The sequence below is a fragment of the Amphiura filiformis genome, chromosome 3, assembly GCF_039555335.1.
Source record: "Amphiura filiformis chromosome 3, Afil_fr2py, whole genome shotgun sequence".
Classification (NCBI taxonomy): domain Eukaryota; kingdom Metazoa; phylum Echinodermata; class Ophiuroidea; order Amphilepidida; family Amphiuridae; genus Amphiura; species Amphiura filiformis.
In genome coordinates this window covers 14,475,406-14,592,636 of record NC_092630.1, presented here as the reverse complement: position 1 = coordinate 14,592,636, position 117,231 = coordinate 14,475,406, and the positions used below count along the sequence as shown (strand labels likewise).

At 37.0% G+C, this 117,231-nt stretch overlaps 8 protein-coding genes across 8 annotated transcripts in view; 3 read left to right on the top strand and 5 right to left on the bottom strand.

Annotated features, from left to right (window-relative positions):
• Positions 1-7,465: 7,465 nt before the first annotated feature.
• Positions 7,466-13,944, bottom strand: LOC140148082 (uncharacterized). Its single transcript, XM_072169936.1, has 3 exons — positions 9,945-13,944; positions 9,161-9,369; positions 7,466-8,495 (listed from the first exon to the last, which is right to left on the bottom strand). Exons 1-3 carry the CDS (start codon positions 13,752-13,754, stop codon positions 8,354-8,356), a joined length of 4,161 nt encoding a protein of 1,386 aa, XP_072026037.1. The 5' UTR covers positions 13,755-13,944; the 3' UTR covers positions 7,466-8,353.
• Positions 13,940-23,554, bottom strand: LOC140148085 (uncharacterized). Its single transcript, XM_072169938.1, has 6 exons — positions 23,348-23,554; positions 22,941-23,199; positions 17,507-17,580; positions 16,758-17,166; positions 16,154-16,242; positions 13,940-15,493 (listed from the first exon to the last, which is right to left on the bottom strand). Exons 2-6 carry the CDS (start codon positions 23,173-23,175, stop codon positions 13,940-13,942), a joined length of 2,361 nt encoding a protein of 786 aa, XP_072026039.1. The 5' UTR covers positions 23,176-23,199; positions 23,348-23,554.
• Positions 23,543-31,062, top strand: LOC140148088 (uncharacterized). The gene is made up of 2 exons (XM_072169942.1): positions 23,543-23,819; positions 29,747-31,062. The coding sequence occupies exon 2, from the start codon at positions 29,752-29,754 to the stop codon at positions 31,060-31,062; it is 1,311 nt and encodes a 436-aa protein (XP_072026043.1). The 5' UTR covers positions 23,543-23,819; positions 29,747-29,751.
• Positions 31,063-31,094: 32 nt separating this feature from the next.
• Positions 31,095-39,948, top strand: LOC140148081 (protein mono-ADP-ribosyltransferase PARP14-like). The gene is made up of 14 exons (XM_072169935.1): positions 31,095-31,209; positions 31,679-31,960; positions 32,388-32,663; positions 32,805-33,053; positions 33,349-33,585; positions 33,712-35,400; positions 35,596-36,057; positions 36,186-36,352; positions 36,606-36,851; positions 37,509-37,730; positions 38,327-38,465; positions 38,831-39,018; positions 39,541-39,612; positions 39,806-39,948. Exons 1-12 carry the CDS (start codon positions 31,107-31,109, stop codon positions 38,938-38,940), a joined length of 4,182 nt encoding a protein of 1,393 aa, XP_072026036.1. The 5' UTR covers positions 31,095-31,106; the 3' UTR covers positions 38,941-39,018; positions 39,541-39,612; positions 39,806-39,948.
• LOC140147075 (protein mono-ADP-ribosyltransferase PARP14-like) lies at positions 38,977-51,151 on the top strand. The gene is made up of 11 exons (XM_072168846.1): positions 38,977-39,058; positions 39,806-39,979; positions 40,484-40,690; positions 41,357-41,562; positions 42,113-42,196; positions 42,835-42,981; positions 43,573-43,780; positions 44,027-44,169; positions 44,974-45,145; positions 45,288-45,399; positions 51,031-51,151. The coding sequence occupies exons 1-11, from the start codon at positions 38,977-38,979 to the stop codon at positions 51,149-51,151; spliced, it is 1,656 nt and encodes a 551-aa protein (XP_072024947.1).
• A 4,811-nt stretch (positions 51,152-55,962) lies between these two features.
• On the bottom strand, positions 55,963-66,242 carry LOC140148090 (protein mono-ADP-ribosyltransferase PARP15-like). Its single transcript, XM_072169945.1, has 5 exons — positions 66,037-66,242; positions 64,872-65,026; positions 61,657-61,731; positions 60,411-60,578; positions 55,963-56,709 (listed from the first exon to the last, which is right to left on the bottom strand). The coding sequence occupies exons 2-5, from the start codon at positions 64,993-64,995 to the stop codon at positions 56,525-56,527; spliced, it is 552 nt and encodes a 183-aa protein (XP_072026046.1). The 5' UTR covers positions 64,996-65,026; positions 66,037-66,242; the 3' UTR covers positions 55,963-56,524.
• Positions 66,243-78,042: 11,800 nt separating this feature from the next.
• LOC140148079 (protein mono-ADP-ribosyltransferase PARP14-like) lies at positions 78,043-99,393 on the bottom strand. Its single transcript, XM_072169933.1, has 21 exons — positions 99,125-99,393; positions 95,883-95,992; positions 95,079-95,394; positions 94,637-94,897; positions 93,558-93,794; positions 91,183-92,877; positions 90,470-90,925; positions 89,938-90,071; positions 89,327-89,566; positions 89,004-89,225; positions 88,532-88,646; positions 88,185-88,325; positions 87,208-87,282; positions 85,675-85,857; positions 85,190-85,414; positions 84,711-84,880; positions 84,131-84,214; positions 83,497-83,875; positions 82,990-83,135; positions 82,465-82,651; positions 78,043-81,810 (listed from the first exon to the last, which is right to left on the bottom strand). The coding sequence occupies exons 1-21, from the start codon at positions 99,354-99,356 to the stop codon at positions 81,680-81,682; spliced, it is 5,739 nt and encodes a 1,912-aa protein (XP_072026034.1). The 5' UTR covers positions 99,357-99,393; the 3' UTR covers positions 78,043-81,679.
• An 8,880-nt stretch (positions 99,394-108,273) lies between these two features.
• Positions 108,274-117,231, bottom strand: part of LOC140148083 (uncharacterized) — a 9,724-nt gene continuing 766 nt past the window's right edge. The window contains exons 2-10 of the mRNA XM_072169937.1: positions 115,625-116,439; positions 114,445-114,504; positions 114,217-114,279; positions 113,904-113,975; positions 112,936-113,028; positions 112,010-112,701; positions 110,939-111,082; positions 109,908-110,117; positions 108,274-109,720 (exon numbers count right to left, since the gene is read on the bottom strand). Of these exons, the coding sequence (XP_072026038.1) occupies positions 109,343-109,720; positions 109,908-110,117; positions 110,939-111,082; positions 112,010-112,701; positions 112,936-113,028; positions 113,904-113,975; positions 114,217-114,279; positions 114,445-114,504; positions 115,625-116,429 (2,517 nt within the window). The 5' untranslated portion in view covers positions 116,430-116,439 and the 3' untranslated portion in view covers positions 108,274-109,342. The remainder of the gene's footprint in view (positions 109,721-109,907; positions 110,118-110,938; positions 111,083-112,009; positions 112,702-112,935; positions 113,029-113,903; positions 113,976-114,216; positions 114,280-114,444; positions 114,505-115,624; positions 116,440-117,231) is intronic.

The following is a 117,231-nucleotide window of genomic DNA, read 5'->3' as shown; positions in this document are numbered from 1 at the left end:
AAAGGTTCAGCAGATTTAGCCGCATATATCTAGTCAGATCCGAACATGTTTGGCATAATAATAATGATAACATTATTTGAATTTCCATATAGGAAAACAAGTAAGCAACGGTAACTCAGGAAAGAAAAATAGACTAGAAATTCCACACACAATCTACCTTCATTTCCTGTTAAAGGGCATATATTGCTAGGACAACATCATAATTATCATTGGCAAGCTAATATTATGAGGACAGTGAAAATGACTCCTTTTTTGAGAAAATAAAATTAATATATATAAAAACCAAATGTAAGCGGCGAGTTCCTTCGAAAGAGACAGATTTGACCTAGAAACTATAGTGACGTAAAAATATGAACATGGCCAGCTTTGAGAGAATGGACTGCCAACACTCTCAATGCACAGAACGTATACTGTTTTTGTTACCCCCAGATGAAATAAAGCACATTTTACTCACAAGTTTTGCTAGGCATATCCGTCAGGAGTATCTCCATTTATTTATAATCCAGAATTGGATTTAACTTCAGCTTTAAAATACGGACCAAAAGGGTCCGTTCCAATACATCAAACGTAGCCTAACTTCTCAAGAGAAAACTTCTCCAGAGAAATTTACATACATTTATTGAGTCAATCCTTTAATATAAATACCTTAGAAAAGTGCATAACATTAATCCTACTTTCCTGAAGCCGGGAACATTCAGGAAAGTAATCTGATATTTGACATAATTTCGTTCAACTTCTCATGCACTATTTCTCAAATATATTAGTAACAAATTATTACTATTTGTAAACACTTATGCAATTACCTATGGTGATCAAATTATTTTCATATAATTGGCTTTAAGATGAAATTTGTGTGGCCATATCCCTTTTTTACAGCCACCTTTTTTAACCATCTAACACAGTGTGCCTGCTCACCCGTAAGATACAGCCCTCTCGGAAATTTCCCGAGCCCATGCTTAAATTACTTACCCGTAAGGTACAGGGCCTCTCAAGAACAAGGTGGGCCCAACTTCTCACAGAGAAGTTAACCCAAATTAATTCCTTATGAGATACGGGGCCCTCCAGGGAATTTCCCCGAGCCCTTTAATTTGCACACACACACAAGTGTGGCCTAATTTTCCCTCTCGCAGAGAAGTTAACCCAAATTAAATACTTGTAAGGTATATACATGAATGAAATGAAGAAATAAATGATTGCATTAATAAATGAATGAAACATGAATGACCATGGTGCCCTCCAGGAAATTTCCCACAAACCCCTTTTGCCCACACACAAGTGTGGCCCAACTTCTCAGAGAGAAGTTAACCCGAATTAAGTCCTAGAAAGATACATAAATGAATGAAAGAAATGACTATACATGAATGAATAAATGAAAAATGAATGAATGAATGAATGAATATGGGGCACACCACGAATTTAAGCGAGACCTTTTGCACACACACTTGTGGCCCAACTTCTCGCAGAGAAGTTAACCCAAATTAATTCCTCGTAAGCTACGGGGCCCCCAGGAAATTTGCTCAACCCTTTTGCACACACACAAGTGTGCCCCAACTTCTCTTTTTGCAGAGAAGTTAACTCAAATTAATTCCTCGTAAGAAACGGGGCCCTCCAGGGAATTTCCCGGCCCTATTGCACACACACAAGTGTGGTCCCACCTCTTTTCTCACAGAGAAGTTAGCCCAAATTAATTTATTGTAAGTAACGGGACCTCCAGGAAATTTCAAACATGCTCAAAGTGTGGCCCAACTTCTTAAAAAGAAGTTAACAGCAATGTATTAACCGGCAAGTTACAAAGCCCTTTTTCAGGGATTTCCTGAACCCCTAGATCTGTGTACCCAAATGAGGACTCCCTCCCAAAAGAAGTTCATAACTTATTGAAGTGTGAACTTATTGAATCCACTCCCTTGGTCAATTAACGCCCTCCCTTCCTGGCAGTTTGCCATTACCTAGAGGCTACCATTAAAAACGCATATTTCAATACACTTTTGGTATGTGATCCTCAATATCCCATACAATATGGGGCCTCCCAGTCGACTACTGCTCCCCGATAAAATTGAATACTGGAATATGAAAAAAAAAAAATTGGTGGGTGGGTGGGAAAATTTTTGCATTACCAAATTTTAGAAACATCTTACTCCTTTCAAGACAGATATCCTTATGGCCTTATCCTGGAAAACTGGGCGGGGCAAAATGTCATTGACCACTTCCCATTGGCCACCGCAAACAATAGATCCAAAACATCACTGGCCCTTGCAAATGCCATTCCTAGGCAACCAATCAATAAATCAATCAATTGGATTTGTCCAGGCACTGGCTTTGGACTAGACTATTTCACAGGAGGTAAATCTGTTTATTGTATAGATACAATACACTTTATTATCAGAAAAAAACCCTCTGAATCAAGTATTACAAATTTAATGGTTTTTACACATATGGATAAAATCGGGCCGCTTTTTTATTATATTTGCAAAATGTGAAATTATAATTCAAATGTATATTTGATGAGAAATACTTGGACTAAAAGATAAGAACACTATTTTAGATCAATTTCACCGTATGATCAGCATTTAATCATCCATGCGTGCTAGAAAAGGATAGTATTTTATTTATTATGCAAATAACCAATTTCCATGGCCCACAGAACTGGCGTTTGTTATGCCTGAGACTTTTCGTCTTGAAGGTCGCGCTTTACATCATACATCAATAAACATCAAACGAGTTCGCTGAGAGTTCTCCGAAAGGGACACATAGTCTCCTGCGCAGCCAGTTTGGTTACGCGTAACGTTGGAAAAAGGCCTTACGAGCCAGCATTTTATCAACAATGATATTGTCTGTTTTCATGAGAAATACGAATAAAAAAATTGCAACGAGTGTGATGCAATAATTATTCTCTTCTTAATTTTGCAATAGATATGCCCTTTAAATAACATATATCGTACTAAAATAACAAATAGAAAAACAAATAACAATATTTTAGTAGAATGGTTGAATGTCTTTGAACATAAGATTCGTAACTACAGCAACCAAATGTGAGCAACATGCATCAAAAGAAAGCATGAACAAAGACCATGCAAGAACAAGCTATAGTAGAATCCAATGAACGCAGTCGAATCCAACCGTACATTTTTCATTACACAAAACCAGATTTAAAACAAAATCTAATAAATCATAACCCCATTTTCCTTTATTCGATACACCCAACAGTTCCACTTAAGTGAAAGGGGGGTTAGGTTTCATACCAAAGACTTGTCTAGTGATGCCTCAACGTCCACTCTCTCACTCAAGTAGACTGGTGGGTGTACTGAGTAAATAGTAGATGATAATCATTTTTACACAGAATGCACACCCCACCCACTCTGACAACACCCCCATGCACACCCCACCCCACACACATTCACGTCTACAAAATTATTCTTAAAGGCTACATATATTTTCATAAGGTAACTAGCTTAAATTAGGGATGTACATATCTAATACTAACAACATATAATTACAGAGTTCACATTAGTATGGTTTATTTTTTCGTAAAATTCCACGACTGGTCTGGAAGGGGTCTGCCAAAACCGCGCAGGCTAAATATTAATTGCGATGTGTCGGGAGATGGTGGTAAATTATTGTTTGATAAAAAATGTGCTTTCCATTAGTTTACATTATGGTCCTCCTAATGTAGTAAATATGGCTAAAATGGCGGATTTAGCGACACTGAATATTTGGGGACTTTGTTGGGGACACAATTTTGGACTTCATGCAACATTGTTTTGTTATTATCAAATGTTGAGGTGATATTTCCTAAACGTCATTCGTCACAGCTGAAATACACTTGCAATGTACCAATTGGTTGAAAATGGGAGGAGCTTAAATTTGGCGCTTAAAGGTGATACGTACTCAGAAAGTTTCAATGGCCCCCCTGGAGTCAAATTTTACAAACTTACGGTACAACAACAACTGCTCGGATTCCTGGTTGTCCAATAAAATCACGCTGTTTCTTCATGTACACTAAGTTTATAGCATTTGGCCCCAGGGGGCCATTCAAACTTTCTGAGTGCGTACCACTTTTAAGAGCCACATTTCAGTTCTGACGAACACTTATTGGTATGTGGGTTTAGCAAATATCATCTCAAACCTCAATTAATTTAATAATATCAGAATAATGTTGCTCAAGTTTTACCCCCACAAAATTCATATTCAATTTCCTTAAATCCGCCATTTAAGGCTAATTCACCACATTATGAGCACCATAATGTAAACAATTATTTCCATACTAAATGTCAAGTCTGTAGTTCTTAAAATTAGACTGTAAAAATTAAAATTATACAATGGCAATTTCGTTTTTTAGACAAAAAATGAAAGAGATCACGGCAACAATGTAGAATCGGTAACATCTTGGCTAACAGGAAAAAAAATGTACTTGGTTTCTTCACTAGTTCGGGCTCAAACGCTATGCTCAATTAAAGCCATAATGTGTGACTTGCTTCACAGCGACGCCCTCAATTTACTCGGATTTCTACTTTTTGCATAATTATAATGCCCAGTGGTATACTAAAATACCACGTAAAAGAGTTCAACGATCGATTGCTTGCTAACATGTACCGTGGATGTCAGCTTGTACCCAGGGAGCAAACCCCCATATTTTGATGCAAACTGACTTGGCAAGATATAAAAACGTGTCCTATATAGATGGATTCTATGGACTATAGGCTACATCCCTAGGGTGGACACGTTTTGAAATCAGCTGCACAGGGGGTGTTATGGGGGTCAAAGTTTGCCCCCCGAAACCCATTTTTGCAGCGTAATACTTAATATAGTGCACTATAATGTGACAAAATCACCTTTTATTTGCACAAAGATTAGTAAAGTAATGATTAAAATTATGCCATACATACATTTCATTGCACTGGGCCACCATGTTGGGGGGTGTGTGTGGTGGTGGTGGTGGTGGGGGCTCTGGATAATGGGTGGGGGGTTATCAGATGAAGTAGAGCTGCGCATATATGGCATGTGTGGTATCATATTTCGTTAAATTTTGCAATCAATACACTGATCTGATGTGCTGTTTCACATTCTTTCCATGTTTTTGGATAGATAACAAGCAGCTAGATCCTCTTCACGATTCACATTCTTGTAGACCCACTCCTACTTTAGAATTAACACCTTTTTCTATCCTGAGTACCCTCTGCCTAGTAAAGAGACCCGACGCCATTGACCTTACCCAACCCAGTCCTTGATCCAGCTAGCCATCATCAGTGGCGTGTCTGGGGTGCTTAGTGGGTTGAAGCCCCCCGCACTTTGTTAAAAGTCATGTAAAATCAGCCGTTTATGGCGATTTTAGCCATTAAGCCCCCCGCATAACTCTGAAAGCCCATCTGAGCCCCCCGCAGGAACAGATCCTGGACATGCCGGTGATCATATAGCCTAATGTAGCAATGCAGCATCATATCTGCGTCTCTCAGTATTGGTCACATCTCTCTTTCTCTCTCTCTCTCTGACAACAAGCAAGCATGGACCCTGAGTTTGAGTCTGGGTTTGAGAGCTTGGGTCAATACAGAAAATCCTGCCTTGTGAAAGCCCTGAAGGAGAAGACTGGAGTACAACCTGCTGAAGATATCTGGCGTCCCACAGATTCCATTGTTAGCACCAGTGTGATTGTTGATGCATTGTCTGTCATTCGCAAGTGGTCATTTGACATAGATGCTTCTTTTCCAGATATTGCTGACCAATACAGACGATCACTAATGTCCAATCTATCCCAACGTACAGAGAGCATACACTTCTGTTGCGACGGATATTATGCCAACAGCCTGAAGTCTGCAGAGCGTATACCAGATGGGCTGAAACAGGTGGAAAAGTGTATGAAGTGAGTAGCCAATTTTGTGCGCTTGATCCCAAAGCTTTTTCAGCGTATCTAACAACAAATCAGCATTGCCTGTGTACCTCTGTGAGAAGTGGGTCAGTGATGAGATGGTCAACCCATGTTTAGGATCGATGAAGTTGTTTCTTGCGGGAGGTTTCCGTGTTGAACAAAAATGCACCCTGTTGACCAATGGAAGTGAGATTGCAGTTAAGCAGAGAAGTTGTAATTACTTCCTTACATCTTCTCTGAGTTAAACAACTATGTCAACTCATGAAGAAGCGGATACACTGATGTTGCTACACGCTGTCTATGTTACTCAGTGGGAGGTGTGAAGCGGATAGTAATCTACACCAATGACACTGATGTTGTTGGGTTATGCATCTACTACTATAAGACCATGCTTCAGGAAATGGGGTTAAAGTTGTGGATGAAACCTGACCAGGAGAGCTATCTCCCTATCCATGAAATAGCAGGCAAACTAGATACAGATCTGTGTCAGGCAGGGTAGCGTTTTCAAACAAGGCATCAAAGATTGTACATTTGTTAAAACTATGGAGCCAAAACAATAGATATAAGGGATTAAATTGACCCTTTAGCAACCTCTAAATGGTAATTATGTGCGCCAAAAGCTAAAAGAATGCGCCTATGACCCCATGGCGCAAGTTAGCGCTACCCCTCGTGTCAGGCCCTTCCACTGATCCACAGTCTCAGTGGACGAGACATTACGGCCAGCTACCGTTTCTTCATAGGAAAACCTACATGGTTAGAGAAAAGCAAGACTGTTCCACTGGATCATCTTGCTAAGTTTTGTTGAGGCTGATCACAACCTAACAGATGACGTCATTGACCAGGCACGGCCGTTGTTCATTTCAGTCTACTCTTCCAGCAATGACATCACGCGCGCCCGCTGTAATAGTCTTACAGAGCTCAGGGCTCACAAATTACTGAAGTATGGTACTAATAACTTAAATAGATTACCACCAACCGAGGATGCATTCTCCTTCACCTGGAGAGAGCAGCATATGCATGCATCATAGACAAAACAGCATACATCGCAAAGGAATGCGGATAGACTTTAGAGGGGGCGATCGTAGTTCCACAAGCAATGTGAAAGCCACCATGGCCACCACATGTGTCAAAAGGAACCAACTGCTCCTGCAGGAAAGGGTGCCAGAGAAACTGCAAGTGTTCAAAAGCATCCAGATGCTGCAATATCGGCTGAATCTGCAGAGGACATCCTGACGGTAGTCGAGCAAAGCTGCAAGAAGACTTGGAAATGGAACTGGCAGGTGAACTGGAGGCAAGTGATGAAGAAGAAAGTGGATCTGAAGAAGACATCCAATAGGATATTATTGTATGACTTCAACATTTGATAACACAATGAAGCTAAGCTTAGTACGTTTAATGGACTCTAAGACTAGAGGTACAAAGTTGGCTTTGATGTGCATGTGAATGTACATGTAGTATCATCCATATATTATAGATAATGGTCATATTGACAAAGGATTTACAAAAACTAGTTCCTATAAGAATGAAACATTCCACTGAAATAGCTGGAAGTCTTAAGGCACCTTTAGCATTTTCTAGTATTGTAGATAGGGACAGTAATATACACGATGTATAGCCTCATTAACCATGTTAACATTTCAATCATTCGTCACTATATACTGTAGGCCTACCTTAAATCATGTGTAACTCTTTGCAGGATGATCAATTGACAAAACAAACATCATATACTGTGTTTAAAATTAAATTCCCTTTCATTTGACACCAAACACGATATACTTTGAGCAAAAATTACTAAAATGGACCCCCCTACATGTGACCCCCCCTGTTGTAGGCCCCGTGCAGAAGATTTTTTTACGTGTCCACCATAGTGGTGTTTATTTGACCCCACTGAACTGTTTTACACCCATGAGGTTTTTATATCTTCCCGATGCAGTTGGACCATCCCTGCTCCCTGGGTATTGTATGTACACACGTCGAGCGCGATGCTTCGTGCAGTTACATGTAATACGATCGGCGAGCGTAGTACACGCATTGTAGGCGTTGGAATGAAATCGCTATTTATTTCGCTATACCTCATTTGTTTGGCTCGAAATTAAAAGGGGATAATGTGATCAGTGAAAACAAACATTCAAATACGAATCTATTCTTTATGTAAATCACACATTATTGCTTAAACTAAATCGTCCAGAAAACGAGTTGGACCACTATTGACATTTTTGAGCATTATCAAGCTTGTATCGCGTAAAATTGACTTTTATTGTTAGCTTTTCCGAAAATAATAAAATAAAGAGGTCAGGTCGTATATGTGATAGGCCTATGCAGTAGAATCCGTAATAAACCCATTTTAAGAACACCGACCAGGTGGTTCATGATCCAACTCAATTCATGTTACCTACTCGTATACACCTTATATGCTACCATTTATATTTCAAAACATGTGGGAAACATTCTTTATTACAACTTCAGTCTCTCTGTTTTGTTGACTGAATTCTATTACACCTCGGTACCTTGATTACTCTTTCCCGCAGAACTGCTAGATTGTTTGGTATGAGTAGAGTGTCCAGATGTAAGTGCTTTGTTTAAAGCATCCTTTACTTGTTTCATATAATCAGGATCAGGGAAGCCATATTTCCACCTGTTGAAAGACCAAAGATAATATCATATTACCATAGTTTAACTTAACACTCCCAGGTATTACAAAATACTACATGATATATGCAATGGGCTAGTGAAAGACCCGTGGCTACCGGTCGCGGACCTAGTGCTTGGTACGCGAGTGGTCGCGGGTTAGAATCCCGACCAGAGCAAACAACTTCTTTGTTTATTTTCTCTCTTTATTCATTCTTCTTTCCCTTCCAGTCGTCAAAAAATCTCTTGAGGCATTTGGGTTATTTATTTATTTATTTATTGATTGATTTATTTATTTATTGATTTATTTACTTCTTATTTAACCTGTGATAACATTTCAATGCAATAGCATTTTTCTCCCAAGGTGCCCAGGGCTATCCTGCTAATGACTTTCAAATGGAATTATTCACAATTTGGATTCATTTGCAAATTTCATCTAACTCCGAAATTATGTCGCTGCATTTAATAATATTTGAGGAGTTTTGAACGCTGACCCTGTGAAAGCTTTGACCTTGAAAGTCTTAGATTTTACACTTCCAAAAAGAGTAGTTATGGAAAACAAGCCTATTCTACTAGAACATAGAAAATCATTGATGAAATACAAATGGTTTTATTAAATAATAACGTGGGAAACCATTGGAATTTCAGGTGTTGAAAATAGCGTTGACTTACTTTCCTCCTTTCACATTGCGTTTGTGAGGTATCTTATCCGACCAAGTTACTTCGTAGCCACCAGCACCATCGGACTTCACGGTAAAGGTTAAACCTGCGATGAAGGCTTCCCTTAGTTGTCTCGCAACTAAAAACCCTTCGGAGTTACAAGGTAGATATGCCAACGCTCGCGTCCCCTTGTATGACTTACCAGGACGCGGATGATCTGACTGCAAAAGAATGGGAACATTTTATTGGATCCAGTTAATCTGGTATATGGCGGGGAAGGTGTGTGGTGTGCGTCTTTGAAATGGGAATATTTACTGCAGAAACTGCGAATATACCAGAAAGAGTGAATCAGAGATAAGAAACAAAAAGATTAGGAAAACCAAAGAAAAACGCTATTCAATATGGGCGCATACGGTATGTTACCAAATACGGGTCACTCTGTCTATCGTGACTGAGTTCGGTCCCTTTGACGTGTTATGACCTTCCAGCACTCCATGTACGTACATTGTTATATGGGCATCGCATACCCGTTCGGCTAATATTTCGATCGTAATTACTAACGACGTATTCAGTCGTTTTATTCAAAATCTCGGAATTTGACACAACTACAACACCTACAGCCTCAATTTTTGCAGGGTATGTTGGTGTACCAAAGTACATTATATTCATGTAAAAATCAGAATTTTGACAAAGCTTCGTCCTCCTCGGCAAATGTTACAATATGGCTTTAATTTAGGCTCGAGAGTTCTGCCCACCTACAGTGCTACTTTGTTCTAAGAGTTGGAATTTTACTTACCCCTTGCGTACCAGGTGGGAAGTCGTAGACAATATAGATGGCTCCTGCAGAAGTGCTGCCTTGGAGGTGGATGTCAGTTCGGCGATAAGAAGTCATTTTTCCATGCAAGGCTTTCTCTTCAGCTGTGCAGTAAAACTCGTTACACATTAGACATGCTGATGTCAGTGACATGCGTTGGATACAGTTAGAGCAAAGTGTGTGCTTACAACTTTCAAGACACCTTAAATCGTTCATTTTGTAGCATTTTTGACATATTGATGATATTCCTTGGGAATGCGTTGATGATTCTTTCGGTGCATCGTGGTATGATTGGTCGTATGCGGAGTTTGTTGCAGTTTTGAACAATCCACCTTGTTGTACATTTGAATAATGTGGGTTAGTTTTCTCTCTTGATGTTGTAAGTGATGAGCCATCCGATAAAGGGTGGACATTTTCAGTTGCTGGTCGAATCGGCTTCAAGTGTTGTAAGAAAACGTTGTTTATATCTAAGATTGCTTCGTCGTTAAAGCCAACTACTTGCACTCCTTGAAAACTAGTATCCGGATTAAGCTTGCTGAAGCGTTTGATGGCCTTTACAAGATCTGATGCAAATAATTTTGAAGATGTGGCTACAAGAATGCCAATGCTTTTCGCACGTAGTGTAGTTTTGGCATGGAACAGGATTGTCAAAAGCGTCGACTCTGTATAATGTTCCTCCGTCTTCTCTACATAATGGATGACGTTGTTACAAGTAAGACCGTGACCACTTGTTGAAATATGTTCGCCAGGTGCTAGCCGCTTTCGATTCTTAATTGTGCTATTGAATTCCTCCATCAGCTTCGGTCCGCCAGCTGTTTTAAGCATATCGTAAATTTGGCCATCGTGCTTCATGTCAACACCCATGCTAACTATCAGTACATCCACTGCCAGGCTAGTGAAATCATCGTTTCCCACTATCACTTGAATTCCGTTTTCTGTTTGGTACATGGTATTGAAATTGCCCGTACTCCCTCGTTGTATTTTCTTTTTTTCACTGGCTTGATTTGACAGACTCGGAGATGGGCTTACGGAACTCTCCATCTTCGTATTCCCTGTGGCTCCTTTGAAGGACTTCTCAAAAGTGTGATTCACATCTTGCACAGTCTTCTCGTCTGTACACACCACTGTTATTTGCCTCAGTACTAGTTTTGTTTCGTCCCTGCTTACTTCTTCTATGGCTTTTGCTAGTGCGAGTATACTCAGATCTGACGGTGCCCCACTCTTTCCAGAGCCCAGTAAAGGCAACGCTATCGAGGTCACGTTCAGCGAACGGTTGGCTTTCCACAAACACACCTTTATGGTAGCTTTAAGAGCATAGCAGTACTCTGAAGTTTTACGGAAACTATCGAAATGTGGACTTATTACGTTCAAAACAAATTTGCTGGGTAGGTTGCCACTGCCTGTATGCACCACTTCATTCTCTGTAAGATAACCCCGATGTTTCAGTTTCTCGCGGCATTCGTCTTTAAATTTGTCACCGGCTGCTTTTAGAATTGCTTGTGATACACCAGCTGCATGTGTAAGTTTGCTATCTGTCGGATTGATAATTGCATCCACTACCTGCTTAGTTATATCACCTTGTTGTACACATATATGTATACCCTCTGATGTAACGAACTGATCTTCGTTTTTGGCAGATACTTGTTTTGTTGTTTGATGTTGTATTTCCTTATTTTCACTGCCTTGTCTCTGAGATGGGATTACGGAACTTTCCATCCTCGTATTCACTGTGGCTCCTTTGAAGGACTTCTCAAAAGTGTGATTCACATCTTGCACAATCTTCTCGTCTATACACACCACTGTGATTTGCCTCAGCACCAGTTTTGTTGTTTTACTCCTGCTCATTTCCTCTATAGCTTTTGCAAGTGCGAGTATGATAACATCTGTTGGCGCCCCACTCTTTCCCGAGCCCATTAAAGGCAACGCTATCGATGTTAGTTTTAGCGAATGATTGGCTCTCCGTATGCATGCCTTAATTGCGTCTTTAAGAGCACCACTGTTTTCTGATTTTGGACGAGCACTGTTGAATTGTGGACTTGCGACATGCAAAACAAACTTGTTTGGCAGGTTTCCACTGCTTGTGTGCACCACTTCATTTGGTTTCAAAAACACCCGATGCTTGATTATATCTCGGCACTCCTGATTATATTTTTCACCTGCTGCTTTCAGAATTGCTTTCGATACACCACCTTTATGTGAGAGAGTACTATCTGAAGGGTTGATAATCGCATCTACGAACTGCTGAGTTATATCGCCTTTTTGCACATATATCTGTATACCCTCAAATGTAACGAACTGACCATCGGTTCTGGAAGATACTTGGTTTGTCATGTTTGCTGCTTGATTTCCTGTTGGTATCTGGAGGTACGTTTCAAATGCTTTGTCAATCGATTTTGTAGCTTCATGATCTTTGTTTATGAGGTGCAATGACCTGATTATCAGAGTAGTTGTGGTTTCGCTGAATTCTTGTACTGCTTCTACTAACGCTTTGCTACACAACTCCTTCGGTCCACCAAATATTCCGGAACTGATCAGTGGAAGGGCAACACTCGCCGCTTCAACTCGTGCATTTGCATGCAACAGAACTGTGAGGAAAGTTTGCTTTAACATGGAAAAAAATACGTCGTCACTTGGACATTCTTTGTATCTTGGCCCAACTGCATGAATGACGGTCTTGCACGGTAGTTGATATGCACCTGTTTCTACAATCTCTGCAACTTGTAATGGCTGCTGTTTTCTGGTTGCTAATATCTGCTTACTTTCTTCTGCGAGTTGAGGACCAGCCGATGAAGCTATGGCAGCTGCTACGCCTCGTCCATGTCGAAGGTGTCCGTTTGCAGCATTCACAATAGCATCAACTTCTAAAGTGGTAATATCATCTGTTGTTATCACTACCTGAAGACCTTCTCTTGTCTTTAGTGATCTGGTGAACTGTGGGTATTGGGTTGAGGTGATATTTGTGGGAGTTATTTCCTGTTTACAAGTTGAAGGAAAATGTGCACTAAGCGTTTGTCTAAGAGCATTTGTCGACTCTGAATCTATATTGACAAGGAAAACTTGTTGCAGTTGTTTTCTACTCATAAGTTGACTGAAGTCAGATAATGCCAGAGCTAACGCCTCCGTACAAGCCTCTTTAGGGCCACCATAGTTTCCTGAACTTATTAGGGGAATTGCTATCGTCTTTACCCCTGTTGTTCCGTCAGCGTACATCAGTACATTCAGGAAAGTCTTTCTAAGGTTACCAACAAACGTCATCACGTCTGTTTCTCGCTTCTTGTTAAAGACAGGGCCCACTGTATGAATGACATGGTCGCAATGCAGTTGGTAGCCACTTGTTGTAACGCACTCACCAATCTGCAGCTCTGAATGCGTTTTCATCATTTGATCACACTCCTTCTGTAGTTTTGGTCCTGCCGCATTTGAGATTGCCTTAGCTACTCCTCCATAATGATTCAATTTGTTGTTTGCCGCATTGACGATAACGTTAACTTCTTGTTTAGTAATATCTCCTTTGAGAACGATTATTTCAATACCTTCTTTTGTGCCAAACGTATATGGAAGTTCTTCTTTTTCGTTTCTTTTTCGAAGTAGTGGCTGGGAGCTCGACATGGCTTTATTACCCTCAGAACCGCTTCCAGATTCAGCGGTTTTTTTTGGGTCTTTGTCGAAATCCTCTGGAGTATCTTCTCTTGAGATAGATTTTTTCAGTTTTCTGCCAGGTGGTAAAAGGCCAGCTGCTCGCCTAAACTCGTTAACAGCGCCATCCATCACAGTTTCCTTCCCGCATAACATGTAGTCATTGGTTTCTCTTGGTATAATCAGAACATCCGGGAAATTCCTTTTGGTATCTGTCACTGCTCTTGTGAGCTTTTCTTTTGAAACACTATGACAGGTAAGATTTATACGCTTGATGGCATAAAATGTAGTTTGATACAGAGAAATGAAATCTTCCTTGGCTTGTTTGATATCGTCAGCTTTCACCTTTTTTTTTTCTGTTTTCCAGAATGTAGCGGTTTAATATAGACTTCTTGCTGCTCAGGCGTGTTTGATGAGCTATCCTTTAAATCGAAGTATACATTATACTTTCTCCCCAAGGCATCTAATTCTGTCGTCTTCTGTTTCAAATACTGGAAAGCAATTTTGTCCACCGAAAGGGGCTGATTTTCTTCATTCATACATGCTGTTATGCGAAATTCGTCCATCCCGTCTTTGACTGTTTCCTCTTTACCACAGAATATATAAACTATTTCACTTTCCTTGTGAAGCAAAATATTCTTGAACTTGCTGCATATCATCTTAATTGCCTTTTGTAGTTTCTGAGTTGAAACTCCGCTGCAATCGAGAGACTTGCAAATGACATCAGACATGGTTTCACTGTAAAGTTTTATGAAGTCTTTCTTAGCCTCTAGGGTTGCATCACCTTTACCATGTTTACGTTTTGTTTTCTTTCTAGACTTCACTTCTACTACTAACGTACGTGGTCGCAACGATGTCTTTTGTTTCGCAGTTATGCTTACATCGTGTTTTGCTTCAATTGCTTCATAATCTTCCGTGCGTATTGTTGTGACATATTCAAAAATGACCTCATCAACCTCTGCACATCCATCCGGTACTTCTTGAGACGATGAAGTAGTTGCGAGTCCGCCTGATGATTCTCCTCGCGAGTCATCATGGTCATTTGCTGTTGGCTGACTTTGCTCCTTCTTTGCATCGATCGGTGTAGCTGTTGTGCTGATAAGTTTTTGCTCATCAAGTACTGAATCATTAGAATTATCTTCTGTAGGTGGGTGTTTAACATCAAGCTTGACAAGATTATCTCTTTCTTCCCTTTTAGGTAATTCATCATCAAACTGCGGTTGTTTCTTTGTTTTTTCACTTTTGTGGCTGGTGGTTGTTCCTGACGGTTCGTTTTTGTCTCCATGTTTGTCTTTATTTTGTTCAAAGGACTTTTGGAATTCCTTTTCCTGTCTTTTTGCAAGCTTTTGTTCTATGTTTTGACCACCATCGTCATCTCCTTTCGACCCTTGTCGAGTAATTTGATCTCGTTGTTGTGCTCTGCCAGGATATTTCTTAATTCCGCGTTTTTCGTCGGGATTAGTTGTTTCTTCCGTTGGTTTTGGGGAAGCTTTATCTTGGTCTCTGTGGTTGTTTTTAAGTGCCAATTTACTCTTGGGTATGTTCGAATGAGAAGGAACTTGGTCCGGTGCATCAGATTTGTCACTCTCCGTGTGATTGGGTGCAGCATTTGCTTTTTCCGATTCTTTCTCTTTCGTAAGATCTTGCTTTAGCTCTGATGCTCTTGAACGTAATGCAACACATGTTTTGCCCTCTTGCGAAGCTATCCCAGCAATTTCCATAATTACATTTCTTCCTTCACAAACTTGATGAAAAGATCCGCTGATAATGTTTTTCCTAATCGTCAAACCAGATCCACCTCTTTCCTCCATTGCTGATTGTAACTCATCCTTTGCTTTCTTTGGAATCATTTTGAAGTAAAAATCATCACACGTTGCTGTAACATTGGTGAACAGCTTTTAAAATAACGTAAAAAGCAAAGGAAAGAAAAGTATGTAAGATTGTAAAGTGTAGGTTTCAGTATTGACAGTAAAGAAAACATGACATTATTCCATCAAGTATCAAGTTACCAATAACCCCCTACTGACTCTTGTGTGAGTGTGACATTTGACCCCAATCTGAACAGTTATAACGGTCGGGCCAGTGGTTCTTCTGACTAAGTTTATATGTTGTAGCATGTAATTTAGAGCAGAAAAGCATTTTTAAAGATTTCCACAAAATGACTCCAAATAACCCGTACATGACCTTATAGACCCCAATCTATATAATTATACCTATATAAACCTTGGCCCAGTAGTTCTTCTAACCAGGTTTGGTGATCATAGCATGTAATTTAGAGCAGTAATATTATTAAGAAGATTTGTTTAAAATTAACCCAAATACCCCCACATTACATTGACTCCTATTTGTTTACATCGCATATTAATCTTGGGTCCGTGGTTCTTCTGACCGACTTGGCTAAGCGTTTGCCAAAAGTAGCATTTTATAAGAGGGTGGATAAGAATCGGAAGAAGCAGAAGAATAAGAAGTAGATTCCATAGCTCGAAAATATATCAGGTGTAACACACCTTGTATAAATCATAAGGTGTTACAAATCTACGACACTAAATGCTTACCGGTGGTAACTTTGACACAGACAGCTCTTCATCAAGAAATCTTGCATCAGTGTCTCGTTTGTTTTGTATCTCCAGAAAGGAACCCACAGCTAATAACAAAGAATCAGGAAACATTAATATTGAACAAGCTTTGGCTTTTTACAAGAAACGACAAGGGATCTTTTTTTAAAAACTCAATAGCATCTCCGATATACATATTAAAGTTATGTCAAAGGTGTCAGCTGTGTGTATGACCGTTTTGGCGGAACGACAGGATCTTGGATGCGCTACATTTCTCTGTCTCAATTCATATAGCAAAGTTCATTAAAATCTCGTGATAACTACTGCAAGTATCTTACCATTGCACACTGGATCGAGGCGATTGTATATAGTAACCTAATAAATATTTGATAACAATTACACAATCTGTCGATAGCGCAGGCATTTCATCGCTTGGAAACCAGCAGAATGTGGCATAGATTCGCATTTGTATTTCAATCTATAAATTCGTTAATATAGTGTCACCCCGTCCTTTGGACAACCTTTAAATGCTGACACCTATGACCCATACCAAGAGACATACAGAGACTAGAAAATTTACTTGATGGTTTGATAAGAAACCCACCTTCTGTTGTATGAAAGACTGCTATTGCCTTTGTCATATCCCCCTGGATTCCACAAATGAGCCTGTCTAGTTTATTACCGGTAACTCTTTGCAGGTATGTTTCAAGCTCTTTTTCAAGTTGTTCTTTGTCGTCAGTTACATATGGAATATCTGCAATATATATGCTCCTATCAAAGATGTCTGTTTCAACCTGCTGACTTCCGAGAGGCCCAGCAGCCAATACCATGTCCTGAAGTTCGTGCGCCTGTCGCAGAGTGCACCTTGCTTTGGTTATCCTGTGTGTTTTACTTTCTTCAATGTTTTCCTTTCCCAAATAATCCGCAATTTTCCCCGAGATTTCTTTGGATTGTTTACGAATCATGATATCCCAGTATAGCTTTTCGAGGGTCACGGTAAGGCTTTGAAATACCTAGAAGAATTTTCAAGATAGAATATTAGTATTGAAAACTTCTTTCATTTTAGGGTTGCTTTGATTTGCCTGCGTCATGTACCTTATGTAACTACAGTATTACTATATGTTATGGTCAAATTGGCTTTGAATTAATGTCACTTTGAAAATTGACGAATCATTTTATTATGCCGTGGAAGCCAGAATTGTTCACCTATAAAGGGAGAAGACCTACATGTTGGAAACAATTAACAAAATTTAAAACATTATCTTTCACCCATTCATTCATTAAAGTAATGTTCCTTTCACAGGATTATTATTAGTTGCAACTCATTGATATTATTTCCTGATCATTACTCACCAGTGGAAGAAGGCTAACTTCCACATCTTCATCGGCAAATTCATGCTTTCCGTGCTTTACCGTGGACTTTGCATCTATACAGAATGAAGTTAAAGCAATATCTATTTATTTATTTATTTATATATTATATTTTGGCAAACCAATAGTGCTACATATATTCAAAGCAAACAAAAAATAAACTACGCTCGTACAAGGGAAAACAAGACAAACAGAAATACATAAAGAGAAGGAAACGGGCAAACGCTATTCTTGGAGCACTTTTAATACAGCCTTGAAGGCAGGCAGGGTGAAACAATTAGAGACAACATGGTCAGGTAACACGGAAAATTTTCGAATTTCAACCAGCCTAATCATGAAGCTCCCGTGGCCAAGTGGTTAAGGCGTAGGTCTCGTAAACCTGAGGTCCTGGGTTCGCCGGGCGGGATCACTTTTTCTCCTTGTCTCCTTTATTATTTGCGACGGCGAAGCTGGTGAAAATTAATGTTTATTTATGGTCAGGTAACTCATTCCACAACTTGGGTCTAAGATATTGTAACATTTGCTAAAGGAGGACGCCCTCAATGTTTTTCAAAACTCGATTGTAATGTGTTTTAGTAAACGAGCATTCTCGTTCTGACATTTTGAATAATTAAAATTGAAATATTACGATTGAAATGTAAGTCGAACACGTACCCGATGTTCATAATACTGTACGTATATATATATAATAATACATAATCATAATACAACAAAAGGACCGACCTTAGTCACGGTCAACAGAGTGAAATGCTTTGGCGACATTGGCTAGAATGTAGAATTAAATAGCGATTTACTTTGGTTTGCCTCATCTGTTCGGGACAAACTTTAATAAAGGTCATACCAGAAACTATGTGGAGAAATATATACAATTCCATTTCTTATGGAAATGTTATAATATGGCTTTAAGACGCAGCGGATGAAGATAAACGCTTCATATTTGCGCAATTGGATGTTTATGAGAACAATGGTAAGAATATTTTCATGAGGTGAAATATGGACTGTTCCATCCAACGAGCCGAGGCTTTGCCGAGTTGATAGAACATACGTTTATTATAGTGCATTAATAGGAGAGAATATACTTTATACAATCTTCAACATTTTGATCCAAAGTTTCGCCTCATGAAAATATTCTTTCCATTGAACGAATAAAAACTTTATATAACTTATATATAAATGCCTATTCTTCCACTTAATTTCTTAAATCAAAATCAATTAAAAGTATCTAAACTATAGAAGCAATAATTGGTGTATATTAGAGTCACGCGGTAGCTTGACCAGCAAGTTTTAAAAAAAACGACTGATAAAGAAGAATAAACAGATGCACCGCGAGACTATATTTACACGGAACAAAACGCTATTGTTCTATGATATTTTTCGCTGGGTACAAAATATATCTAAAACCATGCTAAATCGTATTTACTGTCTAAAGTGTAATATTTTAATAACTCTTTATTTCAAAAAGTTACACGAATCTTACAGTCAAACCGATTGTTTGATAATAAACAAACATTCTTGCTTTATTTCACGCGGTATTTCATAGCCAAAATTAGTGGCAAATCCATACTGCAGTTACTGTCCGTTTTCCTATACACAATACACAGTGCTCTCACCATTGACGCGTGACCCCTATAAATGATGTATGTTGGGAGAATGGACACTTGCCTAGTTAACATCACTGTGTGAAAAATAACCAGCCAATATTTTATTTATTCTCCAAAACTTCTAGCAAATATATTTCTCTAACATGACCTAAAATTACAGCTAGGTTAGATGTTCAGAAATGGTCGTACTTTTGTAAAATATGAGTGAGGGCAAGGCATAGCTAGCCAACTCCCCGTGTTATTTGAATGGAGATTTGACCGACAATTTTAGCATCGGACCGCTCAATTCTGAAGGATGCTACAAAAAATCCGGTAAAAGCTACATTTAAATTATTCTAAATAGGTTCTAGAAAATAAAGTTTTGTAACATGTCCTAAATTTTTAGCTAATTTAGGTGTTTGGAGAGGGTCGTACTTTTGTGTTTTAGGAAGGACATGTAAACGACAGATAACACCAAAAATATGAAGAAATTATTTCTAAACCGTGTTAAGTCAAAAATCATTGTGTTGCTCATTTTCAAGAATGCTGGTTTACAAAAAGCACGACATTGTCTGATTTCGTGAACAAAGCCACACATAACATTGTTTCCTTTCGTTTCCTTTATAATCGGTTACCCAACTGAAGCTATGAATATCAGCTTTATTGCGATATCGCACATGAAAACAGTCACTTGTGCACAACCAGAGAAGATCCGATTTAATCAGTTGAGCTGTTTCAATGAGTGTTATCTTGGTTTAATAGCTTTTAATGGGGTTAAGTCCTGCAAAGGTCGAGATGAATTCTACTGTAGACATGACTGCATCATGCATAGCTAATCATACTGATATCCACAATCTTTCGACACTGCTACAGCCATACATGGCTGTCACTGTCGCACTAATTTTTCAGATTCACTTTCAAATATACCCAGGCATTTTCCTGGATACCCTACATACAAATTCTGGACCCCATTCGCCAAAAAATCAAGTTTTTCACAATTCTTTTATTCTTTCCGGACCACAGCATATATTCATATTAATAAATACTCCACTTTCACACATCGTAATAACGGGACGTCCCCGTGGCGAAGTGGTTAAGGCCATGGACTTCTAATCCATTTATGAATTTTTGCTCAAGTTCGAAACTTCCCACCACTTTTTTTAAATGTTTTATTAATCAATTTATTGTCGTAAATCAAGAATAACACCATTTCGAACATCCATTGCTATTGTGATATTATTATTTTTTCATCAAACAAACATGTTTGATTTTTAATTCACATTTAGGCCTAGGCCTTGGGCCTACTTTCACCATCCAGATGCTATCACCATGCCTGACTATCATGGCATCTTCGTCATTTAAAACACCGAAATTTATTTATTATTTATTATTTATTTATCAGTGGCTCTGTTCACAGCTCAGACTGAAATTATATTTGATATAAATATTATAAATGAAAATCACAAACCGCGAAAGATCGCCAACAACTGCCGCTGAATATTGATATCCAACTAGATTTCCCCACAGGGCTAAAGGGCAGGACTTAAAATCACAAACCGCGAAAGATCGCCGACAACCGCCGCTTAATAGGGGTATCCAACTAGATTGCCCCGCAGGGCTACAAAGAACTACAAACCGCGAAATTTAATTTGGATATCCAACCAGATTGCCCGCAGGCATATCGATTATATGGATATCCAACAAATTAAGACCACAAACCGCGAAAGATCGCCAACAACTGCCGCTAAATATTGATATCCAAGTAGATTGCCCCGCAGGGCTATAAAGAACCACAAACCGCGAAATTTGGATATGGAACTATTGCCCCACAGGGCTTCAAAGAACCACAAACCACGAAATATGGATATCCAACAAGCTTAAACTACAAATTAGCTCCCGATAGAGAGCAGGACTTGATGAGGGAAATTAAAACCACAAAACACGAAAGATTACAAAGAACCACAAACCGCGAAAGACTAGATTGCCCGCAGGCCTATCGATTATAAAGAATCACCAACCACGAAATATGGATATCCAACAAGCTTAGACTATAAACTAGCTCCCGATAGAGGGCAGGGCTTGATGAGGGAAATTAAAACCACAAACCACGATATTCAACTATATTGCCCCGCTGGGCTACAAAGAGCCACAAACCCCGAAATTGGGATATCCAATTAGATTGCCCGCAGGCCTATCGATTATTCGATTATAAAGAACCACAAACCGCGAAAGATCAACAACAACAACTGCCGCTTAATATTGATACCAACTAGATTGCCCGCCCGCAGGGCTATAAAGAACCACAAACCGCGAAATATGGATATGCAACTAGATTGCCCCACAGGGCTACAAAGATCCACAAACCACGAAATATGGATATTCAACAAGCTTAAATTATAAATTAGCTCCCGATAGAGTGCAGGGCTTGATGAAAACCACAAACCACGAAAGATCGCCGACAACCGCCGCTTAATAGGAATATTCAACTAGGTTGCCCTGAAGGGCTACAAAGAACCACAAACCGCGAAATTCGGATAGCCAAGTAGATTGCCCGCAGGGCTACAAAGAACCACCAAAATTAAAACACGATTATCTGGGGCATTTAGACACTTCCGTAGTATAGGCTTAAATATATGCGTATTTACCAGTTCCGATATGAAGTAGGCCTAAATCGGATTTACTCTATGTGTGTCTCTCTGGCATTGTCAACATTGGGTGTGTGTTGTTCATATTTACATTTTATTTACATATTTACGTAGCCTTGAATAATTAAAGTATATTAAAATGTTTATTGATCATTGTGTACGCCTCTGAACATTACAGTCACGCGTGACGAGCAAGTTTTAAAAATAAACGACTGATAAAGTTTTGTTTAATTATTTATTGTCATGAATCAAGAATGGCAACTTCAAACATCCGTTTTATGGTGCACTTCATAACCTGACTTTCCAAGCTTGGAGCTGATTGGCTACATTCATAAAAAGAAAAGAAATCTACCAAAAAAACCTTGACAATGTAACGAAATCAGCAAGTTTAACAACACCCACCTCGGCTCACTTTTTGAAACTTGGTTCCATTTGAACACCAACAGCAAATCAGTGCTTTTATTTTATTTCAACAGAATACAGCGTTTCCAACAAGATTACATACAAGCCTACTTGTTATTCGTTTAATTCAATCATTAATCATGATATTATAAAACAAAACACAAAAAGATATTGGCTTATCATGCAACAAGATAATAACCGTTCAGGTCGTTCCAGAAAGCTTACAAATTAATATCGCATCTGCACATTAAAGATACATAACACTTCTGGAAATGTTTTAAATTGATGTAAATATGATAAAGTTTAAATCAGTACCTTTTACAAATGGGACCAAGTTTCAAAAAAGTGAGCCGAGGTGGGTTTTTTAAACTTGCTGATTTCTTTACGTTGTCAACGTTTTTTGGTAGATATTATATACACCTATATAATAAATTTAGTTGATGAGTCCATGTGGTCACCGCGCGCGCCATACGCTTGCGTTTTTCAGCGTTTTCATGGTAGCCCCACATCAGTATAATGGAAAGTTGACTATTGCACTCTCGAGGAATGCAAGTCTTTTTACAGCTGGCGGTAAAAGTAGCAAAAATAATTAATAGCAATCAAAAGTAATTGGCCAATATACCACATGGTATAATCAAAATCTCATCAAGTTTGAAGTGAGTGGGTGATATGAAATATTGGTCGGGTTACACACCTTTAACGCTAACATAATGCGTAGTGTTTTAACAATTATTGCCAATCACTAATATCGCAATATACCGTATCGTCGCAAATTCATAGTTAACTTACCAATTCCGGACATGAAAACCACTATAGCTGTGCTTATATTTCCACGAACAGGACATATAATCTTGTCCACGTTCCCGCCGCCATTTGAAGAATTTTCAAAATGTTTTTGAAGGTGATCCTTAAGTTGTCCAACATCATCCGTCTCATAAGGAATGTTTTCAACTAGAATGCTCCTTTCATCTGGGCCCACAGCTTCAGCCTCCTCCATTGGGTCTACCGCTTCAGCCGTCGCCATTGCAAAGAGGTTAATGTATTAACACTAGAATAAAAAAAAATAGTCAATAGATTTTTAATTTTAAGAAGATCCCTAAAATCCCTACATAAATTCTATACTACAAAAATACATAGAATGGATACCTATTTTTTTTTTATAAAGACCTACACATTTAATAATACTAAAACCCTACCTTCTCATCCACGTAGAAACTAGTCCAACTTGAACTATCAGCTACTGGTAATAGCAAAAATAGAAAGGTTAAGTCCAGGGTGCTAATTAGAATCATTGACTATCATTCTGTACACAACGCACCGCAAAACAACAGATGCTATCATTATATCACGAGACTGGCGCTACACACATTGCGAAATATTCTATTTATTAGGGAAATCCCCTACTTCATGAAACAACACCTGCGGCCCAAGTACACGTTGATTGGTTGCTTATGTATCCAGATGATTAGCAGCCAATCAGAGCATGATTCGTGATCACTAACCTGGGGAAATCCTGACGACGAAATGAAATGGGATTTCCCGAATGGCGCAAGGTCATAGCCTATACTGATTGAACTGTATCAACATTTCATGCCATATTCCACAATGTACGTCGAGCTAATGGCGCCCTTACTTGCACGCTAATACCGAACGGGAGACAAAGACTCGGTAAGTGATCACATTTCACAAATATAATGTTAATATTCCAATACTATATAAATGTCACCACAATAAAATGTTTTATTCCAATTCTATAACAGATGACAAAACAATTAATGTAATAGTGACATTTCATTCAAAATTTTACTCAGAATCATTGCCTTTAAACAATAGGCCTACGTGAAACAACTCACGCAATCGTATTTTAATATTTTTACTTTCAGATGACACGCCATTGATATATTCATTCTGGTATAGCGCAGATTCTCATGCCATACACAGTTAATTGCACAGCACTGTCTATGATATTACACATTGACACTCGCATAATTTGTTTAGGAAATAGTCGAGGCAATGATATATCCGCTTTAGGTTCAATTTGTTGTAATTTTTAACCTCCCGGAGTATACTTAAAATAGGCTAGTGTGGGTCAAAAGGTTTCCGCAACAGTGCATTTTCTCCACGCATATGTAAATGTGATGAAATTTACTAATTACTACTAGTATGTATATTTGTCTTAAAGGGGCATTGTGAGATTTGTGAAATTGCGCCCAATTTTTGTCCAGTTTTTAACATCACTAAGTAATCATTAAATGTTTGTCCATTCTAGACCAAAGTTCTGTGGCAGATAAACTTAGCGTGGCACTAACAATGTAGGCTTTTTGAGCATTTCAATCAATATAAAGGAATGTTTTCTCGTTTGATTTTTTTCATAGCCCCTTTAATGTTACAATCTATATAATAATACTGGTCACTAGCTGATCGGGGGGATGTTTGTGTTCCCCACAGAAGTGAGAAGCTTTTGCAAAGACCTAACTGAAGCCATTTGGTGGACTATTTTAACACTATTATTACTTACCATTTTAGTTTGAAAGAGCCGAAAATTTGTGAAATTGACGGCCCAATTGAAGCCATTTGTGGCCAAGTTTTCACTGTTATTGTATAAACTATTGCTTTAAACAAAGTGGCAAAAATTGCAACTTCTTTTTGCATACGCAGGGGGTGTCTGAGGGGGATGCTGACCCCTCATAAGTTGGAAAAATGTGCAAAATGAAGGTCCAATTGAACCATTTGGTGGACGATTTTGACACTAGTAATGTGTAAAATTGTAGATAGAAAATGTTAGGAAATGAGTTCTCCACACAGGTGGCGTCTCATTAATTGTGATATTTTGCAAAACTTGTCCCTTAGCACAATTATGCATAATAATTAGCATGTTGGTGTTCTCTTCGCGGCTTTGCACCCCCCCACTCGGTCGCGCCTTTAATTGTCATGGATTGCGAGGGTATTTGACAAAGACTAGTTTTTTAATTTTAATTAAAATGTAACCAACACTTAAAAACGTACGTGTTTCACAACAGTCCATAAAGGTATGTGTGGTATACCACAATTGGGGATGAGACTATCACTTTTTCGTTCCCAATTTTAAACGGAATAACAAATAAATGTCAAAATCTCTATTTCGTTGAGGCTTTCAATCAGGTCACTCATCTATAATTAATAAAGGAACAAAAGATAAGATAATAGGTAGGGTTTTAGATGTGATAGTGAGTACAATGAAAACTATTGAAATCATAATATGCGCATGCGTATTATTTATGTTTGAAAGCTATTCATTCAATCATCCGCTCTCTCTCTCTCTCTGTTGCATTTGGTTAATTCCCTAGATATTTGGGAATACCTCAATTTGGCTTTTGTCTACTACGATAAGGGGTGTGGGTTGTACTAACCCCCAAAGGTTTTCATCCGGTATCAAACAGCGCACATGTATACGCCTAAAAAACTATTAAAAAAAATCGTAGATCTATCATTTGGGCCCATTTTAGTAATGACATTTTTGCCCCAGCACCTTGCCCACCAATCAGAAATGAACGTGGAGATGTAAAATTATTATACTTGGTAGAAAGCTATTCATTCAATCATCCGCTCTCTCTCTTTGTTGCATTTGGTTAATTCCCTAGATATTTGGGAACACATGTAGCAATACCTCAATTTGGCTTTTGTCTACTACGATTAGGGGTGTGGGTTGTACTAACCCCCTAAGGTTTTCATCCGGTATAAAATAGCGCACATAAAAAAATATAAAAAATCAAAAAAATCGTAGATCTATCCTTTGGGCCCATTTTAGTAATGACATTTTTGCCCCAGCACCTTGCCCACCAATCAGAAATGAACGTGGAGATGTAAAATTATTATACTTGGTAGTCATTTCCTTTTATTATTTTTATTAGGCATATCACCTCAAAAATAAGCGCAGCAGAAACACGATATTTAAGGGGACTGGAACGAGCGTTTTGAGCGTTTCGACAGCATTTTTGTGGGACATGAGAGCACATCAGACCTATCGAATTGCATTTTATGAAATTCACGATATAATACAGATTTTATGACAAATCATTAAAATTTGATATTTTTCACATTTTGAGATATATAACAGTCCTCGAAGTTAATTTTATAAATTTAATGATATAGTCTTAAAGTGTATGTAGCTGGGAGGAAAAGTCGACGATCAATTGAAAATTTTGACCTTTCATATTGAAGATATGGATTTTTTCCCCAAAAGACCTAATTTTTTTTGTGTTTTGGGAAAAAAAATCCATATCTTCAATAAGAAAGGTCAAACTTTTCAATTGATCGTCGGCTTTTCATCCCACCTACATACACTTTAGGTAGAAATCATCAGATTTATAAAGTTTACTTCGAGTACTGTTAAATATCAAAAATATCAACTTTTGCCATAAAATGTGTATTACATTGCGAATTTCAAAAAATGTAAATTATTTGATATCAGAAGGCCATTCTTCGTATTCAGAATGCAATTCGATATGTCTGATGTGCTCTAATGTCCCACAATAAATACTGTCCAAACGTTCATACCCCTTCCCTTAATGTTTCTACATGAATGAGCTTTATTAAAGCATCAAAAATCTAAAACCGAATTGAAATCGGCCAATGCATTGTGATGTAGTCAAATTTAAGATGCTCGTAAATGGAATTAAAACCTGCCACAAATGGCTATAATGTCAAAATTGGCACATTTCGAGATTTTGAAGGTTTATTTGGACGCTTGCTTGAAAAAGCAGCGTTAATTTTAGTATCACAGGTTATATGTCTATCTTTCCTAACTTCGTTAAAGAATTGAATAATTATAATAAATTAACCAACTATACGATTTTAGCAAATTCAGCCAATCTGCAGACACATTAAAGGTGAAAAAATGACTAAGTTCAGCTAATTCATATGCAAAATCGATACCTCATTCGGCACAATGCGACTTTTATCTTGCCCACCAATCAGAAATGAACGTGGAGATGTAAAATTATTATACTTGGTAGAAAGCTATTCATTCAATCATCCGCTCTCTCTCTTTGTTGCATTTGGTTAATTCCCTAGATATTTGGGAACACATGTAGCAATACCTCAATTTGGCTTTTGTCTACTACGATTAGGGGTGTGGGTTGTACTAACCCCCTAAGGTTTTCATCCGGTATAAAATAGCGCACATAAAAAAATATAAAAAATCAAAAAAATCGTAGATCTATCCTTTGGGCCCATTTTAGTAATGACATTTTTGCCCCAGCACCTTGCCCACCAATCAGAAATGAACGTGGAGATGTAAAATTATTATACTTGGTAGTCATTTCCTTTTATTATTTTTATTAGGCATATCACCTCAAAAATAAGCGCAGCAGAAACACGATATTTAAGGGGACTGGAACGAGCGTTTTGAGCGTTTCGACAGCATTTTTGTGGGACATGAGAGCACATCAGACCTATCGAATTGCATTTTATGAAATTCACGATATAATACAGATTTTATGACAAATCATTAAAATTTGATATTTTTCACATTTTGGAGATATAACAGTCCTCGAAGTTAATTTTATAAATTTAATGATATAGTCTTAAAGTGTATGTAGCTGGGAGGAAAAGTCGACGATCAATTGAAAATTTTGACCTTTCATATTGAAGATATGGATTTTTTCCCAAAAAGACCTAATTTTTTTTTTGTGTTTTGGGAAAAAAATCCATATCTTCAATAAGAAAGGTCAAACTTTTCAATTGATCGTCGGCTTTTCATCCCACCTACATACACTTTAGGTAGAAATCATCAGATTTATAAAGTTTACTTCGAGTACTGTTAAATATCAAAAATATCAACTTTTGCCATAAAATGTGTATTACATTGCGAATTTCAAAAAATGTAAATTATTTGATATCAGAAGGCCATTCTTCGTATTCAGAATGCAATTCGATATGTCTGATGTGCTCTAATGTCCCACAATAAATACTGTCCAAACGTTCATACCCCTTCCCTTAATGTTTCTACATGAATGAGCTTTATTAAAGCATCAAAAATCTAAAAACCGAATTGAAATCGGCCAATGCATTGTGATGTAGTCAAATTTAAGATGCTCGTAAATGGAATTAAAACCTGCCACAAATGGCTATAATGTCAAAATTGGCACATTTCGAGATTTTGAAGGTTTATTTGGACGCTTGCTTGAAAAAGCAGCGTTGATTTTAGTATCACAGGTTATATGTCTATCTTTCCTAACTTCGTTAAAGAATTGAATAATTATAATAAATTAACCAACTATACGATTTTAGCAAATTCAGCCAATCTGCAGACACATTAAAGGTGAAAAAATGACTAAGTTCAGCTAATTCATATGCAAAATCGATACCTCATTCGGCACAATGCGACTTTTCCAAACTTGTATACCAATTTGAATGAAAAAAGAGAGCATTTAAAAAGATATACATAGACTTTTCTCTCGAAACACGCTAATTATGAGCACTGCGAGTGGTGTGTGGGTATTGATCTGTCACGCTGCAATGAGCCCGTTACAAAAGCCAATGGGAATCGCCCTGAAAAAAGATACATTCCAAATGTGATACTTTTGAAATGCTCTCCGTTTCCATTCAAATTTAGATAAATTGAAGGAATAAAGTCGCATTGTGCTGAATGAAAATATGCTGAGCAAAAAAAATGTTTACTATTGTTTACTTTATTTTGTAATTTTTCAGTAGATATCCACGAAAACATTTTATTCCCAAAATGTCAGTTGATTCTGATTTTGTGTTTGCGAGTTATGCATGATTATGTATATAACACCACTGTGTAGACCACTGTGTTATAGTTTCGGTCTGTTAACCAAAACGTAATACAAATTAATGACGATGTTTTTGCTAAACAAATTAATCTGCAAAACATTTTTTGTACATAAACATTATTGGAGAAAAGTGAGGAATGAGGCTGTGGATCAAGAAATGCTCTTTTAAGTGTATGGATACTTTTTGTGCGCACTATTATGTTATTTTGCATAAGTTTTACTTTGCATAAAAAAACGCTGTGCGATTTGTGTTGTCAATGCTAATTAATTTGGATGGTTTTTATTTCTTTTTATCACCGATACAAAGGGACACTCGTGGCATAACAACTTTTCCGAACGAGAAGTTTTGGGATGCATATCATTCCGCTATACGTTTAGCCAGTAGGCCTATATTAAAGCGGAAAACAATAGAAAACAGAAAGGTTGATGTACTCGACTACATGGCTCTATTTATATTAGACATGACTTCCGAAATATTGAGTTAAATGGTCTTTATCTCAGCATAAACTGGGATCTACTTACTGAATTAACCTTTTACAGTTAAATCAATGGCGGTATTCTATTAATAAATAGACACAATATAAAAGTTCAAAACTCAGTTCACGCAAAATGAAAACATTAAAACATCTTGTTAGCTCGTATATAGATATTAACTGCACTTGTCAAAATCAATGATAACTAGATGTGCGTCGCAGTGGTTAATTATCATAACGTTGAACTTTAGAGTCAAAGTGTATTGTATTATTTATTTTGGCTGTGTTTTTGTAATTGTTTGCAATGCAATTTACATGATAGTTCTGTATTTCATAATTGTTGCAGGCAAAATGGACTCATCCGAAGAAGAAAACGATGACTATGAGTATGAAAAAGAGCGACACCAGGAAAAAGAGTATGACGCAAGAGAGGATGAAGCAGGGGAGGATGACGCAGAAGAGGATGACGCAGAAGAGGAGGAGGAGGATGATGAAGACGATAACGTAGAGGAGGAGGAGGAAGAGGAGGAAGAAAATGGAGACGACGATGATGACGAATTCAGTGAGCCACCTGAAGACTTTGAACATGTTGAAGAAAATCAGTTTAGAGATATTGGAAAAGAAAGCAGCGAGGAGAGCGTTTCAATCGATGAACAGAATATTCCTGCACCAGCTTCCCTACGAGAAAGCAATACCTCCCAAGAAGAAATCGCTTTGTCGAAGCAGAGAGGACATGTTTCAAAAATGGCAGCTCGATTTAGTGATGTAGATGTAGATGATTCGATGAAACAGAAAACCACGCAACGTAAAACTTTTGATAACAGCTATAAACCGAATGAAGAAGACAGTTATGGTGATACTAGAATACCAGATACTGAAAATGACGAATATCAACAAAACAGTCGTGGACGAGCCAGTAGAGGCCGTGGTCGTGCAGGCGCTACCAGTAATCGTGGTGCCCACAGCCGTGGTGGACGCGGTGGTCGGGGGGCCAAAACTCCTCCAAAACAATTTACGCCCAAAAAGCGCGAGAATCCACGTTATCAAAAGAAACCTCGCGGAGGTTCTGCCGAAAAACACGAACATGATCAAGAGCGGAGAAAATTCAATATCGAAGCCCATCATACAAGATCGGGATCACCTTATGGCCAATATCGCGACAATTCACAGTCCCGAGGCCGACCTCGAGCTCATAAAGACCAAGGAAGACAATATGACAGTAGACAGGAAGGGTTTTATGTGGCTGATGATTATGATGATGGTAACACACGTTACACTGAAGACTCATATAGGTATGGTAGCCTTGGGTATGATAGCTATCAATCAAATCGTGGTCAAAATCGCGGAAGGAGACCCCAATCTTACCATGACAACAGTCAATACAGTTACTATGAAGGGGGCTACGACGAAGATGAAATGGATTATGAAATGGAATATGGAAACGAACAATATAGGCAAAATGTGAGAAGTAGACCAAGAGGCAGAAGTAATTATGCAAATCGAGGTTCACGTGGTCAACCCCGTGGGAGACGCGGCGGACCAATGGACCCTAGAGATTATGAAAGACCTATGGCTAGTCACAGTCAGACACCCAGGCCCGGAACGCATGCCAAAGACAACAAGGGCTATGGTCACAATGTTGAAAAGATCCGGGTAAAGTAGTGGTTTCTGGTTTTAGCACATCAGTGGATGAAGAAATAATCTCGATGTATTTTGAAAGTCCGAGGAAGTCTGGAGGAGGGGAGATAGAAGAATTTGAAATGAGTCCGTCTGGTTTGAACGCCATAATAAAGTTCAAGGAAGCATTAGGTAAGTTGTCTGTCCAAACAGTATTTTATTTTTCATTTCCTTGTTATATTTTCATAGCCATATTTTGCAAAAAAGTAATACCACGTCAGTTTTATCTGTTGTATTGGTCCAGGCATCAGTATACTTTCGTAAAGTTATCACCATGCTCACCTATTTCGATTTTTATTATGATGGACATGGAGTTCCTTTTTGTTATTTCCATTATACATGTGTAAGAGTAGCATTATATGAAATTTGAGAAGCTCAAAGTTGGTCGATATAAACCCAAAGAGGGGGAAGGAACATGTTAAAAGCGGAAGTCGCTTGAGGTCAAATGTCATGTAGGGGTCAAATTTTGAAAATGCTCCAATACGTTCAATATTAATTAAATTGTGAATAATTAATTCAGGCGAGACTTCATAGCTGCTCTTGTTAAAAAAAACCATACTTGGTTGCCTGTTATTCATTATTTCATACTTTATCATTTTAGTCACTGAAAGAGTACTTGAAAGGTCTCATAAGCTTCAGGGATGTTCACTTCGAGTTGAAGAACACAAACGTGTCGATACGTACGGGGCTCAAGCAACAACGCAAGAACATTTCCAAGCACAGTCACCAGTTATTGAAGTATCTGGATTTGACTCTTCTATGAGTGAAGACATGCTGACATTGTATTTTGAAAATGAACGGAAATCTGGTGGAGGTGAAATTAAATCTGTCAAGTTTAATCGCACGCATACAACAGCGACCATAACGTTTGCAGAAATGTCAGGTAAGTTTGGATAGTCATAAATTAGACAACTGAATTATACGTTTGAAGATGTTCAAAATATTGATGGATCTAAACAGAAAGTTTTTATGTAGTACCAATTGTTACTCTTAAGCTGGTTTCATATTTTCATGCAAACGACTAATGCCCCTGTCAGACTTTCATGCCGCTTGCCCCCGATTGGCTGGTACGTCATGCCGCTTGCCGCAGCGACAAGCGGCATGAAAGTCTGACAGGGGCATTAGTCGTTTGCATAGCAACGGAATATACTGAATCTAGGTTTCCGATCTAATTCAAATAATATATTGACCATATGAACCAATAACACGGAATACGGAACAGCCAACACAAGTTTAGTTTATGAAACTATATGTGTATTTTATTTTTGATTTATGAAATAACATGTGTATTTAAAAACAATATCTTTCAGTGACTGACCGAGTGTTAAAGAAATCGCACAGCTTCGCGGGACAAACTATGACCGTCGCGGAAAAGAAGGAAGAAACCAGAGAGTCTTTTAGCAGTAGCGATGAACAAGACAGTCCTGTCAGAGTATTAGAGGTGTCAGGTTACAAGTCTAGTACAAGTGAAGATATGCTGTTGATGTACTTTGAAAACAAGCGTAGATCCGGAGGCGGTGATATCGACGACATAGAAATGGACCAGAGAAAGACCAGAGCAACTATAACATTCGCAGAACAAACAGGTAAAGATATTTTACACGAATTTTATCATTAATTTCTCGGATCATACAAAATATTACTCTTAATAAAATAACCATGAGTTAAAACTGTTGTTGTATCAAAATAAATATTCAATATAATCACACTATTTCTTTATTCTGTAGTCATCGATCGTGTTGTGAAGAAATCACACAAACTTGACGGAGTCCAATTGACTGTGATTGAGAAACAAGCCCAGCCACCTCGTCCGATCGATAATCACAGAATCCTCCTGAAAGGGATTCCAGAAGACGTCACGCAAGAAACATTGATGCTTTATATCGAAAACAGAACAGATATTGATGACCAGCCGCAAATTGTTTATGGGGAGCAACCTGGAACAATAATGCTCTGCTATGAGCAAGAAATACAAGGTACGCCCATGACGTGCATCAATATATGTTACATGTGTACACATCATAACACCAGTTAAACTAACTATAACTAGTTCTGTCTTATTTTTTGTAAGTTTCAGGTACTTTGTTTAGTAAATTAACCTACAACGGCTAAGGGAACAATAGATCAAACTAATTTGAGTGTATTCCAACACATGTGTATGAAGCCTAAACTTTGTTATCTTTATTGAAAATGCTACATAATTAAAAATCACAACAAACTTACATACATAAAGGTGCATGCATCGTTTTTGTGTGTCTTGTTCATTCACAGATATTGACTCGGTTATTAAACAGTTTGATAAACGAAAACTCAAGAAGTCAAAAGTCTCTGCTGAACAAGTGAAAGCAACCGACGGGGTTCTTGTTCAGGACCTGAAGGCGGATACATCTAGGGATATGATAGAACTGTACTTTGAAAATCATCGCAAGAGTGGAGGAGGACCAGTAAGCGACGTGGAGATGAATGAAGATGAAAACACTGCATTTGTTACTTTTGAAGACTGGAAAAGTAAGATGATATCAAATTTATACGGCATTTTCAAGGGTATGAAAATATAATGGAATAAAAACTGTAAATAAGTTAATAGTCGAAAGGATTCTAATGTATTGTTTCCATCTTTTCCTCTCACTTTAGTTGTCAACAGAGTTACATCAAGAACACACAATCTTTCGGGACAGAGGCTGACCGTGACAGCCCACTATGAGTGTCTAGGAACAGTTGTTTCTACAGAGGGGCCAGTACCTGTTGTTCCAAAACCAATGCAGCATCCGGTTAGCCAGGAGTTGATGAAGCATATTACGGAAAAACAAACGTCACTGTTTGCTGATGAGATGAAGAAATATAACGCCGAAGTGTCTTGGCCTTGTAACGGCGATAGGTCGAAAGCTCTTATCAAGCCTCTACCAAGTGGAAGTGACGATCGTAGTGTATGGAAACAATGGAAACCCAATGTTACATCGCAATTTGCCTTATTTCTTGAGAGATTTAAGGAAGATTCCATCATTGTGCCTAAAAATATTTGGGCCGATCTGTCCGACCTACTCCCAGAACTTGAACTGGGAAATGTTGACGTCGATGAAATAGGAAACAAAAGTACTTTACGAGTAATAGGGATGACATTGGATGTCAGCAAGGCAAAGGAAATAATTGACAAAAACATTGAAGAATTGAAAGCAAAAGCCGACAGGGAAGCGAACACAATAGAAAAGACTCATAAGTTAGCACCCTTGAAGATGAAGATATTCATGATGTTTGCAATCAAAGACGAATTAGGCCAACAGTTTCGAGACGTGCATATTATCACCAAAGATGATAAGAATGAAATCGTTTTCAAGGGTGTTCGCGGAGACGTTTCGGAAACGGTAGTAGCTATGTATCAAGTTTTTGAAACACTCGGTACACGTACGTTTAAAGCAGGGCAAAACGTAACCGAATTTGTCAGTAAGTTTTGTGATGTAGTCAATGGAGTTTTGACAAGTCAAAATGTTGAAGCAGTCTGTGACGTAGAAGACGGGAAGGTCACCGTGTATGGTAGGGATCGTTCACATACAGATAGAGCTCTTGGCATCTTACAAAAAGATATAATATTCAAGACCATGCCAATTAGTAGCGATTATACTATGAAGGTATTGCAATCAAAGAAGGGTGCTGATGCTATCAACGCTATAAATGATGGTGCAGAAGTAATTGTCCGTCTGGAATCTTCCAATCGTCAGGTTCTAGTCACGGGATTATCAGAAAAGGTCGAGGATGCTATCATCCAGATCGGTCAATTCCTGGACGAAAATGTTATCATTGAGAAGCTGATTCCACTTCCTTCTTCACATGTTAAATTCGTCCTTAAAGAATGTGGAAAGGAATTATCTGAAATGCGCAACAAATACCCAGAAGTTAACATGTTACCGGAAATGAAAGGAAAGAAGAGTGGCTTCTTGATCAAAGGCAACGAAAATGGTATCACGGGAGTTACTCGTATGTTTGAAACTCTCAAATCAAAATTGGTTGAGCGGAAGCATACCGTGGATAAAGCAGGAATGCCAGAACTTCTTCGAGATCCGAAAGGGCAAAGATTTCTTCAAAGCGTTGCTAGTGAATGCAATTGTCACATAAACACGCCAGGTGAAGCGGAAGTTGACGATGATGACATTATTAGTGACAAAACCGGTGTTCCTCAAACACTGTGCCATGTTACGACACCTAAAGGATATCGTCTTCTGGTGTGTCAGGGTGATTTAACGAAGACAAACGTTGATGCTATAGTCAACGCAGCCAACCCAAGATTGATGCACATTGGAGGACTTGCGAAGGCAATAGCTGTAGCCGGTAAAGTATCATTATAATGAATAGTATTATTTTATTGTCATGCAATATTACTAAATCCATCGATTTATAAAAAGACAATATATAGTTGGTAATACAGATTGTTTTCAACACATTAAAGTATCGTACTGCTTTTCACTAGTTTTGAAACAATAAATCAATGAACCAACTTCCTTGCAATTTACTACTGATTTACAGGAGGCCCATCGATTCAAGAAGAAAGTATAGCAATCATCAGGAAAATAGGAAGAAATCTCAATACATCAGAGGCAGTCTGCACAGGTCCAGGGCAGCTACCATGCCGACATGTCATCCATGTGTGTGGACCAACATGGCCCAAAAGTCGTGGTGATGGTCCAGCGACTCATTCGCAGGAGGAAGACTTGTTGTATGACGCCGTGACCAACTCACTTAGGGAGGCACACGCTAAGAACCTAACGTCGATAGCGATTCCAGCTATCAGTACAGGTGTTTATGGTTTTCCCATAAAGTTGTGTGCAGAATTGGTCGTTGAAGCAACAATTAACTTCATGGCAAGAAAAACGTCGCTGAAAGAAATTCGGTTCACCAACATTGCCAGTGAACAGAGTATAGCGTTTCAAAACGCATTGAAGGCGAAGTTTGGAAAGGATGTAATTGATGGTTCAACAACAGTTAAAAGTAAGTTATCCTTATCTCGGTCATTGCAAAACTTACTATACATCAAGTTACCATTGTCGTTTTGAAACTTATTATTTGAATTGGATTTTATATGTCGTTTCTTTTTTGACAATTTGTTATATAATTAGAATCTGAAAAACGGCTCCCAATGCCCGCACCAAGGTCCGTGGCTTCAGCCAGGCCAGCAAAACCAGCATCAAATATCATCATGTTCACGAAGAAGTCTTCTGATACGCTTACAACAAAGGAGGGAAAGGACGTAACTCTTAAGAAAGGCAGCTTAGCCACTGAAAAGGTACATACTACGTCCACATCCACGTGTCATGTTTTTAAACGTTATTATTTGACGTGTTTTTGTTTTGGTCAAAACGTTTTTAACATTGAAAATGTCGGGTATAAAAAGATCATAAAAACATTTTACATTCTATGTGAAGAAACACTACAGCAACATTTGGCAAAAAGCTCTAGGACAGGTTTGTTGTTGCAATTTTGTTTGCTAATGTTTAAATATTTGTCATTTGGGTGGTTTTTTCTTGAACACATAATAGGCAGATGTAATAGTAAACACAACAGCAGGTGAAATGGACCTCACCAGAGGAAATGTTTCCAAAGCTCTACTGGCTGCTGCCGGATCTAATCTTCAACAACTATGTGATGCCCAAGTACTGCAAAGTGATGGAAGTCGACGGGATGTTGTAGCTGGAGATTTCATCGAGACAGGACCAGCCAATTTGCAGTGCCAGAAAGTCTACCATTCTCATTGCCCAAGTTTCAAGGAGAAAGATGCATCTAAGGTAATATTTATGTAAATCAGGTCACTTTATTTGTAACATTCTTGAACAAGTCCATTAGGACTATGGTATATTCCATTATTATTTTTCCTTAACAATACCGATTGAAACACATACTTTGTGGGACGTTTTAAGTGCAATATTAATAATAGGTCTGCTAATTTTCTTCAGCCAGATAATGCACAAATCTACTTCGGTTAATGCTAGTTGCACACCCAACATGCTCAACTTTAGCATGTCTAGAGGGTGTTGACTTTCTATCGGTATTGATTTAAGTCACCAGAAGAAATCACTACTTGTGACAGGACGAGCTTGACAAAGCTGTGGATAGTATGAAAAAGTAGATCCACTTTGGCAAACAGGAAAGCAACTTAATCGGAATTTCTCACTTCAGCATTATCATGAAGCTAACAAATCATGCCAAAGACTGCGAAAATAGCTCATTTCTAGCAATGGAATAGATGGGTCAAGGAAGCCATATGGACGGATCAACTAGTGCATCATTTGGCTGAAGAAAGCAGCAGACCTTTAAGCTATCATGAACCAACGTGCATTTAAATGATTATAAAAGAAACAATTAACATGTACATGTATAGTATTGGTCTACTTTCATTCCTTATTCTACCAGAGTAATCGCCACAGTATAACATTATATTACAGATTTTGCAGTCAATGATAAAGAAGATACTCGTTCAAGCAAATAAAAGCGGTATGGCATCCATTTCTATTCCTGCAATTGGTACAGGGAATCTGGGATTTCCCCGTGACGTCACAGCACGTGTTATGTACGAAGCAGTTGCAGAATTCAGCAAAGAGAATGCAACAAGTTCCTTAATTGACATTCGCTTCTGGGTTTATGATAAAGACATCCCAACTATTCAGGTAAGATAATTTATGGAGTAATTTTCTTGTTGGGGCGGGGGGGGGGGGGGGCATGGGGCCAAAGTGAATTTCAAGGGGGAAATCTATAAATTTTGCACAAAATTGCCGCAAAAAGTGAAAATATGTGTAATTTTGAGGCCTTTAAAGTGGGGAAGACAAGATAAATATTTGGGGCATTTGCCACCTTTGGCCCATCTACCCCCCCCGTGCCGCCACTGGATGGATATGTGGCGGTGAAATACCGACCAACTGCTGAGTAACATCGAAGTCCCCTTAATTTTAAACCAAATCAAATATATGCCAATAGACCAGTTCTTAACATGTGTTTATAAACACCATGGTTACAAGATCTATACAAATGCGTGACAAGATCAAGACGTTTTTATTTCCTTGACGGACACAGCGCGATAAAACGGCGAATATATCTAATTCCGAAGGCTAAAATATTTTTAATAAGAAACAAATGATGGGTACACTTTGGTTTGTCAAATTAGAGCAAAACGTTTCCGTTTTACCCCTCATTTTACTTGTATGCTCACGTATGGCATATTTGGCGTTAATTCTTCTCTGCAACAACTTACCCCGTGTTCATTTAGGCATTTGAAACAGAAATGCAGCAACGCACCGCTATCGCACCAATCCCCACGTCGGCGGCAGATACCACCATACCTCAAAAGAAGAAGCCGAAGAGGAAATTGAAGAAGTCCGCATCAACAAAATCTTTGCCAGTTCCAGGTAATAGTTTTACAATTAATACCGTTTTAATTGTAGAAATACCGTTTTATATCATGGGGATAAGTTGTTACTGATTTTACAATGACTAAACGAACTTGATGATTTTCACTATTCCACACGTAGCAAAAAACATTCATTGAAATCCTTTTACTTTCATTTTGAACCACAGTATTTCACTGAATCCTACTTAATAATCCTACTGATTACTCCTACTATTAATCTTTGAATGCGGAAGAGTTTATTTGCAACATGCTCACTTCAATATGCTCATGACAATATCAAAGAATATGCATACAAGCTTACAAGTTTGAAGTTTGTTTCTGTGTTGAGATACATTGATTTTCTTCTTATTCTATAATATAAAGAGCCCTATGAAGTCGAAGAACCAATAGTCGAGGCACCAGTTATGGAATCGTATCCAAGTGGCGATGTAGGGGTAGTCCATCAGAAACTAAATTTGGCTCAGTTACAGTGAAGTTGCAGCAAGGAGACCTCTCGAAGGAGGACACGGATGCAATCGTCAATACTGTGGGGAAAGAGCTGTCTTTGGGAGGTAGATTTCAATACGTGGATCCTAGGTTTCTCTATCGGAAGTCAGTGTGACAGAAAAAAACCTTATCGTTTCGTATCCTGGAACACACGGCTTAGTGGGTGTTAGAGACTGGAATCAGTTATCCCAAAAGCTAAAGTAAATCGTGTACCGTTCAAAGAGGATTGTCAAGATTGTGACGTAAGACCTAAAAGTTTGTAGAAAGTTGTGCCAGATTGCTACCCTCTCCTATTGTATGTAGGTCATTGTCGAGTTCCAATGGGAAGATCATTTAAAACAAAAACAAATGCGACCTGTACGCTCTGCTGATCGTGTGTATGAAGTTATCCCGCATTGCTATGTGGGAGGAGGGAATTTCGGTTAAACGGTCTTCCAGTAGAAACCCAGGTTCCACATATTAACTTCATATTATAAATACCATACAAATACATTTCAGGTATTCTCTGTCCTGTATAAATTTCCAATAATAACGATTCTAGTATTATGTTAATATGTTTCATTCTTTCGTACCTTTTTGTGATGTAGGGGTTGTTTCCAAAGCTCTTATCAGAGTAGGCGGGAAAATAATTAAGGCTGAGTGCGACAAAATAAAAAATGGTCAGTATATTTCGTTTAAAGAATTACATTTTAAATTATTGTCCATAATATAGGATTAGATCCAGAAGTTAACTCGAGTAACATTCCATGAGTACATTCACTTTAATTGCTAAAAGTACTACCTGCAGTATTATTACACTTTATTGATGGCTTCATTGTAGTTACTTTAAATATTGTTTGCCTTTATCTACAGCCTCGAAAACTGTGCCTGACATCAACAAGACGACTGCTGGAAATCTTCCAAGCAAATACATCATACATGCGTACCTATCCAACGCTGACAAAGTGAAGAAAATAACACACGAGATACTAAAGCTGGCTGAAAAGGAAGGAATGAAGTCGGTGTCCTTTCCGGCCCTAGGAACTGGTAAGAACTGGGCGTGCTTCTGGGCGGGTCTGTGTTCATTACATGGGTATTTGTAATCTCTATTCACAGTCGTAATATATAATCCGACACTTTCCTTGATCAAACTGACTTTAAGCTACATGGTTTCATATACATTATCTCGCCACATATCAACGTAGTATTGTCATTGTGACATAATGCTGATCATGCATTGTGTCGGAGAAAGAGAAAAAAATATATATATATATATGTATATCCCTTCCAGAATCAGTCACAGGACCAGAGTTTACAAGGCCTGCGCTAAAACAATACAGATGATCACGATAGTTAATCCCTTTAGTAAACGGACAGCAAAAAATGTTTTTCTCGTTATGAAAGTAATATTGTTGTTAAATATCCAGAAATTTAGAATATCCGTCGATAAAGTCTTCCTTGTTTTACCCGTCCCCCTTTTAAGACAAATTATAACCGACATAAATTGTGTTTCTGGTACTTAGTTACCCTTTTCATGTTATTGTTTCACAGGCAACATTGGTGGATCACCTCATCAAGTTGCACCGGCATTGATCGATGCTATCGGGGAATTCGCAACTAATGAAAAACCAAAAAGTCTTCAGCTTGTCAAGTTAGTCATATTCCAAGCAGATATGATCCCTGTGTTTGAAGATACGTTGAAGACCAAATCTGGTGATTCATTTAAGAAACCTGAAGGAGCATGGAAACGTGGAATAAGTATGTATCACACAAAACCACACTATAACCCCACACATAACACCCCAGCAAACACAGAACGTTTAAATGTCAGGTTATAGAAAGGTATAAAACGTTTTTGCTATCAAACATTCTAACATAATGTTATTTAGGTTGGTAAAATATTTTGCAAAAACAATGTTTTACACAACAACATTTACAATAACATTTTTCATAAACGTTTTTATGACCTTTATATAACCCGACATTTAAATATCACTAAAACGTTTTGACCAAATCACGTTGATAACACGTTTAAAACGATTTAACAAAATTTCTGTCTTCACTGGGACCCCACACACAAGTTTAAGCCTACAGATTCTCAAGATTTTTAGATGTATACACTTTTGTCATTTTTTTCTATCAGGTAATTTGTTAACCGGGTACTGTTCTTTGGTAACGGATAGAGGACATATTTGTTTGGAAAAATCGATGTCCAGCGGATGATTTTGACTTTTAATCAGAACTGTAAAATACTTACAGAAAATAAGTCATTTCTGCATGTTAATCTGAAATGTACACATTTTTGGCTAGGCCTATATATAGCTTGCTATCTTTTATTAATTTCGATTAATCCCTTTTTTTTCTTCATTTAAGCGCTGCCCAGCTCTAATTAGTGGTATTTAACCTATTGATTAAATTTAATAGATATGGTGGGGGCCGTGTTGAAGTATGCCACTGGATCTGGAGCTGGACCTGGTAAAAAAGATGACGCAGAGCACGATATTCGGAAAAAGAAACCGAAGGAAGAGCAAGACGTATTGATACTGCTTATCGTCGCTCGGGATGCAAGCAAGATTGACAAGGCTGTGAAACGTATTGAAGAATACATTCAAGATGAGTACTATTCAGAGGTAAACAACGAAAGATTACATTGATACAGACATTAAAAACGGCAAAATCAGTCAAACAATTCAAGTCGGTCAAACACTTCAAGTCCATAATTAAAAGGAAGTCTTGTACACTTTAGTACTGCATATAATGTAAACTTTAACCCTAAACCAACCCACCCGTGGTTTCTGCCATCGGAGTGGAAACGAAAAACGAGAGAAGGTGAATTTTGTTCAAGCTCGAAATTCCTCTGTACATGGAACATACTGCTATCTGTCCCGCTCTCGGAACGAAACTCGGGAACCTGTTCCTGGCTGCGATGGATAGATTTGGGCTTGCGCTGATCTCAAACTGCATATTCCTGTAATGGTTTATGGAACGTGATCTGGCTCGTCATTGGTACAATTATAATAATACAGTTATACGTTTTTAGCCTGGGAGCCTTCCCATTAAATGTTGTATTATTTGCGTAATATGTTTAACGTTCACTACTTTTACTTCACTTCATTTACACAGCTCACTGTGAACTGAAGGTGATTTAATTGTCTTAATCATTTTGTGATGTGTTTCCAGGAAGTGGTACCCGTGGAAGGAGAAGATTCTGTACTTGAAGACGGCATGATGGGAGCAATCAGGATCATTGGGAAGAAGCACAAGGTAAGTAAATATCATCACGGTAATTGGTATTATTAGGTTTAAAATTCTTAGAGAAAATCCAATTTTGATGTTACATACCTCGATCAATGACAGTTTCGTGCTGAATTAAATTGATTCAATTTGAGAAAATCAATGGAAGAAAAAGCTTGTAACACGAATAAAATGGTTGCAAAAAATATAAGCAAGGATAAAATTTTAAGACGGCGCTGTAGTGACCAATAATTCAGGATCGGTTCTGCGCCATTCCAAACGCATTTCAAATTTTGAACTTAATATTTCGTTGACAATCCTGATGGACATATTGGTATATTTTACCTTAATATTGTATTGCCGTTCTTTATTGTGCGTAAGTTGCGTAGTCTACATCTTGTCAATAGTTCAGCTCAATTGTATATCTTTTAATGGGGGTAATTCGTAATTTTAGCATCTTATGTTTAGGGTATTTTTCCACGAAAAAACCTTATTTCCAACATTTCAGCTAATTCGGATATTGAATTTGTGAGTTAAATTTTACGCAAAATTACATGTTGGAGTAAATATGGATCATGAAGTGCCCCTTTAAAAGAATGGTTAAAATAATTTACTTATGAACACATATTTTATAACACTTATTTTCACATGAACATTATCTGAAACAGGTCAGAATTTCCACCGGTAAAAAAGGAATTATAGTGGAGGGACCAAAAGCCGCAGTTCTTGGGACCAAAGCAGATATTATATCCGAGTTTGCTCGCATTCAAGGAGAAGAAAAACGTAGAGCAAAGGAATTACTCCTAAGCAAAGAGGTATGTCCTTTTGTTATTCCGTAAAAGAAATATTATCACGTTCCTATTTTTTCATTGCCCGGCTTCTTTCATATTAAACATAGTGAACGCAGGTTACGCCGGCAGGCGATGCCACTGCGTCGTTTGATCCTAGAGTAGGGAATGCCGCAAATGTATATTTCAAATGAACTATTTCAAATTATCACTATATCGTTGCCATTCCAGCCCACTTTTTTCTCATTAAAAAAATAAATGATAGCTATAAACTTGAATTGATCAGCTTTATGTTCAAACATTATAGTAGAAACATTAAATAAGTATTTTTTTCAAAATCCTTGTTGAGGTACACAATTAGCACACAACAAATGTCCAAGATTATAGTATTCCAAAAACAATTAAGGCCTTCTCATGTCGGTTGATCAGAAACACAGATCCGTCACAAGTGAATGCTGCAAATTACTTTCGAAATGAACTGAAGAAAATAATAATTTGATGCTGTGAAACGTATACAAACACGGTAATCTTAAGAGTATTTTATAAGTTCTACCTCCTATAACATTTGGCTTTATTATTAATTAATACAATTCAAAACCTTTTGTTTGTTAATTTTAGGTTCAGTGGCGATACAAGTCGGACACTGGTATTTACGATGACTACGATGAAGAAATAAATGCTCGCTTGGAAAAGGCCTATCAGAATAAGGAGGCGTCAATTGAACTTGACATGGAAGAGGGAAAAATCCAAATAGATTTGGTGAAAATGGTGGAAATAGATGTCACAGGAAATGAAGTACAGATTAATCGAGCAGACCTCAGTATAGGTGAGTAAAAACGAGGTCATTTGTTAATAGTACAATTCGACTCTGATAATGTAATGTCACATGACGTGTAGATCTTGGTCAGCTACAGTAATTTATTATAAATTAAAAAAACACTTTAAAAAATCTTGGAAAATAAGTGAAAACTACTTCTCACTTTTTAAAACCAATTTTATCGTCTTTACTTTTTATGCAATTCGCATACAATTATTATAATAATACGTTATGCTTTTTGTCACTTTAAAATAGAAAAAAGCAACTTACCCAGTAATTGGATACCAATGGATGAAAGCAGCAACCTGGAAGTCGTAAAATTGACCCAAGGAAGTCCTGAATACAATGACGTGGAACAGTCATTTAAGGCTGGTTATCCAAATGCCAATATAGTTCAGGTAATCATAAGAAAACAATAATTGCTTATCGTTCGTTTTCCAATAAGGATAACACGTCCACTATTTGTTCCATCTATTTGTTCCATCTATTTATTCCATCATTATAATCACATGTGTCCTAATGAAGCAGTACTCTTCCATTCTCTACATCTAATTATTATTTTAAGTCAGAAAGTGTATACGCGATGGGTTTCAAAAACTTGCAAATGTAATTTTGTGGGTGTTAGTCAAGATATCGTGAAAAGGGGGTTGCTATTGTAAACTATTATCGATATAAGCCCTACTACTTTTAGGTTCTAGTAGCATGGAACATCACAACCGGGAACGTATACTGACTATAATACGTTATGTGTAGATATTTTCAGTACACAATCTGTGGTTATTGTTCCGATGAATACAAACTGTATCAAAACAAATGAAACCGGATATGTGACATTTCAAAAAATGTTTAAATTATCAATCGTTAATAATTGTAAATTGTATGCTACTAATAGAAATGGGCATATGTAAACTTAATGATCTGAAAATCTGAATAGGTTGTTGCATCTGGGCGTTAAAATTCTCATTCAAATGAAGATCACGTAGTCGTAGTTTTACTCAATGTCACTACTTACTTTAAAAGCATATAACTACTGAACGGAATGTGTTATCTTCATGACCTACAATTCTAAGAGAACATTTTAAACTACTATAATTTCAAATGTTTTAAAAATTGAGCCTGGTAGCTGCATAACCTAGTGAAAAAAGTCGTCGGTTCCAATCATTTTGATTCAGTTTATAGGAAATCAATTAATATTCTTACAGATTGATCGAATTCAAAACAAAGAGATATATACTCAGTACACAGCCAGGAAGGAGCAAATGAAAGCGCGACTCGGAATGGAAACAGAACGTCTTCTCTACCATGGCACATCACAAGATACTGTAGACAAGATCAATATGAGAGGCTTCAATCGCAGCTACTGTGGAAAGAATGGTAGGAATAGCTTTGTTTAACACTTGTTATTTATGTCTGGATCTGCTCATTCAAAATTAATTTCAAAGAGCCAGTTTGAAGTCCAAAATTGATCTAAATGTTCCGTTCATTTCATTTGCACCTCTTCTGTTATTTTATACAGCGGTGGTGTTTGGTAAAGGAACGTACTTTGCCAGGGATCTTTCATATTCAGCTCAGGACCGATACTCGCAGCGGGACGCAAACAACCAGAAATACATCTATATCTGCAAAGTGTTGGTTGGGGATGCTGAAGTTGGTGACAGAAGCATGGTTATGCCTCACCAAAAACCCGGTTCACTCGATATTTATGACAGCACTGTCGACAACGTTTCGAATCCGTCCGTTATTGTAATATATCATGACGCCCAAGCCTACCCCGAGTACCTTGTAACATTTACATAAATATTTTAAAAGTACATAATATTGTAGGGCTATGCATGATGTCAGATACAAATTAAAGCATCTTATTATTTCTCTTCTCAAATTCCGTTCCCACTATAGACTAGACGTATAATGTGTTCATGCTAAGAAAGTAAACTCCAAGGGAAAACAAATTGTTCGTACTTGTGAATATTATATTCTTTATAGTTGTAAACTGTATTGTTCTTGTACTTTATTTGTATTATATATATCGTATTATTATATATGTTTTGACCATATCTTGTTGTAAGATGAATGTCAATAAAATCTGATTCTGATTCTATTCAGATGCTACAAGGAAAACAAATTATTCGTTCTTGTGAATTTTCAGAATAAGATCAAAGATCGTTCAGTTATTAATTGAAAACAAAATTTTCTGTTTTGAAAAAAAATCAATGGAAGAAAAAAGCTTGCAACACGAATAAAATGGTTGCAAAAAATATAAGTAAGGATAAAATCTTAAGACGGCGCTGAAGTGACCAATAATTCAGGATCGGTTCTGCGCCACTCCAAACGCATTTCAAAACAGATAGTCATTTGACAGATCAATTTAGGACCAAAATCCAACTTGATTAACAAATTAATAATCTTTTTAGGTCCTTTTAAGCGATAACTCTCGCGTATACGCGCGCGATACCCAGCGTGTGCACTGGACCTTGTGCAAAATAATACGAGATGGACGATGTACAATAGTCACATAGTGCCGTAAATGTTTACAGCTAGCTATATCCTATAATAGTTATCCGGCAAATTTTAATTTTGTAATTCTTTATTTAAACTGTTGAAATAACATTAGTAATGTTAGTAACTGCCGGGAAGGGTTGTTGTCCATTTTAAGCTGAAATAACAAAGTGAAGTGAAAATAATCCCACTGGTTATTTTGGCTATTTAACATGCAGTTCTATGGGAGGACATAAAGTCATAATAAAAAACTATGACTTTTATGTCAAACTTGACTTGCAAAGACAACAAATAGCCGATTCCATTTAGGTGCAAGTTGGTACATGTGTTAACATTACAAATATGCAAGAAAAAAATCGGGTTTGAAAATAAATTAACCAATTTCATATTATAAGATCGTACATTATGGCTTAAATAAGGGGAATATGAAAAAAAACCATTAAAAAAACCATTTCTTGAATGGAGTCTCAAGATTCATATAAACATTTTGGGAAAGAGGTTTTTTTTGTTATAATGTACCAAAACGAAATTCACATTTTTGTGATTTTCTCCAAATTAATTTGTTGTTTTTACACCAAATCTGTATTTATATTTAGATTCCTTGATGTTTTGCCTTTAAAAAATGTATACTTTTATACTTTTATAATTCAGAAGTGATGGCACTTTTACTACATGCATTGCCGAAACAACTGATGCGCAGTCATTATACTCTAAATAAACTCCTTCTGCAAGTGTGTAACCTAAGTGTGTCATGGTTAAATATTTGTTTATGAATATAGATAATGAAGTATAAACATGATTCTTTATTTGTTATGACAAAGTAGAGTAATATTTGTGTACGCAGTTCCAACCACCGTTTATCAGTGGATCTGGTGGCCTATTGATAAGTACATGTCTATAGTGATCGGAAAGTCGTGGGTTCGAATCCCGTGCCGGGACATTCCCTTGTATCGCTTGTGTGTCGGTCAGGATCCCGTGCTGGTACATTCCCTTTGTATCGGTTGTGTGCCGGTCAGGATTTGGTAAACTGTTTTTTTCTTTCTTATCTATTTAATTTAGCACTCATAAAAAATGATTTAATTTACTTTTATCTATCAACCTGGATGATTCGGAATATTCACAAATACAGACTATAAATCAGAATTGAATATATTTCTTTCGAGAAAAAATAATCTTGAAAATTACGCCAATTGGTTTTAAGTACTACGTATACATTTAAAGATATTGGACAATTTTTCAAAGGTTTGCTATGTTTTGTTAAATCCTTTCTACAAACTAAGCGTACTACTTACCGCGGAAAGCTATAGGCCCTAGGCACACTATGTTATGGACATATTTTTGTACTTCATAAATTTGCAACAAAAAGGAAGCATTGATGAAAGTCGTGTCCCCCTCCCCTTCCACCCCGCAGGTTGCTCTCCCTGGTTGAAGGATATACGAGGATGTACCACGGTTTGGGTGTACCTTTTCAGCGATTTTGGTATATCGATGAGCAGAAAAGTGCCCTTAAAAGCACACGCTATTTCAAGAGCAGAGTTGGGTGCAATCTAGGTTGTTGTTGACTTCATGACACTACAATTATTTTGTGTAAACCGAATGACCTTGAGAATTGTAAAATAAAATCTGAAATGTTTTAATTTGGCATGTTTATTTGTTTGTTTTTTATCGCGTTTGTATTGAATTTTAATCAAGATAGATCATTCACGGGCAGTGGCGTAGCGTCATAGGGGCAAAATTTTAGAATATCCCATAGATAAATTTCCAGAAAATGGCTTTTGCTGCCCCAGACCCGGTAGCCACCGGCCCCCGCCACATCATGGACGCCCCCCCACATATGATGACCCATGCTACGCCACTGTGCACGGGGCAAACAATATTGGAAAGCAGGAGACCTAGACCCCCTCATATTTTGTGTATTACTTAGACCTTTACCAGAATCCACCTAATATCCAAGTCCATTTGTATTCGAGTCCGAGTACAACAAAATTGTTGATTTTATTGCAAAGATTCCAAACAAAAAGGAATTTTGAACCAATGCCATTATGTACATGGACACTGCTACAGACTATGCATGAATTCAAGAATAGTTATAGCTCTTTTATTTTCTTCCTTTTTTATTAATTGGTCTTCATATTTTTATGCAAATGTTTATCTATAATCAAAGTACAGCACCACTAAATAATAACAATCATACAGAAAGCAACAACTGCATCACATACACGCCCACCGACACACATAAACAGTGGCGGCGCTACGCCCCCCCCAGTTTGCCCCTCCGCCACTTTTTAGTCAAAACCCCCAAAATCACGTCAATTTCCCCTTTTTACGGCAATTTTGCGCAAAATTTGTCAATTTACCCCCCTGAAATTCACAAATCACTTTGCCCAACCCAATGCCCCCCGAAAAATCCTGGAGAAATGCAATTCAAAATTACTACGAGTTTAATTATTATTAATACAAATTAATATTCATACAAATTAGTAGCTACATTGTATTATTGGTTCGAAACCAGGGGCGTACCGGAGCCACCGAGCCGAAGGCCTAGCCGCTTCGCCTCGCTATATAACTTATCCGAGTGTCATTCTTGAAAGACTAAGTCAGATACCCTAGGAGATAACTGGCTTTAATCAGAATTTTTGGTGTGGAAGGTTTGACAAGCATATCCTATGTAAAAAGTGTGCTGCTTCCAAAATAAGCAGTCTTATTGTCCCCGCTTACGACATTTGGGCCATTTTTGGCCAAAAATGACCATTTTGGTCAAAAGATTTTTTGGTCAGATTGGTCAAATTTGTTGGTGCAAATGTTTAGAAAAGCATATTCTATGTAAAAAACAAGGTGTATATGCCAACAAGTTTGTTTTAAATACACTACATTTTTTGTTGTACACTCGTTGACCAAAACTACTATTTTGTCAAGCAATCAGATTTTGGCAAGGATGTTTAAACAAGCCTATTCTATGTTTAAAGTGTGTTGTTTCCAAGGGAAGTTGTCTTACTGATCCCATTGAAGACAATTTTAGTATTTTGCCAATTTTTGGCCCAAAATGACCTTTTTGATCATTTTTGGTTATATTTGTTGATGCAAATGTTTAACAAACAAGGTGTATTATGCCATAAAGGTTGTTTTAAACACACTACTTGAGACATTTTGGACAATCTTTAGCTAAAACTACCATTTTGTCAAACAATCAGATTTTTTGGCGAGGATGTTTTAACAAGCTTATTCTATGTTTAAAGTGTGTTTTCAAAATATGTTGTCTGCTGATCCCATTTTTAAATGGGATCAGCATGATGATTGTCTTAATTAAAATTAAGACAATCATCATCCTGATCTCCATCTAACATATATTCTACAGGCTGAGTCAAAAAGAAGTAAACTCATGTTTTAGGGGCTGTAACTCGAGATCTGCAAGGAATCTGCTAAAAATAAAAATATCACTGGAAAGAGCAAATTCTACACGTATAAAAAAAAAAGAATTATTGCAATTGATCACAGCAAACTAAATTTATACTCATTTGAATACAACCACCCATTTTTGTAGCTGCACACGCCTGATTGATTTTCAATTTCGACGAATCAGCAAAGTGCTAACAGGATTTATTGTTGAAAAGACAACTTTTGCTTTTAATTAATATTCAACAAAGTCCATGACGGTACTGTAGTTTGTAGGGATACCAATTCAAGTCTTTACGAACGATCCGGCAGACCCATTGATTGGGGAATGTTGGGTAAAGGATTGAGATGATCTTTGGTCTTGCTGTAACGCATGTCTAACTCTAGCAATGTTGTGATCTAGCAGTTCGTGGTCTGCCTGAAGCTTCCGGCTGTCTGTTCCTTAGTGTCCCATGCACATTGAGCTTGTTCACATTCTTATATACTGCTCACTTACATGAAACCCGGTTAGCTGTAGGAAATTGGAGACGAATCAAAGAGACGCTGAACTTCAGTGGGACTCCTAGCTTCATGATACTTCGTCGACATAAACGTGCGCTCCCGTGCGGTAAATTATTGTGCAGTGTTGTCATTTGCCCCGTTTTATTATAATGTAGTGCAATGAGGTAAAATTCATATTGAAAAGAGCCCTTTAACATGTAGGAATTGTTGATCGAAACCACACCTGCCACAGAACTTTATTTGCATTTGAATATCGTGCCTTACCAATCAATATAATAGGTAGGCCCCTACTTGGGAAGTGAAACGGTGTGCAGCTACAAAAATGGGTGGTTGTATTCAAATGAGTATAACTTGAGTTTGCTGTGAGCAATTGCAACAATTCTTTTTTTTTATTTCAACGTGTAAAATTTGCTCTTTCCAGTGATATTTTCATGTTTAGCAGATTCTTCACAGATCTCGAGCTACAGCCCCTCAAACATGAGTTTACTTCTTTTTGACTCAGCCTGTACTTCCATGGTCTCAGAAAGCACAATTGGCACCTGACTGCCGGTAAACCAAAGTGGTAGGTAAACTCCGAACCTCATTCCAGCCATCATCTGTGGGTTCAATGTTTTCTAGTGGATCTCTTAGATGAGCATGTTTCCAAAATAAAAAAGACGCAGCCAGTCCATTGGAGAGACATCAAGGGCATGGAAGCAGGCATGTTTCCACCCTGTAAAAATGTTCTGGTACAGAAGATAGCACGGAGCAGCTATATGGCATATCTCTGGAAACATGCTCATCTAAGAGATCCACTAGAAAACATCAAACCCACATATCATAACTGGAATGAGGTTCGGAGTTTACCTACCACTTTGGTTTACCGGCAGTCAGATACCAATTGAGACCACGGAACCATCAGATGAAGATCAGGATGATGATATTGACATCGATAGTATTAGTGATGATGAATCAGAGTACGAAGATGACAGTGATGATGATGGGGATTAACTCAGCGTTGCCAAAAACGTGACAAAACATCAGAGTTGGACTCACTTCTTTATGGTAGAGACAAGCAACTGTTATGTGAGGCAATTCTCTAAAAATAGTAAAAGGCAGACAGATATCTAACATTTTGTCAAAATATGCTCCTAGTATTCATATTTTAACCACAAATATGGTAATAGTAGGGATGCCCACTCTCAATACAGTTTCCACTAGAACGATTTTTCATTTACTGTGTGCGTGCACTCACACACGTATTGTCTATGGAGAAACTGATCGATACAAGAAATCCCAGGCATGTTAAATGGCGTACATACTTGTTTTGATCCAAATGTATGCCTATATCAGGGTGTTTCAAGAAATTCCTGATTCCACCAGAAAACATTCACCAAACTTTTTCCTGTTTGGTCAGTAAATAGAGAGGACCTTCCTGCATGAAGAGATCAACTTTTTTAATGAAAAATTTAATGAGATGAGAACTACAACAGGTTGAAGTGACACCATTCCGTGCATCAGGTGTTCAAACGCAATTATCTCCGAATTTGGAGTGAATCAGACAAGCAAACTTACATACTCATAAAATTTAACTATTTATGAAGACAAAATGTGTAGGATGTTAAGAAATTTAAGAATGTTTAAGCCTACCATCGCGGCCCATCTCAAATCATGCACTTCCCCGTGCACTTCTCACTACCATGTCCATTTCATAGGGAGTATAAAAACCGGGGACCATCATGGCTTCCATGCACACAGTGTATTGCTCAATGTAGTAAAGATAACCTTTGAGCAGTCCGGTCCGACTGCCTGATCAGGAAGTACTGCCGAATCAGGCAGTATGTTGCCGAGTTAGGCAACACAGGCTTTGGTAACCCTTCCGAATTCGACAGACTAAGGATTAAATTGTTCATGGTGATTTTATAAAAGATCGGGGGAAATTTTACTTTGACACACATGAGCTACATGTAAGTTGACACTTTTTCACCGAGCGAAAAAAAATTCCACCGGGAAAAAAATAATTTAAATAACAAAACAATTTCTAACGGTTTTTAAAAATTTGATTTAAATATGCAAATTAACTTTATTTTAACTAAAATTGATGAAAAATCACTACTAATTGTACATTCATTGATAATTTTATATATTTTACCTACTTCTTTACTCTAAACCAAGAAATAACGGTATAGTAAAAGATGCTCTATTTGAAATAGAGCATTGCATTGTGGGATACCATACTGCCTGACTCGGCAACATACTGCCTGATTCGGCAGTACTTCCTGATCAGGCAGTCGGACCGGACTGTTGAGTTGGAGCAAATTTCTCAAAATTGGTAGTGATTAATGTTACCAAACTTATGCCATGATGAAATATAATAATTTTTGAAGATAAAATGTGCTGACCTTAAAAGATTGAACAATGTTTAAGACTACCGCTTTTCATTTGAAATAATGCACTTATTGTTCATCTCCTCTATGGAGATATTTTCCATGGCGGCCATCTATGATCATGCTTGAGGTTTCAACAAACAAACCATGGGTTTTGAGGTCTTATAGTTTTTGTTGTATGTCAACAAAATCAATTAAATTTTCAGGATGATCTTATTTTCATGTTGTTATAAGCAAATATAATGTTCCAGATAAGATAGTTAATAAATACATTAAGAAAAAGTACCTTAAAGTTGCACTTTCTGTTAGTATTCCTTTTTGGACTTTAACTTTTTAACATGTTCTAGCAGCCCTATATAAAACCGTGACACTCGAAAGGCCATATCTCTGGAATGAAACGTCCGATTAAGATTATTTAAACGCCAAAATGTTTCTTTCATCAATTCCCATCCAATAAGTTAGGTCTGAATCAATTTAAAAGTACTTCAATTTTTAGTGGACATGCCTAGTAATAGTAGGACAGGCTTGGTCATTTCTGCACTTGTGTAGAGCCAGTAAGTTACATTGTGCTAAAAGCCAAATATGGCGACAAGATTAGGCCAAATAATTTGATTATAATCTTATAACAAAAAGCGCTAATAAAATAGCTGGTTATACCAATTTGAATAAAATATAGAGCAGTTTAAAAGTGACAGCATGTTCATAGGATTTTCTAAGGAGCACGGCGAGTGAGTTTTGATCTATCGTGCTATAATGAGCCCGTTAGACAAAGCTGTTAGGAATAACCCTGAAGGAAGAAATAACCCATATTTGTCGATTAAAACGCCCTCCGTTTCCATTTATTATTGTTAGGGAAATTTAAAACTTAAAGTTGCATTGTGCAAGAAGAAGTATCCAAATACACAGAACAAATTTTTTATTAATTACCTAATGATTACTTTACAACTTATGGTACTTTGGGTTAAATGCCTCACAGTGATTTGCTCATCAAAATTCATAGTTTGATATATTTGTTATCAGTCAAGATTAATAGGAAAATTTTAGATTCTAAATGTGTTAACATAGTTTGCTAGTGATTCAGCCGCGTATTAGAAACAAAATTAGATACATGAATCTGTTATTTTTAAACTTAAAGACTTAGAGGAGACCGGGTAGTGGTTTTTTTTACTAGCTTAAAATGTCTAGGTTAGAAGGGACCTGATTATTACGATATTACTAATTCAAAAAAGTATTGACTCGGAAACGAGTTTTGACGATCATTTCTGTGACGAGATATTCTCTACGGTCACTTAATAAGCTGTAACAAAAGGCTTGAATAAAACATTGGTCACACCTAGGAGGTAAAACACTTCAGAATGACAATGACTTTCGAAAACGAATACAAAAACGAAAACAGGAACTGAAAGGATAAAGAGACTCCTAGTTTTTGACAAGCAAGCAGGTAGCTAATTTCTTTACTTAAGTACACTGTAAATCCCCACGTGTAACACTTTTAAAAAAACCCACGAAAATCAACACCGCACAGTGTCATCGCCCCGATATCTTCATGGCAGAACGCAGCAACAGCAACGCATGGCCATTTTGTTCCGACCTTTGAGACGCATAATTAGCCGAGTGACCTGACTAAGGCTACTGACAATAACCGGAGTAATTGATTTCTCTCTGTGTGAGTAAGCTTGTATACGACATTGAGGTAAATGGTCATCGACTTTTATACTGCCTCCACGGGAGTAGTGAGTGCAGCTATAGCCTGCGCGCTGTAGTCCATACAGGACCAACGCAATATAAAATCAGATTTTGGTCAGATTTTGAGTTCAAGACGCACGGTTCTTTCTCAAGACGCTTGCTAACGACTATCATATCTGTTCAACACGTATATTCAAGTGTAAGGAACCAGATCTGGTTTCTTTAGAGAAAATCATTTACGGGAGATATTTTAATATCATTTTCTACCCCGGTATCCAAAGATTTTCGTCTGATATCAAAATCGTGCATAGCACATTCACGTGTATCGGTCCCGGGTATTTATTTTAGTATCTCTGTTGTACCAAGTAATTATTAACCAGGCGATGTCGGTGTGCACCGCACCTTGTGATTACAAGTTATCACACTTTGAATTTGTATCTAAATGCATGTTGTGATGTGTAGGAGAATAGGTTTTAAAATATGAAACGTTTTTTTTTAAATATACATAGATAATAATAAGAAGAATTTGTCTAAACGTCTAACGTGTTTTAGTATTTACAGTGTAGAGAAATTATAGAATCATGCAAAATGTCTCATTTTGTCTTAAATACACGGCTTTTGGCTTAACCACTGGAGAGTTATGTTAGCACATCTATAACACTAACAAAGGTGCCCAAATCTTTTCTTCGTTTTTACCAAATCCTTCATTTCAAAAATACCTAATGACAATTGTAATGGCAACTGTTAGGCAATTTGTACACATTATATTTTTACACTTTCGCTGGGTTTAAAATAATTAACAAGTAATGCATATACATGTACATTCAATAATATTTACTTAATACAATTCAAACTCTGAGAAATACAGTTGATTAAATTTCTAAACGTGTAGCATAACACCAAATAAATATAAATATACTTCGCACAAACTTTAAATATACTACGCACAAAAAGTATCCGAACACTTAAAACAAAAGGAAACCTCATTTACAAAAATGAAGTAATCAATTAATTGAGAACTTTGTTCTTCATTTTGATACCTCATTCGACATTATACGACTTTATTTTCCAAAGTGATACCAATTTGAATAATAAAAAAGAGAGCATTTCAAAAGTGACAAAATGTATAGTCGTTTCTTTCAACGGTGTAATGATCCCGTTAGAATAACCGGTACGAATCACCCGGAAGGAGAGAATAACCCAATTATGTCTTTTGAAACGCCCTCTTTTTCCATTCCATTTAGTTCTTGAGCAAATATGTGTACATGCAATAATATTTACTTAATAAAGTTCAAACTCTGAGAAATCCAGTTGATTACATTTCTAAAGGTGTTGCATGAGACCAAAGGTAACTTTTTGTTGATACAGGTATAACCTTTAGGCCTACATATCTTTTGTCTGAGTGGAAGGCATACATAGAACAAACGTTAACCTTTACGTGATGTTAGATATATACAAACACCGTATCTGAAAAATTTAACTATATTACTATTACCGGGTTTTATGACGTACAAATGAGAAAGGTTGGTCTTTATGACGGGTTTTTTTTTAAATATGAAACAATTTGTGAATAACCTTATTAAACAAATGCACACACCAACCAAATAGAATATTATTTTTCTCGGTCTTATTTTAATAACATGAACACGTTGTTTGCTTCTATAATTCTATGAATTCTAGACCACAAAATTAATGTTGATAATCCTTTACTGCATAATAATTTTCTCATACAACTATTAAGGAAGCCAATTCCATAGGTCTTGGTTTTTCTTAGTTACGACCATTAAATATATCAAAAAGAAAGTCTTGAGCGTTTTCCCTCGCCAGAAAAAAATCATGTACATGGGACGGATTTTACACCACAATATATCAAGCATTTGGATCTCCTTTATAGACCCCATACCAGTCATCTTGTGTGTCAGCTTTATTTGTCTCTATATTTGAGTACAAACACCGCTAGTTCATGACCCCTCCGACCCGCCTTGAAGGCTAATATATACGACTATAATTAAATGGGAAGCGAGAATATTTGTTATCAAAAATTGTAAAGGCAATCTTTAACCCCATGAGCACTACCTGTCGCTCTAACATTGCCTCTGATTGGTCAGTTACGTAATATCTTCATTTTAATCACCAATCAGATTGGAGCATTGCAAATAATTCACCCTAATTTTTTTGCGTGGCAAAATTATTTTAACAATGTTGCTGATTAGTCCAATTGATAATGAAAACTTCTTTTTGACCAATAGGCAGGTAGTTCTCATGGGCTTAAGTGAACAGCAGATACATAATTTGAAATATCTAAAACAGGTTAGTCGACAATACAATATCTGTCCAATGTTTCCTGCATTGCTTCCTTGTAGATGTCAAACAGCTCTGGCTTATAGATGACCAATTTGATGGTGCGCAGAACAATGGGTCGATCCTCAAGGGCGAAATCTCTCATAGCATCAAACATTGGCACAGCTAACTTTTTAGCATCACCACCCATGTGACCTGGAGCAAATTAAAAAGCAAAATAGTGTTGTCATTCTGGCCACAGTGTGCGGAAACTTTTCTACTTTGATGGCCTATTAATTATTTCACAAGTTAAGGTCGATTGTTCAAAGGTTAAAGAGATAAAGGGCCACGAGTCCAAAATCCCTACCCAAAAATTTTACCCTAACCCTAACCTATAACCTAAGCCTAAACGTAATTCTAACCCAAAATCTAACAATAACTCTAACCCTATCATTTACCCTAACCCTTCATAAACACTGCCCCTAATGCTAACGCTAACCATTTCCATAACCCTATATCCTGACATTAAACCAAAAACCATTCAAAGGCATTAAACCCTAAATTTAAAGGCATTAAACCCTAAATCTAACATTTTTGGTCTAAGGACCCTTCGGACTAACAGACTGCTCTCAAAATGAAATAATATTCGTGACTTGTTACATTCGATTTAAAACTATTGTCAGGTGGTTGTACGACATAGCCTATCTTTCCTGAAAGACAATTCATTTATTGATAGGCACATACATATCATTACGTTTTGGTTTTGGAAAGAACCTTCTGTTAAATCATGCATGACTCAATTACAAATCTCTAAATCCCTTTCTTCTTATCTATTGATATTTTGAATAGTGTTTATCTTTCCCTAATAGATTATGATACTAAATGAACAATCAGCTTGGACAGTTCGCACTAGGCCCTACATCCCATAGGACAATAAAGCTATCGCCCTGATCGATTCTTCCTGCATATCAATATGCTTCATTTACATTACATTACAGAGATCGGACACTAATCCCCAACGCACTGAATGGTCTATTGTTCTATTGTGTCTGATTTGAGCGCTGACATATTGTCCAATTTTCGAAATTGGGCGACTTGTGCTTGGCAGGTGTAAAATACATCTGACTGGGCGTTTTAAATACGTAACGCATAAAGGCATTGACATCATCGAATGGCTGCCTATAGTGCTGTTAGTGTTAGGCCTATGTGGGTGTGTGTGTGGGGGGGGGGGCTGTGTTTAGTTTCTATAATAATTATTATAAGGCCTACATTTATTTGTCATTCCTTTCTTTTCGTTTCTCTGTACTTCCTAAAGTATCACTCCCTCTTCTTATCTCCCTTCCCTTCTCCATCCCCTCTTACGTTTTGTCCCCTCTCATTCCTATCATTTTCCTTACCTTTCTATTTATTTACGTCTATTTATTTATTTCTCTTTATTACTTCCTCTTTCTCTCTTCCTCCAGTCCCCTCTCATTCTTCATATCCCTCCTCCACCCTCATCCCTCCCAAGACCTCTCACAGAAGAGCCGCCCCTTCAGTACGCCACTGTTTATGACATTCTCCTTCTTAAAATAAAATAAAATAAAATGTCAATTTGTGAAACAACTTTTATATAGGCCTATATACCGGTATAGTATAATACTTATTATATGTTACATGTATACGTAGCTATTTAATACCATTATTGTACTATAGACATGCAGACATGGCAGCCTTGATATGTAATCATTCAGCAAGCGCATTCAATTTATTTAAATGAAGCACCTAATGCCAGTGGGGTGACAACGAACTATACATTAGCGGCTTATGTGTGCCTTTTGTGCTTACGGTTACTCATTCACACCCTTGGGTTCTATAATAACAATAGGTACTTTTCGTTCCATAAGGCGCTTTCACGCGACTTTCATTTATCACTTATTGACAGTAGTCTGCTAGGTAAAGCGTTAATACACTGTCGGGTCAGCTTACCGATTTAATGGCGGAAGCCCTTTGTCCCAAACAAAAGGTACCTTTCGATGAATAGCTTGTCAGATTTCAAATCGGCACAAGGTTTCAATGCGTTACGTAATCTATTTCTTCTCCATCTTTAATAGCTCCATGCTAATCCCAACCATAACAAACCATGTAAACAATGATCACCTATATTACAGGTGATATTACAGGTCTATATATTACAGGATTAGATTAGTAAACTATGATCTATTTGCAAGTATTATTTTGATTGAGCAGGAAAGATGTGATACTATTTTTTATAGTAGTCTAGTTGCCGGCGTCAGGTATACATGGAATGTTTTTTTTATGATGATGACATGGACGTACTGATCATTATGATTATGCATGATGCAAACTCATAGGCGTTGTGCGTTTGGCAATTTGGGAGGGGGTAGGGGTTCAAAATGACCCCATAGGATTATAAAATCAAAATTTCGAATTGCTCAAATACCTCTTTCAAATATATCAAATTATTTACATAAATAAACAAAAATAAATAAATAAATAAATAAATAAATAAATAAATAAATAAATAAATAAATAAATAAATAAATAAATAAATAAATTTTAGCGTAGCATTAAAATCATAAATATAACCATTGCTGGCAGGAGGACTCGAACCAACGATATTGATATCAGCAGTCTGATGCTCTACCATTGAGCTTATGACAGCATCTAGTGATGAGGGTCGAGTTTTTAGCTTATACGGTGTTTGTCTGTGATAATGCCGCCTCGTGAAAGAAAGAAATATAAAATCTCAATTTTAAATTTAAATTTATTTGATAATTTTCTAACCTATATTTTCTTTAGAGCAGGGACAAATATTTCCCCTTTTATCCAATTTGACCGCTATATAAGAATCTACTTCTTTTATTACTGATTTAATTCCGCGATTTGTTCCATTAAGTAATATCAAAGATTAATGTCACACATCTCACAACATATATTTAGTTGGCTTAGTGGTCTTGCACAGTGCTATTTAACCGGGAGGTACCGAGATCGATTCCCACCTCTGCCTGCAATTTTTTAAAGACTGGGAAATAATAACCTGACATTCGCCGCTGACATTCGTACTGCAGAAGCGGAGTTATAACTTGTTAAACTTTGCTCCTTCCGTAAAAGGGTACATTATTTTGGCACTACATTATTTCTTTTTGTTTCACATTGCTGGTATTAAATATCAAATGGTCATAATTAGCGGTCACTTCAAATCATCCCCAACTGAACGAGGTTCAGGAATGTCCTCTCATTGTTAATTGTTGGTTAACCCACCACTTGAGAATAAAGGACTATGAATAGGTGCAACAGGATTACCTACGGGATTATCTCAAGGATAGATATAATTCTGTTCTCCCTCCTTTTCTTACATCTTCTCTGATATGTGCAAGTGTCAATGGTTATTGTTAAAAGGCAATAAGGTGTGTAATTGCAATATTTCCTCTGAATAGGAAAGACTCTCTACATCGAGTTATGTATGCTGGTGGTTCGCAATACTGTTATTTAAGAGAAGGTATCCTCCAAATCCAAATCGAAATGAGTTGGTAATGATACGGAGGGTTTCTTAAGCAAAACAAATAAAGTAAGAACTATGCTTACAAAGAATGTCGTAAGATTACCATAGCGATATGTGAAAACAATGTTTGAATGTATTGCCCTGCATTAGACGTACGCTGTAATTCTGCATCGTACCATTTATGCCTATTCTTTGATAATTCGACAATTATTTTCAACTATCGCTATGGTAATTAATCCTGTTACATCACTACTTCTACGGCGAATACTCACGCCAATCTTAAGACATTCTTTGTGAACATAGTTCTTACTTAATTTGTTTTGCTAAAGCAAACCGTCATATCATTACCAACTTTTTCAGGAAAGATATGACGTACGACCACCCGTCAAAAGTTTTAAATCGAATGCCATACCTGTTCCCAAGGCGGGGAATGCAATCGAGACCATTTCTTCTGATTCAGCCTTTCGCAGAGTTCGCTCTACCAAGTCTTTCAATACCGTGGTATCGTTCTTAGCTACGACATGGAATATTTGGGTTTGTTCCAGATTACCAGCTTTTGTCATTACCAGGTCTGAGTTACCTGAGATGAGTGTTTAAAATATAATATACAATTATTTAGAAAAACTATTTTAATACCTTTTAAAATTTCTTTTAAAGGGTAATACAAATCAGCACCGTTTGGCCTATGACAAAATCAGATGAGGATTCTGTTTTGCATAAATATTGTACTACGACGTAGTTCTACGCCTTTATTTGTACCCGGGAGTTGTAACAATGAGGTTAAAATCTTAATTAATATGTGCCTTTACCATGTTTATTCCATTGTAAAATACTTCAAACAGTCATTGGTAACTAAGGGTTGTACCATTAGATGTCATGGAGGGCCGGGTAGTTTTGGAAAAAACAATTGTCTTGCAATCTGAACAAAAACAAATGCTGCACCTTAGACCAAATAACACCATTACAAACTTCAATTAAAACAAAAAGTCCCCGCTACGCGCGTAAAACTCACCATGTGAACTCATTAAACCTAAACATTATGATGTATTTCGTGGCACGCAAATTTTAGGTGCTACAAAACGTAAACATGGTAAAAATATAATTATCTTAAACAAAATTCGTTTCACAGACCAAAAAACAAATTGTTGAAAATAGAGACTTAACGATTTAAAAAAATATTGTCTCACCGAGAGTAAACAAAAATTGTTTCGCTGGGGTGTTAATAATTGCTTCACCGAGGTGCTATAAAATAAAATAAAAATGTTTGTGTCCTTCAGTTGCCATGAGCATTTTGTACAGAGGTGTCTTATCTCATTGTCATTTGAACTTTTCGTCAAATCCCATAATTCTTTGCAGTTAGACCGCAAGATGTCGTCCTTTAACGTCACGCCGATGCGCACATCGTTTAGCGAACATTGTTACTGCGCATTGGAAGTTGGGGGTGACGTCAAATGACAACATCTTGGGTATAACCACAAGGAATTATGGCATTTACCGAAATATCGATTATCTCTGGTGCGGACCAATATCTAAGCCGACCAAAATAAATATCTTCTAATCATTCAGCATCAAAGAAAAACGTAGCAATTTAGTTACCCTAAGAGTGTGATGGCCCTGGTTAGTATTAGTCTGTAAAATATAATAAAGTGTACATGTACCTTTGTTATTTGTCTGGTATTCCGTCGCAATCGTATTGCCAGCTGCATTTACAATGGCTTTATTACACTCACCACCTGCCGCAAGAAAAATACATTACGTATTAGGTCTGTGCAATAATTATCTCCTCTAATATGCAAACCTTTATGGTCTACTGCGCCAAAAAGTATCCTTACACTTGGGAAAAATCCTAATTTTAAAATTGAACAATTTTTGGGTAAATTTATTTGTTTAATAGATGTACTATTTAATCCGGCATATTATGACACCACATTGAATCCAATGTGACTTTAAGAAGCAAAGCTACAAGCATTTGATTAGTGCATCTATTTAGCGTAGTGAGCAAGAAAAATTGCACTAGAACGTTTCTGTACTACATGTATTGTCCTAACCCCGCGAATCTCTTGCCTTTCCCATTAATTTGACTTTTAAAATCTATCTTTTCTCCACTTTTTGAGCTGCCAAAAATTACTCCCCCTGCCTTTTGCCCCACCAACGATTGCTTCCGCTCCACTCTTTTTGCCCCCGGAGGTAAAATGATTATTACACACTATCAAACAATGCATTACTTTTTGTTTTCACAATTTCACGTTAATTATGTTCATGTTAGTAAGACTGAACATGGTAATATAAAAAAGTATTGAAGCATTATTTCAAATACCAAATACCATAAAGATTCGCCTAATGGCACACTTGGGCTCCTTTGCCTTAAGGGCTGGGGTAGCAACGTTGACACAGTATTTATTTTGGGACCTGAGAGCACATCAGACACATCAAATTACATTCTTAATATGAAGAATGTCCTTCTGATATCAAATAATTTTGATTTTTTGAAATTGGCGCTATAATACAAATTTTATGGCAAATTATTAAAAATTGATATTTTTAACATTTCACAGTCCTCGAAGTCCGAAAATTAAACTCCTTTTGCAGACAGGTAACACACATGGTTAGGACAAAATTTCCAACCGTTTTTGCTAAAAATCACTACTGCCGGCAGTAAATATGAATATTTTTTTCCGAGGAGCTTACAATTTTTATGCCTTTTGGGAAACTTTATTTATATCTTCAATACGGAAGGTCAAATTTTTCATATAATCGTCGCAATTTCGTCTATATTTAATACACTTTAAGTACATAGCATTAGATTTATGAAGACTTACCTAGTTTTGGTGAAAATGTGCATTTTTGACATGACACTCAGGGCCGAATACAGCGAGAATATGATTTGTAAATATAACAGCTGAATGCTGAGAAGTTTGCACCCGTCATTTTCACACCCAACCATTTACACATCCTGTCACACCCGGCGCTTTCGCGTATTAGTCATAACTCATTACGGCAGCAAACACCGCTGGGAGTGGAATGCACAGCACGGGGCCAAAAATATCTCACGTTTGTTTTGCTGGTGTGCACATTTGTCTTTAAGAAATTGGCTAATAATTGTTTTTTTCTTTAGGCCTACAAAAATATTGGTAAAAGATGAGATGTTAAAAGAATTTTGTTGGAACTATAAATAGGCCTATGCCTAGTAACAATTGATTTAAATTTGTGACAATATTTCTGTAACAGAGTATCTTCTCTGATATAATACTCGTAATTATGTTTATAAGACTATCAATAACATTGTAAATAAGAAATCAGATTCAGAACTCATAATCGACCCAGGCCCCACAGCTGAAAGGCACCAAGCCGTGCAAAAAAGAAATAACAATTATCATAGTTGGCTCAGTGATGGTCTCCCGTAGAACACTATAGGCCCCATACAAAAATTGTGTTGAAAGTAATGTAGGCATATTTTGCACTTTCACTCTATACCTAGGTAGTGAACCCTCGTTCAAGTGCACATTTCGCTATATGGAGCTATATGGATATTAGGCTATGGGACTGTAGAATTAGTAGGAACCTATATTGAACTAATTTAAAATATATTTCCGGGGAAACAGCCATAATTTATAATTTAAAATCTTCATTCATGAAAACATACCTGCAATTTGAAATTAAGTGCAGAAAGATTTTAACATAAATAAATATAATTATAATGCTATGGAACTGAAACAGATTTAATTTCCACATTATTATTTAGAATTAGAAATTATATCACTAATGCTTTAATTTTAGACATGAATTATTTTTCATGCAAATGCAATGTGATCAATGGTCTATGCAACGAGTGTGTATTTTAATACACACTCGTAATTAATTTTTATTTAAAAATAAACTGAAGTTATGTGCATCGTATCATTATATCCACATACTGCAGTTAGTCCGTGCACATCGTGCATTAGGCCTACTATGTTTATGAATATCAATTTTCTTCATTCGAAGCACATCGTCCCGGAGCACATTATACATGTAGGCCTACCGGACATATAATCAAACCGGAGAGCACCATCAACATTATAATAGGTCTGCCACGCAATATTAAAAGGTGTGAAAAGTGCACACTGCACAGGAGTGTGTAATTGAATGGGAGTGAAATTGCGAAGGTGCGCATTGGTGCGAAGGTCCGCATAGACTGCACGGCGTAATTACGAGTTACCAAAAATAGAGCGTACAGTGCAAAGTGAGTTCACGGGGTCACGTCGGAAAACTTGGATTTATTTATTTATTTTATACTTTGAAACACTATATGCACTTTATAGATAGTTAATATATTATTTACTGATATAATACGGTACTTCTATTTGATTTGGCATCGTAAATTGCTGGATTTTCGATCCAACAGTATTGACCACTTTTGCTAAGATTATTGTATAATTAAATCGCTGTCAATTCAGCGGGCCGGTGTATAGTGTAGTGGTTTGATCGCTTGCATGTTGATGCAGGAGTCCCGGGTTCGATTCCCACCAGCGGCTTATTGAAAATAATGAATACTTCATCTTTTTCAATTACGAAAAGGAAAAATTATATTGTAAATCAAGATGTGTGATTATTTATTAGGCTATTTTGCGCTCACTTTTAGTTCATACTCTTCTGTGGCTATTCCGTTTAAAGGCAACCCTCCCTCTGGAATCTACCGGCGGATGGGTACATTCTACTGCCCTTAAGGTAAATTGCATATTATGAAATAGAATTATTAAGAAGGGAAAAAAATTAAGGGTCCAGGCCCTTATTTGCCTGAAATTCCACCTATGTCAATGGAGCCAATAGCGCCATTAGGCAAACCTTTACGGTACATGATGATGTGCACTTGAACTTCTGTGTGTTTACATACCTCCCAGACTAGTTCCACCGCACATACTGTTTACTATTGACGTCGTTGTCTGTCGAGTGATATCGCCATGTTCGAGTTGAACTCGACAATCGGCAATTTCTGCTGTCAAACCTGACCGTGACATACTGGTTTTACCTAATCTTGTTTCTTATTATCTGCAAGAATTAAATGTGAAATATAATATTAACAGAATTACTCATGTTTATTGCTTGGCACGACACTGGGTCCTAAAGTATTTATAACTTGTATAGCTCGATGTCCATACTTGCATATAGCTATATGGATATTTACGATATTGTCTGTGGAAGGTCCAATTTTCTTTTCATAACGCTATTTATTATACATTGTTGATAAACTAGACTTCTCCGTAGTCCACTTGCCAATTGTGCACTACTCTGGCTATTACATTTAAGCTTAAAACTCTAATTTAATTAATGAGTGCACAATTGATAGATTTTCACAACTGATCTTTTTAGTCACCGTACGCCCTCTGTCTGTTAGCTTCCCAAGTGGACTACTGACTTTGCCTTGAGAGTTAGGCCAATTTCTGGCCTAACTAAAATTGGTGATGATGTAATGCATCTTTAAAAATGAATTTGGCTTGTGATTGGTCGCCCAGATCTCGTTATTGTTTAAATCCTCCCGACGCGTACTGGTACCATTATAACTATACATGGTACACAACTATCTAGGGAATGCGGCGCTTTTGTGCTGGTGGATGAACGTATGCATCTAGCGCGTATTGTACCACCATGCTACGGTCTTGTGGTTAGATTTGATTGTTAAACAGGTGTGATTGACAGTGTGTGAGTCCCGGGGTAAAGTTCTGCTTAAAAGTGAAAGTCCATAGTCGGTTTTTCGGATAATAGACTGGCAGATTCTAAAATTAGAATTGTTCAGTATTGAAGTGTCATTATAATTATGCCATTATGATATGTTGCATTCAATAACATAAGCCTACGTAGGGCCTATACTTTACTTTTACTGTCACAAATATAATTATATAGCCTAAACTTTTTCATAACCATTTTATACTAGTATTTTGATGTAGGCCTACTAAATATCAGTATAATTTCGAGTTCAACTGAATGCGTTCATCATGATTAATAACATTTTTATTTATCAAAAATCGACTATGGCATAGTCTATTGATAAACACACGTACCTTTCAAAGTGCGTCTGGTTGGAATCCTCGATCGAGATAAGGCTTATTATTCCTTAAAGCAAACTATAACTGGTACAACGCAGACCTGAACTAAACACACCATTGCATGAGTGAAACAGGTAAATCCCCTGAAAATTTTCCCAATTCTATAAATAATACGACCCTGGGAGTATGACTGCCTGTTCATTAAACATGATAGCCGTATTTCCCCTTAGTTATTGCAACACAAGCCATACATGTATTGCTACATAGGCCTACATATGTTTACAATACTCCCCGTTTAGCTTGCTTAGATAAAATGTCGCAATACTGACCTATTTAATTCATTTTTGTCTGTGTTATAAGTGTTCAATGAATATATATGATAAGTCTCGTATTAAAAGTTTGACTTACAGGGTGTGACAATAAAGGCGCAAACGAGCTTTGACCCATTTTATTTAGGTTTGTTTTAGTTAATAGTCAGAAGTGTTACATATTCAAAACCTGTATTGTCTTAGTCAATGTTTGCTAAAATACATTGCCACGACATTATGAGCGTCTGAGTTTACCAATAATTCATGACCTCATGAATATTCGCGATGTGTAAAATCAAATCACTGATAATAGAGAGATTGCGATTTCTAAACGTACGTATCGAACGTACGTGGAATCTATTCAAAATCACTCTCCTGTGACGGGATTTTGAATAGATTCCACGTACGTTCGATGCTACGTTTGGAAATCGCAATCTCTCTAATAACTTTTATATGCAGGTTATTGAAAAAGTATATAATGACCGCGTCTCGTGACGTAGTTAGAACTAGACTTAGCTGTGGTCTAAGACCACGAACACAGCCGTGTTGTTACCCCTTAATGACCTTTGACCCCAAAATATATGAAAACCCCATAGACATTGGCTAATGTCAATGTATGTGTGCACGTGGCATCACTTTGCCATGTTATTTGTGGCAGAAGGGGCATTTTGAAGGTTTTTCGTCTCAGACCGGAAGTAACCCTTTAATGACATTTGACCCCAAATAAAAAATACCACATATGAATTGGGTAACCACAATTCATGTGTGAACATACCGTTACTGTTCTATGTTTTTCTTAGCAAATACAAATTTTGAAGGTTTTTCGTTTTATACCGGAAGTGACCCCTTAATGACCTTTGACCCCAAATCTGTGTACACCCCATAGACACTGGGTAATAACAATGCATGTGTGCAAGTGGTGTCACTGTCCTACAGAATCTGTGGAAGAAGATGCATTTTAAAGGTATTTCTTTTTATACCGGAAGTGACCCCTTAATGAGCTTTGACCCCAATTAAAGAAAAATACCACATATACATTGGGTGACTGCAGATCATATGTGAACATACCGTTACTGTGCTATGTTTTACTTAGCTAATAAAAATTTGTGAAGGTTTTTCGTTTTATACCGGAAGTGACCCCTTAATGACCTTTGACCCCAAATCTGTGTACACCACATAGACACTGGGTAATAACAATGCATGTGTGCAAGTGAGGCCGCTGTCCTACATAAGATGTGGGAGAATATGCATTTTAAGTTGAAATCACGTTTTTGACCCCTATGACCTCTGCGTGACCTTTGACCCCACGAGTTTCATGTGACATGTAGGGGCACAGTCAATAATCATTGTGACCAAATTAGGTCAAAATCGATGTAAGCATGTGAGTGCTAGAGCAAATGTAAAGGTGGACAGAAGAAAGAAGAAGAACTAGACTTAGCTGTGGTCTAAGACCACGAACACAGCCGTGTTGTGACCCCTTACTGACCTTTGACCCCAAAATATATGAAAACCCCATAGGCATTGGCTAATGTCAATGTATGCGTGCACGTGGCATTACTTTGCCATGTTATTTGTGGCAGAATGGACATTTTGAATGTTTTTCGTCTCAGACCGGAAGTGACCCTTTAATGACCTTTGACCCCAAATATGTGTACACCCCATGGACACTGGGTAATAACAATGCATGTGTGTAAGTGGCATCACTGTCCTGCATAATTTGTGGGAGAAGATGCATTTTAAAGGTATTTCGTTTTATACCGGAAATGACCCCTTAATGACCTTTGACCCCACATAAAAAATACCATATATACATTGGTTAAAAACAATTCATGTGTGAACATACCATCACTGTCCTATGTTTTTCTTAGCTAATAAAATTTTTGAAGATATTTCGATTTATACCGGAAGTGGCCCTTAATGACCTTTGACCCCAAATCTGTGTACACCACATTGACACTGGGTAATAACAATGCATGTGTGCAAGTGGTGTCACTGTCCTACGTAATTTGTGGGAGAAGATGCATTTTAAAGGTATTTCGTTTTATTCCGGAAGTGACCCCTTAATGACCTTTGACCCCAAACAAAAAATACAACATATACATTGGGTAACTGCAACTCATATGTGAACATACCGTTACTGTCCTATGTTTTCATTAGCTAATAAAATAATTTGAAAGTATTTCGTTTTATACCGGAAGTGACCCTTTAATGACCTTTGACCCCAAATCTGTGTACACCATATAGACACTGGTTAATAACAACGCATGTGTGCAAGTGGCGTCACTGTCGTACGTAATCTGTAGGAGAAGATGCATTTTTAGTTGAAATCACGTTTTTGACCCCTATGACCCCTGCGTGACCTTTGACCCCACAAGTTTCATGTGACATGTAGGGGCACGGTCAATGATCATTGTGACCAAGTTAAGTCAAAATCGATATAAGCATGTGAGTGCTAGAGCAAATGTAATGGTTGACAGAAAGAAAGAAGAAAGAAGAAGAAGATCCTGTAAGAAAAAAGACACAGCCGTGACTAACGTCACGGCTGTGTAAAGAAGAAAGAACTAGATCTGGTTACAGATCTGGACCTAGCCGGGGCCGGAAATTCCAGTCTTAACTTAAAGCTTGACATTTGACCGGCTATTATGGACATCTCACACCATTAATGGTGCATCACTGTAGCATGTAGGGGCTTTATCCGTCTTCCATAGGCTGAGATACAGCTACTTTTCCGTGATTTTAAACATTTTTTTGCAAATTTGACGTTTTGACCTCCTTAATGACATTTGACCCCAATATAAAAAAAACCTCATATACACCGAGAAAATGCATTGTTACAGTTTAAATTAAAAAAATCTACTATGCTTAGTTATGGAGATAAAAATTCTTGAAGTTATTTAGCTTAAAACCGGAAATGACGTCTAAATGACCTTTGACCAAAAAATAAAAAAATACCGTGCATACATCGGGTATCACTAATACATATATGAAATTAATGTCACTCTGGTCTGGTTATGTTTTGAGATATAAAAAAATGAACATATTTGATGATTTTTGGTTTTTGACCGGAAGCGACCCTTAATGACCTTTGACCCCAAAACTGTAGACACCCCAAAGACCCTGGTTGGTAGCAATGCATGTGTGCTAATGACAACACTCTGCTGTGTAATTTGTAAAGACAGTGATTTTTTGAATATTTTTAGCTTTCAGACCGGAAATGACCCCTTAATGACCTTTGACCCAAATTCTGTGAATAATTTATAGGCACTGGATATAGCCGATGCATATGTGCAAGTGACGTCATTATAGGATGTAACATGTAGGAGAAGAAGCATTTTGAAGATATTTGGTTTTATACCGGAAATGACCCTTAATGACCTTTGACCCCAAATTTGTGAATATCCTATAGACACTGGATATAGCCGATGCATATGTGCAAGTGACGTCATTGTAGGATGTAACATGTAAGAGAAGAAGCATTTTGAAATTTGTTGCCAGAAGAAAGAAGCAGAAGAAGAAAGAAGAAAGATCCGATAGCATCACAAGACCTAGCCGGTGTCCCGGCTAGGTAAGAAGAACCTGTAAGAAAAAAGACACAGCCGTGACTAACGTCACGGCTGTGTAACTAGACTTAGCTGTGGTCTAAGACCACGAACACAGTGGCGTCACTGTCCTACAGAATCTGTGGAAGAAGATGCATTTTAAAGGTATTTTGTTTTATACCGGAAGTGACCCCTTAATGAGCTTTGACCCCAAATAAAAAAAATACCACATATACATTGGGTGACTGCAGATCATATGTGAACATACCGTTACTATGCTATGTTTTACTTAGCTAATAAAAATTTTTGAAGGTTTTTCGTTTTATACCGGAAGTGACCCCTTAATGACCTTTGACCCCAAATCTGTGTACACAACATAGACACTGGATAATTACAATGCATGTGTGCAAGTGGCGTCACTGTCCTACATAATTTGTAGGAGATGATGCATTTTGAGTTGAAATCACGTTTTTGACCCCTGTGACCCCTGCATGACCTTTGACCCCACAAGTTTCATGTGACATGTAGGGGCACGGTCAATGATCATTGTGACCAAGTTAGGTCAAAATCGATGCAAGCATGTGAGTGCTAGAGCAAATGTAATGGTTGACAGAAGAAAGAAGAAGAACTAGACTTAGCTGTGGTCTAAGACCACGAACACAGCCGTGTTGTGACCCCTTAATGACCTTTGACCCCAAAATATATGAAACCCCATAGACATTGGCTAATGTCAATGCACATTAGCACGTGGCATCACTATGCCATGTTATTTGTGGCAGAAGGGACATTTTGAAGGGTTTTCGTCTCAGACCGGAAGTGACCCCTTAATGACGTTTGACCAAAAATAAAAAAATACCACATATACACTGAGTAACCACAATTCATATATGAACATACCGTCACTGTCCTTCGTTTTCTTAGCTAATAAATTTTTTGAAGGTATTTCGTTTTATACCGGAAGTGACCCCTTAATGACCTTTGACCCCAAATCTGTGTACACCCCATAGACACTGGGTAACAACAAAGCATGTGTGTAAGTGGCATCACTGTCCTACGTAATTTGTGGGAGAAGATGCATTTTAAAGGTATTTCATTTTATACCGGAAATGACCCCTTAATGACCTTTGACCCCAAATAAAAAAATACCATATATACATTGGGTAAACACAATTCATGTGTGAACATACCATGACTCTTCTATGTTTTTCTTAGCTAATAAAATTTTTTGAAGATATTTCGATTTATACCGGAAGTGACCCCTTAATGACCTTTGACCCAAAATCTGTGTACACCACATTGACACTGGGTAAAAACAATGCAGGTGTGCAAGTGGTGTCACTGTCCTACGTAATTTGTGGGAGAAGATGCATTTTAAAGGTATTTCGTTTTATACCGGAAGTGACCCTTAATGACCTTTTGACCCCAAATAAAAAAATACCACATATACATTGGGTAACTGCAACTGATATGTCAACATACCGTTACTGTCCTATGTTTTCCCTAGCTAATAAAATTTTTTGAAGGTATTCCGTTTTATGCCGGAAGTGACCCCTTAATGACCTTTGACCCCAAATCTGTGTACACCACATAGACACTGGGTAATTACAATGCATGTGTGCAAGTGGCGTCACTGTCCTACGTAATTTGAAGGAGAAGATGCATTTTGAGTTGAAATCACGTTTTTGACCCCTATGACCCCTGCGTGACATTTGACCCCACAAGTTTCATGTGACATGTAGGGGCATGGTCAATGATCATTGTGACCAAGTTAGGTCAAAATCGATGTAAGCATGTGAGTGCTAGAGCAAATGTAATGGTTGACAGAAGAAGAAGAAAGAAGAAGAAAGAACTAGATCTGGTTACAGATCTGGACCTAGCCGGAGCCGGAAATGCCAGTCTTAAAGTTTATGGACATCTCACACCATTAATGGTGCATCACTGTAGCATGTAGGGGCTTTATCCGTCTTCCATAGGCTGAGATACAGCTACTTTTCCGTAAATTTAAACATTCTATACAAAATTTACGTTTTGACCTCTTTAATGACCTTTGACCCCAATATAAAAAAAAAACCTCATATACACCACGAAAATGCATTGTTACAGTTTAAATAAAAAAATCTACTATGCTTAGTTATGGAGATAAAAATTCTTGAAGTTATTTAGCTTAAAACCGGAAATGACGTCTAAATGACCTTTGACCAAAAAAATAAAAATACCGTGCATGCATCGGGTAACACTAATGCATATATGAAGTTTATGTCACTCTGGTCTGGTTACGTTTTGAGATATAAAAAAATGAACATATTTGATGATTTTTGGTTTTTGACCGGAAGCGACCCCTTAATGACCTTTGACCCCGAAACTGTAGACACCCCAAAGACCCTGGTTGGTAGCAATGCATGTGTGCTAATGACAACACTCTGCTATGTAATTTGTAAAAACAGTGATTTTTGAATATTTTTAGCTTTCAGACCGGAAATGACCCCTTAATGACCTTTGACCCCTTATTTGTGAACACCCTATAGACACTGGATATAGCCGATGCATATGTGCAAGTGACACCATCGTACTATGTAATTTGTGGAAGAAGAAGCATTTTGAAGATATTTGGTTTTATACCGGAAATGACCCCTTAATGACCTTTGACCTCAAATTTGTGAACACCCTATAGACACTGGATATAGCCGATGCATATGTGCAAGTGACGTCATTGTAGGATGTAACATGTAAGAGAAGAAGCATTTTGAAATTTGTTGCCAGAAGAAGAAAGAAGAAGAAAGATCCGATAGCATCACAAGACCTAGCCGGTGTCCCGGCTAGGTAAAGAAAAGAAAGAACCTGTAAGAAAAAGACACAGCCGTGACTAACGTCACGGCTGTGTAAGAAAGAAGAAAGAAAGAAAGAAAGAACCTGTAAGAAAAAAGACACAGCCGTGACTAACGTCACGGCTGTGTAAGAAGAAGAAAGAAAGAACTAGACTTAGCTGTGGTCTAAGACCACGAACACAGCCGTGTTGTGACCCCTTAATCACCTTTGACCCCAAAATATATGAAAACCCCATAGACATTGGCTAATGTCAATGCACATGTCCACGTGGCATCACTTTGCTATGCTTTTTGTGGCAGAAGGGGCATTTTGAAGGTAAATCATTTTATACCGGAAGTGACCCCTTAATGACCTTTGACCCCAAATAAAATAATACCACATATAAACTGGGTAACCACAATTCATGTGTGAACATACCGTTACTGTCCTATGTTTTTCTTAGCAAATAAAAATTTTTGAAGGTTTTTCTTTTTATACCGGAAGTGGCCCTTAATGACCTTTGACCCCAAATCTGTGTACACCCCATAGACACTGGGTAATAACAATGCATGTGTGCAAGTGGTGTCACTGTCCTACAGAATCTGTGGAAGAAGATGCATTTTAAAGGTATTTCGTTTTATACCGGAAGTGACCCCTTAATGAGATTTGACCCCAAATAAAAAAATACCACATATACATTGGTTGACTACAGATCATGTGTGAACATACCGTTACTGTCCCATGTTTTACTTAGCTAATAAAAATTTTGGAAGGTATTTCATTTTATACCGGAAATGACCCCTTAATGACCTTTAACCCCAAATCTGTGTACACCCCATAGACACTGGGTAATAGCAATGCATGTGTGCAAGTAGCGTCTCTGTCCCATATAATTTGTGGAAGAAGATGCATTTTAAAGGTATTTCTTTTTATACCGGAAGTGACCCCTTAAAGAGCTTTGACCCCAAATAAAAAAAATACTACATATACATTGGGTGACTGCAGATCATATGTGAACATACCGTTACTGTGCTATGTTTTACTTAGCTAATAAATTTTTTGAAGGTTTTTCGTTTTATACCGGAAGTGACCCCTTAATGACCTTTGACCCCAAATCTATGTACACCACATAGACACTGGGTAATAACAATGCATGTGTGTAAGTGGGGTCGCTGTCCTACGTAAGTTGTGGGAGAAGATGCATTTTTAGTTGAAATCACGTTTTTGACCCCTGCGTGACCTTTGACCCCGCGAGTTCATGTGACATGTAGGGGCATGGTCAATGATCATTGTGACCAAGTTAGGTCAAAATCGATGTAAGCATGTGAGTGCTAGAGCAAATGTAATGGTTGACAGAAGAAAGAACCTGTAAGAAAAAAGACACAGGCTGTGTAATTATGCATTCGAATTATTTACGCGGACGCTGGCCGCGCCGTATTTAGACATCGCATGATTGCGCTCTATAAAGTGTGATTGGTCGCTAGCGGTATTTCCTTACTTGGCTATTCGATTTTTTACAGGGAAAACGAAAGATACAGTAAGAATTGCATTTTGTTTTCAAATATAAAAGATGAAAATATAAACGGAACTAGACTTAGCTGTGGTCTAAGACCACGAACACAGCCGTGTTGTTACCCCTTAATGACCTTTGACCCCAAAATATATGAAAACCCCATAGACATTGGCTAATGTCAATGTATGTGTGCACGTGGCATCACTTTGCCATGTTATTTGTGGCAGAAGGGACATTTTGAAGGTTTTTCGTGTCAGACCGGAAGTGACCCCTTAATGACATTTGACCCCAAATCAAAAAAAATACCACATATGAATTGGGTAACCACAATTCATGTGTGATCATACCGTTACTGTCCTATGTTTTTCTTAGCAAATAAAAAAAAAATTTGAAGGTTTTTCGTTTTATACCGGAAGTGACCCCTTAATGACCTTTGACCCCAAATCTGTGTACACCCCATAGACACTGGGTAATAACAATGCATGTGTGCAAGTGGCGTCACTGTCCTACAGAATCTGTGGAAGAAGATGCATTTTAAAGGTATTTCGTTTTATACCGGAAGTGACCTCTTAATGAGATTTGACCCCAAATAAAAAAATACCACATATACATTGGGTGACTGCAGATCATGTGTGAACATACCGTTACTGTCCCTTGTTTTACTTAGATAATAAAAATTTTTGAAGGTATTTCGTTTTATACCGGAAGTGACCCCTTAATGACCTTTGACCCCAAATCTGTGTACACCCCATAGACACTGGGTAATAACAATGCATGTGTGCAAGTGGCGTCTCTGTCCCACATAATTTGTGGAAGAAGATGCATTTTAAAGGTATTTCTGTTTATACCGGAAGTGACCCCTTAATGAGCTTTGACCCCAAATAAAAAAAATACCACATATACATTGGGTGACTGCAGATCATATGTGAACATACCGTTACTGTGCTATGTTTTACTTAGCTAATAAAAATTTTTGAAGGTTTTTCGTTTTATACCGGAAGTGACCCTTAATGACCTTTGACCCCAAATCTGTGTACACCACATAGACACTGGGTAATAACAATGCATGTGTGCAAGTGGGGTCACTGTCCACCGTAAGTTGTGGCAGAAGATGCATTTTAGTTGAAATCACGTTTTTGACCCTGTGACCTCTGCATGACCTTTGACCCCACAAGTTTCATGTGACATGTAGGGGCACGGTCAATGATCATTGTGACCAAGTTAGGTCAAAATCGATGTAAGCATGTGAGTGCTAGAGCAAATGTAATGGTTGACAGAAGAAAGAAGAAAGAAAGAAGAAAGAACTAGACTTAGCTGTGGTCTAAGACCACGAACACAGCCGTGTGGTGACCCCTTAATTACCTTTGACCCCAAAATATATGAAAACCCCATAGACATTGGCTAATGTCAATGCACGTGTCCACGTGGCATCACTTTGCTATGCTTTTTGTGGCAGAAGGGTCCTTTTGAAGGTATATCGTTTTATACCGGAAGTGACTCCTTACTGACCATTGACCCCAAATGTGTGTACACCATATAGACACTGTGTTATAACAATGCATGTGTGCAAGTGGCGTCACTGTCCTACGTAATTTGTGGTAGAAGAAGCATTTTAAAGGTATTTCGTTTTATACCGGAAGTGACCCCTTAATGACCTTTGACCCCAAATAAAATAATACCACATATAAACAGGGTAACCACAATTCATGTGTGAACATACCGTTACTGTCCTATGTTTTTCTTAGCAAATAAAAAATTTTGAAGGTGTTTCGTTTTATACCGGAAGTGACCCCTTAATGACCTTTGACCCCAAATCTGTGTACACCCCATAGACACTGGGTAATAACAATGCATATGTGCAAGTGGCGTCTCTGTCCTACAGAATCTGTGGAAGATGCATTTTAAAGGTATTTCGTTTTATACCGGAAGTGACCCCTTAATGAGATTTGACCCCAAATAAAAAAATATCACATATACATTGGATGACTGCAGATCATGTGTGAACATACCGTTACTGTCCCATGTTTTACTTAGCTAATAAAAATATTTGAAGGTATTTCGTTTTATACCGGAAGTGACCCTTAATGACCTTTGACCCCAAATCTGTGTACACCCCATAGACACTGGGTAATAACAATGCATGTGTGCAAGTGGCGTCTCTGTCCCACATAATTTGTGGAAGAAGATGCATTTTAAAGGTATTTCTTTTTATACCGGAAGTGACCCCTTAATGAGCTTTGACCCCAAATAAAAAAAAAAAACACACATATACATTGGGTGACTGCAGATCATATGTGAACATACCGTTACTGTGCTATGTTTTATTTAGCTAATAAAATTTTTTGAAGGTTTTTCGTTTTATACCGGAAGTAACCCCTTAATGACCTTTGACCCCAAATCTGTGTACACCACATAGACACTGGGTAATAGCAATACATGTGTGCAAGTAGGGTTGCTGTCCTATGTAAGTTGTGGGAGAAGATGCATTTTTAGTTGAAATCACGTTTTTGACCCCTATGACCTCTGCGTGACCTTTGACCCCACAAGTTTCATGTGACATGTAGGGGCACGGTCAATGATCATTGTGACTAAGTTAGATCAAAATCGATGTAAGCGTGTGAGTGCTAGAGCAAATGTAATGGTTGACAGAAGAAAGAAAGAAAGAAAGAAAGAAAGAAAGAAAGAACCTGTAAGAAAAAAGACACAGCCGTGACTAACGTCACGGCTGTGTAAAGAAAGAAAGAACCTGTAAGAAAAAAGACACAGCCGTGACTAACGTCACGGCTGTGTAAGTCACGGCTGTGTAATTAAAAAGAATGTGAAAAGTGACGGTTATAAATGAGGTTCATTACTTTGCATAATTTATTTTACGGGTATTGTGAAATATCTAAACATTGTGCTTTGGACCTCGGGGTATTCTTCGGTTCTAAAGCACAATGTTTAGATATTTCACAATACCCTCAAAACAACGTTGCGCAGTCATTAATCTCTAATTACTAATATACGAGACTATTTTATTGCTTGAATTGGGTTGCAATTGTGCTTTGGTGTCATTGTGTCTTAATGCACAAGACCTTCGATGAGTTTGATCGTATAAGATCTGAATTTAAATCTGAAAAACAGTTATGACGCTAAAATGACAGTAACTATTTTCACATTGTTAAGTCTCGGCAACATATTACTAGGTGCGAAAATTAGCAAATCAAAGTTTCTGCAATCGCAAAGTATAATTTTCATAGATTATTGGCATCATAATTGTAGGATATGTTTATATTTATATATCTCAACGACGCAAGATACTCTAAATGTCACGATTTTTTTCGACAAACGTTTTCATAGACAATACAATTCCAGAATATACAACCTCTGAATATTGCCTGTAAATTAAATGAACCTGAGAAAAAAGGGGTCAAATATTTACATTATTAGTGGAAAATCTTTCTTGGAGTATAGTGAATTGAACACATTTTTGCGATATAGAATTAATTAATTATGGTATATAGAAATGCGCGTGAGAAATGTGCCATATTATAGGTAAATTGGTGAAATTGGTGCAAAAATGGAACATATTGGTCAAATATGGAATATAAGGTTACTTGCACACTAGAGGAGATTTTGAATGAGAAAACGGACATTTTGGTGAGAAACGACCAAAATGGGAAGAATTTAAATTTTCTAATTCTTTTCGATGAGAAATTTCGTGGTGGGTGTGTCAATCATTATTGTCTTATTGTCCACGGACTAGACATCTGGTTTGAGAGTGATGAATGGCTAATGCATGCGTGCCTTTAATTTGAAACAAAAGCAACAAAAAATACTTATAACAACAACTATAAAATAATGACAAAGAAATCACTTTTATTTTTATCTTAGTCCATTCCTTTATTCCACAATAACGTGTTACAATTCTTGCGATTCACAATACGATGCGCCGCCACCGGTTGCTCTTGGAAGACCGATTTTGACCTCCACGGTCGGTATCGCTGCCCTTCCAACCTTTGGATTTTCATGCGAATGTGATAACAATATTGAAAACAGTTTCACGAAAACAATTTCGTGTGATCACTTGGTCGAACATGGATCCGCTATGACTGTACATTACTGTTTAATAGTGTGCATAACCCCCATGATGCACAGCGTATTTTCAGGGATCCCTGTTATTTTGGCCTCTCTACAGCAACCGCTGGCGGCGCATCGGACCGCGAGAAATCATTGCTTTGAAAGCCTTAATACCTAAACCTAATGTTATAAATACATTTCAAAACTTCTTCAGTTTATATATTAGCCATATCTTACTTATATAAACACAACACAAAGAGATAATCCTCGCTTACAAAACCCGTCAGAAATCTAACCCTGCTGACGTCATGACAATAGACACCGTTGTGTGCTTGTTAGCTCCAATTTAATACCGCATTTGCTACCAAAAGCTCTAAGTGGACAAATACTGGTGTCAAACTTTGTCAATTTAGGGGTTTTGGTAGTAAATATGGTATCAAATTATGCTGCACACGACTGTTTCAATCACATCGTCAATATAAAGGCAGGTTTAAATTTACGACGGGTTACATAATAGTGAGGACTGTCTTTTTGTATTGTGTTTATTTCACTTTCATCATTTTTTTAAATACAGAAGTAGTCAATGCTGCTTGAACATTACTCGTCGTTCTAATTTTGTTTATCTAAAAGTAAACAAGAACTTTAGCATGTTATCGTCCTGAGAACATCGACTCCTTTAAAACATATTTACATTATTATTTTTGTACTGAAAATTAAGTTTATGTTTGCCAAAACAACCCTGGATTAGTGTCATATCATGAAAGTAAATCATATTGCTGTAACACAATAACTCGTATTATCAGATTATGTTTAAAGTTTATCATGTGTCACTCTATATAAATGGAAACGAACTTCTATTTCGTTGAACTCTCTTTTGAAAATCATATTCAGACAAGCATTAAGGGTGGCGCAACAAGTATGAAACTGTAAATGTTTGACAACACGACTCGACAGCAGTGGCGTAACTAGGGGGGCAAGGGGGAGCAACGTGCCCCGGAAGCTACCACTAGGGGGCGCCAAATCATAATACCGATGCCATTCGCACACCCCCGCGTCTAAGATATTCTCGGGAGGGGGTGGGGGTAGGGGCGCCAATTTTGTTTCTTGCCCCGGGCGCTATCAACTCTAGTTTTGCCACTGCTCGACAGAAGTACAGCAAACATCTGATGATACAACAGAGTTTCAATACCACTACGTGCATATTACGCAGTGGTTAATGGACAAATGGCTAGTTAATACCAGATGAAACTAATCTTGATTTAGATGCCAAATGTCAATATCAGTGATTTTAAAGCAGCTTTTTCAGATAGCCCACGAACAAATAGTTCGTCGTCGTATTTTCATACATCGCCCAGGCCTATTAGGGGTATATAACCCAGAGTGAAAGGATTTATTTAGGAAACCGAAAGGGAGGACAAAACAAATTACAGCACGCAAGTGTGTAGGAAACAATAGTACAATTGATTTTACAGTCTGTTTAGACTAATCTTTAAACAAATTATGCAGTAAAAATGGAAGCACTTATTCTTTTAGCATGTCAATCAATATTTGTTATCCAATTCGATATTTTTCATTGATTAAAAGCACCTTTTTTAGATTGCATACAACAAAATAATATAAGTTCTTGCACCGCTCGGGATGATATTAAATCAAAATCATTTCGGTAGTGGGTCAGCTGGACGATTTTGCCAAATTGACAGATTACTTTCAGGCTGGAAGGGCTACATTCAGGCAGCATGTCCTGCGGAATATTTGCTTTTGGCTGAATTTTACACACTGCCTAGACAACATGCAAGCAATGTATAAATATAACACATATAAATATATTCGAAATTTATACTCAACAACGTCATCTTTTTAAAGAAGTAGAAGTTCAATCAGCATAAGGTTATAAATTTCGATGTCAATATCTTCAAACGAAAGTGAAAACAGGCGGGAATATCAAGTAGTTTTTCATTTTACGATTATGTTTGCGGGTTTATCTGCTTTATCCAGGCTTTAACATACTTTTTTTAACACACGCTTTTTATTGAAATTTCGTAATGTACTTTTGATTTTTCGTCTTTTTTAATATAACAACGATCTTCTGTACCTATAAACAACCCTTATCACAGCAAGGAAAATATCGTTACAAATTTTCATTGTATTTATGTGTTTCATTAACTGCTGCATGTCAATTTCATTATGCCTGAAACAACGTGTTTTATATCACTGCTCATATTATAGCAGGAACACTTCATTTTTCAAATCAACTGAGCCTGATATACATGAATAATTCTGACTATTACATGCATTGGTCTTGGAGTATACCGGCTTGTGCTCGCTGGTGACGAATGAGTACAATCCACACTAATCACATCTACTTAAACACATCCCAAAAAGTAGTTATTCCCCTTTATTACGAGGCAATAACTCAAATTCTACAGCAAAAGGAGTTTTGGTTTGCAAATTTTGATGCCTCATTTGTCTTATTAGCCCAAAAATGTGTTGCCCTGGTGACCTTTTGAATGAACAAGACGCCGATTTAAAAGTTGCACTTAAGGGAAGGGGTATGAACGTTTGGACAGTATTTATTGTGGTACATTAGAGCACATCAGACATATCGAATTGCATTCTGAATACGAAGAATGTCCTTCTGATATCAAATAATTTTGTTTTTAAAAATTGATATTTTTGATATTTAACAGTACTTGAAGTAAACTTTATAAATCTGATGATTTATACTTAAAGTGTATGTAGGCGGGATGAAAAGCCGACGATCAATTGAAATTTTTGACCTTTCGTATTGAAGATATGGATTTTTTCCCATATTTGTATTATATCGTGAATTTCAAAATATGAAAATTATTTGATATCAGAAAGATATGCTTCGTATTCAGAATGCAATTCGATACGTCTGAGGTGCTCTCATGTCCCACAAAAAATACTGTCGAAACGCCATGAACGCTCATTCTAGATCCCTTAAACCCATTGAAAAAATGTTGCCTTGCATGCTTGAGTGCCTGTACGTCACTGGTCACCACGGATCATCCTTGACCAGTCTGTAATGATACAAATTTTGAGCTATCCAAACAAGTAAGGTATCAATAATTGCATATCTAACTTTTTGCTATTTCAATTTTAAAATTGGAATCATATATTTTGAGTTATAGCTTCGCAATAAAGGGGGTAAATACATGTACTTCTTGGGATGTGTTTTTTATCAATTCCAAATTTTATGTGCTATTTCTATTAGTATTTGATACACATATCTTACAATAACTTGATTTACTGGTATTCGATCAGATACTCTGGATAGGCTTGTGCATCTTTGAAAACCACAAACCATGTTGGGTTAGCAGTGTTATCTACGGCACAGTCGTACGGATTGCCAGGGTTGTTGGGATTCTGAGATGGTGATATCATGGTACTATTTCCCTGTTCAATTTCACCAGTCAGTACCTTGCATACATACATGTATTTGCAGCTGAGGGTCCTGATACTGGTGCAACATACTGGTTTTGGTCCATCGCTTGAACATTCGAGCCAAAGTAGACACCTGAACCCAAACTACATACGTAATTATCTGGAATGAATAGTACCCGTCATTGCGGTTAGTCAAATAATCAATAAAGAATGTTTACAAAAATTCATAAAATCCATGATTCAAAAATATTACTAAAATCTCATATTTTTAATCCTTACATTGCCATGTGTTTATGAGGAGCTTAAACCCGATACCAAGATATATCTTTTGATGCGGTTAAGTAGGGGAACGAGGCTGTCAATCGGATCACACCTTTAAAGGAGCATTTCATGATCCTAGCATCCTCTTTTTATGACATTTTGAGTAGATTGTAACGAAAAAAGCTTATTCCCAAAATTTCAGTTGATAAATGCGAAGGTTAAGTCATTCAAATTGTCACTTGGTATTTTTGAAATGAAAAATTTGGCAAAAAAACGAAGAAAACAGCAGTATTGACGAGGTTGAAGCACCATTCAAATACATGTAGCTAATTTATATACTGTCAGTATATATATTATAGATTCATATAAATTCCTTATTTGGTCTTCAATACACAGTTTTCGAGCTTTCCACTGAACCACTCGTAGGCTATGTTAACACATCTATGACAATGACAAAGGTACCAAAATCTGCATTTTGATGATTTTTACGATCATCCGGATGAGCAAATCAATCTAAATGAAGGGGATAATAGTAACATGTTGTTTTACTTACGAATATTTTGGTTGCTAGCATCTGCCCGATCGAATCCCGAATTGTTGATTTTTTGCGTTATATTATGATTGACGCCATGATACAGGGTTCTTTCGATTTGGACTTGGCTTGACGAAACACTGTTTTGCATTCTTTCTTTTGTCGCAGCGTACCCTTTGTATAAATCTAGGATCTGTATTCGTTCAATCTGTGAGGAAAAGGCAAAAGATAAAGGACAAATGATAAAGTAATAAACAGACATGTGGAAGTAAAACAAATAATTTGAGGAAATAAAACTTGAAAACAAAATAAATATTTTGTTTTTCAGGAAATAAAACTTGAAAACAAAATAAATAGTTTGTCCTTATAAGAAAATAATTGATGCAGGTTTCATTAAAAGGTTCACCGGTGTAATACTACAGATTATAATCACTTGATATTGATATTTGTATTAATAGTTTGGTGCCTCTTAATATCATATTGACAGTTATGTATAAATCTGACCTCAAATTTCAAAATACCACCATTTTTTTTACAAAAACCTACCTTTGATATGATCACTTGGCGACCAATAAGACCCTGAAATGAAGTTTGAACTTGGGTCATTTCTGCTCCTGGCTTCAAAGCAATCGTTGCATTATTGACGCCCGGATTCATCTGGTCCCAATTGGCTGGAAGGCGAAACGTGTTCTCTGGGAATTTAGAAAAGGAAAAAATGAATAAGCAAACATAATGTCATATCAAACTGTTTACACCAATTTACATGTAAATTTGCCATGTGGAAATCTAATTGAAGGAATTAAAATGATACACTTTTTTTTTTTTTTCCTTGGATCTTTTGTATTTATGTATTCAATTGACTGTATCGCAACAAGTGTGATGTTAACTCTCTTCGGTATAAACAAAGATGCCACAATGCTGCTTTTAACCGTATATCAACTGAAATTGTCAATTTACATGTACATGCTTTTTGTTAATCATAGTAGCTGTGCACGGACTTTCTTTTTACATCATGTGCGAAAAAACCTCCATGGTAACACTAGTAATATTTACCATTCTTAAGATCACAACGATGGACATCTACGGCTTTAGACGAAGCACCAGAGCCTTGTGCAGTTTCTGTCATCGTCTCAAAATCTATCAGAATTCCTCCATCTTCTAAAGGCACAATAACATACGGACGTTCCTCACGTTGTGCCCTTTCTATGATCGGATTGATTTCGTCTCCATACTCAACGAAAATACCGGTGGCATCCTTGAACTTCCATTGGACTTCCTTGTTAATGAGCTGATCTTCTGCTCTCCGGGTTTGCTGTCTTTGCAGTTCCATGAAATATTCTAGGATTTCTGCTTTGGCACACCTGACATTAGTGTCTTTGCCTTGAATTGATATGCGTTTTGCTCTACCATCTAACATTGGCGTAACCTCTACCTGTAAACAAAATACCACCGTAAATATGCGATTAATTTGAGATGATATTAATATATTAGTCTGCCTGTCATGTAACAATTAGAAAAAAAATCTGATAACAGGACAAGATTTTTACAAGCACGCAAATTTATTTTAGGGTTATGAGGTGACATTTCATGACAATTTAAAATACAAATAATGGTCTTGTTTTGTTTCAATTTATCTCCACTGAAAATAATACAATTGTTTTGAGGTATAGTTCTGAAAAAAACTTACCTTGTTGGTTTCTCCGATAGTGTAAATTCGTTGAATTTTCACTGGGTCCAGTTCTTCAACTAAACTTGGAGTGATAGGAACGTCCTATAAAGAGGACAAGGACATTTAAAAAGCAGAAAAAGTACAGAACTATAGATTCGTTAGACAGCATGACGCGAAAATGAGCATTCCGTCATTTTCATGACTTAAATTTATTACATAAATAATATTAAACATCCCAGAAAACACGAAAATGTTTTTAAAATGTTTTAAATCGGTGATAGTTTGGGTTTCGATTTTGATAAAAACGTTTTAATAACATTAAATGTCGGGTTATATAAAGATCATGAAAACGTTTTGTATTAAAATAGACTGCAACAAAAATTTTAAAATGGTTATTGTAAAATAATTTTGCTGGCATTTTTGGCAAAATATTTTGTCAACAATTAAATAACCGTGTGTTAGAAAATTTGCAGTACGTTATCAAAAAAATGTATTTGAATGTTATGAAAACGTTACATACCCTTTATATGCCCTTTATATAAGTCAACCTTTTCTAACCCTTTGCGAATAATGTTGAAACGGATGTTAGATTATGTACCTCAGAATGAAACTCTGTTCTGATGTAATCTTCAATCTTGGCAATAGCTTGATCTATGCGCCGAGAGTTTCTTGCAAATATGTAGAGTATCAATGTGTCATCTGATGGTGTCTCCCAATTGTCTTCTTGTTCAGTTGAACTACTTCCCGATAGTGCTGACCAAACATAATCTGCATAGTTAATAACAAGTAATAATATAAGTAAAAACATGTTCTATGGTCATGTTGTTAGCTTCCGCACTAATCGATGAAGGTCGCGATATTAACTATTGAAAGCTTTTAAAATGGAAGCCCCCAAGTTGCAATATGCTTAACGTAAATGAATGAAGCCATGAAACAGTTCTGACGAATTTCAATATGTACGTTCGCACGTTGCCCATTTGTATTTATGATCTGCATACATTACTTATCACTTTCATTAGGCATATGATAACAATGATTGACATTATCCTTTCTAACAATGTGCAAAATAAATCTTACCAAAGCCTCTTCTGAGCATCCCTTTGCTCTGTCTATTACCATGCCTACTTGCTCCGTCGATTTTTGATTTCAATGCGCCTTCATATACATCGAACATCTCGGGTTTGAAAATGGTTATTTTGACCTGACATAAGTACGATGGTCTATCCTGGATAGCAAACTCTGCAATGGCATCCAATAAGGCAATGACGGCTGCCTCCGCATTTCCTCCTAACGCAACAATACCTAATAGAAGTAAATAGGTAAGAACTAATTTTGAAAGCATGTTTCATATATGCATAATCATGGTTTCTGCATTTGCCTCTGTATTCTCATGGATTTCTTCCTATGTTTCTTCCCGTTCCTTTTCTTTTCTTTTTTGTCAGTGCGTCTACTAGTCTATGTCGCTTTATTTTTCTTATCTCTTTCTTTTACACCAACTCTTTCTTTCTCTCCGTGTCCTGATCTCATCTTAGTAAATGTAAAATGGATAAAACACTAAATACCTGTTCCGAGAGCAGGGAATGCAATTGACATAAATTTGTCTGACTCTGCAAGCTGGAGAGCCTTGCCAACTAAATCTTTGAGCTTGTCTGTAGTATGAGGTGTCTTAATGTGTATAATCTGTTTGCATCTCAACCGTCCTGAGCTTGTTTTGAAGACCTCCTCTGCTCGACTGTGGTAGCCACCTGTGCGAGTGCAATATCCAATATATGTATTATGTAATGACCAGTGCTTACGATTTAAAGATTTAAAACTTGGAGTAAATTATAGTTGATTGACTCAAGAACAAGTTACAAAAATGAATAAAAATATAACAGACGTTAAGAAATTAAACTTTTTTCTGTCTTTTACCAACTGTTAGTATTAATATTTAAGAGGTACACTGTAGGTTTTCAATTAAATGGCTAAAACTGAAAACAAATATGGCTAGTATTGCCTTCAACAGCTTCCTGCCATCTCACTCAACTCAAAATCATGACATCTTATTCAAAAATATAGTATTGGCAATGTATAGTTTATAATTTGATTTCTGCATTTGCCTGCAGGGGCGAATCAGGTATTTAATTAGCCTATTTTGCTCTGAACATTAAACAGGAGAACCTTTGGCCTTGTCATACAAAGTAACATCACTGTACCCCATACGGATCTCCAGATATTGAGAAAAAATAAAAACCTAACCATACGTATACATTATGCAAATTAGCATATCTTGCCCTGAACATCTAATCAGATAGCCTCTTCTGGCCATGCTCCCCCTACGAAATTACATCAATGTTCCCTATAAATCTGTTTTAATATTAGACCTTTTCGGCTTTTATGAGGCTCAAAGACGCCTCTTATCAACATATTTTTCTTTTCCAATTTTTAAAATTTTGTAATGCGCAATCTTATTCTTATTATGCATGTAATTATTATTCCAAAGTTTAAAATGGAAATTGTATTTATAAACCTTTTTGTCTGTAGAATATTATGTTTTTAATGGTAAAATATTGGTAACTCCAGAATAAACTTGGATTGAATTGAACACGGATCTGCAAACATTGGGAAAATGAAACACCTGAGCATGATAAAGGACCTCGTTACAGTCGGTTCCGATCAGGGTAACAAGCCCGATTGTTGGCTACACTTGACTGTTTTGTAAAAATTGCCCCCAACCAGCTATCTACGGCGACCCCTTCGTTCACCAGGTCACTTGTGCCTGGCCGAAGATTTGTCAGCGGTATCTCCTAGATTTCAACTGTTAATGCCTTGATATGCTCAACATAACAAAATGGAACAAACGAGTATACACACTTAAAGTATCACACCAACATCCATACACATAAAAGAAAGCATAATCGCAAGAGCCCCTTTATTGCTAAAGAGAAGGGAATAAAAAACAAAAACAAAGTCGTGAATAACTTATACACACTTAAGTATCACACAAAAATAAAAAACAAAAACAAAGTCGTGACGTGAATAACCAGTACAACACATAAATAAAACCCAACATTCTAAGCAAAACGTACAATATTGAGGCACATTTTTGTACAAACCTGATCTTGACAATTGTTCGCATTCACGTTTTATTTGGTTGCCACCTGCCTTCAGAATTGCTTGAGCAACTGGTCCTGTAACGATTAAAGGCACATTTTTTCTAACTGCATCACAAACGATCAACAATTATATATAGTGTGATTTGATAACAATATATCATGTCAATTGTATAAAAACATGTTAGCAACCTACTCTAAATTGCTACAATCATGAAATAATCTATGTACCCTCTACTAGTACCCCTGTGAATGCCAGATTTACAGCTTGCGTATTTATCCAGCATTACACTCATTCCTGACCAAGCTGTTTACGTTACATATTAACGAGTTTCATTACTAGCGTGCATTCGGTGGGCCATTTGAGTAGACCCAGTATGTTATTCTGAACAGAGAATAATACTTGTTCAGTTTATTTTCAAAGTATACATTCGGTCATGTAGAGCCTTTTCTTTCAGGGCTATCATCAAGAAGTTCAATTCAACAAAACCCAAACAAAGACTAGATGCAAAAGATAATTATTATTTTCATTATGTTGATCACATGAGATATGGTGTGCAGAAATGCCTTCACCAAAAATGTGCTCGTCTCTAATGACCAACTTCCTTTACTTGTAACCACCAAGAACCCAGCTCTAAAACTGAGCTAATTGCACATGACAAAATAAAATAAAACATAAGTTAAGAAGCATTTTTTCGACGTACAAATTATGTCCTAATACAATTACCGCCCAACCCTACAACCATTGTTGAATTGTTCCCTATATCCTTTCCTTCAACTTCCTCAAAATTAGCTAAAATTCAGTGTTAGGGTACTAACGGTAAATATAAATGCCGACAACATTGTGGACATTGGGGGAAGGAAACGTTGTTACGCATTGTTCTTTTGGGGAGATATGACGTTTTCTAGAGCCACCTTTTGAATGAACATGTGAAACAATTTAACACCCCAAAGTTGTATTATAAAGCATTTATACTCACCACTCAGGCCGTAGTCGTGGCCAACACTGTTGATAATAACATCTGTAGTCTCCTTAGTGATGTCACCTTGATGTAACTCCACAATAACGGAACCAATTTTCATTCTCGTTGTAGCATTCCTTGGCTGGTTATCACTGGTAGCTGTAATGTTAAAAATATGATTGGTTCTTATACAAATATAAGCAGTAGTTTTGCTCACAGTGGTATTTCAACATAATATTATTTACATTAGACTTCTAGACTGAATTAATGTGAAACTTCATCGAGTTCTCAAATCACACAAAACATTTCTTGCAAACATATATTATTATTATCGCATTACTAGATAAAACCAATGAATAACTGACCGGCAAACTTAGTTGAATTCCCTGTCTTCAGCCTTCTTTGAGATCGATGACTTCCATATGAAGATCGCTGTTGAAAACTGGAGTCTTTTCTAGTTTTGCTTTCATCTTCAAAGGCCTGCAAAGTAATTATACATAGGCTATAACATTACTAATATAATTTATATGGTGCAATAAGCAAATAACATGTGATTAGGTGGAGCATCCTATGTTTGGAAACATACGAGCACATGTCTACATGTCAACATTACTCATACATGTACATGTAGTACAATATGTAACTAACATGAAATTTTGTAGAGCATCCTATGTTTGGATGTAGTACTCCAGGGGAAAGAATAACCAGCGTTCCTTGTTTATTACAATGTGATATTGTACATTCATCACGTGATATGTCACCTGTCATAAGATTACAATGGTTTTATTTGGGTTTTATAAAGTAAATGAATGAGTTCGTCTATTTATAACGAATTACCTTAATTGTGGAGTGATCGTTCTGATAAACAACAAATCGAATTTCAATAAGCGATCCACCAGGGTTCTGCTGTGAAAAGCTGAGTGCTTCCTCGTACATCAGCTGAGCAGTCACTTTGGCTGGGAATCCAAGATTTCCGGTGCCAATAGCTGGAATTGCGATTGATGCATGACCCTCTTCGTTCGCTTGTGCTAGGACCTTCTGCATTATCGTACTGAAGCTCTTAATAAATATAAAGAAATTAAATTAATTGAAATATAATACAGGTCTTTTCTCTGCTAAACCTGATGGAACTGAAGAAAGAAATAAGGCATACTATTTACCTGCTCAGATCCTCGCGCAGTATAACTATCACAAACAGTATGGTAGACTGCCTTACAAGCCAAATTTCCTGGTCTTGTTTTGATAAACTCTCCAGCTTGAAGCCTTGTCAGTTGTTTTTGTCGTAGAGCAATATCGCACTCATTCTGAAGGCTTTGTCCAGCAGCTGCTAGAATGGCAGTGGATACACCACCTTGTTTTAGTTGAACGCTGCTTCCAACGGTATTGACGATGACATCGACCTTGAAATTAAAACATAATTGTGTACATCCATTACAAAAGGAGCACATGTTGGCTACTGCATGTGTCTCTTTTAACATACTAGCTATGAATAAGTACCAGACTCATCTCAAATGGAGGACACTTCAAATCATCCCCAAGTCACATGGGCTTAACATACATAAACTATGTGACTTGGAAACTATTTGAAGTGACCTCGACTACATATGAGTCTAGTTATTTATTCCGAGCTATTACGTAAAAAGAGGCATAATGTATCAGCCGACAAGTTCATCCTTTTGATGTGGAGTATTGTATGATGTACAATTTTTGGAGCTATTGTTATTCGCTTTATTTACAATCATTGTTATGGACAACGTTTATCATTAGATACCTTCTCACGAGCTATGTTCCCTTTCACGAACGAAATTTGTTTGCCTTCTCTTGTTTTCAGAGCGTCATTGTCAGAACGACGAGAAAACGTGACCGGGTTGTTTGAAGCAGATGACGTGGGAAAATCACCTGGATCTATTTGAAGAGGAACATATAATAACGTAAGACTAGCACAATCTCTTATTCGTCATTTTATTACAGTCACCATTTGACATTATTGGTTACTTAGTTCATTCTAAACCGTTTTGATATCATCGTGAAGTTAATGAATGTGTGGTTTGTATGTGTCTTTTTCCCGTTTGATTTCTCGTTCTCTTCAAAACACACAAGAGAGGTTTGGAAAATAATGCAATTTCCCTTAAAATGAGTTTTCATGGATCCGAAACAATTCAATAACGCAATTTCTCTATTACAGGAATGTGTTAAAATACGTTTGTTGCACCTCCTTGCCCCTCTTCTTTAAGTCGTAAATTGTGTTACAAGAATTTTAATATTCGATTTATTTCGCTGCAAAGGTTTAAAATGTGTCTCACCTAAAGTGTGAAGTTGATGTTTGCCAAAGCGTCTTTGAGCCTCATTCAGAAACGCATCAGTTGGCTCCTGCTTGTTGTTGGTACATCTAATTTCCTTTATGCTCGTCTGGGTATTACAGAAGTCAAGCACAGCATCCAACATAGTCTTTGCGCAAAGCTGATATGGGAATCCATAGATACCAGAACTAATCGCCGGTAATGATATGGAGCTCAGATTTCTTCTAGTAGCTTCCTTTAGAACGCTTTTCGTGGCATCATAAAGAAGATCTTCTTCCTGGGTCCTTTGACCTGAAGATTTGGAATAGCGTTTTCCAATAGGCCACCTTGGTCCAGCCACGTGAATAATATGACGACATGGCAGGTTTCCAGGACCGGTAACAACAGCTTGGCCAGTGTACAATGACCTCCCCAAGTTGCGCAGAATTGCGTCACTTTCCCTTTGAATAATATGTCCGCCTGCAAAATGACAAATTTAGTGAAACAAGCAACTAAACACTAAGTAGATGTACAAGGAGAAAAAGAGGTAGCTGATTGGGGGGATACTGGTGGTTATGGTGGTAAATTTATATAGTTGCATCGGTAATTATTATTTAAACAATGGTCTGACATGTTCATTTGGATTTGTTTTACCTGGCATTGTTTCGTACCACATACATGCACATTGTAGTATTAATTACCGATTTGAAAAAATAGGAAATACAAGTAACACCCACCTTCTTCCACAATAGCTTTTGCCAAGCCACCAACATGCCGCAAATCTGTATTGGCCGCATTAACAATGGCGTCTACTCGCTCTGTTGTGAGATCTCCATGACATATCTTTAGTTGACAACCATTTGGCGCTGTTTGACTCAACAGAACTCGTGACTTCATTCTCGGTGGACCCTCTTGATCAAATGGATGTTCCTCTTCGTCATCAGTATCGGTCGACTCAATGACACATTGACAATCCTTCTGTACTCTCTCCAAGAAATTCTTACCATTGGCCTGGCCCAACAGTTCTTGTATACCTGGCTTAGTGATTGGGTGTTGACGCTCAAGAATGCTATCGGTCAAGTTGGTTAAGCTGGGGATTACACTTTGGAGTCCTTGATCGGTTCCAATTACTTTAACCCCGCGATTTGAGCCTCTGAGCTCAGTCCGGATTTCAACTGTTGGATGTTGATATTGACCGAGTGACTTAAATTCTTCATTGGCGTGTAGATCTAAATAGCGCAATTTTCCTCTCGGTAGAGGAATGAAGTGTTGGTCTACAGCATTCTTATTAATGAACACGCGGATCCTTGTAGCTTCTTTTTCCACATGGGATTTGAATCCAGACAAGTCTACACATTTCCCCATCTGATTCACGGTCGCAAGAACTGACTTTCCTTTGTTAACATCGTCAAGTAAAGCGGAACCTTTTTGAGACTGAAATATTTCTACATCTTGGAATGGAATCGAGTCTTCTGAAAGTTCGTCCTTGATAAAGGCCATTGCTCGTTCTACGTCTTGTGCAGACGCTCCCACTACTTCCGCTTCTTGTCTGGTAATCTGACAAGCTGCATTGATATTACGCGATGAAAATATTTCATGAAGTTTGTCTTCCTCGTGCTTGATGAACTCTACTCTGCTTGGGCTTGCACGGATATTCTGTCGAGTAAGTAAATCAAATCGCGCGTATATATCAGCTTGTACTTCTGCTACGTCAGCTTTTAAGCCTTCAATGAAGATTTCGTGCGACTTTGAATCTGCCGAAATGATGACGTTTTGCCATTTCTTGGAAATATTGTCTTTGATTTGGCAAAGAAAGAATAACTTGAACCTTTCGGGAGATGTTTTCATGGTCTTCTTGACACGCTGTTTTTCGAGTTCGACAGCTTTCTGTAAGTCTTTTTCAGTTGTCTGCATTTCGGATTTGCATCGCTTAACCTGTGCCAGAGGACCTCTGAGAAGGATCGTCTTCCGTTCAGTTGAGTACAGTGGATGTATTTCATCGTACTGCGACGAATCGAGTTTTTTGCAAACTTCATCCCAGAATGGTTCGCTAACGCTAATTTCCTCAATCACAAACTCGCTGAAAATGTCTCCCAATCGTTGAGAAACATGGTCTTTCCAATGGCGCCACTCGACTGAAATTCCTTTCTGCTGAACAGGTCGAATCCTGATCGCACCCCTCTTGTCGTCAGCAGGCCAGATAATCATTGCACTTTCCTTTTTCATGTCCCTCTCTATGTTTGGCTTATGTGGGCTACCGTCTTCAAACAAATACGCGGCCAAGTACGGATCTAGTTGCATGACATGATCTTTTGGAAGTGGAGATGTTGGTCCTTCGGAAGATGTTTCAGAACCCAAACATTCTAAGTATTTGGACACAGTCACCGAAGTCTTGGACAGCGAGTGTTTGCGTTGGATGACCCGGTTTACCACTGAAACAATTAAAATATCATAAAACAGAAGAAATTGTTATTTATAAAATCCACTCTTTTTACACGTAGCGATAGGTTGTCAGATAAAAAATGGATAGAAATAACAAATAAGTAAAATAATTCAAACAAAATAAAAACATGAAAAATAGTGACTTATACTCTATTTACGGTGGTATGCTCATCCTCCTAGAAGGGAAAACAGGTTATGATTCGCCAGCAAAGCTGTGAAGTGGTTATGTAAATCTATGATCACACACCTTTTAGAATGATAGTACAATAACATGAGGTAGACTTTATGCAGCGATTATTTTGATCGTGGTTCGGTCGGACTTTGTAATAATACTGTAACATATCATTCACTAGTGGAAATTCATAATAAGAAAAGTTCAAAAGCGTTGAGAATTTAAAATGTTCTCAGTTCTATGAAACTTTCTCATATGAATGAGAAATATTAATTAACGTGTCAACAACCTGTCACGTACTAATTATTGTTATTAATAATCGTTATCGTTGATTGTAGATTTTCTTATTTAAAACATTGGGACAGGTTGTTGACATGTTAATTAGTATTTTTCATTCATTTGGAAGAGACAGTTCATAGAAATGAGAAAATTTTCAATGCTCAATTCTCATCGCTCTTGAAAGCATTTTCATTTTAAATTTTCACCAGTGAATCTTACCTCGATAGTCTTCAAAATAAACAATCGCCTGATTCTCGTCACTATTGAACTTTACTTCACGAACATCCCCTCCTCCACTTCGTCGCTCATTCTCGAAATACAATTCTATGTTGTCGAGTGAGGTATCTGGTTTCAAGTTTGTCACTAGCACACAGTCTGATAAGTAAACACACGATGCAGACACTGCCTGTCCCTTTAGTTTCTTCTTCTGAATCTTCTTTATGACACCTTCTAAACCTGTATTTAAGAAGAACATACCAGCGTTATTATATTGACCTATGTGTTATATGTGACCGTACACGACGAATGAGCCGTAAATTCCTCCCCCGGTCAAAATAAGAAAATATATATCATAAACTTTAAAATGGTATATCATTTGACTCCAAACGATATCCAGAAGCGGGGTTATGGTTTGTTGACCTTTGCTCCTTCAACTCAATGGCAGCTTTTTGCGTTTCTACACGTGTCTCTTTTTCCACATTGCTGGTAAATAATATCAAACAGTCATAATTGGCGGTCATTTCAAATCATCCCCAAGCCAGGATTGTCCTCACATTGTTAATTGTTGGTTATACATACCTAGACAAAATACCGACCACTTGAACAGGATTTAGCCAAAGCAAACAAAGACCAGAGCTATATATATTAAGAATTCCATAGACATCAAAGGTAGAAGCTTATTATCCCCTTCAACAATAGGATTATTGATTGGTGTTTGACTATCAAATAACTCAGAATACAATAAGGACATTTATGGCTCTTTTTAGTGCTGTACGGTCACATATTGGGGTTATGTTAAGGTTCACGCATGCATCATATGATCCTACATAAGAGTTCCTATCCTTTTCTGTATAGTAGTCAATGCATGAGGATTTGGTCACGCTTGCTGATCTTGGTTATGTCGTGCCCATGGGTCATTAACGTATTTATAAATATTGTCGAAGCATACTGGTAATGTCTTGTATTAACGATAAGGGAATAACGAATATATTTAGTAATAAATAAGAGGTAAAAGTATTGTTTTTATTTAATTTCCGCACATATTAATAAATAGCAGTCTAGCAACAAATCTACCCTACTTTCAATTTCACTTGGGTATGTCACCATTGCAGTTCCAGGCTTTTCCCCATATATGACCGTTGGATCTTCTTCTTTTTGTGTGCAGTTTTCAAGGTAGAGAAGCAGCAATTCGTTGTTAACGTCACCTGCAATGCCCGCTAAAAACAAAGAAGTCGAGTCTACAGGTCGTTCTGGGCGAGGCTTCTTTTTCTTTCTTGGCACGACAATGAGCGTCTTCCCCATCAACAAATGATTGCGTTTGTTAAGCACCGCTAGGGCATCTGTATTTGGAACAAAATTGGTATTTTGATCAGCTTTACGACTAAAATAACGTGACCTACATTACGGAATTTTCTTAATAAAAATTAAATTAAAATTAAATTAAATTTCTGTGTTAATTTAACTTTTTACAGAAAAAGTGATTGCATTGAACAAAGATTATCTGTAAGTATCATAGATCACCTTTGCTATGACGGAATTGTAGTAGTATAATTCCTTCATTTTCGGGGTCAACGTCCACAGCGACAACGTCTCCACCTCCTGAACGTCTTTTATTTTCAAAGTACATTGTGAGCATTTCTTCGCTGATGCCTTCGGAGTTTGATACCTGGACAATTGGATCTGCGTCTTCGTCTTCTTCTTCCTCCTCCTCTTCTTCTTCATCATCATCTTCTTCGACTTCAGCCTTAGGTTCCATATCGTCCATGTATCCTGTACATGTATCATAACTTTGCATGTCGATCTCCTGGTCTGAACACTCAACTGGATTGGTGCAGCCCTGTTATAGTAATGATAGTTGGACCAGCAATAATAAATGCACATTTTCCCGTATGATCATCAAAACTCGCATCCTAAATATGGCCTAAAAGTGTCGATGAACCCTTGTTAAAGTTTTCGAAAGGTTAGAAAAGGTTGTCAGAAAACGTTTAAATGTCAACGCTGTATTCCTTGTACATGTTGTAAAAGGGGTGATATATAAATGTTATATGAATAAGTTATATGAAGAATATTGTTATTTTTGTTAATAAAATGTGTTGCAAAATGTTTTCCATAAATATTCAACAATGACATTTTGACAACCTTTTTATAATAATGTGTTTTTTGATATAAAATGTTTTTCATCCGCTTTATCAGTGCCATGTAATCCGACATGTAATTTAAATATATTAAAGTTTTGACCCCCCAATAAAAAGAAAACACATAGGTTTGCTGATATGTTTGCATGTTAATGTACGGCCATGCGTCCGATTATTTGAGAACTCTTACCATGGCACCACTTGCCTTCCTCATATTCTCCGGTGGGTTGATTACCACATCAATTGTATGTCCTTGAACTGATACCGTGTGGTTTTGTTGAAATAGTACTCTGTTAAAAGCTGTAATTTGAAAAATACCATCATAATTACATTGCAACACCCCCCTCGACAAAATTCCTTTTGATAGACGAACAATTTGCTACAAAAATCGGAGCAACTTTAATTTTTGACTACTATGCAAACTAGACATTTACCCTTGACCTGTTGCGGCACATAACTTCTGAAGCATTGGTCGTATTGAGAAATAAAATTACATATTTGTTATCCTTGGACCTAGACGAATAATTTGATATACGAGTACTTTGAAGTGATATTTGAACACTTTAAATTTTTGACCCCTGTATAACCCTATGGGGTCATTTTGGGGTCATTTATTTCAAAATTTTCAAGGGTGGCACCCGCCAGATTCTGAACTAGGTCTCAGAGATATAGTAAACACACAAAAAAAACATTGTGCAAACGCTGCTTTTGAGTCAAGCCAAATATTCCTATTTCTGTATTTCAGGACAAGACTACTACGGTATAGGTTCCCTGACCTATCTTCCTTCCAAATAATTGTACAAACTATATGGTGACTCTGGTGACAGCTCACCTCAATATGCAGTCCAAATAAATTTTTGTAGTCTCTTTTGCGTACACTTTACGTGTGTGTTTTGTGCAAGAATAGCTATGTTTATCTGAGAAACCTCTTCAAATATCGCCGCGCAGCGGGGGCAGCATTGATTGGTCGGTTGCAATTTCGTTAAGTAGTCGCTTACACAAACAGTAAGGCAGTGAGAGCACGGACGTAATATAGATTTGTGGCATTAAAGGTCCGTAACCCGATCGACAGCATCATCCCCCCGATTTTTTTTATTGTTGATGAGGTTTTGGTATCACATAATAGATACTATTTTTCTCATTACTATCCTGAAATTTGACGCTCTAAGTCGATGTATTTCCGGAGAAATTATGAAACACAGCGGTTTTTACAGGCTACCAGTTGTTCTCATTTTACACGACACGGGAGTTTTGGGTAGAGGCGAAATAAATAAGGAAACATGACCTATATTGTCAAGCATGATACGAGGAATATGAAAAAAATTATGAGAGCACCTCCCCCCATTAAAAAAATTAGTTAAAAAATAAAACAAAGAAAAACTAGAGTCAACAGACGCTGAGTACAAGCCGCAATTTGACCCCTATAACTTGACCCCTGGGTCACGGATGGGGTCAACTGCTTTTGCATTGTGCTTAGGATGTCATAAGAAATATTCCTGGTCAATTTCAGCTTAATCGGAACTTATACATGGATTTTGATTTTTTAAATTTTTGATTGACCTTTTGACCCCCTTAATGACCTTTGACCTCAATAAAAAAAACCTTATGTACACCGACAAAATGCATTGTTCCAATTTTAATTTAAATATTCTAACATGTTCAGTTCTTGAGATAAAAATTCTTGAAGTTATTCAGCTAAAAACAGGAAGTGACCCCTTAATGACCTTTGACCCCAAAATAAAAAATACCATGCATACATCAGGGAACACTAATTCATGTATGTTGGTTATATTATTCTGGTCTGTTTACATTTTGAGATAAAAATTTTTGAACATTTTTGATAATTTTGGTTTTTGACCGGAAGTAACCCCTTAATGACCTTTGACCCCAAAACTGTAGGCATCCTAAAGACCCTGGCTAGTAGCAATGCATGTGTGCTAATGGCGACTCTCTGCTATGTAATTTGTAAAGACAGTGATTTTTTGAATATTTTTTAGACTTTGACCGGAAATGACCCCTTAATGACCTTTGACCCCTTATTTGAGCACACCCTACAGACACCGACTAAAGTCGAGTCACATGATATAACCATGTCCTCATCGCATGAAATTTGTGGAAGGAGTAGCATTTTTTGTGAAATCAACATTTTTGGCCATAAGGTCAAGGTCAAAGATCACAGTCAGGTCAAAGTCAAATGTAAGGTTTGGCCTAGTCCAGTGGTCATTTGGCTCAAGTATGGTTGAAATCTGTCGAAGCATAAAGGTTCGTTCATACTACCACCGCATTTGCGATGTGTTGCTTTGCGATGCGGTGCGTTGTCGCACTGCATCGTACTGCAAGTACTGCATTGCGATATCGCAATAAAGTTAAATACATTTTAACTTGGAGATGCGACGAGTTGCGTTGAGTTGCGGCAAAAGTAATCGATATATCGGCATCGCAAAGCAACGCATCGCAAATGCGGTGGTAGTATGAACGGACCTTAAGAGAGCTAGGGCGAAACGTGGCAAGTCACGCAAAATGTCACGAGTTGCCAGAAAGAAGAAGAATTGGGAAGAGACAGAACAAGCCGACGTTCGTCGTCGGCTTGTAATCATAAATATGTGAAAATGTGCATCATATAGCTAAAAATAAAGAAATAGTTAAGCGAAGTAAATACAGCATGGGCTATCTTGTCAAGAATGATAATGAGCGCAGTGATATGTAATGTTTTTTAAGATTAATCAGTATGAATAGAGGGTATAAAAGTGTACAGGGCGAGCCGGTTTTCAGTGCCAAGGCGAACACTTCCTGTTTCCACCGGGACATGCGCTCGGCCGTTGTTTCGGGATGCCTGACCAGAATGCAATTCACGCGTACCAGTGTATTGGCTTGCTAATATGCTAATTATTCACATTTATGCTGAAATTGTTCCCGTTTTCTCACATAGATGAATAAAGGGGACAATATTTGACATTGTATGTAAGTTTGAAGAGAATCCATATCCTAAACCGATAGGGTTACCCCCCTTTAACCCGGGATCGGTAAAAGAGAACCTCTCATGAATTTATGGGAAGTGGAAGGCAAACTATATACAAATTCGGAGTGTCCGTGTTTCGGGTTGATTAAAAATAACATAATCAGAATATGTTTTCCACTAGTAGGCCTATGTTGAAGCTCTAGGAATAAGTCGTTAGAACAACATAAATCCTCAACGTGATACCTAAAAATGAACAGAATGCCAAAAGGGTCATAAGAAGCTACAATACACGAATAAAGGATTCAAATAAAAGTATATGATTTGGTTTGACCTGTCGTCTCCGAAAGGAATCTTTATTTTTTATTTGGGACACACTGTATAGTATATTGGCCTATATGTCTCCCGGCAAGCAGCACATACCAAGTATACGTTCAATATTCATGGATATTTCATATCATAATATAATATCCTACCTGGCAGTGTGTGGAAGGTAGCAATAGCATACAGTAACATTTGGCCACTAGCCCTTTTAGTTTTCACACTAATTTTCGGTATATCTGCATCATATCCAAAGACGTTTTCCTCCGTAAAGTATCTGTTTAACGCGTCGGGTATTTCAGCAATATCACAATCATCTGGAACATTGTTAAGATCGATGATGAGCGTATTCTCAGCCATTTTGAAACGTGATTTTCCTTTGTTCATTTTAAAACATGGCAGCTGATACTACAGTAAATGAATGGCTATTCGGAAATCCCCGAGCAATGTCCGGCGCACACGCACTTTATACTACGAAAGATAGCCCAAGTGCAATTACTTACATAGACAAGCTTGGTAAAACAAGCCGATTAGCAGAACTAAACAAGCCCAATATTGCTTGACTTCTAGAAACACTCTTATCACCTGATTTGCGATATGTTTACCGTTATTGCAAAAATATGGGGAAGTCCCTATTGCGACAGTGTTGAAGTTGTAATATCCTCGTTCATATAGCTAGAATACTTTGTTCATATTATCGTGATGATTTATACAGACGGATCAATTTACGTTTGAGATAAACAAACCTGGAACATCGATGTTTTTATTATCTCTAAAAGACATCCCCAACATCAAAATGGACAAAAAAAATGATGTAGGGAAAAATGCTAATTTGCATACAAAAAAGGCCCTTATAAAATGGAGTGCTAACAAATTGTATGTGTGGATTTTTTATATCATGTGTCTGAATAAAGATATGGCGGAATTTGTATTGATTACGTAACACTCCATTCTTTTAACGATGAATATTTCAAATTTGACGTATGATTTTAGAATTTCGACCTATATACTACCAGCTTCATTGTCTGAAAATGTAAGCTTCGCACCTGTTAATATAAACTGTCCCGGACGATGATTCTAAAATCTTATGTATTTCTTTATAATGTAGCAATGAATTGTGGGAAAATCATGACGTCAGTACGTACAAGTACGTATACGTACGTACTAGTACACCTTTGTCTGCACTGATTAGGCCGTATAAAATTAATGTTTTGGTTCTCGTCCAGACTCAGGGGCTATTTTAGAAGAAAAAAGTCACTGCACGTTTACTTTTGTCGCAGTGGGCATCGAAGTAGGTGGGTGGGTCTGGTGGGGGTCAATTGCCCCCTTAAGTTGCTGAGATTTTACCACACTTTCAAATCACTCATTTCGGTGCCACATTTGTGACCTCATGTACACTCTAATTTCGCCAATTAAAAAAGTCTTAAACAATCTTAATCAATCTTAAACTCGTGTTAGTTACGTGGTCCTCTCGTCGAAATATTGGTTAAGGGCCCTTAATTTTCTTGTTGTTTAAGGCTCAAATCAATAGTTGGTTAAAACTTTTAACCAATAAATGCATATAGCACTTTAACCAGCTTCAAGTTTAAGTGCTTAACCAACTATATTTGCTTAATAACTCTAAACAGATAACGATTTATATGTTCTATTTTATCTAAGGATTGTTTAAGAAAATACAACTGCTTAATCAATGGTTGTATTGGATTTAATTATGATTGGGACTTTCTTTCTTTTTTTAAAAAAATTTTATACTGAAACATAATTAATGATAGATTTGAAGTCATCAGATCTTGGTCAACTGTGAGATTCGTTCAAAAATACAATTTCATGCATAAAGTATTTTGGTTTTTTTTATCAGTTCAACCCGCTATGTTTCCGGGCAATGTATCCGAGTAAACAATTAAAATCTAGTAAGCCTTTCTCTCTCGCATGCATTACGATACAATGCTAAAATACAATATATCAATGCTAATAAATTCACACACTCGATACGGTATCCAGCATACCGATACATCAATGCATCTCGTCTACATTGTAAGCTATTGTGCGTATGCCCAAAACTGAACATCGCGGTACACACATTGGTGATATACATGTTCAGTGCACGTAGAACAGTACAGTACAGTATCGCTAGAATGTCAATCCCAATGACGTTGTTAAATCTAGCAAATGAACGCATCAATATGCATCCTTTATGTCTCAACGATGTCTATGCATAACTTAACTTATCAAACGAATCTCCAGTTTGGTGCAACCTGATTGACTCAAACCTACCTATTTGAACGAAGTTTCAGGAGACCATAAGCAGCACGACCAGCATTCACTCGTGGCCGCCATTTGCTTTTGTCATTTTAAACAATAATTGGTTAAAATTCCGTGGCGCGAGATGTATTGTTAAACAGGTAAAGTACAATTCCACTAAACATTACACAGTTTAACGCCTTTTAACGTAACAAAAAATAACCACCTTTATACGCTCGAGTTTAACATACGTTAAACTTTGCAGATTAAGCGCAAAATCACGCCTTTGAACATTAATTGTTTAAAAATCTTAAACTTTTCTTCTTATACTTGGCGACTGTTAACTGCCGGAACAAGAGTGTAGACTTATTTTAATCATTGGAGGCATAGGTGGACCAGCCAGTTTGGGGACGGGGGAGGGGCAAAATTTCAAATAGTACCTATAATCCGATCCTAAAATTAAGAAAATATTAAAAAAGGACCCATTCATATGCAAAAAAGGGATCATTAATATACTAAATGGCCGAAAATGCCAAAATGACATTAGCAAGTCTAACAGAGAGGGGCATGGGTTCAAGTGTTAAGGCCAAGAAATACATCCGTGAATAGTTTTCCTCGTTGTGTGAGATTATTTGAACGGTATGATAAAGCTGTTATTAGGTTCGGTTTCGGGTGATACGGATTACACCTAGTTTCGGAGTCCGGGTCCGTATCAGATACAAACTACTCTACTAGTTATAATCTGTATCAAACCTCACCTAATAACTAATTATAATGTAAGGTTGTTAAACAGTGGCGTATATTTCTTTAGGACATGGGAGGGGATGGGGTTGTAAAAGAATTCTTAAAGTGTAGTGAATCCAGCACTTTTTGGCGACAAAATAAGACGCTGTACCTTTTAGGTTAAAATGGACAAATATGAGGTTAATTTGGTCAGAAACCCACATACAGGTGTCAACATAGAGTGGGATAATTAGCGCCAATCCGGCTTGAAATGTGGGGGGACAACCGGACAAAATAGTTAAAAGTGGCTGAAAAAACAAAAAATGGGTCATATTGCCGAAAGGTGGGCGGAGAGGGTGGGACACGTTTCCCTGTCCCCCCCCCCCGGGATTAACGCCCATGGGTAGAATGATTGTATGGACCATCCCCCTATTGGTACACTGCAAAAACAAGTGTTTTTATTTAAACACCATATTGTGTTTATTAGAGCAACACTTAATAAACACATATTCATGTTAATGGTATAACACTAATGTTCATAAATTAACACTTGGTGTTATATTACAAACACAAATGTTTGTAATATAACACCAAGTGTTAATTTATGAACATTAGTGTTAGAGCCATTAACATTAGTGTTAGACCATTAACATGAATTTTGTGTTTATTAAGTGTTGCTCTAATAAACACAATATGGTGTTTAAATAAAAACACTTGTTTTTGCAGTGTAGTTCTAGAATTAGATGACGAATAAATTGATTTTTATTTTTATTTGATATGGACCATCATTTTTGACCCTTGACAATTTCATTGTATCCTTTGACCTATACCTCATTAATTAGGTATCCTAGAGAAACGTGGCCATTTGCCTATTTTATTCCTTGGAACCAGTCGAACAATATAAGCAAGATATTTTATAACTTTATGAAAGCACTTTCAAATTAAAAATCCACCTCAATAACACAATTTGCTCAACATTGCTTTCTTGGTAACCGGCAGATTCTGGTTCTACCTATCGGAAACACAGTATCTTTGCATAGAGAAAACTCGTTCAATTATTTTGACACCAAATTTAACATATATAAACCTACAAATAGCCTATAATAAATACACTACAGTGAAACAGTTAGGCATATTACACATAAAACCACAATGCGGTCATGTAAAAGTTCTTTTGGGGATCCATGTATTTTACATGTTCAGTGGCATATTATGGTCAGTTGTCGGTGGGGCAAAAAAAACCCTGTTAGGCATCATTCTGGTCCTGTGCTATTGTGATAATTTTTTTCAATTATTTCAATCTAATTTAGCCCAAAATTAAGGTAAAATAGCCCTACCATATAGGGTGTTAGGGAATGCATTTTTCATGGGGGAGTAAACTCCCATACACCCCCTCCACATACACAAAGAACACACTGATATATGCAAACTGTTAATTTAGAAATTTGATGAAGAAATGATTTGAATATCAGCATCAACATATCATAACAGAATAAGATTTTCACAATGGAGGCGAAGAGAGAAGTTTAAAATTCGATTTCACAATTCACGACATGCTCACGGAAAAAGGTAGCCTTGATTCAAGCTCTTGTACTTGAATCAACACAACATAGAAAAAAATCACCGACAAAATGAGTACACAAAATCTCCCACTTTCATTTAAAATTCACCCTGAAATTGAATCACCCCCCCCCCAAATAAAACTGCATTCAGGCGCTTTGTTCACTTATTATAGGTATAAAGACTATTTTTACTGACTGGCATGATCAATGTTGCGAGCTCAAACGAGAGTGGTCAAGTGATCCGCCTTAGATCCCCTATTGAGGAAAGGCAAAAACCCTGATTTTGTCTCAGTATTTCAAGAAACATGAGAAAAGGTGTGATGAAGTGTTAAGTGCGCGCAGCGCGCAGCGCGCATTTTTCACCTGAAAGTGATCATATGATAAGGGCTATAGCAAAAAAATGAGTTTTTCGAATGGCATCAGGACCGCGACACTCCGGCACTTGTTGGAAGACAGGAGTACAGCAGACAGTACATGTACAATTGTGATTTCCGCATTTATAATTAAGATTACGTCATTGCCAGAACTTGTTTTATTAATGAGTGACGACGCTTGCGAATTGCCTGTCTTCAACTGCGGTATAGCATGGTATAGGCAGTTTGTAAAGAGTGTCTTATCTCATAGTATAAAATCTCTGAATATTTTAAGCACGGATTTTTTATTGTCACTGCACGGTTTTTTAATCTCACTGCACAAACGTGCCAGGAGGCACGTTAAAATAGCCCCTGCACGGTCCAGAGGATTTTCATGAATTGATGAGGGAGGGAGGTGTTTTTTTTTTTTTTTTTCAATGTAAAATTAGCATTGTCAGTAGTTTTCGGTCTTCTCCAACAGTGCTCGAGGAAATGATGAGGCCCTTTTTTTTTTTTAATGTTTGATTCTGAGTGATAAATATCCTAAAGTATCACAAAAATACTTGGAAGTGATGCTTGTTCTCTTATAAACTTATTTATATGTATGAAGATTTCATAAATCATTCCAAAGTCTAAAAAAATTGAAAAATGTAAAAAAAAAAAAAAAAATCTGACAAATCCCAGAAATTGAGGAGGGAGGGGACGAGAACCAAAATATTAATTTTACACGGCCTTAACCCTCGTCCTACAGAAGCACTGTAAATTTGTAATACAAACTTATGAGAGGAGGTTGTTCCAACCATCCACTATTCTGGGTACCCAATTAATTATATATTATTATACCGTTATATTTTGGTACCATTGTACAGTTGTGCGATCTTCTATCCAGTGATACCAAAATAAGTACAAAAATTCCCCATAGAATGTCGCTTTGACATGTTTGACGTTATTATGTGAGCGTGCCCTCGCAAAAATTGGGAGATTATGCCTGTGTACAAAAGTATGGGCAATAAAATCAATTCTTTGTTTGAAATTTTGTTTCAAGCGGAACAATTTGAGACCATTTTGATTAAAATCGGAGTATTTTTGATTTACCGCCGTGGACAATGGTGGACACCAAAATTTCACATTTGACCTTAATATAAGAGGAATCAATGTGTTTGGATTTTACCAAGAATCGACCAATTTTGGAATTTGAGCCATATATCATTCCGGGGGGTTCTTCGAAAAAATTTGTAGGGGTGTGCCACGCAGACTTTCGGATGCTGACTTTCTCTATACCTACTTTTTGCTGTTTTTGCTACCCATCAATATACCAATTTTAAAGAAAAAGCACCCAAAAAGCACCCAAATTTGCCATAATTGGGCGCTTTAATGGCACTTTAACCCCCCCGGATATCATTGTCTGAAAAAGTAAGTCTCGCACATGCTAAGATAAACTGTCCCGGACGATGATTCTAAAATGTATTTCTTTATAATGTTGCAATGAATTGTGGAAAAATCATAACGTCAGTACGTACAAGTACGTATACGTATTAATACGCCTTTTTCTGCACTGTTAACAGGACTTTATCATTGTACAAACATATGATTGGGTCAATGACTTTGGATAGATGCAAATAGCAAGGTGGAATAGGAAGAGCCCTCAATTTGGTTTCAAAACGAATTGTACAAATAGGGCCATGAGCATAATATTTCATACCAACCTGAATGCCTATATATCTCTGTTATACATTTTTCGTATAAGTGATATACCGTAAAACCACGTCTACAAGCATTATAGAGTGCTTTTGATGAAAGTCAAAATTAATCCAGGCGCCATCCATCAACAAAATTATAACATTATGGAGTTTGAGCAAGTAAATTACCGATACAACCTTTTACAAACAAGCACTGTTGTAAGACCAATCTATTGTATTGGCATATTTAAACTCAAGCTATTGTTTTAACTCAAGCTATCCTCTGAAACCGTAGACATCACTAGACACCAGAAGGGGTTTCTCAGACAACATCAGATCAATATAAACCAAAATAATGATAATTGGAGACAAGATAAGAATCAAAAGACAACACAATGGTTCGTTGATATGGTTTTATGAATTTTAATCAACGTTTTAAAAACGCAATCAAAACCAGAAGCTGCACTAACCCTACCCTAGATCATACCCAAACTTTCTGACTAGCAAATTTTTCCGGACTATAGCAAGCATTAGGACTATAGCGCCTTCAAACCGGGAAACCGGGCACTGCATGGATTGCAATCCAAGGGTAGGGACGGTGCAACCCCGGGGGTCGCAATTCATAATGCAATTCTAGGATTTGAGGATGGTAGATAGAAATCACAGTATCTTTATGATAAGAGTAGGGGGTGTAAAGTATTTGAAGAGTGCATTATTGTGGTAGTACTGCAAGTTCTGCAACTGGACACTTAAACACTTCCTTGATCATTATATGATGTTGATAATCTCTCTGTATAATTAGTAATGTACGTGTTTATGTATGAAAAAATAAACCAAATAAATTTTAAATTTATTATTGCCGATCATTATGAATATTTTCAGGTGTACATACCTGCAAAACTAGTAATTCTCTGAGGGAATTGATGGTTTAGTTTAATTCTAATTACCGTAACGGTAGTTATACCAAACTTGCTTAATTTTGAAGCTGTAAAAGTCAGTTTGTTAAACATAAGAAAAATGAATGAATGAATAAATGAATGAATGAATGAATGAATGAATGAATGAATGAATGAATGAATGAATGAATGAATAAATAAATAAAAATAAAATGCTCAAGGCTCAATACTACAATAAAACAAACTCTGCAAACAAATTCTGGCATACCATATTATCAAAAAGTTGTATTGCATATTGTTGAATAGTATGCGTTATTTTGGGATGTATGATAACTGAGTATTCTATAAATACAAATTGCTTTTATCAGGTACAAATTTTATGTCAATATAACATCAGCATTTTACCAAATTTCGGCAGTTCAAAATTAATGGTTTGCATAATAGTATGTCTAAAAGCTAGTGAAGAAAAATTCAACATATAGATGCGTATACACATATTTTCACTGATTTAAATGTTAATCAAATAATTCTGTCACAAGTGCCCCTCTGATAAAAAATTAAAGAAAAAATCGGGAAGGCAAAGGAAAAGAAAAGGGGCATGGAACTTTCCCAGCAACATTCACACGATCATGGTCAAAAATAGTGAAAAATACCAAATACCAATTTTTAAACCGATAATGCCGGGTCAAAATGATGCAACCGTGAAATTTCAGTGAAAATCTTCTATTTTGCCCTTCTCCCACCAGGAAAGCTGGCTATTGAGGGAATTAATTAAATTGGTCAATTGGTACTATATTTTTGTTTTTTGTTTTTTGCCTGCTGTTTTATAGTTTTAGCAAATGTTTTTAATGACGTTGACATTATAAAACAAAAGTTAAGCTATTATAAAATCATTAACGCAGTAAAAATACTTTTGAATACTTCACTTTCCAATAACATGGATGGTAGTGGTGTAGTAGGTACCAACATTTTCCTCTACAATTTTTAACGAACTATTAAACCTAAAATATGGCAAATTTTGAATATACATAGGCGAAAGGGAAGAATCACATCGCAGATTTTGGCAACATGAGGTATCATGGTTCTTCCCTTCCTTCTTATAGACTGTAGTCCACTTGCCTATTGTGCATACTCTGGCTATTACATATAAGCATGAAACTCTGATTTGTATCGATTTGTGCACATTTGATAGATTTTCACATCTGATCTTTTCAGTCACCGCACTCCCTCTTGTCAGCTTCCCAAGTGCAGTCCACTTGCCTATTGTGCATACTCTGGCTATTACATATAAGCATAAAACTCTGATTTGTATCGATTTGTGCACATTTGATAGATTCCCAGCAAACACAAAACGTTTTCGACATCATTCGCAAAAGGTTATAAAAGGATGTCAGAAAACGTTTAAATGTCGGGTTATATAAAGGGTATATTAAGAGTATAAAACGTTTTCATAACCTTTAAAAACATTTTTTGATAATCTACTGCTCAGCAAACAAAAATGTTTTACAGAAAACGTTTAAATATCGGGTTATAAAGGGTATAAAAACGTTTTAATAACATTCCGAAAACATTCTTGAAAACTTGATACAAAACATTCAAAACAGAATGTTATTTTGGGGTTGAACAAATATTTTACGAAAAATGTTTGCCCAAAATATTTTCAATAACGTTTTAAAAACGTTTTCATGACCTTTATATTACCCGACATTTAAATGTTATTAAAAGGTATCGACACAATATTTGGCAAATATGTTTGCAAAAATGGTTTACAATAACATTTTTTGAAAACATTTAAAAATATTGTTGTAGTGTGTTTTCATACAAAACGTTTTAACACGTTATCATGACCTTTATATAACCCGGCATTTTAATGTTATTAAAACGTTTTTACCTAAACCAAAAGCCAAAATATAACTTATTTAAAATGTTTTTAAAACGTTTTTGTGTTTGCTGGGTTTTCACATCTGATCTTTTCAGTCACCGTACTCCCTCTGTTTGTCAGCTTCCCAAGTGGAGTCCACTTGCCTATTGTGCATACTCTGGCTATTACATATAAGCATAAAACTCTGATTTGTATAAATTTGTGCACATTTGATAGATTTTCACATCTGATCTTTTCAGTCACCGTATCCCTCTGTTTGTTAGCTTCCCAGGTGATTTTACTCGAGCTTTCGCAAAACTGGTAGATTCCAAAATCAGAAGTGTTCAGTATTGAAGTGAGCCATTGTAATTATGCCATTATGATATGTTGCATTCCATAATATAAACCTACGTATACCATGTCCTACTTTACTTCCCAAACTGGATACGACACTGCAGGCAACTCGGAACTACTGAATGTAGTTTCTATATTGCATTATGTAAATATAAAATCCATTATAACAATGACATGTCAATCAACTTGATACCTTTCGATTGTAGTATCATTTGAACATTTGCCGTGCTAATATTTCACATAAGCTACACTAATTAATTGTTGAAGTTCCCAAACTTGCCTTGCCCACCTCATGCCGTTCAGTGATAACAGAATAGTATATACTTTATCTATTAACATGATCTGATGATTAAGACTCCAAGACTCCTTCAACACCTGTTACCAGAACGTATGATCATTGATCCCCGTCTGCGGCGCTCAGTCAGATCTCACGACCAAGCTGTCATAAATTCTAAGATCCAACCTGGTCAGTCACACCTTCCGTCCTCAGCTCACCTATGGAATGCTCTACCATGGTCCAATTACCTCCTAACAGAATCGACTGAGCTTCAAGCCAACCCGTCAGCGTTATCACACTGATAGCAGCTGTTGATGCATTGCATATAATTCAGACATAAAAAAATTTAAAAAATAAACAATGAAAAATAATTACACTCTAGCCCGCTAACCACTGCACTGTTCTGTGTCTTCAGCACGTATTGCTCTTATTTTTGCTCTATATCATCTTGTATGATTTTAGCAGCAACTGAAAGACCTAATTCAAGCAGGGTGTTCTTTAAAAAGTTAATTGCACTGGGTTTTTCCTTTGAAGTCGTATTCCATACCGAGAAAAATATCTTCAATATGAATTTGGCTGGTTCTTCCGTCTTGTTGTTCTTGATATTTTCGATGGTTATGAAGTTACAGCCAAGTTTTTCTGCTAACAATCGCCAATCCATTGGAATTCCTCTATCCATGTTTAGCTCTTCACATAACCGGTAATAGGCAGCAGGAGATAGACCATACTTTGGGTCAGATGGGCCAAACAATTTCTCTTGAACTGCTCCACTGAATGTCTGATTCGAGCTACATCTCTCCTCCATCTAGATAGATAGAAATACGGGAAATGTAATTCAATATGATTAGAATATTATATTCACATTGCACCAAACTTAAACAGTCTCACTCATCAGACACTGAATTGTAACTATCCAAAAGATTCTAGAAGCGTTGCCTATTCTTTCAGCTGATAACTATTTTCGGATATTAGACATTAAATCATAAACTAACCTCGGTGATTCCCTGGACGTCAATTCTGAGACTGACAGCGTCGTCATTGGATTTCCGCTGCTGTAGATTGATCTTACAGTGTACCCCTGTTTTCACACGAGGACTGGTATCTTTATTATCGCCGCTGCCTCCGTCTTCTAACTCAAGATCAAATGTACAAGATGGCAGGCAATGTGGTTGCCAGAGATCGTTGAATGAAATATGCTGTCCCTATTAACAAGAACATAAAAAGAGCTCACTCGCAAAATCGGACCGACACAATTTGTAATGAGATTTCCCGCCACCGAAATCAAGAATCATTAAAGAAAACCTTACATGCTTTTGAAGTGACCATTTTAGACATTTCTTTTCCTTTTCTTTTTGAATATTTTGAACCGAAGGATATTTCTCGCAAAGTACAAAACATCATACTCCTTCACAGCACAATTTGAATATGTACAGGCTGCAACCAACCAAAGAAAATTATTCAAAACAGTATTAGGCAAACATGTCACTTATTGATTGTATTGTGATTTACTTTGTCTTAAAAAATTTATTTTTTTTAAAATTCGGTGATCTACAAGCGAAGATATGGCCAATTTTATAACAGCCTGGGCCACTTTCGTGTCTTTGTGTAGCAAAAATGACCGAATGAATCATGAACCATCTGGTCAGTGCTCTTAGTTTTAAACAATGGGATATTTAAAGTGGTATTTTTAAAATAGAAAAAATAAAAAAAATTGAAATAAATATCATATTAGTTATTTACTCTTTTACGGTTTTACGCGATGCAAGGTTGATATGCGAGAAAATGTCAAAAGTGGCCCAACTCGTTTTCTGGACGATTTAGTTCATTGGGCATAACGTTTGAGCCCGAACTAGTAAAGAAACCAATTAAAGTTTTTTTTGTAAGCCAAGATGTTACTGATTGCACTGCATAACATTGTTGCCATAACCCCTTTTGTTTTGTTTTTCTAAACAGCAAAATTGCAAGTGTATAAGTTGTATTCTTAGAGTCTGTCCATTATATCTAGTTTAAAGTATTCACATACTTGTGGTTCATCATATCTATTCTTCCATCCTATCTTCAAGTTCTTTACGTTAACATCAACTGGTTCTCCTGTGTTGGCTATAGCTATTGGTCTATCATCATCCAGTTGTTGTCCACTAAGACGTTCTTCCTTTTTCAGAACTTGCTATAGGAATGAAAAAGCAAATGGATCCATTTTGAATTTCATGCATTGATGATTTTTTACTGAAGTAACATATCTGCATTTAGTTTTACAGAACATAAGTCACCTAAGGTGGAAACAAAATTATACTTTTAAGTATAATGTTTGAACGACGCCTGCTCTACTCTCTCCAAGATGGCTTTCTTGACAAGGAGGAGCAGTGGCACATGAGGGGCATCAAGGAAGCCATCTGGGAGAGAGTAGAGCAGCCGTCACTAAACAAGAAAGGGGGACTGAGACACAACTTTTCTCACGCATGGGATCGGGCCATCAAGACGATCCCTAGTCGTTTTCAAGTGTCACATGACCAGCCCAGTGGGTCTGTTGCCTGATGAAGTTTGATGGTATTCGACGCAACGTAGCAAGTTGTAAAAGTAAGTTCCAGTATTAGATTTATTTCAAACCTTTGTGATTTTAACGCGTGGATGACTACAAATATTCACTATTTCGATCGGTAATTGATTTTCTATACTCCACCCCTAAGCAGTCCTGACGCTGACAACACTGAAATTTGTGTCTAGAAAAGATTATAATTAGACTTAAATCTATATTTCTCCTGAAACAATGTTCTTAACTTGGCAATTTTGAAAAGGAGGGAAAATGAGCTCTTCATATAAAGTGAATCAATTTGTTTTCTGAAAGGGTAAGCATTCCTGACGCTATGAAAGGCCTTTATACTAGTATTGCTCTCATTATAATTTCATTATTATTCTCGGTTACACTTGCCTGTCCTGTAAAAATACCCCGACCAGCTATCTACGGCGACCCCCTTCGTTCACCAGGTCACTTGTGCCTGGCCGAAGTTTCGTCAGCGTTATCTCCTAGATTTCAGCTGTTAATGCCTAGATATGCCCGACATAAAAATTTAATAAAAAATACCAAAAGACGTACATCATGAGAAGCCTTTGTGTCATCCCAAGCTCTGACTCGTAGTCGGTATGAATCTTGGCCTGCACTGAAGGATGACCCAAATGCACCCACTCTCATCTTCTTCTTGGCAACAGATCCGTCCTCTTTCTGTTCTCCACCTAGAGTGTAGAATGTAAAGTGGTTCACCAGGAGTACGGTCCGCCCGTTGTCAACCATGAATATTGCATCATCTGTCGTCATTCCCTTCCATTCACCTTTGGCTTTATGCTGGTCATCTGATTGGCATGTCAAAGGTTGGAATTTCCAATTGGTCTCGTCTTCAGCGCAGTGTGGGAATGTTAGAACCACGCTTTCATGAAACTGCAGTCCTGGAGGACCACACTGGACCACTGGAGCGACAAGGACAGTTGAAGAATCCTTTGGGCTTGGTGTCGATCCATCCGTCTTGATGTAAATATAAACCTCCGTCCTCTCTCCAGCCTGGATTGCACCAGGTGGAACAAACAGACTCACATTCAATGCTTCCATCTCAAGGAACCCACCCCGATCATCGAAATATCCAGCAGCAAAGTTGGAAGAATTGTAGATGAAATTTGTCTGCTCCTCAGGTTTGAACTCGGCTAAGCGTCGGCGAAAGTATTTCAGGTGGTCTTCTAACTGGTCTGCTTTACCCGATTGATAGTTTGCAACAAGCGTATTGTTTCCCTCGCGATCTGCAAAATTTGAGATAAAAATGAAAGACAGTTTTTTCGTTACATGTAAGCTTAATAAGCCGATAATATCGATCTTGTACGTTGAAACGAGGCGTAAATAATTGTCGTCATTAAAGAGTGCGACAATTTTGAATGAAGCTGAAGAATGTATTTTGATGACACAACTCTAGCTTCACCACATTTCAGCATAAAACAATCACTTAATCAATTTAAAACAGACAGATAAATCAATACCTGCTTCCAGGTCTTCCACACGTCTACGAATATCATTCAACAGAAGTTCAAGCGATCTGTTTTTCTTCAGATGTGGCTGCTGTTCAGTAAATTCTGTAAATGATAAATGGTGAAACATAATCACTGTATTTTAATTTGTGTATGTCATTCTCTTTTTACAGTTTAAAATAAAACTTCCGAACATATCATGAGAGATTGAAATCAACCAAATACCCGATTTCAACATTTCGTCGGACAAATGGTGATATTTTGGTATCAGATCAACGGAAGCCAAAAATGTTCAGCATGGCTTAAAGATATGTAAGTCATAACATAGATAATAATCCAATTCAGGCAGATGTTCAAATGGTACTACTTAAATATATTTTATCACTACCTATGGATTCATTTATTTTTGTACCAGTGATATAGACATTGTAAGTATGGCTGATTGTGCAAATGTGGGTTAACCAATTCTATTATGCACATACATGTAGCGTTCAAATGCATGTTTGGGCTCAAAAGGGTTTGACATATCGGCATGAAAAAGTTGGTGATTAAACATACAATCTTGGAAAAATCGTGTTATACTAGTTTTTGTACAAAACAATTGAAATGCGTGACCTTTTAAAATTGGAGAGGAGAGTGAAACATGTGTGAAGCACAGACCCCCCCCCCCTGTATATCACTCTTCCCCACTCCCAATCTTTGAATGTTGGCGGGTCTCCTGGACATGCCAACAACAGGGCTATGTCCAACTGCGATTTACATTTGGAGCGGTGGCAGAGATGTACCAAAAGACGTGTGCCAACAATTTTTCCAGTTTTGTAGCTGCAAATAACATAATGGTGAAATCGGACTATACAATAATCAACCCCATGTTTTATCTTTAAGAAAATAATGCATAGGCTCAAAGATGTAAAGCTCGTGAGATTGAAAAACGTGTAGGATCTTTAATTTAGGCTTTTAACTATGCCAAATGTACTTACTTGTGCCAAAGTGTCGTTCATCATTCACAGAACCCAAATTAGCTTGCACTTCACTTTTCAATTTTGCGACTTCTATAGGAGCAAAATGTAAATGTATATAAACAAGGACAACATTTTAAATCAGAGCTGAACTTAGCGAGAATAACAATAAACAAAACATCTGTAGTACTTTTTTACGATCTAACAACATTTCGCATTGTTCCACGGTGATTAAAACTCTTTCCCTTTTTATCATTACTATTTTACATAACTGCCATTTGGAACTTATTTGACTTGTCACCGCATTTTCTTAAATGTTATTATCGTATTTTACCTTGCTCTTTCTCTTGGAGTGATTTCAGTAACAGTTGATTTTCTCTTCGTAGTTGGTTGGTTTCTGTGGAAAACAATTAAAGACGTAACCTCTATTACAACTTTACCGGCTATTATGTGATTATTAATTAATTCCCAGCAATCAAAGGGTTTTCACAATGGTCACAACAAAGCAGTTTTTGCTCGTAACAGATTGTTAGACTAAATTGGTGAAGTTTAGTATACTAACCTGCGCATTTTCTTTCATAAACTAATTGGTATCCACGCCTTCTTTGCATGTTCCATCCATCTGCAATACCAAATACAAATTTCGGAATAACAGTTTGTAATTGAAAAGAAAATGGGCTATTCTATAGATTAATGGTACACCCCTATAGAGGACATGGGAATCCCCTAAAAGAATCATCAGATTTTTCCGTGGGACTTCCCAAGAGAAAGGGTCCTTAAGAAATGGTATCGAGGACAAAAAACAAAACAGAATCAGAATCAGATTTTATTGACATTCATCTTACAACAAGATATGGTCAAAACATATATAATAATACGATATATATAATACAGATAAAGTACAAGAACAATACAGTTTACAACTATAAAGAATATAATATAAATTAACTAGGCATAGGCCTATTATTTAAATCCCGTTTTTCAAATGCAGTATAAATGAAATTGGCAACTGCATTGGTGGTGTCAAAATCATTGGCACCCAAGATAAGAAGAAACTTATCATTTACAGTTGAATTGTTTGTAACAAAAAAATCATCTATTAACGTCATAAATCTATTACGGATATCGTTATATAAGGAACATTTCATAATGAAATGAAATTCGTCCTCAATTTCATTGAGATTACAATATTTACAAATTCTCCGTTCTGGAGGCAATTTAGGTGAAACATATCTATCCATTTCAATCCTTAATTTATGACAACTAATTCTAAGTTTACAAAAAGTAGATCTATGCCTACGTTTTAATAATGTAACATAATTTTCTAATGAGAATGAACGTTTGAATTGACAATAAGTTCGAAGTTTAGTCTGATGGTTTTTAAAACAAAACAATTTAAAAGCAGTTTTCGGAATTCTCATTTTTAGGCACTCCCATATTTTCCGTAAAAATCTGTTTGTATTATATTCACTGACTCAAGACAAGCGGTACGTTATTCATGATAAGGAAAGAGGTACCGCTAGATTATGTACCTCATTTCTTAACATACTATAAAAAGAACCACTTGTCTTGAATCACTGAAATTTCAGTGAAGTAGCTGGATTCCTTGCCCTATAATATAACTTTTGTTACCAGTGTGTAGTTATTTTTGAAAAAATGCAAAATTAGTAAAAAATTTATCAGGGGTGTAGTACCACCTCAAAGAAAGCAGAGTATTGTTATTGTTAAAAAAAATAGCTCACCATCACAAATTTGCAGCATCTGAAACTCCGCATCTGGATCACCAAGAAGAACTTCCACTTCCTCTTCAAATTGGGGTGTTTGGTAAGGGTTTTCTCCACTTTCTCTACGAACTTTCTCCTGTCCTTGCGTTGGTTTGCTGGATGCTGCAGCTGAATGTGGTGTTTCATTTGGTTTCTCTCCGCTATCTGCACGAGTTTTGTGTTGTGAATCTTTTGGCTGACTGGGGGATGGAGATCGGGCCCTGCTAGATGTTTCAGTCGATCTTGGCCTTTCGGTGCGAGGGTCACGAGAGCTGAAACAGTCAAGCAGTCGTGGAATTACACTGACGGTAGCCCTAAATCGGGACGAAATTGTGACCCCGCTCTTAATCAGATCTGTAATATCTTCATGAATAGTGCTATGAACAGTGGTATCATTAAATATAGCGTTAATGTCGATCCTCTGTGTCAACAACTGTCCAATTGGCATAGCGTTCTTGATCTTCTCTAACCTGCTCAAAGCATTGAAGAACATTTGAACCACTTTATTTTCTGCAACTATCAATGTATCTCTTTTTTCATCCAATGTTGTCAATATCTTCCTTAATGTTGGTCGTTCGGTACTTTTACCAAGTAGTTTGGTAAGTGCAGAGTTCAAATCAATCATCCGAGTTTTAATTTCATTCCATTCCAATTCAGTAACACGTAGCGCTTGAGGAATGGTAAGTTGTCTTTCATATGGAGAATGAAATGGTTGTCCACCCTCAAGCCAAAATGGCAAAGGGGGAAACCCTGGTCCAAAACCACCTGGAAATTTGGAGTCCATTGCTCGGTTTCTGAAAATCAAATGGAAAAAGGTGAGTAAATTCACAATTACGAATTATTTATTAAAATCAAATGAAGTGCTGTTTTGAAATATACAACTGAAATCGGTTACAAGACTTTCCTAGGAAACATAAAACAAACATAAAAGTCAGGAGGAACTTCAACATGACCGTGACATAGGGTACAAATACGATTTTTTTTCTTTCAGAAAGTCCTGTTTTGCTGAATTGATCACACTATAATGAATCCCAATCATTTAGTTAGTCGTAACTGGCATTGAAAGTCAAATTTTAAAATTTGGTCAATATTTTGCAATAAGGTTAAAAAACACGCATTTTATGGTATTTTTGCATGCTGTGACAATCAAGCCTAAAACACATTTTCTAATATTTTCATAACCAATATTATTATTAACATTTTGAATGCTTAAAATTGTGTCAAGAATGTTTTGGCCCATTCATAAATTTGTAAAAATATTAAAATTTGACTGTTATTGCAAGTTAGAACTAACTAAATGATTCCGTAGGACTATCGGATCATGTAGATCCACAATACAATACAATACAATGCAATACAATACAATACAATACAATACAATACAATACAAAACAATACAATACAATACAATACAACACAAAACCATCATGGTTGGATTTGAATAATAACATTTATATTTATGAGTACACATTGACAAAATAATAAAACTGGGCATGTGGTCCATTTCGCTGTACTTAAGGGGTACTACACCCCTGTGGCAAATCTGTGACTATTTTTGCATTTTTCTCAAAAAAATGATAATACAC

Excerpts from the sequence above, each read along its gene's own strand:
- LOC140148079 (XM_072169933.1), bottom strand. The coding sequence starts at position 99,356 with ATGAACAAAGGAAAATCACGTTTCAAAATGGCTGAGAATACGCTCATC. Across the intron at positions 95,993-99,124 it reads TACCTTCCACACACTGCCAG|CTTTTAACAGAGTACTATTT; the intron begins GTAGGATATTAT and ends TTCAAATTACAG. Across the intron at positions 89,226-89,326 it reads CTGCGCGAGGATCTGAGCAG|AGCTTCAGTACGATAATGCA; the intron begins GTAAATAGTATG and ends ATATTTATTAAG.
- LOC140148088 (XM_072169942.1), top strand. The coding sequence starts at position 29,752 with ATGGACTCATCCGAAGAAGAAAACGATGACTATGAGTATGAAAAAGAG.
- LOC140148090 (XM_072169945.1), bottom strand. The coding sequence starts at position 64,995 with ATGTCACGGTCAGGTTTGACAGCAGAAATTGCCGATTGTCGAGTTCAA. Across the intron at positions 61,732-64,871 it reads CGGTGGAACTAGTCTGGGAG|GTGGTGAGTGTAATAAAGCC; the intron begins GTATGTAAACAC and ends TTCTTGCGGCAG. Across the intron at positions 60,579-61,656 it reads ATACCAGACAAATAACAAAG|GTAACTCAGACCTGGTAATG; the intron begins GTACATGTACAC and ends CACTCATCTCAG.
- LOC140147075 (XM_072168846.1), top strand. The coding sequence starts at position 38,977 with ATGCAATCGTCAATACTGTGGGGAAAGAGCTGTCTTTGGGAGGTAGAT. Across the intron at positions 41,563-42,112 it reads AAGATGAGTACTATTCAGAG|GAAGTGGTACCCGTGGAAGG; the intron begins GTAAACAACGAA and ends ATGTGTTTCCAG. Across the intron at positions 42,197-42,834 it reads TCATTGGGAAGAAGCACAAG|GTCAGAATTTCCACCGGTAA; the intron begins GTAAGTAAATAT and ends TATCTGAAACAG.
- LOC140148085 (XM_072169938.1), bottom strand. The coding sequence starts at position 23,175 with ATGGCGACGGCTGAAGCGGTAGACCCAATGGAGGAGGCTGAAGCTGTG. Across the intron at positions 17,167-17,506 it reads AAGTTAGCCTTCTTCCACTG|GTATTTCAAAGCCTTACCGT; the intron begins GTGAGTAATGAT and ends AAATTCTTCTAG. Across the intron at positions 16,243-16,757 it reads AGTCTTTCATACAACAGAAG|CTGTGGGTTCCTTTCTGGAG; the intron begins GTGGGTTTCTTA and ends CTTTGTTATTAG.
- LOC140148082 (XM_072169936.1), bottom strand. The coding sequence starts at position 13,754 with ATGTTATGCGGGAAGGAAACTGTGATGGATGGCGCTGTTAACGAGTTT. Across the intron at positions 9,370-9,944 it reads TCCCACCTGGTACGCAAGGG|TCAGATCATCCGCGTCCTGG; the intron begins GTAAGTAAAATT and ends ATTCTTTTGCAG. Across the intron at positions 8,496-9,160 it reads CGCAATGTGAAAGGAGGAAA|GTGGAAATATGGCTTCCCTG; the intron begins GTAAGTCAACGC and ends GTCTTTCAACAG.
- LOC140148081 (XM_072169935.1), top strand. The coding sequence starts at position 31,107 with ATGTATTTTGAAAGTCCGAGGAAGTCTGGAGGAGGGGAGATAGAAGAA. Across the intron at positions 35,401-35,595 it reads GAAGGCAATAGCTGTAGCCG|GAGGCCCATCGATTCAAGAA; the intron begins GTAAAGTATCAT and ends ACTGATTTACAG. Across the intron at positions 36,852-37,508 it reads AGGAGAAAGATGCATCTAAG|ATTTTGCAGTCAATGATAAA; the intron begins GTAATATTTATG and ends ATTATATTACAG.